Source organism: Protobothrops mucrosquamatus, unplaced genomic scaffold, assembly GCF_001527695.2.
Source record: "Protobothrops mucrosquamatus isolate PMUCROS unplaced genomic scaffold, P.Mucros_1.0 scaffold_18, whole genome shotgun sequence".
In the NCBI taxonomy this organism is placed as follows: domain Eukaryota; kingdom Metazoa; phylum Chordata; class Lepidosauria; order Squamata; family Viperidae; genus Protobothrops; species Protobothrops mucrosquamatus.
The window spans coordinates 554,488-686,403 of record NW_015386094.1 but is presented as its reverse complement, the minus strand read 5'-3'; the positions used below and the strand labels follow the sequence as shown (position 1 = coordinate 686,403).

General features: G+C 36.2%; 3 protein-coding genes across 3 annotated transcripts in view; 1 reads left to right on the top strand and 2 right to left on the bottom strand.

The window, feature by feature from the left end:
* The window catches only part of WDR78 (WD repeat domain 78), a 37,665-nt gene extending 9,184 nt beyond the window's left edge, over positions 1 to 28,481 (bottom strand). Inside the window, exons 1-15 of the mRNA XM_029287050.1 lie at positions 28,347 to 28,481; positions 25,022 to 25,212; positions 23,666 to 23,772; positions 22,805 to 22,961; positions 21,569 to 21,708; positions 18,594 to 18,749; positions 17,700 to 17,897; positions 15,021 to 15,265; positions 11,312 to 11,463; positions 10,325 to 10,391; positions 10,179 to 10,206; positions 9,231 to 9,346; positions 7,683 to 7,781; positions 6,619 to 6,845; positions 5,875 to 6,028 (exon numbers count right to left, since the gene is read on the bottom strand). Of these exons, the coding sequence (XP_029142883.1) occupies positions 5,875 to 6,028; positions 6,619 to 6,845; positions 7,683 to 7,781; positions 9,231 to 9,346; positions 10,179 to 10,206; positions 10,325 to 10,391; positions 11,312 to 11,463; positions 15,021 to 15,265; positions 17,700 to 17,897; positions 18,594 to 18,749; positions 21,569 to 21,708; positions 22,805 to 22,961; positions 23,666 to 23,772; positions 25,022 to 25,212; positions 28,347 to 28,448 (2,139 nt within the window). The 5' untranslated portion in view covers positions 28,449 to 28,481. The remainder of the gene's footprint in view (positions 1 to 5,874; positions 6,029 to 6,618; positions 6,846 to 7,682; positions 7,782 to 9,230; positions 9,347 to 10,178; positions 10,207 to 10,324; positions 10,392 to 11,311; positions 11,464 to 15,020; positions 15,266 to 17,699; positions 17,898 to 18,593; positions 18,750 to 21,568; positions 21,709 to 22,804; positions 22,962 to 23,665; positions 23,773 to 25,021; positions 25,213 to 28,346) is intronic.
* A 15,274-nt stretch (positions 28,482 to 43,755) lies between these two features.
* On the top strand, positions 43,756 to 95,660 carry MIER1 (MIER1 transcriptional regulator). Its single transcript, XM_029286976.1, has 14 exons — positions 43,756 to 43,773; positions 56,085 to 56,109; positions 64,498 to 64,643; positions 67,461 to 67,610; positions 77,790 to 77,910; positions 78,337 to 78,465; positions 79,660 to 79,724; positions 80,766 to 80,838; positions 81,842 to 81,993; positions 82,419 to 82,500; positions 83,307 to 83,401; positions 85,684 to 85,811; positions 87,389 to 87,528; positions 88,249 to 95,660. The coding sequence occupies exons 1-14, from the start codon at positions 43,765 to 43,767 to the stop codon at positions 88,563 to 88,565; spliced, it is 1,632 nt and encodes a 543-aa protein (XP_029142809.1). The 5' UTR covers positions 43,756 to 43,764; the 3' UTR covers positions 88,566 to 95,660.
* A 1,094-nt stretch (positions 95,661 to 96,754) lies between these two features.
* On the bottom strand, positions 96,755 to 118,349 carry SLC35D1 (solute carrier family 35 member D1). Its single transcript, XM_015829169.1, has 12 exons — positions 118,237 to 118,349; positions 116,872 to 116,905; positions 116,694 to 116,780; positions 115,509 to 115,576; positions 111,353 to 111,424; positions 110,748 to 110,816; positions 109,776 to 109,878; positions 108,325 to 108,417; positions 100,671 to 100,738; positions 99,759 to 99,837; positions 99,330 to 99,412; positions 96,755 to 97,401 (listed from the first exon to the last, which is right to left on the bottom strand). The coding sequence occupies exons 1-12, from the start codon at positions 118,347 to 118,349 to the stop codon at positions 97,293 to 97,295; spliced, it is 978 nt and encodes a 325-aa protein (XP_015684655.1). The 3' UTR covers positions 96,755 to 97,292.
* Positions 118,350 to 131,916: the final 13,567 nt, after the last annotated feature.

Below are 131,916 nucleotides of genomic sequence, written 5' to 3'. Positions count from 1 at the left end.
TCCTCCCCATCCAGACCCTCACGGCCTCCAGACACCGGGTCATCACGTCAAGGGCATCGTTGGGGTGGCCCGGGGTGGATATGTACAGCTGAGTGTCATCAGCGTACTGATGGAAATCCACCCCAAAGCCACGAATGATCTCCCCCAGCGGCTTCACATAAATATTGAACAGAAGCGGAGAGAGGACCGACCCCTGTGGAACCCCACAGGTTAGGGGCCTTGGGGTCGACCTCTGTCCCCCTGCCAATACAGACTGCGTACGGTCGGTGAGGAAGGAGGAGAACCACCGCATCACAGTGCCTCCCACTAGATTTAATCTAGCAAGGATGACATAGGATGTTGTAGAGTTGAAACTCAGAGAAAAAGCCTTTAGATCATAAAAGTGCCTTGCTTCAGCTTGAGTGTGTAGATAAAACTAAAATAACCATGAGCATAGTTATTTACAATTGCTGGAATTGTATTAAACTTTGAATTAACTTTTGACAGCACTCATAGATGTCCACAGCTAACCCTAGTGATATTAAAAATGACAGGCACAGATGACATTATAACTCAGACCCACCATATATAATTGCATCCTGATATTCATACAAAATATGTTATACACAGACCTTGCATTGGGTCTTTATGATCAATATTTTGCCACCTGTCTATACATGTCTGTATCAGTACTAAAACGATCATTTTTGATTGCCTGATCCTTGAAAAGTAAGTTCAGCTTTCTAACTTTTGTCTTTTCCAGGGAATCTATTTTCATCACTAGAAACAAGAGAGACAGCCAAATTGGTCTAGCATTGGCTTAGAAATCAGGAGACAGTGAGTTCTAGTCCCACCTTAGGCATGAAAGCTGGGTGGGTAGCTTTGGATCAGTCACTCTCTCTCAGCTCAAACCACTTCACAAAGTTGTTGTTGTAGGGAAAATAGGAGGTGGAAGGACTATTAGATATATTTGCTGCTTTGAGTTATGTATAAAAATAATAAAGGCAGGACATGAAACAAAAGAAATGGACACAAGGCTAACACGGTTGTCAGGCTAGTAGCTCTTAGAACAGCAGGATACCATCCTAGGAGAACTTTTACAGCCCATTTCCAGTCTATGTGGAGTAAATTATGCAAGATGCAATATTGGAGCAGGAACAGCAAAACAATTCCCAAGTACAATGACAGAAATTCCTGGTAAGGATAACATGAGGAAACACATGTAATCTTCAGTTATGCTATTCTGTATATATTTTAAAGGATATATGCAGAAGCTCACAAAATTGCAGTTCAGAGTGCAATGCAAGGTACTTTTTGCCCATCTGGGAAAAAAAGCACCTGTATCTTCTGTAAGGAAGCAAGATAGCTCAGAGAACCTTGTATCGTTAAGAAAAGCAGATGAGCAATTATGGTAATTATTGAATTAGTTATATAATGTATGTTTATAATTGTATTGGTATTGTTTAAAATTAATAAAACTTTTAAAATAAAAAAAAGAAAAAGGTACAGATTTGCTTCAAGTGGGAAGTAAAACTATTGCATATCGTTGTTAGAGAAACATTTTATTTTGTTGTTCCAGCTTTCCAAAACAATATATAACTTGCTGTAGTATATGTACATTGGCCCAAATAAAGGAATTTTTTTCTTTTGAAAAAAAGAAAAGAAAAGCAGCCTATTAGTATGCCAATGTATATTGTCTTCATTTTTCCTTTGACAAATTCTGATCTGGATTGTTTGATCCATTGTAATTGTATTTCCTTTCACACTTGGTAGTTTGGGTATGGAGATTTTTTTAGAATTTGTTATATAGTGCTTTTTTAAAGAGTGTTTTTGGAGATTACAAGTTGGCACATAGTATTCATTTCATGGGCTTCTGCCATTCCAAATCCTTTGGAATATCTACTACAAGTTAATTTAAGATTACCTTTGGACTAAGAAGAAAGTAACTTGCTCAAAATCCCTTGAATAGTGGCCTGCTGTAAGTATAAATAGGTTTCTTTCTAATTTTTTTATTGGAAAAAATAGCTGAGAGTAGTTGCTCTTCTAATTATGCTTTAAAATACAATATAGCTATAATATAAAGAAAGGTATTGATCCCTTACATCACATATATTCTCCAACTTCAAGACTGTCGATGACTGTTAACTTTGACATAGAATGCCATTAACCTTGATGATATTTTCAGCTTACAAAAGCATTAAAATATTCAGTTCTTTAGTAGAACCAACAAATAAAAAACGATCTCTATCTGCTCTTAAAAGAAAGGACACTCCTTTTGTCACTTTTAAGAGGATAATGATTAACACACTGTTCACTCTAATCATGTATGCCATCTTTAGAAACACCAGTTTGTCACATAATTTCTTCATCAAAATGTGTAAACTGCACTTAAGAGATAGGTGTTAATGCTTTCTAACCAGTTTATAATTTGATCTGTTTAAACATTCAGTTCTTGTTGCCATGCCTGGGAAGCCAATTTGACGATACAACTAAAAACTATAATATTCATTTGTGACAGCTCCCCAGCTTACAAGGCTTAGAATTATTTCAATAATTTAGAACTTTTAAAACTGTTAATAATGGGAAAGTGGTATGTCTTACATATGGAGGGGTTGTTCTAGCCTGGACTGCTTATTGCACAGCAGGTTTCCTTTTAATTGCAGATTACTGCAGACAAGACCAGTTCAGGTTTCTGTGTTGGGAGAAGGGGAAGGAGAAATTGTTCAGCTACAGCTCCTTCCCTTTCCAGTGCCCAGTGCTGCTTCTCATGAAACTCTGGAGAATCAGCAATATTATTCTAGAACAAATCCTGATAAAGAACATGTCACCAGGTTAAAACAAGTTCCATTCCTAAATTTGCCCTTAAGTTGAATTTGTATGCAAAATGGAACAGGTTATTTAGTTATGTGTTTGTCTATGACTATGAACTGCTGAAAACAGGTTTAGTGTTGCCAGATGCCCCAAATTTGTATAGCCCAGCATGCCCTTAAAGGTACCCCCCCAAAACTCCCAAAAGTCAAAAAAATTCCCCACAGCTGATCTCCAAATGTCCTAATTTCCAATCTCCAGCACTCACTTGGCTTATCAGAGCACACACACACACAGAGATGCAAGCAGAAACACATGCAGGGTGTGAGCTGAAGAAGAGGGCTTGGAAATGCAGCAGTGGAACAGTAGATGGGGCTGTATTGCACAGACATACACCAGACAGAAACACCACTAGGACACACACACACACACACCTGCCTGCAACACAAGGATACTCTTTGCTGGCCTACACCTGCCTTTCTTTTTTTGAGATGGATCTCTTTGCCAGTTGGCCCTCCACCAGTCTGAATACTGCAGGCAACCTATTCATAACTAGGGGTTGTTTTTAAGACGGAGGTTCATAATCTGGAGACTTCCTATATTTATATGAGCAAATTGTAAATTGGCCTCCCTTACTTTGATGCTAACCGATCAATACCAACGTGAATCTTAGTTGTCTATGGAAGAAAATTTGGGTTTTGTCGTTCTCCTAACATCCCATTTTTTTTCAATAATATAAAAAAATACTAGAACAGCATCAACAAAAACAACCCCGAATCCAGACCTGCTTTTTCCTGGATGTCATTCATAGCAAAAAAAAGAGAGCATCTTTCATTATTTGTGTCTGAATGCTTGTTTGTTTTTGCAGGCACTCTTGGATAACAACTATTCATTCAGAGGCCGTTTAAAGTTACGATGGTGCTGAACGTGGAGGCTTATCTACAGCCCTTGAAGTTGTGGCCATCGCAACATCATGTAATCTTGATTTGGATGATTGGCACAACAGGCTTGCAATTACAATGGTTGCAGTGTCCTGCAGTCACATGATCACCATTTGCGGCTTTCACTGCCACCTTCTGACAAGCAAAGCAGAAGCTGGCAGGAGATTGCACATGGTGGAGATATGACATCCTACCTAACTACCGCAACCAGAACCATTAGAACTGTCATCATAAGTTGGTGTGGACACATAATGTCATACTTTACGACCATGTCTCTTAGAAACAGAATTCCTAGTCCCAATTATGATAGCTAATACCTGAGGACTACCTGAAATCAATTATTAGTACTTTCCATAAAACCATTTAGGGGCTTTTTAAAACATTCAGAACAGATTGTCTTTGTAGGTGTCTTATATAGGGAAAACAATCAGAGACATATATATATAAATTCATACAGAACCACATAAATATTTAATAATTAATGGTGAACTATTAAATGCCATGTTTTACATCACCTTCACTTTTCTTAAATATTTCTGTAAAAAAACTACTCTGGACTGGCTAGATTAGAGCCGATCATATCATGCAAAATATCCATCTGAAAAACAAATAAATATATACGTAAGTATAAAACAAAAATATTGAAAGGCATTTTAAATAAATTAGGAAGAGTCTATGTCTGAGAAATCTTAAAGAAAATTAGTATTTAATACTATAAATGAGAATATCCAATATTTATGGTATATATTAATATTTCTCTATTTCTGTTCTATCCAAAACCACCTTTTGATTGCCAACAATAAGCCCAAATATAAACATTACTGTCTTATCACAAAACAATTTAGTTAAAATTTATCATAAACCACATACTTATAAGGCCACTTCAAATGTTACACAGGTATTTCAATTATACCAACATTCAGAGCCAGCGCTAATACTTTTAGGCCAGACATGTCAAACACAAGGCCCGGGGACCAGTTGCGGCCCGCAAAGTGGTTTCATGTGGCCCGCGAAGCCATCCTGGAAACAGTGAGGAAACGGCCCCCATTGCCTTGGCCCTGGCCCAGGCCAGCCAGCTGGGAGCCAATGTACAATTTTGTGGTGACCATCTATGCTGAAACGCATTCAATCTCCCTTTGACTTTGCCCTGGTACCCATCATGAACAACCTGGCTAAAGAGAGCAAGCACAGCAGCAGCAGCAGTCGTGAAGAGGAGGTAAGTGCAGCTGAGCGCCCCCTTGGCGCCCCCTTGGTACTACAGGTGCTCGAGGGCCAGGGTGGGCATTTGACCTCCGCTGCCCAGGGCTCCGGGCAGCCCGCACCACCATCCAGCCCCCCCATGGCCTGAGAGGAACAGTGAGGCTCCTCCAGTGGACCATGCCTTGGCACTTGCCCTGGTCCCACCCCCTTCTGCCAGAGACCCTCAGATCTGTCCCACTCCTGCCCAGGCCCCCATAGGCACCCTTGACGCGAATGATGTAGAGCTGGCCACGCCCACCCAGTAGGCCACACCTACTCCCTCCACGCCCACCCAGTAGGCCACACCCAGCCTGGCCACACCCACCCGGCCCCCCAAGGGCAACTGCAATGCTGATGCGGCCCTCAATGAAATTGAGTTTGATACCCCTGTTTTAGGCTATAATTCCATACATAGTGCGTAAACCTTTTTTTTTCATATTCCCCATTTTGTAAACACGGTGAAAATGATGAACTTGGATCTTCTGTTTACAATGCATCACAGCTGTCAATCCCAGGCTAAAACAGCTGAATCTCATTATCTTGCGAATCACTTTCTGCCAATTGATTAACTGACTGATTTTCTTTCGAGACAATATTACTGAGCTCAAGCAACCACACTCATCATTAGATGATCCTAGTATTGGTGCTTTAATAACTGTATATTAATAATTGTCTTCAATTTCTAGGCAGAAACAAGGCCTTAAGAAAACACCTGTTCTGCAGTTTCATTCCACTGCCTTAGCATCCACAGCAAATATAGTCCTGTCTGAATGATGATGCAGTTATAGGCCAATATTACAACCACAAGCTCAGCAGATTCAAAATAATAAATTGCTACCAAGGAACAGGAGGTTCAGTTGCTTGCATCAGGTGCAGGCATGCTAGCTTTTCATGCAGCAAAACATACCTTCTTTCTGTCCGAGACGGTCATATTTCTCAGTGCATAAACAGTGACTAGTCCATCACTGTCCCCAATCAGAAGGCAATCTGCATTTTTAGCAAAAAGTACAGTTGTGAATTTCAAATTGCCAGTAGCAGGATTCACAATCAGGGGATCCAGCCTATAAACAGCAAAAGATGTGCAGTTGAAACTGGAGAGTTGTTTGGAATATTCTACTGCAAGGCATTATTTACCCATCTATTGTTTAATATAAGCTATTTATTTTTTTCTAAAAATATTTCCCATGCGTTATTTTAATTATGTTACGTTTTATCTACTTTTCAGACAACTGTCTTACAAAATAGCTTACTCTCCAGGAAGAGAGGCATACAAGGGAAGGGGGGATGCAGAAAAAAAGATCAGTACTTCAAGGTCAGGAATATGAATAATGTGCTGGATAAATGTATTAATATGCTGGCGACGCAGTTGGTGTAGTCCAAGGGTAGGCAACGTTGGCTCTTTTATGACTCGTGGACTTCAACTCCCAGAATTCCTGAGCCAGCGTGGCTCAGCTTGGAAACCTCTCCCTTTCCCCTCAGCATGGCTGGCTCAGGAATTCTGGGAGTTGAAGTCCACGAGCCATAAAAGAGCCAAGGTTGCCTACCCCTGGTGTAGTCCAATTGTAGCCATGGGACAATAGAAATACAGTGTATGATCTTTATTCTGTTTAGTGTTGGTCAGAAAACATTTTTAAGAAATGCTGCTACTTACGTGCTCACACTTAGATCCCAGATTTCTACCCTGGTTTCATTCACTGCTGCGAACACGTAGGCAGAACTCGGAGACCACATGATATCATAAATAACATTGGTAGTGGAAGTAAAGATTAAAACTGGGCGAACTGAATCCTGGCGCCACAGCATGATAGTCCAGTCTGCAGAACAACTTAGAAACACTTCTGTGCTGAAAGGATTCCATGTGATCTTATACACAGGGCCCTTAAGAAGAAGCGAGAAAAATACAGCAATTTAAATGCAAAGTTAGTAAGATTTTGAAATAATTTTATCTGGATATATTCATGAATATGGGCAGCAAAGATCAAGAAGGGTATAGCAATATTTAGGCAAAAGTATACTGCTCCTCTTGAAGCTTAAAAAGATCTTAGAAGATAATTGAATTCTGAACAATAATATGCTGAATGACACACTTTTAACCAGCTTAACTATACTGATTACAATCCAGAGGAAATGCTGAATAAAGACATAATTGAATTCTTTTATATTCTGAGTCCTCATGATACTCTACAACTTCCAGAAGGCTTTGCAAAGGAAGCAGATTAACTTTTGGTTCAGTTGCTGCAGAGTGAGTTTTCTAGTGCTCCCTTGGAAGTGGTGGACTGACCAATTTTTCCTTAATGGGAACATCCATTCTGTCCCTCCTTGTAGTTCTAAGATTTACATAAACATCCTTGAACCCAATGCAGCCTAAACATGCCTACAGACGGGTACCAAGAAAAAAAAGGGGAGACAATAGTTCCTTCCCACCAGTGGAGGAGGGCAGGGGGGCAACAGTCCCTAACCTCTTCAAAACTGGAGCACTGTAAACAGAAAACAACAGCTTTGCTCTGGCTTCAGGTAAACCGATGCAGAGTCAGAAAAAAAGTAGAGCCAAACTTGCCAAACTAGCCCACAGCACGAGTCTGGAAGTCTGGATTGGCTTGTGAACTGCTGTAAAGACCTCAAATTGAGATATTTTAACAGAGAAAGAGAGAGGGAGTTAAAAAAAAAAAAAGAGCAGTGTGGTTTATTTGATCAGGTTTGTTTAATTTTTCTTACCTTGTGTCCTCTGTAGGTCTCCAGGTACTGCTCATTATAAGAACAAGAACATTTATGAATATAACCTTCTTCAGTTCCTGCCATGTAGATGTTAGTATCCTGAAACAAAACCAAATTACTATGGGCCCTTTTCTTTTATTCAACTTGGATGCCTTTGCGGGAAGGTTGTTTTTCTCCTTTCTAGATAACATTTGAAATTATTAAATTCTAATATAGAGGAATTTTCTAATGTATAAATCAATGAGCTGACCAACCGCATAATCAGATGTTTTACTAGAACAATATAGAACAACCAACCATATTTACAAAGGCAAAAAGGGTGGATGTCAGAAGATAGCAGAGGGTGGGGAGGGACACATCAACATTTCCAGCATTCTTCTGGACATCAGGGCAGCGTAACAAAATTGCACAATGAGTAGCTTTCCACTTTGAATGCCAACAGCTTAATCTCCTCTGATTTTGGGTACCACATTTTAAAACTGCTAACGAATACTAATGAAATATTCCCTTTTAGCCTCAGACTTAGTCATCCATGCCTTACTTTATTTCTCTCCCCAGAAAGAGATCCTCTTCTTTCATGAAATACTATTTTTTCACATACTGTATGTGTTATATTCCATGATGTATAAAGAGATTCGTATGTCTCGCAGTTTTCACTTCTTGAGAAGTTACCATATGTAAAGGGGGGGGGGGAAATCCTGCATGAAAATATACCTAGTTTAGGTATATGGATAAGTTTAAATTCCTGCTTTTCTTCTTTTACTTCTTCTCCTGAAATACGTTGAGCAGAATGTGGTGGTGATTAAAGGAGACACTGCACTCAATTTTCCCAAATGGATGACTACCCAAGATTTCTGGACTTTCCATCTGATATTAGGTAATAAATAGCCAAAGGTATTACCGCATTGGATAGAGCAGTGGTGGCTCTATCTATAACAGTGGTGGCGAACCTATGGCACGGGTGCCAGAGGCGGCACTCAGAGCCCTCTCTGTGGGCACTCAGAGCGCCATCGCCCCAGTCGTAGGCCTTCAGCTGGGTTTTATAAAACCTTTTCGCTTTAGGCCTCCGCCGCCATGTGCAAAAAAAAAAAAAGGTTCAATCAGTCAATTTCAACTTCTTGCGAGGAAAAAAAATCTTGCAAAGTTGGAATTGATTGATTGAATTTTTTAGTCCCACCCAGTCTGCCGTTACCACCGCAGCCATGCCCAGCCAATGGGCCACGCCCAGCCAATGGGCCACGCCCAGCCAATGGGCCACACACACCCGGCACCCGACAATGCATAAGTGGGTTTTGGGTTGCAGTTTGGGCACTCGGTCTCTAAAAGGTTTGCCATCACAAAGCTCTGCCGTCTTTGAAAAGATGCCCATTTCTCTGCTTAGTTTGGAGATCTAAAAAGCTGTGCCACACTGCTCATTCCAAACAGTTGATAGGAACAAGCCATTCCTATCAGATGGTTCACTATTTGGGGCAATGTTTTTGCTATGACTTACATGAATACTGATGAAATATTTCAGGCCAGGGAGTATGAATTAAGTCAATTAAATACCTTTGGATGAAAATCAAAACATAGTCCTGGAGCCTGTCGAGATATAAGCGCTTCACTTTTTCTTTCTGTTCCTGCTTTTTTCTTTTCAGCTGTTGTTCGCTTTAGCTTCATTAGGTCTGTAATTTCAATAATTGCAAATATCAGCCTGATTATGAGGGCTGTTCAGACTCTTTGTCATATACAAAAGATGCAGGATTATTTGTCTGGAATAAAGGGGGAATGTCTTTTTAAAACGTACAAAAAATGATTGTGCCTCAGATGAACACAAAGGAGAGTTTAAGCTCCCCACCTACTATGCCACCCCAGTACAAAATCTCAAATCATGAGCACAATCTCATGCTTATACAATCATTGGGGGGGAGGAAGCAGTCATGTAATGCAACTGCTCTCTATGTATTTTAAGTTATACACAGTTCTAATACTACAGCATCCCTCCAGCATCCAGTCCCAACCTAACAAAATTATCCAACAATTTTCCCAACTTGATGTGATCTGAATGGGTTGGATTATGACTCTTCAAATTTTGAAGGGTCTTGGTCTAACATTTCTGGAAGGCACAGGTTGGGAAGACTGATCAGTACATATGTGGAAGCAGATTTCTGAATAGATACATTTAGCAGTTTTGTGATTAAAAAACATGCAAGAAGCAAGAATGATAATATTAGCATATTAATTCTTTTTAGATACCCGGATCTTGTCACTCAGTTATCAAGAAGAGAAGTGATAATGTAGATTCAGTGACATTAATGTCAGCTATTCTCCATGTGTTCAGCCTGATCAAATCTTTTATGTGAATAAAAACACTTTATTTTTAATTTCAGTTTTTATTTCACCAGCCTGCCTATAGCAAAAAGCTAAAGGTAAATGAAAGAATAATGCAGTACTTTATTTCATTTTTGCTAATGATATTCCTGAGGATATTTTTGCGTAAATGTGAAAAAAGTTTACATAGACATAAAGATCTGTAATTACAGACCTATTTTTTAAAAAACCCATTAAGATAATAAATCAAAAATAAAAATCAACACAAACCACAGTCTTAAAATGCAGCCCTCGAATTATTTCAGATATTTGTGTAATGTGAAAATATTTACCTGTGCAGCAATCAGGAAAGGCTTGTTTGGTAAATCAATAGGACGGTAGACGACTTTACCTCTGCTCCTAGAGGGGAAACAGAAGAGGTGAACAAGGGGACAGAACGAGGTGGGTAGAGTCGACGGTTTGTCCGGGATTTACAAATAGCACCCTAAGCGACTTTGTATAAAAGTATTTTTGTGTTGAGAACCCAAATATTTCGTGTTAGGTACAAAAGAAAAAAAAAACTACAGGGGGATAAGCTTACATAAGCAGACATATATGCAGCTTATGAAAATGCGTATCAACTTGTGACAGTTACCTGACACATAAGCCTAAAGTTGGCGTTCTATACACACCATCAATATATCTCTTACTGCAAAGAAATTAAAAGAAGATAACCTCTGATGGCGAACGTTTTTGGGGTTTAGACTAGATCCCAACATGTTTCCTTCCAAATACATTAGATCTATAACTTCAAAAATTTCCTGACATTGAAGAAAGCTTATTTAAACAGAAGGATGAGAAACTTAAAACAGTTTAGAAATTTCCTTAAAGATTTAGCCTTAAGACACTTGAAGAGAAGCATGTTTCCTACCCACCAGCAGCACATTTTAATTAAGTAAAATATACATATTTGAAAGAAAATAAGTCATTCTAACTATTTGTCTGGAAGTTGAAGGAGAACATCTCTCTTTGTAAACAGCATCAGGTGAAATGGTAGTATCTCTCTGGAAAGTTGTTTCTTTCAAAGAAAACTGGCACAATAATACTGGATTCTTAAAACTGCTTACCATTCAGAGAAACAGGAAGGATAAAATAATATCTGTCATTCCTCCAAATTTTCAAAGGAGCCACAACCGTACAGACAAGGGATTAAGTATTAAAATAAATATTACAAAATAAGGCCTTGGCACTGCTTATAAACCTGTAATTCCCCCCCCCCAAACAATTCATTATAACAATAAGAAGTTTGAGAAAGAGCTTAGAAGGCTTATGATATATACCTGTTGTCTAGAACTGAAGTTTGATTTCGGGACTGGACATTATAAACTTCTATTGTCCCATTGAACAGTCCAACTGCTAGGAGGTTTGGATTGGCTGTAGAGAAATCTAATGCAGTTACCCCATGAATACAGTTGTAGATACGTTCTGGCCACTGAACAGATTGTAAAAATAAAAAAGTTAAATAAAAGAACATCATTTTTTTAAAATTACTTTCACATTTTTAATTAAGTATATTCCTATTTGAAATATGTGTGTGTGTTAAATTATTGATAGCCACTGTCCCCAAAAATCCCTTCAGGACAGGATACAATGACAACTGTTTATTTTTTAGGCTAATTAGTATATAGCTATTAGATACAAAGCCATCACATCAATGCATAATGATACACACATTAGTAAAAACAATATAAGCCCTAGTAATTAATTTAAATAACATTTGTTTTGCATCTTAGAAGTTTACGTCCTAAAACGTAGATATTTTAATAATGTTAATAAACCATAATGCTTTTAAATAATTAATAAAATTAGGAAACAATTTCTAAACGATAATGGTAAGATCATACTTCTGAGATAATATGAATTGAATAAGATAGCTTATAAAACTGCCTGTCTTTCAAAAGACAGGCAGGCTGTCAATGAATCATCTGGATTTTACTAAAAGTTTTGTTATGGCTTCAGATATGCATTGGTCTGAGATTATAAATACACTACCTGATTTGATATTAAGCAAGCATAAAAATATATATTGCTACTAACTCATCGTTAGCGTTTACAATAAACATGCAACCAATTCAATTAAAATAAATTATAAAATTTACACACGTAATGGTATCCCAAAAAGTCACTGGTCGTCGTACGGTTCGGAAAGAAGACGAGAACTTTTGCTTTGACGGGTATTGGTTGTCGATTTTCTAGGATTCTCGGTTCTTTCACTTAATGATGGTCGGTTATGTCGTAATTTTAACGGTACTGAAAGTAAAACTCAAGTCATTTCGTTCGGTACAAATAATAGTGCTGTTCCCACAATGAGATGTCTTCCACATCCATAGAGACTACTCTACTCATTGCATTCTTCAACCTAAAAGGTATCAGGTTAAGTTGTCTTATTGGCACCAAGCAGCCTTGATATTGTCAGATTTCCCACTAATGCAATCACAATTCTTCAGACCCTTCATTCCTTTTTGAACAGTTGTCTGGATTTGACAGATTTCCAGACCCAACTCTGCATGCTTAGCATCTTCATTGCAGATAAGAATGAACATAACAGCTCTTCGCAGGAGGCAAAGAGATCAAAGAGAAAAATTCATTCTTCAGGGTTTAAACTTTAGGCATTTCTCCCTGCCCTTTCCATTTGAGGGCCACCTGATAACCTAGTTGGTTGAGATATGGTTACATGCTGCCCTTCTCTAGCGTAAGAACTGCTGCTTCCTGTTTTACCAGCCCTTATAAGTAAGGCCAGCGAAACAACTCAGTAATAACTCTGCTGCCTAGCGTAGGACAAAAATAATGTTACCAACACTGGCAAAATATATAAAAAAATATTTATATTTAGATATAAATATATAGATTTATCCAAGTTATTCTGACAATGAGTGGGGAAAAAATCTCAAATCTTTTTCTTGCTAATAATATAAGTACTAATAATCACACAATAATCACACAACCCATTACCCAGGTCGTTATAACACAAAAGATTAATGGGCACACAGCCAGCACATCAACTACTCAGGATCTTACGAAACAGCCGAACAATCCGCAAACATTAACTCCCACACAGCCAATCAACCCACCTACAGCAACTAAGCCAGCACTCCACACACCCCCACCAATATTTATAGAGAGACGGCAGCTCCGATCACACTTTGCTTGCACAAGCACGAAGCCAAAGACCTCAGCCTAAAGAGGACAAGTGGGACCTCGTCAAAACGTCGCCAAGATACCCTCAATCTTACACGGGAAAAAACCCGAATACGCCATACCTGTACCCGTGAAAATCTACGAAAACATATATATATATGCATACTGTATAAGTATAACTAGACAAGAATAAAAATACTAATACCCCAATGGCTGCTTGACCTCCTGATACACTAAGGGCAAGATTCAGGTTCTTATTTCCAAGACTGCTGGTTTTGAAAATTGCTATTATAGTCTGTATTTTGTTTCAGTGAGAGATGCTGTAGTTAGTTTTGATGATGGTGGAGAAACCTCTCCCAGTGAATAGTAGATATATTCTAATTACTGTCATAATTAAGGTCTGAATGCTGGTTTGTAATTAGGCCAGCTCTTCACAGGAAAAGGTTTATTGCCCGCCACCACCCAGACAAGCCATAATTCAGGGAAAATTTGATAAGTAAAAAATGATGCAGAGGGGGATTAAATTTAGGAAATATGAGGAAAAAAAGAGGAAAATAGGCTAATCAGCAAGCCTGAGAAACATATAGCTAGGAAGACCATAGAAGAAGTGAAGGTACGGGAAAAGAAGAGAAGGGTGTTAGATATTAGATAATGGAAAAAATATCGATAAATAGGGCTATGGAGAAACTCTGGAATTCAAGAGAACAAAGAAGGCAAAGCTTTATGGAAAGGTGGCAGAGAGACAGAAATAAAGAGTCAGGGCAGTTGATGTCAGAAAGCAATGTAAAGTAAGCAATAAATGGCAATACATTTTAAATCTCATTCAGAGCCAAAAATCCAGCCTGAATACCAGCTGTTCCATAAGCTGAGTCAAATAGGCTTAAGGACTCGAGATTCAAAGGCCAACAATGATTCAAAGTATGTGGGCACCTTCTATAATAACTAAAGCAGCATTTTTTTCCCTGGGATTTTGCAGCTGTGGCCAGAAAATTCCAGGAAGATGTCTTTGATTTAAAGAGTTGCAAACAAATACTGTCTATGTGTACTTGTGTGCCCTGAAGCACTTTTTTTCCAAAACACTACAAAGCCCTTGTTAATCCATGAAGTCATTTTTTTTCAGCCTCAACAACTTTAGGATATGTGGACCTCAACTGGCTGTGGAATTCTGGGAGTTCAGGTCTGGACAATTTGACGTTTTTGAGGTTGAGAAAGATTCTTGGCAACTATTCACTCATTCCCTTTCTTTGGCACAAGAGTTTCCAGGCTGTTCCAAACTAGTTTAGACAAACAATTGCTGCTATTATCAAAATATCTTCAAACCACACGTCATGCTGCAATTCTCCAGTTCTGGACTAGTAGAACGGGTAATGTGCAGAATCCTTTCCTCTCTATGGTAAATTATTTCCCTAAAGTTTAAAAAAAAATGGATAAACAAACATTGCATGGCATGGAAATAGAGGTTCCTAAAGCTCTTTTTATTCTGATACACTTAATGTTCCAGATTTAGATATACGCAACTAGAAAAATAGAATCATATTTAGACGTTATGTACCTAGAAAAGTAGAATATTTCTCTGTGCTGTATTCTTCTCAACACGGCCTTTTCGTGTCCTTGAAAATGTCAAGAATGTCTACTGAATGTGATAAGGTACAACAGGAAAGCAGATTCCTGAAAATCGTGTAGAAACCTTACACAAATGGAGCTCCTTTGCTCTGATCCTCTGTACCATTTACTGAGTACCATTTACTGTACCATTTAAAGCTGGAAAGAACTGGGGAAGTTTACTTCTGCCAGCCTAGTTGCATATCCCTAAACGTAATATACATCATCGGAAATTTAGTGGTCTCTTACAGGGTTTAACTTGTTCCAAGCCATGCAGCTCACATTGTTGCCTTTCGTCAAATTGCACCCATAGGACCACAAGGCTTCCATAAATGGTGGTGGTAGTTCTTCTGGTCGTTCACCAAACTCTAACAGCAAGGATGATTTCACTGATGGCTGCTGTCCCTCATCCTCTTCTTCCTCCTCCTTTTCCTCCTCCTTTACTGATACAGTATCAAATTCCGATTCACTGTATTCAGATTTGACATCTGGTTCTAAGAAAACAAGAAAATGCCAATATCATTACATTCCCCAACAGGCATTGCTTATACTCACGCAGGTCAGTGATAATCTGACTGGTATCTAGATACTGATGACTGCCATGATGAAAGGTATGGGGGCACCAAGAGCTCTACTTTTCACTCTCCCGTTGAAATAAAAACAGCCAGGATTATTTTCTACCCAAATGGGCAATGGGATCTGAAGTTATCTCCGTTGAAATTACAAACTAAAAGTGTAGAAACATTCACACGTATCATGACGATCTATTAAGGAAGGTACAGTATGCATCGCCAATACTTGAAAAGTGTTCAGCCCTGCTTAATCTTCCCAGTGTGGGAAAAGCTTTAACAGCAAAGCCAGTTGGATCCAAAGAGTCTTCAGCATTTTTGGACTTGGGAACTCCTTCCTCCAATCTATCACAGGGCCTTATTTCAATGCTGCACTATATTATTGCCTTTTCCTAGATTATAAGGCTTCAGTTTCAAAAGTGAAAGGAACATTGGGCATTTGTTAGCTAATCATAAATCTAAAATGAAATCAGGTCCTGGTAAAAATTAAAATTCTAAATCAATGAAGAATATTTTCTCCTTTAGAGCTCATTATTCATTACCCTCTTCCTCCTCTTTCTCCTCCTCCCTCCCTCCGCTTCCCCCTTCAAAATGACACTGAACTTTCCATAAGTTGGTTATTTCTGAAACAGCCACCTGCCTGCCTTTTGAGATGCCTTAGATTGCAATTCCCAACACTCACAAGACAACTACAGACCCACACATCTAAAGAGAAACCATTAGGGTTTATTCATTTATATACAGTATTTTCTCAACTGTTTGAGCAAAGGCATGATATTTAGGATTTAGGATTTATTTCATTTATACCCCGCCCTTCTCCCGGAGGACTCAGGGCGGCTTACAGCCAGTTAAAACAATTACACAAAATATAAATGCAATAAAGTGTGCCACAGACACTTAAGGGGCAGGGCTTGTTGCCAAGATCCTACTCTTCTATGCAATGTCTGAAATGTTCTCATTTTCTCCTTTAAAAAAAAAAAGAGGTTCCCAACACCCAAAGATTACCTGTCACTGTATCTACCATGTTCATATCTCTTCTGAATTAACAAGATAAACATTTTCATGTTTTGAAAAACAAGGACCTAGCACAGGGGTAGGCAACCTTGGCTCTTTTATGACTTGTGGACTTCAACTCCCAGAATTCCTGAGCCAGCTGGCTGAGGAATTCTGGGAGTTGAAGTCCACAAGTCATAAAAGAGCCAAGGTTGCCTAGCCCTGACCTAGCATTAAGAAAAGCTTTTAATTATTTGTTTATTTCCAGCAGTGCCTCCAAACTGTATATAGGTCCCAGAACCGTTCTTCAAAAAATAAGAATGGTGGTTATCTACAGATCAATAATTTGTTATAAAAGATGCTCAAATAGGAGGAAAAAAATAAATATAATGGAATAAATGGAATGGTAGAAAATCATTCGTTCATTCATTCATTCATTCATATTTTCCTCTTTCTCTCTGAATCTACCAAACCTCAAGGCAGTTTATAATTAGCAACCACATAATTTTAATAGGAACAGAACTATAAAGTAGGGAGGAGGGAGAAAGAATTTTTTCTTTACATGTCCATGAGGAAATATGTTTCTTTGGTTTTGTGTATGCAATTTTGTCTGGATTTTAGCTGTTCTTTTCTTTTTTCTTTTTTTGAAAAAGTTATCAGTATAGTACTATATGTCATTAAGACATGTTTTGGGAAATGTTGCCTCGATATGCTTCTGGGAGGGTTACCAGTTTGCCTTCTGTAAAATGTTTTTCTGGCCTCAGGGGATCATCCTATATCTTCGTTTATACTTATGGTTTTATGGTGAAAGTTACTTTAGTTCCTGTTCTGTGAAATGGATTTGGACCCAAAGTATGAAAATTCACAAATCCTATGTGCACTGACTTTTCCTCTGCCTTTTACTTACATTTCTAAAAAAAATATTTAAGTCTCTTGAGTTTGCCTTCTAGGGAAAATGTTCTTTGTAACCGACCACATTTATCTTGACAGCTATTTGGAGAAAGGTCAAGCATTGAGGAGCCTTGATTTAATTCTTCAACAACAACAAAAAGGAAATAATCAGAATGACACTGATGTCTTTTTCAGGTGTAACCCACTAACTGAAGACCCTTGTCCTAGATTGTAGGTATCATCAAAACATTCTAACAGCTCATTTGTAAAGCCTGCTAACATTTTTTTTTCAGGAAGCAAATTAGGACTTGTATAAATAAAGTTGATTCATAAGCAGTGGGTTTGAGAATTCCTTCCCTACTCTTTCCTCTAAGAATAAGATTACAGTAACATAAACTAACTTAGATATTTTTTATAATAAGATAAACTATTCCTGAACTCAGGCTGATGAGTAAATACCTGATCACTTATATACCTATGAGGATAGGAAGTTGCCGATAAGCTGCAAGTTTAGGCTGGAAAATATTCTCCATTAGGACTCTTTCCATATAAAATAGATCTTGATTAAATTTATCAGATTTAAGTATAATTTCTGAGTGGTCTTCTGTTTCTTCCTGAATTCTGGAGAGAATTACACTTTCAAGATCAATAATGGAACTTGAAGTAAAGCTTTCTGAAAGGAAAAAGGAAAAAAAAACCACAGCAAACGTTATCTGAAGTATTAGAAGAAAGAAATGTTCAGTTTTTCATTTTGTGAACTGACTTAAAATTTTAAGGGCAGAATAAACATCTATTAATAAATAATATATTAAATGTTACAATGTGCTATTTTATTATATATTCTACTTTCTAGAGAAAATTGCTCTTTGACATTTCAGTCTACGTTTCCATCTACAATTTAGATGCATGTATATGTGCGTGTTTCTGTGTGTCTATGAGTGTTTTACATGCACATCTTGAAACCATTTCAATATAGCTAGAATGCTAGGCTACAAACTCTATTCCTTTACTGTTTATATATTGTTAATGTAAAAATCAGTATTAATTTAAAGTGTATTTTTCATAAATGCTGAAACACTATGCACTGGAGAGTAAAATCCATTTTAAAAATGGATTTTCATCTAGATTAACAATTAGGATTTATTTGATCCCATATCAGAAAATTGTAAGAAAAATAAAAAGAGAATTCATTACACTGTGATAACCTAATAGCAATAATACCTCATCATTTTTAAAGATATGATCTAGTTAAAAGGGTAAAACCATCCCTGGTATACTTTTCTACATATAATCATGACATACAGGTATTATGTAAATCTTGATTTGGCTGGGAGAAGATATGGAAATCTAATATAGTGTGTAAAAGTACCTGTTTCCACAGAACCAAGGGACATAGCTTTGTCATGCTCTTTGACTGCAGCTGATTTACCAGCCACTGTAGTTAGTGCTCCACTAATTGTTTCTGCTGTTGCTGCTTCCAAAGCATTAAAAGAATCAAATAAATCCCAAGTAGTGGCCATTATCTCTATGGGGGGAAAAAAGACACAATGAGTTCTGCTTTTGTTCTATATGTAAATACCACGTATTTATGTTACAAGGAAATACCGCTGATATATTTTAGAAAAACAAACTGATTGAACCTCTTTAACTTGTTTAAGAAGCTAAGATAAATATAACTGGATGTCACAAAATTCTCATGTTTTCTTTGTATAGCTGCACATTCCTCCAGAGCAGTGGTTCTCAACCTTTTTAATGCCGCGACCCCAACCCGTCGTAAGTCGAGGACTAAACCGGTCGTAAGTTGAGGACTAAACCGGTCGTAAGTCGAGGACTAAACCGGTCGTAAGTCAAGGACTTTCCCTGCCCGGGAGCGCCACGCATGCGTGGTTCCGCCCCCTGCGCCGGCTGAGGCGTAGCTGGCAAGCGGCAGAGACGGAGCAGGCCGACCACCAGCTGGCCCAGCCCAAGGGAGGTAAGGCACCCGCTGGAAAAGGGGAAAAAATGGCGGACAAAAAAAATGGCGGACAGCCTTGCTTGGCGACCCCCATGAAATGGTCGATCGACCCCAAATGGGGTCCCGACCCACAGGTTGAGAACCACTGCTCCAGAGGATCATAAAGAATATGTTTAGATAAAGTATTTCATGTCAGTTTTCTAAACAACTTCTCCACTTTAATTTTTGTATAATTGCTTCCACTCACCTCACAGGGGCAGCATTCTTGCACAAAGATACTCCATACATTTAAAGTATTTTTTAATAAAGTGAAAGCATCCTTGACTACTGGTGGTTTGGTTCATGGAATTTTACTGGCAACATTTAAAAAATGGTTTGCCATTGCCTTCTACTGGGATTTTTTTCTGCCCTAATTTCCATGGCTACCCAACAACCGTGGCAATTCCTTTAGTTTACCCAGATACGAACTAGTGCTGACTGCTTATTTCTGAGCCAAGGTCCATTTGGTTCTGCTGCCACCTACTGAGGTTTTGCAATACATACACCTATATAAAAAGAAGAAGTCACTTATCTTCTTAGTTGAACCGACTAGAAATTATACGCTCACTTTGATTTGAAACTGAGCTATAGAGAAAGCAAAGGAGAATGTTGCTTAGGAACTGGAAAATTGCGAGCTCCAGTCCTCCCATAGACATGGAAGTCCGCTGTGTGTCTTTGGGTCAGTCACTTTCTCCCAGCACAATCCAGTTCACAGAGTTGTTTTTGTGGAGAAATTTAGAAGACTATTTTGAGTTAATCAAAGTAAAAAATAGAATATAAGTCTTAATAAAAACAACATCAACAATAATGTCCCACACTAAGCAGAAACTGAAGCTAAAAAGATTATTTCAGCAGGACAATAATCAGAAGCATACACCAAGTCAATTATGAACGACAAAGATTTGGGAATAAACTGCACAGTCCTTAGGCTTGAATATTATTGAAAAATATTTCTCGACTAGAAAAAAAGAGAACAAAAGCAAGGAAAGCTGTGTGTGTATGTGTGGGTGGGGGGAATCTCAAAACAGATTCTTAGCTGATTACAGGAAATATTTTCAGGGAAAAGGTTATTTTGTCTTGATATAAAAGAGTGTCCACATTTTTGCACCTACAATATTCACTGTTTTTCTATACTACTTATTTATTATACAGTCTATCTAACATTCAGTTCAAATCATTCTTAGCCATCTACACAGCATTGGATGTATATAAAAATACACATACAAGTAGTCCTCAGGTTACAACTACTTGTTCAGTGACCATTCAAAGTTACAACAGGGGGACTTATGACCTGTCCTCAGAGTTCCAGCTGCCGCACATCCCCACAATCATGTGATCACCATTTGTGACCTTTCTTGTCAGTTTTCCACAAGCAAGGTCAATAGGGAAGTCGGTAGGGAAGGCCGCAAGTCATTCCTGTAAGTCACTCCAATCACTTTTTCTCCCAAGGATCCCCACATGGAGTATGAAATTCCAGGGTCATGTACTCCATAAATCCCCTGCCTGCACTTTGTAGCACCTGCCCACAGCCCCCATTAGTTGACCCACAGCCCCTGCTGGCCTGCTTTGGCTCAGAAGTGCCTGCCTGTGGCATCCCTACCTCTCCCTCACTGACCTGCTTGTTTAGGATTCCAGTCATGTGAGGTCCTCTCCTAAGCATCAGATCTTTGGGATATCACAGCAACCGGGACTACTGGGACTGCTATTGCTAAGTAATGCAGTTACGTAATGATGTTGTTTTATGACGCACATTGCTTAACAACAAAAATTCTGGTACCAATTATCGTTAGCCTGTATTTTCACCCTAATCAACTTGATTCTAATGTCACCATATGATTTTATAGATAGATACATTAAATAACTAAAGGGGCATCAACTCTTACTCCCTGCTCAGTGTGAAATCATTGTGTAAACATTTGATTTATTCTTTCTTTTTACCTCCATATCCCTTAAATTCTATTGAGTAACCAATCTTTAATTCAATATTCAAGTGTTCTATAATTCAAGTCTATCCTCTTTATTATATACTTTAAAAAAATCAATATAAAGAGGAAAATTTTCTCATACATATCTGTAGAATGCTGAACCGTTCAAACACAACTTTAAAAAATGTATACGTGTAGGTGTAAATTTTTATATTGATACTATCGCATAAGAAATCTTTAGAGGTGATATCCATTATTTCTGCCAAAAGAAAAAAAACAAATCACATAAAACCCAAACAATTTTCTTCTTTACATATTTGCATAGGAAGCTCAAAAAAAATATTCTGGTGTTGCTTCCAAAGTTGAAACTGTAGATTGTTCCATACAATGTCAATGATCTATAAAAAAAAATCCCCACTAATTTACCTTTGTCAGCCATTACAATTTTGTCACATTGTACTTCCTTTGCCTTTGGTGCGCCATTCAGTGTTTGCATCATTCTATTGGCATATTGATCATTGCCAATTCTGTTTTTACAGAGTTCCATATAAGCAATATTCCTTTTCCTTTGGAAAACAAAAAGATATGCATTCAAAGTACTTTATGCAAATATTTCAACTTTGATCAGATATCATTTTCCTTTGCAGATATCTTCTTAGAAATAATATGTCCATAAATATTGTACATGGAAATTAGTTCTTAAATGATACTACATCAGATGTGGAATTCTGAAGTTGAAAACCCTTAGCTAGGAGTAAGTACTCTGTTGGATTTGCTTTTAAGCAAATATGGGTAGAATTGCACTGTGAAATGTTTTGGAATTCTTTTGAAGGCGTTCTGAAGGAATTATGATTGGGTATCCTAACATTTAATGACTTTTTCCTTTTGAAGTAGCTGTTGAAATTGTAGAAAGGAGTTGAGAATCGTAATTCAAAACATCTGAAGGGCAATAATTGGGAAATACTGTCCTAAAACAAATTATGAAATAACTTGTAAGCTACCCTAGAATACATATAATAGTAAACTATAGTTTGGTGCTACGCACATTCTTTTTTTCCTGTGAAGTCATGACATGATGGAAACTTTCACTTAATTAACTGTGGCTTACAAAAATAATCCAGCTTCATATAAGACAGTCTTCAAAACTTAAACTCTACATGAACTCTTCTAGTTCTATGACTCTATGTCCATGTAGTCAGCAGGAGTTGAGCTAAACTCAAGGGATATTTGACTTGACTTTTGCAATTTCACCAGGTTCAGATATAAAGCTAAAGTGTAATCAGTTAAACAGGAGATTATCTTTTTCAAGTACCTGTACAAGAGGAAACAAGAAATAGGAATGCACAAGACAAAAGCTGCTTTAGATAATGCTAAACTATAACTCAGTGTAACAGTAAAATAGTTTGTTGCTAGGAAACACAGTTGAAGACAACATGTGGCTCTCAAATCTTGTTCCACAATTCCCACAATACCTCAATACTGATTGTGCTGTCTAGAGCTGTTGAGAATTGTTCTTCCTTGATACCGCAGAAACAAAATATGTTTTGTTATATTTGTAACACAAGCCATCATAGGAACAAATTCTGAAGTTATAAGTCATATTTCATTGCAAAGTTGCTAATGAGAGGCAAGGTTGTGTAATAACCATTACACTGTGCTTACCTGACATCTTCGGCTTCTTCAGATTCTGCAGATATCATAGCAGTTGGCATGTTAAATAACCAAATTGTTTCTGTCTCAGTCAGGAATATATCCACAGTCTTTTCTAACTCGTGCTTTGTCGGCTGTTCTAACATCTCTTCTCTTCTAACCTGGACATCTATCACGAGAGAGAATGAATTCATACTTTGCATTTAGAAAAGAATATATATAGGTCATAGGCGGGTTATTGGGACAATGAACATAAAACATTTTTTTCTTTTATATGAATAGGCTTTTCTTCTAAGGTGTAGAGGTTTCACAGGCATATAGACATGCTAGAGAGGGTGAATACCTAAAAGCAATATACAGTATGCTCCTCTGCTCTTCATGTTGCTTCAGGAACATTTGATAAAAGAAGGCTGTGAAGTAGTAAGTATAATTCTATTAATCAATAAACTGTGGTAAGGGCAAGTAATATTAAAACTAGCCAAGGCATGATATCTAGCACTTTTTAAAGAACAAGTTACCAGGGAGACATACAAATGAAATGCAGTTCAGTAGCACCCATAGCATAGAGCTAGGATCAGAGAATGTGCAGTATTGGCCAGTTTAGGTTAATCACCAAGAGTTACTTGTTATTTACTGCTATTGATACCTTTGATTTTATTAAACATCAAAACATTTTGTACTATATTTTACTATACTATTATTATTACAATCATTGTTAGATATGTCTCCCATCCTTTTTTATATATTGTATAAGTCATATTGTACTGCAAACTGACATGAGTCTGGTACAGATCAGCAACTTATATTTATGGTGCAGAAGAAGAAGAAGGAAAAAATGATTATTCAAATATTTGTTTTTATGTAGATTTTTACCTGCAAAACTAGAAATGGTGTCTCGTCTAAATCCAGGCTCTACAATCTCTTCTGCCATTGATTCAGTAGAAGCAGTTGATTTTGTAACACTGCCACTCCCATAAGTTCTGTAGTTTCAATAGAACATTTTATAAGTAATGGAAATGAAATAGCAAATAGACAGAGAAGGAATATTACATACCAACTAAAACATAGCCACAGAACTATTGATAGCTTAGTAGTTTTCAGCTGCTCTTAACATTATCTACTGGAGGATGAAACATTTACCTCTAATATATTTACACTGATTCTGTTATAGAAAAGGCAAATACATAGGAACTGAGGAGACATCGATTTGAAAATAGCACTATTCTTCACGAAATAGTTCACAAAATATTTCTAGTTAGTTCACATACTTATGATTTCTGATTAAGTTATATTTTCAAAATAGCTAAATGCCTGTCCCAAGGGCAAGAAGAATGATACATAAAAAAGAATACATTAAACTGCATTATAATAGAATCAATTGTTCATATATATATAAACAATTGATTCTTCACTTGATGAAGTCTATGGGTTAAAGTTCAATAAGAATTAACTTAGATAAGCTCCAATTCATGTCTTCTTCCCACCATAATATACATAAGAGAAATTCCATCAGTTTATGTTTATGTTTTCAATCAACTATGCCTTGACACGTACAAACCAGAACTTATAAACTATTTCTCATTTTAATGATTGTATTTTTTTTTTAAAAAAAAGAATGGTCTTATTTCAATTATACCAGAGAAAGCTGGCTTACTTTAAGTAACGTAGTTTAAGAGTTAGCCACTATTTGAGTTTCAGGAATAATTAAATGTGAATCTACAGCAGATGGAGAAACTTTCAGTATCTTGTCAGAGGAGGAAATGATGATACCTTTAGTTTTCTGCATCTGCTTCTCATCATCTTTACTGATAGGCTCAAGCTTTCCAATATTTTAATAAAATTATATTTTTCTGGGGTTTTTTTGCTGATTCAGTTAACATCTCTTATTTGTGAAACTTATAACAAGTAGCAAATCCTTTGTTACAGTATTCAGCAGGGTTGTCCACTTTTACCCTTGCTTTTTGACTTATTTCTTGAACCTTTAGGAAGTCTATAATAACAACAAAGAAACCGTGTAATATTTTTAAATTTAATAACATTTAAACTATAAAATAGAGAGACGGATTAAAATATGTCTATTATGCACAAAACCTTTCATAAGACCAATATTCTAGTTAACCCTATTTAGTACACTATTTGTTATCATAAGTTCTTGAAATACATGTACAATGTAATCTCTTTTAGAGTATGGGTTTTGCCAAAGTGGTTTTATAGGTTGTCATATCATACCTGGAAAATGGACCTGCTAAACTAATACTAGCTACAGAAGTTTGTTGCATTGATAAAGAGGACAAGAAATCAGGTTGAGTCATCCCAGCAAAATCATGTACTGATAAAATTTTGCTTTGTCTGTGTGCGACATTCAATTCTGGACGATAAAGTGGACGAGGTGTCACATCTTTTCCCTGATCATCAAAAACCTGTAGATGTAATAAAATAACAAAAGTACAGTAAAAGAGCTCTATTCTTCCCTCAGCCCGTGTAGAAACCAATAGACTTGCAAGTGTTACCACTAAGGAGATAATATGATGTGGCTTACTTCAAGACTGCAGCTTTGAACTGATATTCTATGCATTTAGATTAGAAGAAAGGAAAACAATGTATATATTAATTGTATACATGCTTCCAGATTTCAAATTATAGCATTCTTTTCACAGGATCACTTTATTATGGATGAACATAAAACTTCTTTTTTTCTGATTTTTAAGAAATAACCAGAGTTTTTGCTCAGGTTTTAAGCAAATATTTTAAGAGGAGAGCTTTTTAAAAACTGGCTTTGATTGATTGGATAGTCTTATTTATTCTAGAATTGTCTCCTTGTAATCCAAATTGTTCTGATGGCATTTTGTAAAACAATTTTCTAAGTCGTCATAAATAAGCAAAGAAATAGTCAGATACATAATTGTATAAGAGCATAACCGTGACTGAAAGAAAATGCCTGAATAATATTTTATTTTAACAATATTTAAAATAATGGTTTTGCCCATTAATTTGATTAAAAAGATTCAGATCTTTTCTTTAAAGAGTGGATGTTTCCTATTAGCTCAGATATGCTGCTTTTCTTTATTAAATCTTTCTGGGTACTTTTAAGAGTATGTTAAAATATTAAGGGACAGATTGCATTAAAGTAGCATGGACAATTCATGGAAACTATATAACATTATGGCTGAAAAATTCATAAAGTACATTAACATTCTTATTCTGTTTTAAGACTTTTAGGTAATTGTTTGATTTATAAAATGAATAATTTTTTCAGCCAATGTGTGAAAAAAGGGAGCCACTGAAAAGCCCCGGATTCTGCATTCCACTTTCTTATTGAAATGAACATTTGCAAACATATGAAGTACATCAAGTTGAAAGATTCTTCCATCTAACTTACTGATAGCTACAGGCCACATATTTTGTTTTTAACCCAGCTATTTCCTATCAATTGTATTAAATCTTTTTAAATGGATATTCCCTGAACCTAGAAACATTTGTATGCAAATCATCTTAATACCAGACTATATATTTGTTTATATAGCATTATCAATGTGCAAGAAACTTTATAAAATACAAGATCAGGAGGACTTACATGTTAACAATATGGAATAGCTGGAGAATAACAGAGGAAGAAAAGGAAAATGGACTTCAGAAGAATAGGGAAGAAAGTTTAACTATTTTACTTCCAAATATCTAGACTGTTTAAAAGGCTTAATGAAAATATGGGTTTTAAAAGGAGTAAGCATGATATAGGTGTTTGAGCAACAGAACAAGCACCAGGAATAATAAACAAACCAAAAAACAGCTGGAATGGGAAGATTAATCATTTGTAATTTCTTTTGGAGTCATGAAACCACTAATGGAAAAACAACCTGTGTCACAAAGAATGGAGATTCATATGTTTGAGATGGGTGACCATATAAATTGAATAAATAAATAAAAGTTAGTACAGGATACTAAGAATGGCATAAATTTTCATATATACTCAAAATAAACAATCAATTGCTCAGTAAAGATGGCAAGACTAACAAACTCACAAAGAAAAGGCAGAAATATCAAGCTTTTTCTTTTGACCGAGTCTTTTCCAACAAGAGACTTGTGTTCTACTAGCCAGTTAGTTACTGTATGAAGAGTAGTTTGAAGGTATAAGCCCTGCATCTTCAGCTTGATATGTGGTCAGGGAACACTTATTCATTCTGAGTATATTCAAAATTTCAGAGCCAAATCCATTAAAAGTATTTTTAAAAAATTGCTGATAGCCTGGCTGGACATCTAGCTATTCTCTATATTACATAAAGAATACACTTATGCAAATTTGTTTTATGTAATACAATGCTAATTATTACATAAATGGAAGAGGACAAATGTCTCTTATGTTTAAACAGGGTGCGAGGAGGATATAGAAAATTGCATAGCAATCAGTTTCTAACTGGGAAGATTCTAAAACAGATTGTAAAGTAATTGTAAGCAGATAATTAAAAGCTGGATGATATTTTTTAGATGACAGACAAAATACAGACCTGGTGGAAGAAGATACAAAATACTTACAGTAGTTCTCAATAGGTCTACAGTGGGTGTTGTGCCACATATAAACTCTCATAACTAAATGGCAGACTTATGTTTATACAGGAATGAACTTTTGATTAAAACTAAAAGTATGTATTAAATCTGTAGCTTAGAAGACAACTAAGCAACAACTATTCGGTTTGATCCGGTATTTTATAGAAGATGTCCCATTGTTTCCAGCTTTAATATTAAAACATATCCAGTTGTATAATCCAAGGCTCCCCTCCCGCGGGGCTTGACAATGAGCAGGAAATAATCTTTTAATTTTTTAGAAATAAATGTAATTCATACATTACATTTATTTCTACAATAGATTTATTTTTTTCCCCAATCATAATTCCATTTTAAAATTGTTGCCCATTGCTTGAATGCTTACTGTTTTTTCAAATGACCTCTGGTTAATGGTTAGAAAATATAGGTCATTTCATGAGACATAAATATACAGACACATTTACTTTTATGCAGCAAAATGTTATTATTATTAGCATTATTGTTTAAAATAAATTATCATTTAATTTGATGGAGTGATACCAAAGGAAAACAACACTCATGTTTCTCACTTATACTGTAGAACTTATTCAAGAAGAATGATCTTAATTTATATGTTATCTGAAATAATAATAACAATAAGTTTCTTTGGAAAAAGAAAGCAAAGGTTATACCAATAATAATAGGCACCTTGGATGCAATCCTAAAACAACTAGTTATCATTTGAACTCCATCAGCATTGATAAATTCATCATTAGCTAATTGCAAAAGGCAGCTTTGCTCAGAACAGCTAACATCCTGCAATGATACCTCTAACACCATTAAACATCAACATCTGCATATCCCAGGTCCTTGGAAGGATTCGGTAGGTGGATAAAAATGCCAAATCCAAATTGAACATCTGGCTGATTTGTGTGATGAATCAATACATTTCTAACATCTTTGCATCTTTAATAGGCTATCTTGGATTTAGTTGTTAGTTAGATCTACATTGATGATTCATGTAGTGCCTGATTACCTGGACAAGAGGTTTGCTTGGTAAAGAACCCTTTTCCATTTTTGGTTCTGAAGTGATCACAACACTCCTGCGAGCCATTGAACCAACTTTGCTGGTTTGCATAGCACTAACGAAGCTCAATTGTCTCCCAGATGCGGAAGATGATGGTAACTTCTTATATATATTTTGTTCTTTTGCGATGTTCCTGGTAATAAATAGAGGAGTATACAAAAGATTAGAAGTTATAAGGTTGATTCAAATTAATTTGCCACTTAAAATTTGACACATTTACTGTAACTTATTTCTCAAAACAATATTATAATTTAAACTTTCTTAACCAAGCCAGGGGTTATTGGACTATAACTGTGAATACTTGGTGACAAATATGAAAATATAGTTCAATACATTTTAAGGACACCAGACTAGTAAAGTATGCTATAGGTCTTTATAGTAAATGGTATTTTATAGTAAAAGATGTATTTCACTAAGTTAAGATATGAGATGCTTTGGTTGACAACTGGATGAATACAAATAGTGTAAGATTATATATGAATGTAGCAACTGGGATTGCTGAACAATCTACAGTTGAACAAAACATGACTTAGAACTATGTGTTAACCCAGATGGTGGAAAGGTTCACACACTCAGGTTTTTCTTCAGTTTATGATCTTCAGTGGACATCCTTGTAGATGAACTGTCTCACCTGTGAAAATTGGATTCTATATGGTGACAGCTATTTTAAACTTTCAAGTTTTTATATTTTAACCTGCATTATTTAAAGTATCATGTTATATGAACTCCATGTTTTGAATGTTTCAAGACTGAGGTGGTTATGGGTGTTTCGATGTGCCCTAATCATTTTATAATATTGACAAATATGGGCAAATGGAAGTTTAGATACTATACCTGTTAATAACATCTCTTATTACTATAGTATAGTGTTTATACAATTGTATAGCATAAGAAAAAAGAAAGTAAGATTATGGTGGACAGTTTGTGTTCCACAGCTTTTCAACATTGTGCATCTGTGCTTTAGTGGATACACATGCTCTTGAATTCAGTTGATGGCTAATTGCTATAATTTAGTAATAACATTATGAAATGAGAAAATAATCTATTTTACAGCTGTTGTGTAAATTAAATAAAAAATTATCCTTTCCTACTTGAGCATATCACAGGGTAAATTACTGAATTCACATAGAGGACTAAGGTACGAAAGGGTGTAATGAATGATTTAGATACTTCTACCTCTATCTCTAAATTAGTGTTTATGTGTACATCCGTCCACACATCCAAATGTTCATTTTACATGAAATCAATGGGGTGATGTCTCCCATTTAGAATGTGTATTTTCCCATTATATTTTCTATCTTTTTTAGTCACCAAAATCAATTAAGGTAGGACGGAATAGATGCTCAATATATGATGGTAGGACCAAGAACCATTCTTCAGCAAGAACTTTTATTGTTTTTGAAAGACTAGATAATTGATAAAAATCACAATATGGAGACAGAGGTCTTATACATTATGGTTTAGTATAAGTATAAGTATAAAGTAAAAAAACCATTAGTCATAAATTCATAAGTACAATGAATATGTTATTAAGAATAAAACTTAAATATTCTTAATTTAGCAATGATACTAAATTATTTCATTTGAGAATATTTCAATTTATATACAGTCGTATCTTAGTACTCAACTGCTTTGAAATAAGGTGACCAACTTTTTTACAATGAAAAGGAGGACACAAATAAATTGAAGAAAAAATATCGTAAATAAAAGAAACATTTTATTCATTGCAACAATAATACAGACAACTTGCATGTGCAAAGTTTCCCAGCCGGGTGTTTTGGCGCGCTCAGCAGCAATTCCTATTGGCTTTCGAAAGCCAATAGTGGGAGTAGCACAGCTCATGCAAAAGTTGAAAAAAAAACCCATCAAAAAAAGGTGTCGGAATGCCATTCTGAGCGATCCATGAGGGGGAAAAAAGCCCTGCAGATTAGTCTTCAAATGTTGAAAAGGAGGACATGAAGGAGGACACTTTATGAGGGAGGACAACTTACAAAAGGAGGACTGTCCTCCCTAAAGGAGGATGGTTGATCACCTTATTTGAAACTCATTGAATTTGGTACTCAATGTGCATTTTGGCCTGAAACTTCTAGTTCTGGTACTCATTATTTGCTTGGTATTCAACACACAAGATAGAACTTGTGGGTGTCAGCTGCCTTGTAACTCACTATATTATTATTCCTGTTTGGTACTCATTGTTTTTGGTACTCATCACACCTCCCAGAACCAATTAACAATGAGTACCATGGTACCACTATATTTATCATTTAGCCAGCTACATTTTTATTTACTTTAGAATGAAAACTTTTAGAACCACATGAGAAATGGAATCAATTCAAACAAACAAATTAGAATCAGAGCAATCTCCTACATTCCAGTTTTTAATTGAGGGGATTTTTACCAAATGCTTGAAGAAGACAAACTTCAGAAGGAGAAGTCTGTTTCTATAGAGTCCATGCCTTCTCCCCACCCTCATGTCCCACAGCTGAAGTCTCTTGCCTTAATACAGGCAACTTTAGTATAAGGAATATTGCATCTTCAGATTTCAGGAAGAAATACATTTATCTTATAGTCCCACACACCTTTCCTCATTGACTGCTATAGATTGCAATGCTTATAAGCCATGACTGCTTGTCCAAACTGATTTGATGTATCTAAAACAGTAGCACAGCACATTAGGAAAAACTGTATTAGCTTGTCACAAAATGACCGGATATAGCTTCCTCTCCATTGAGCCTAGTACAAAACCACCCCTTTGCTACACTAACATTATGCTACTTACGTATGAATAGTGATGCTGTGCTTCTTGCTCTTGCCACCCTGGTTATTACTAGTTTCTGACATGATCAAGGTGTTTAAAGTAAAGAAAAATGTATTCTGAATATACTATCTGTCTCCCGACACAATGGTGGAGAGAACACTGAAGCTGTCAAATAAGCAGCAGCTCTTATTGCCAGTATGCCAGCACTCTGAGAAATAAGATCCAGCAAATGTCTAGGTTACTAGATTGCTGCTTTAAAATCCAAATTAGGTACAAAGCCTGACTCCCTCAAACCTACTGTTGAAATAGGAAACTGTTTATGTGGTAACCATGACAGCCACCTTTTCCGCATGTAGCTATATGATTGGCTGACAATAAGAGAAAGCCTGGATGAAAACAGAGATTGGATAGCCTTTATTTGCATTTCTTACCCTCTTGGTTATTGCAGGAACTTAGAATCTACTCTGGAAATGTTATGACTATTGTTAGTTTCAGATTTGAAAGTTCTGTCTGCCTTTCATTCCATCTAAATAAAAGGGAAAATTATGCAGCTAAACCTCTTTGTAAATTTGATTTACTCTCATCCACCAATGCTGCATTTTGAACTTAACCTGCACTATATTACTAACACATAAAATAGATAATTTTCCTCAGGAACTCATTAAGAAGTGTAGCTCACAGCAACTTTGGGCTTAATCTGAAATCTCATGTAATATATTAAGAAGCGATAAATTTGATATAAATGTTGCATGGGGCTCTTTTTGCAAGTAATTTTTTCTGTCATTATTCTATCTATAAGTTTTGATTGATCTATATACTGTTTTATATATTTCGCTTTTATCAATTGTTAAACAATGGTCAAAAATTGGGGCTACCTTAAAGAATATGCAGAAGCTTCAGCTGGTGCAAAATGCAACAGCTCAGGCAATTCTGGGTACTGGTTTTTCAGGACGTACGATGCCTCTGTTCCATGGCTGTATTAGCTGTCTTTGCGAAGCTGGGGTGGGCGTGGCCTGCGAGTAACGCATCCTGCCCGCGGGCCACCACTTTGACACCCCTGATCTAGAGTCATGTATACAAGATGGGAGGGCCATATAAATTTATTAGTAAATTAATTCTAATTGCACTATGACTTTGTTCTATATGGGAAAGGTAGGATATGCTTTACACATGTTCACTCTCAATCTGAGCCCATGTTATGCTGTATATATTGATCCATGACAAAAAAGAGCTGTTCTTTATTTTTTTTTCTTGCTGCTTGGCTTTTTGTAACAACGTAAAAATAGTAAAGTTTATGCCATCAAGAAAGTATCCAAAATGATTAAAGAGAAAATTAAATTTAGAACTTCTATATTTAAAAATGTTTCTTGGAGAATAATACTTTTTCATTTACATCAGTAAGATTCATTTTTATATTACATTGCATTGTTCTACACCTAGAGGACTATATATAATAATATCAAATTTATATTCTAATGGTTACTTTCTAGTTACATAAACATGATATATTTCTTAAATGCATTTGAGGCAAATTGTTTATAAGCGCATAAATAAAAAATCCAAAGAAACAAGTTTTATATAACAAACAGAAATCATATCCCAAAATAAGCTTATTTTGATTATTTCTTGTCATATCTGTATCTCTCTCTCTCTCTGTGTGTGTATATATATATAATATATGTAATAGATTTTGCACTACTGGTTTTATTTATTTGATTTTTTAAAAATACCATCTTTATTACTTTATAAGCAACTCAAGGTCACAAACATACCTAATACTCCTATCTCCTCTTCCAATTTTTCCCACAACAACCCCATGCGGCTTAGAGTAATTGGCTCAAAGTTATCCAGCTGGTTTTTCATGCCTAAGGCAGGACTACAACTCAAACTCTCCTAGTTTCTCGGTCAACATCTTAAACACTACTCCAAGTTGGTTGGTAAATGAGTCTAGTTTCTGAAAATTGTTGTTTCTTTTTGTTTGTTACGTTTTCTGAAGATGCAACCATTTTTGCCTTTCGAAACTAATATTGGATGTTATATCCATAATATTCCCATGTCTTTTATGTTTATTAGTTTTTAACAGAGGCTATGATACCTAAAGCAATTTCAATGGCAGTTAAGCTATAGATTTTCATTTATATTACTGTATCAAAAATTCAGAATAGCTAAGCAAATGCAATTCTTTACTTTCTGCAAATAATTTGCAGTCCGGTTCAATGTATCTTCCAATGGGGATGGAAGCCATATTATGCTACTATCGTAAAAGAGCAATTTATGAATGCACCTATGATACTTAAATTATTTATACAAGTTTTGCCTTCTGCTGAGAATTCTTTTTTTATTAATATTCTTGTTAAAGACTGCTTCATTTCCTTTCACATTTTCATTGTGTGTTTGCTAGTTAGCAGTGACATTCAAATAGTCTTTTTATGCAATTCAAGTCTTGTGTGTTTATTCAAGAGTCATGATTTTCAAATTAAATAGGGCTAGATCTATTCATTTCTGATGGCATTTTGGGGAGAATTTTCAATTCAGTGAAACTTACAAAGAAGCATGAATTTAATAGTTTGTAACTCTAGACCAGGGTAGGCAACCTTGGCTCTTTTAGGAGTCAATTCTGGGAGTTGAAGTCCACGAGTCCTAAAAGAGCTAAGGTTGCCTACCCCTGCTCTAGACTGTACTCCTACAATGACATTCTTACTAAACGTTTTACTACCAAGAAGGTATGAATTGGATTGGTTGAGATACTGTTCTCTTGCTCCATATTTGGTTATGGAGACATACAGTATGTCAATTATTGAAGCAATGGAACCTATAATTATAATAAACCAGTTTTAAAATGAAACCTCATTAGTCAAAATTACCAATCTGACCTGTATTAAATCCAGAAAAGCACTGAATATCAGCAGAAAATATTAAAAAGTCTTTTTATGCTATTGGTATCTCAAGATGTTTTCAGGCAAAATCTGATAGACTTATCAGTAGTTTTAAGTAGGTGCAATGAAAACTATTAATGCACATGGCAGAGGCTAATTTGTGAGCTAGCTTGCTCATAGTGGGCTCAGATTTGGAGTCAGAGAAGAGACTGACAACAAAGAGCCAGACCCAAAGACAGCTTCAGAAGTGCTAACAGACAATGAGTAAACACAAGAGGTAAGGCAAAACAGCAGATACAACTGCCTACTCTCTCTGAAAATGACAGGGCAGAATTATCACACCCTCCCAATGCAAAAGCTCAGTAGGGTGGAAAGAGAATGGAGCAAAGGCTATGTTCTCTCAGATTCTGAGTTCCTCTTCCTCTTTTCTCTTTTGTGAAAAACTTATCAAATCAGATTAGGTTATTGTAATTCAAACACATTGAACAAATACACAGCTGAAATAGACACACCTTTACTACTATTCCTGACCCAATAGTTATCAACTACTGTAGTTTTATGCCTCAAGTTAATTGTTTTGCATCCTTACTGCATAGAACAATACTAGCAGGGGGGAAAAGCGATGAAAAGAAGAGAATCCATGATGATGATTTTTTTTTTACAAAAATGGGCAATATTTATCTTTTCTTAGATATTCAACTGGGCAACTTGTAAAAGTTTTTCCCATCTGATTGCTTTCTGAATTTACAATTTGTGAAAGTCTTTTGATAATGCGACCTTCACTAGGCAAAAATCTGGTGCTGGAATTAAGACTATCCTCCTCATTATAATTTAATAGAAGACTTTAGGGACTTTGTGCTGCAGGCCTTTTAATGTTTACATATATTATTTTTTTAGGTTTTTTTAGTCTCTCTCTCTCTCCTTGCTTCTAGGTTGGATCTCTTTTTAACAAGCTTCCACTCATTACTTCTTGTGCTGACTTTCAGTGCTTTGGAGAATCAAGTCAGTCCCCTCTTCTCTGTGATATCCCTTCAAGTACCGGAAGACAGTTACCATGTCCCCCCAAACTTTCTCTTTGATAGGCTAGACCAGGGGTAGGCAACCTTGGATCTTTTATGACTCGTGAGGAGTCCACGAATCATAAAAGAGCCGAGGTTGCCTACCCCTGGGCTAGACATACCTAGCTCCCTCAACTGTTTATCATATGATTTAGATAATCACCCCCCAAAAAGCAGAACCCACACATGTGGGAAAATGCTAGGAAGGAAAAAACTTTCCTATACAGCCATATGTCTTTTAGTTACGATTTCAAACTATTTCATTCCATTTAAATATTGAATTCTAATTTATTTAAAAGCAAAAAAGGCATTATCACATGAAGTGGTAAATCAAAAATCATACATTTTTATTGTACATCCCAATTCCATGACATGTTTACTTACTTGTGAATTCCTTTTTTGGTTAAAAGTCTACTACCTACAAAAAAGCTCCACTAAATTTCAAAGTAGATGTGCACTGGATTGTAGTTATTCGGTTGATACACAGACTTGCAATATGTTAAAATATATGGCTTTATTGTGGCAAAAGCCTTAAAGCACTAAATCAGATACATCAAGCACTATGCTCAGGTGTCAAATTTTACATGTGTGTGTACTGTATGAATACAAATAAAAAATAAATAAAATGGATTCAGAATATTATTAACTTAATATCTGTACAATTACTATACAAATCTGAAACACAAACAAAATCAATCAGCAACTATTCATAGTAACATTGCTCTGCTAGTTCAACAGAAGGAAAATCTATTAATTGAGTTTAAATGAACAGAATGCTGATGGAATTTTTGTCATTCTCATCACAGTTATTCTTTAGTAAGTTAGCAGCAGAATAAAACATTTCCCTTTAGTTTTTGAATGCTGCTTTTCTACATCATATTTGCATTTATGTATTATTCTCATAAAAAGCCAGTATTGTCCTGCCGACCACATAATTATTGGCCTACTATCATTTACTGCATAGTAAGGATGCCTAAATTAACATAGCTTCCTTTCTAGAATACATTCAGTGGGATTCTTTCTTCCAAATAACAGAAGATTTGAATCTTAATTGTTCTATTGTCAGCTGTAATACAAAGGAAATATTAAATAAATGAAAGTAATTTAGGTACATCTTTTATTTTAAACATCTAAATTATTACCATACTAGGAACTTATTCAAATGAATATGATTGTACTCTTAGCTGAAATTTCATACACTAGAAAGCCCTTTAACATGAGATGCTGTTACAAAACCAGCATATTCATAAAATAGTAAGTACCAATAACTGACTACTCTCATAAAAATGACTCAAAAGTAAAAAATAATAACCAATGGTATGCCTAATAAACACTGTTGTAATATAAATGGGAAAAACAACAAAACCTTTTATGAACATTTTAATTTACTTTATGCACAGGTAATCCTTGAGTTTACAACTATAATTCAGCCTGGAATTATGATCGCAAGTTGAAGCATCACATGACTGGTGATGCTTCAAACTTATAACCATTTTTTACAATGGTCATTAAGCAAATGCCATAGTCATTAAGTGAATACCATGGTTGTTAAGCAAATCCATTTTCCACACAAGCATTTTTTTGCCAGAAACAGGAAGTAAATGCTGGAAACCAAGAAAAAAAGATTGCAAATCCTGGTTATGTGACTGCAGCACCAGTTGCCAAGTGGCCAAATTGAGATGACACGACTGCAGGGAGGGATGCTGCAATCGTAACTCTGAAAACGGGTCATAAGTAATTCTGGGGAAGTCCATCATAATTTCAAATGGTTGTTAAATGACTGGTTATAAGTCAAAGACTACCTGTACATTTGCCATACTAAACATAAAATTTATTATTATTTATTAAACAAATTCATATAGCCACCCAACTCACACATCAGTGATTCTGGGCAGCTTCAACATTTAAAAATCCTCCCCTACCCACATTTGATAAGAGTGATAAAGTAAGAATGGTGCAGACAAAAATACCCTGTATAATTTGTATTTTAATGTTATAAAATCATATAATTTCAATTAAGAACTATACATACCGTGATCAGTTACCTTTTCAGAAATACTTTCTTACTTAACCAGATAAACAAAATTACCATGGGTGGGATTGCTATTGCTTGGATTTTAAAGTTACAGAAGAAAACATCATTTTATTAAAAAAAGATGCGTAGCAAGACAAATATAAACGCTTTTTATTTAACAAAGGATGCTTTTGATGACATTTGTGGTTGATTTACCACGGTTCATAAATATTCTAACTTTTCACATTTTTCTCCTTGACTTAAAGTGAAATGCTGCTAACCACGTTGGAATACCAGTTTGTCCAGCTAAATTAGCACATTCAGCATGGTTTGCTTTTATGTACAGTTAGAGCCAAGTACAATTATATTGGGAACATCTTCACCTTCTGATAAATTGAGTGTAATTCTTGGAACAATATCATTTTTGAATGCACTGATGTAATGTTGGATTTGCCCCTGAATAATCACAGGATTCAATCCGTTCCTTGTTGGAGGGACTTTTTTGGCATCAAAGGATGACATTTCGGAAGAGGCAGTTATACTGTCTGATGTTCTTCCCGAACTCATTTGCAATATTATTGTTATATAAATTGAGCAGTTCATTAGGTAGAGGTTGCAAATTGCCTATTCTGACCTTCTTCTTCATATAGCAGAAATTGGCATTTTTTCCCCAGGGAACAAGAACACAAAAGGAGGGCAGATTTCGGCCATAGCACCAATATCAGCAGAAATATTACATTGTGCACATTATGCATTTTGCTTTGTTTTTTCTCTGTTGAGGTCTTGTTGAAAGTGGTATGGTCGTGCCGAGGAACTCTCACAGTAATTAATGTTTGTCAGATATTTTTAAGTTGATCTTTCCTCTTCTATCTTTTCTTGTCTATTCTGTATCTTGCTTTAGGATTCTGGAGACATGCAGCCCTTTCATCTTCTATTTCTTCATCTCTCCTCCTCCTGCTGCATCCCAACATTTGGTGTCATCTCTTGGTTATGACACCAACCATCTCTTTCTTTGTGGCATAATTATGCTGACAATATTTTACTTTATTTTTATTTAATTTGTTTTTAACCATAACGTTGTATGTTGCTATTGTCAACTCAGAATAGTTTAGAATCTCTGCCAGCTTCTCCATTGAGTTATATGAAGCTGTCAAGATAGCTTAAAAATGGAAACATGAGACCTCCTGAGGGCTAGGCAGGACAGGTCTATCTTTTCTCTGGTAGCTGGAAGAGGGGCCAATCTACATCATTTCAGAGGAGGAAACAGTTGAAAAATGAACCAAGGTGAACAATAAGATATAGAGGCTCATGTATTTGATTGACATCAGAGAGATCCAGTTTCTACTCTTTCTGTAGCCACAGCTGCTCACTTGATGAATTTCAGCCCAACTTACTTCACAGGGTTGTTGTGAAGAAAAGTAGGAATATGGAACTCTATGTATTGCCTTGAGTTTTTGAACAAAGATGGGATATAGATACATGTGCATGTTTGTGTGCAGAGAACAAGCACAAAATCAATAAAAATATCTAGGCCTTTCTTCGTGCACCTTAAAGCTATTGCTTCTTTAAGAGCCACATGATGAGTTAATTCATCATTACAGAGTAAATGAGGAAGCAAGGGATTGTGGGATTCACTGGGAAACTGCACAGAATATTTAAAATGAAGATCATGTGACTGCAGCAGCAACCCAACAGCAGTCAGTAGCACTGAAGCAGTCACAACTTCCCCAAATTTTATTCATTCAAGAGTTATGGATCCTAGATTTTGAATACATTCTGTATATTAGCCTATGTCAGGTATCTGGTTCAAAAATTGTTGCCCTGTGACAGTGATGGCGAACCTTTTAGAGACCGAATGCCCCAAAACTGGCCCCGCCCCTGCTCCATTCCCCCTGCCCCGCCCCCGCTCTGCCCCCCATCCGCCGCCCCACCTGCCCACAGGACCACTCACCACCTCCAGGGCCCGCCGCAGATCGCCCAGGCAGCCCGGCAGCGCTATGGCGGCCACACCCTCTGCCCGTGCCCTGCAGCATCAACTGTGCATGATGGGGTGTGAGGGCAGAGTCTTGTCTACGCTGCCTGGCTGCCATGTCCTTGACTGCGCTACTCCATGTGGGCCATGCTTGAGGACGACTCTCCAGGGGGGCTGCTGGACAGGAGGGGGTCGTGGGGGGAGATGAGGCTGGGGCAACGGCACGTGTGCCCACAGAGAGGGCTCCAAGTGCTGCCTCTGGCACCTGTGCCATAGGTTCGCCACCACTGCCCTATGATGAACCATTTCACCCAGATAAAAGTTATGACAATGAGAGGTTTTAGTGGTATATAGATTAAGAATCTCTAGATAAGATGCAATCATTTTTTCCCCAAAGAGAACTGAAATTGTGATAGTACCCCAATATTTCAGAAAACTGACTCCTCATTTTTTGCCTGTTACAAAACAAAAAGATACTAATAAACAGAATATATCAGTGGTGGCGAACCTATGGCACGGGTGCCAGAGGCAGCACTCAGAGCCCTCTCTGGCCGCCACCAGTCCTTGGCCTTTAGCTGGGTTTTATAAAACCTTTTCGCTTTAGACCACCGGTGCCATGTGCAAAAAAAAAAAGGTTCAATCAATCAGTCAATTTCAACTATTCGCGGGGAAAAAAAAGGTCTTGCAAAGTTGGAATTGATTGATTGAACTTTTTAGTCCCACCCAGTCTGCCATTACCACCGCAGCCACGCTCACCCAATGGGCCATACCCTTCCAATTGGCCACACCCAGCCAATGGGCCACACCCACCCGGCACCCGACGATGCATAAGTGGGTTTTGGGTTGCAGTTTGGGCACTCGGTCTCTAAAAGGCTTGCCATCACTGGAATATATCAATGACCCATTATGATAAACTAGGTGTCAGTTCAATGCCATTTACTTGATAGAGCTAAGAAGTATAGTCAAGTGTCCTTGACAAGCAGCAATTACTACTAAAACAAAATCCTAAAAATGTCTAACCAGTAGTAAAACAAATCCAAACTCAAGACCATGCTAAACACAGGAGGAATTAAGGGCCACAAAGTAGGCAAGGCTGTGTTGTCATTTTAAAGAGTTTTAAGTGTCTGTTTTAGGGATAACAATTTAATTTTAATTTATTCCCTCCCCAAAATTGAAAAAAATTGTATTGTAATCAGTTTTCAGCAATCATGTTTCACTGCTCCAGGGATCACAAGACTCTACCTCTGCTAAAGATGTCCAATATACGGTATATAAAAAGTCATATTGTATAAACTCACTTGACAGTAGGATGGGTGACATATAGCATAGATTAAATAAATAAAATAAAACGTTTCATGATTGCTTTAAGGTAACCTGCTACCCAAATTAGGCTTCAATTGCTACCAAGCTAATCAGCACAAATAACTCTTAAATTGAACTGAAAGAACAAATTAGTTGTGAAAGTCTATATTCCAACTAACAAGCAAAACTAAAATAAATATGCAGTGCAAATTTGAAAATTGTTAATAGCAAACAGTGGGTTCAAATCAACTCAATGTATAATATAATCAGACAAGACACTAAATTCTCATATTAAAGATGTATTTATTTAAGCATTTATATAGTCATCCAACTCAAATTATGTGATTCTGGGAGGTATACAAATAAATATGGATATTTATTTGGGAGTAGTTGCAAATTATTTATTATTTCTATGTTTTGTATTTTATCCCTGTGTTCCTTTTTATTGAAATATATAAACGTGCCATACAACCAATTAGTCAGTCAGCAGTTTGGTGGTTGAGAGATCAGGCTAGAAACTGGGAGATGATGACAGCTAGTCCCACCTTTAGTACACTAAATCAGCGAGGCAACCTTTGGCCCATCTCTCTCTCTCAGCCCTAGAAAGCAGGTAATGCAAACCACTTCCAATATCTTGCCAAGAAAACTGCGTGGACTTTCAGGCAGTCATCAGGAGTCAACACTGACTCAAAGGAACACTACCATCCCAATTGCAAATTAGGGGTAATTGTTTATGGCATATCTATGTATCATGACTTGCATACAACAGGATCTAAAGATTTATCTTTTTTAATTTCATACCCAATATCGGCACTGTCTATATTAACATCCTTCAAATGTCCCTTCTACATAGTTGGTAATTCGTAGAATAAGTCTTCAAGAAGACACATTAAGACACAATAAAACCACATCCTGGATTTCAACAGAACAGATTGTACTGCAATGCACTTTTATGATTATATTGAAATTCCACTGCTTTCATCTTCACATTTACAGTGCAACATTTTATGTCCTGTTGGAAAGCCTGCTGAGTTCAGCAGTATTCAGTAGAATCTTATGCATATTTATTGGAGAGTGCAATAGTTGCATGTAACTAGAGACTGTTCCCACTGAAATCAGTAGATACAAAACAGGCAGCTCTGGGGGTTTTTTTCCCGGCCCGTCTTTACATCCTTAACTATGTTAAACAGCTCTGGAATATTTTCAGCCATTAAATGTCAGAAGACCCAGGTTGCTTGGTCGGCACTGTGTCATCAAACTTTGATGGCCCAACGGATACAGTTCTAAGAACCTCAAAAAGGAAATCCTTTTGCTTTGGGGTGAGTGGTTGCAAATTGCTGAATTGTAACCTGAGCCTTCTCCCCACACATACACAGAATGGCAAACCATAAATCAGTCGCTTTAATCCTTGTCTCCTATGACACTTGCACTCTTGGCTCTTTTTATGAACGTGGTGGCACAGTGGTTAGAATGCAATACTGCAGTTTTGCTGACTGCCAGATGCTTTTGCTGACTGCCAGATGCCTGCAGTTTGGCAGTTCGATTCTCACTGGCTCAAAGTTGACTCAGCCTTCCATCTTTCTAAGGTCGGTAAATGAGGACCCAGACTGTTGGGGGCAATATGTTGACTCTGTAAACCGCTTAGAGAGGGCTGTAAAGCACTGTGAAGCAGTATATAAGTCTAAGTGCTTTTGCTATTTTCTCTACATTGTCTTTTAAATATACAAGTAGTCCTCAATTTATGACAACAATTGAGCCCAACATTTCCTTCACTAAGCAAGACAGTTGCTGAGTTTTGCCTCTTTTACAAGCTTTCTTGCCACAGTTTTTTAAGTGAATCATTGTAGTTCTTAAATTAGTAACATGGTAGTTAAGTGAATCTGGCTTCAGATTCTGGCCTGACTTTGCTTGTCAGAAGGTCAGATGACTACGATGGGACACTGCAACCTCATAAATATGTGCCAGTTGCCAAGCCTCCAAGTTTTGATCACATGACCATGGGGATGCTGCAACCTTCTAAGTGTGAAAGAAAAGGTCAAGTCGCTATTTTCAGTGCCCTTGTAACTTCGGTCGCTAAACAAATGGTTGTAAGTCGAGGACTACCCAAACGAGACAGTATAACGTAATACATAAATACTACGAAACTAAAATAATTACCAGCGTATCCTTTCCCAACTGGAAACGTGAGGCTAGTATTACAACCCCGGCTGACATAATCTTCCCTTTAGGGATAACTTTTTTTCCAGAAAACAAACGGCAAAGGAGCCATTCGGTTTTGGCAGCAGCGCCATGCTTCAAGCAAGAAGCTGGTCCTTTTTTTTTTTTTCCCGGTGCCGCGTTTCCCACCTGTTAGCCCCCGCTCCCGTCTTCGTGACGCGGAAGCTGCCCTTCTTAAGACCATGGGCAAACAGGTACGTGAAGAGACTAGCCGGGGTGGGGGTGGGGGGAAGAAACCGGGCAAGCCCTGGTCGCCTCTTCCCGCGTTTCGGGAAAGATAAAAGGCAGCGCTAGCCTGCTCTGGAGTGGAGGGAGTGCATTTAGGTCTTTCCCCGTCATTGAGTCCCCCGCTTCTTGCTCTTATCCCCGCTCATTTGCGACACGGGAAGCGGCTATCGCTACTTCTTTGACTCAAGTACGGAAAGAATTTGGGCTCCGTACTTCTACCGTGGGGGGAAATGAGCGAAAGGAAACGGGCGGAGAGAGCGCTGAGGGGGGTAACTTCGGCAAAGCGGAAGCTTTGGACTCACCCCGGCCCGTCTGGGCGGGTGTGTTGAGTCGCGGGCTTGTACGAGCTGCTCATTTTTTTTTGGGCGGCCCCGCGTTACGTGTGGGAACCGTCGTCCGCCCAGAGAAGTCGGGACCTCGCTCTGGGTGGGGACTGCGCGTGCGTAGCCCGTTTAAAACAATTTATTTATTTATTTATTTATTTTACAAACGGCCCCCGGAGACGCGGCGAAGATCCCGAAGAGATCGTTTCTCTTCCCGTAATCGGGGCGGGGGGGCGGGGGCGAGGGGGGGAGAAAGAGCCTTCCGCGAGCGCGACGCCGGCAAGCGGACGCCGCCGTCTCGTGACTTGAAGCGCTCGCGCTGGCAGGGAAAGAGAAGGCAGGCAAAAGCGAGCGGGCGGGCGGACAGGCGGGCGGGGGAGCGGAGAGGCGGTGTCGCGGGCGCGCCCACCTCCTTTGCGCCGTGACGTTGGGCCTCTTCCTCCCCCTGGTGGCTTCCCGCTCCCTCCTCCCTGCATCCACTGCTGCCGCTGCTTCCCAGAGCCTGTGAGCCGTCGCCGCCGCCGCTCCCGCAGCCTTCCCGTGCCATTTCCTCCTCTCCGCCGCGGCGGCGATGTGATTCCCTTCTCCAGGCTCGGCCCGCCCCAGCTGAGCGGCGAACATGGCGGAGGTAAGTGAGGGAGAGTCGCGGGTGGCGGCGAGGGGATGGAAGGAAAGGATGGGAAGGAGGGAGGGAGGGAGACCGAGGAGAAGGGGAGGAAGAGGAAGAGGAAGGAAGCGGCGGCTGGAGAGGGGAAAAAAGACATGAGTCGAGTCCGGGGCTGACCGGGAACTTGTTGCGCGGCCGCTGCCCTCCTTTTCCTTTCGCTTCCCCGCAAGTTAGTTACGGAGATGGGAGGAAGGTCCCGAGATGGGCCTGGGTGGCGTCTTGCGCCTAGAACTCGCGCTGCCCCCCCCCCCCGGGGTCGGTGAGGACGCCCCGGCCCTGCGGGACCCGGCGTGGCGGGATGGGTTGGGCGGGGGGGGGACGAGAAACGTTGACATAACCGTTTCGCTTCCTTCTGGGATGAGAGGTGCCTTCCTGCGAAGGAGAAGAGGAAAAAAAAAAGGCTGTTGCTTTCTTCCTGTTTGGGACAGTCGGGATTCACCCAAGTTGCCCCCTTGTTTTCCTCCCCCCCCCCCACCAGAAGAGTGGGAGGCGGAAAGGGAGATCTGGGGAGACCCGAAAGCTTCCTGGGGCGACTTGGGGAGTCAGAGAGGCTTATTTTAAATTAATTAAATTAATAATAAATAAATTAAATTAAATTAATAAAATTAATAAATAAATTAATAAATTTTGCTGAAGCGCCCCCTCCCCTCCCGAGGGTTGGGTGTTTTAGTCTTTAAAAGTCTTGGAAGGGGGGGGGGAGAGCTCTGTGTTGCTCCAGCATTTAGAGTGGCCAGGATACTTTCTAACAGGTTAAATTCTTGGCTTGGGAACACTGGGAAAAAGGCCATTCTCAGCTTGGACTGGGATGGGAAGGGGGGTTATCATTTGCCAGAACTGTAATGTTTGTCGCTCCCTCCCCCCCCCCCTTGAAATTCAGAAACTCAAAATGGTGTTTTTAGACTCATGGTATGATTGAGCAACTTATCAGACTTGCTCAAGGTGGCTGGGCAGGAGGTGGCGGCACCTGTCCAGCTTTTTGTTGGGTGTGTAAGCTAGGCAGGGACTGGCCTGGTGAAGAGTTGGATGGAAGACCACCAAGGGATACCGAATCTATAGGCTAGAGAGGAAACTAGGAAAAAACACCCAGAAAAGGAACAATAGCAAACCATTTCTGTTTTGCTGCCATGCGAAAAGCATATGGATGTAGATGAGCTTGACTAGGAGAGCTTACTTTAATTCTTTATGCTACCATACAGCCTTTGATTGATTCCTACAAGTAATGGGGTATTGTTTCAAAGTTGATAATAGTATAGTTTACTGCCATTTGAATATTCTTTAAAACATTGATGTGCTTTTTGGTGTAAGGAAAACCTCTTAAAATCTCTTATCGCAGCTTGAAGGAATTAGTTATCTCAAAAATTGATAACGTGTTTTAGCACATCTTTGAAAAGGAGCGTCTTTCCCCACTCTGCTTAAAAAGTGTTATAATTATTCCATGTGGAGCCAAACAAATAAAGTGCTTTGATGCCTTCATCTTTGCTCACTTTATAAATAAGATTGTGTCCCTGTGACATTTTTGTTTAAAATGATACCAAAAATGAAAAGATGTAAAAGAAATTGGTTTGTATTTGCAGTTATATTAATATGTGAAAAAATAGGTAAGCTCATCTCAGGACAGGCAAGAGAACAGTTTTCAGGAATCCATTAAAAAAGGAAAAGATCAGAGAATATTAATCATTACAGTTGAGATTTAGAAAATGAAACTGATTAGTTTCATGAACATGTGGCTCATGTTCAAACTTGCCTGTTTTCGCAGTTTCCTTTCTGAAAACTTAATGGTTTTTACATCTGTTTGATACAATGAGTTAAAATGAGTATACTTAACTTTTCTTTGTTTTATTGCAATGTTGAAAGTGTCTTCTGTTTTTGTAGTAGCTTTTTGCCTGCTTTTCTTTTCTAAATAGATAAAGTAGTATTACCTTAAAGTTTATCATGACATAATTCAATTTTTAATAGTGGGGCTGAAGACTTAATATGAATATGTCCTATTGTTTTCTGGAGTTTTGTATATTTGTATTAATTTTATACTTATTTAGTCAGTTTTATACTCACGAACCATATTCTACATTGCTTCTGAAACAAGACTGTTTTGAAGTAATGATTACTGCTAGATGATCAGGCTATCTAATGATTTTTTTTTCTTTTTCTCTGTTTACTTTTTACCATTCTGTTTTGTTATCAGAGGGATTTCTAAAGTAATTTACAAAGGAGTATATTTTTAAACAAAATCTTTATAATCAAAACCAAAAAAATAGAATAATAAAAAAAAAAAATTGTAACCATTTCATTAAAACAAGATGAACTCTTGAAGAGTTTTTCCCCTTAGGAGACACATGTTTATTGAACTCATCAAAAATTCTCCAAATCATTACCTGATCCAACTAAAGAGGCACTAAATAAGGCAAGCATTCCTGGGGAAAATATTTTTGAGCAGTATTATCGTAACAAAAAAAATCCTCAAATATGCATGAATGAGAGTATTAATAATATTGCTAGCTACTAATTTTGTTTCAATAGTTTTAAAATAATTCAAGTTTCCTTTAATTATCAAAATACTTTAAAGACCAAATCATCTGATCTGATCACCTAGTGGTTTTTATATGTAGAATTAAACTAGTAATTTTTAACTGGGAAAAGGTATTGCATTGTAGATTATGGAAGGATATAAATTTTTTGGACCTCCTCATCACACAAATTTTATATATTGTAATGGCTTTGCAAAGCAAGCTGTTTCTGTTGTACGAAAAAAGCAGGTTTTCTGGTTTCTGTAGTTCCATTTTCCCAGACCAATTTTTAAACAATAAACTAAATTAATTTTTCCCACTTGAATAAAGTACCAGGAAAACTACATTTGTAAAAGTTTACAAATTTCTAAAAGCTAGTAAAAGTTTTTACATGTTGTAGTAAGTTACATTAACTGCAGAATTTTGATATGCATTCATTATATAGTTGAATCAATAGTATATGGGAAGTTAAAGCTGTAGAAAAAAGTTTATGGTAAATTATTGTCAGACTCATTGACAACTGCTTAAATGGAAATTTAAATTTACTCTTAGAGGTATGATTGTTACAAGATCTTTTTAGCAAAATTAATAGAGATAGACGGGATGGGCTTACTAGAATTTCAGCAATTAGTTATTTTCAATTTAGAATCAGTATATAAATTAAAATTCTCAACTTTCAGACAAATTGATAAGGAAGTGGATTTCTGTCCTGATAACAAGGAAGCTTACATAGGTTGTTTATATGTTTTTATCAGTTGGGGAACTAATTCTTACTCTATTTTTCTTTGCTTATCATTATGTCAATGGTTGTTTATTTGCTTATCATTATATCATTAATTTAAAGTTATGGCGGCCTCTGAAAAAATGACTTATGACCATAATGGTTCTCAAAATTACAACCAATGCACCACCCAAGGTCACATGATCATAATTTGAGTGCTTGGCAACTGGCTCACATTTATGATGGTTGCAGCATCTTGCAGTCATGGTCATTATTTGTTACCTTCCCATCCATCTTCCAACAAGCAAAGTCAATGGAGGAAGTTAGATTCGTTTAACAAACGCTGTTATTCACTTAACAACCACAGTAAAAATGGTAGTACACTCCAGTCCAGTCACCTAATGACTCGTTTAATGGCCGTATTACTTAATGACCAAAATTGCCATCCCATTTATGGTCATAAGTTGACAACTACTTATTGCAATAAAAACATCAACACTTACCATGCAATAAAGCAATACAATGCCAACTTTGAGAGAGGTGTTTAATTTAAAAAGCAACATAGCATTGCAGAGTTAAAGGCAGGGGCATACAAACAGCAAAGGCAAGGCCTTTCCCAGTTAAAAATGAATGATTCTACCCACACGAGCTCAGAAATACAAAATATTCACAGTTTCTCCCTTGCTCCATACCTCCAATCTTTCAAAGAAACAAGCCTGATCTCACAGTGCTCCAGCAAGAGAAGAATGGCTTGTGAGGATAGAGCTGCTGCTACTACATCATTCTCCACTTGTTCCCAAGTAAGCTGTTGCCTCAACAACAGTAGTGACGCCATTATTGACAGTCACCTCCTATTCTTCAGCCAGGAATGGGATGCTTTGCAATGACTAAGAAAGTAAGAGGAGATCCTTGTGAGGCTTAAGCATGTTGTGACAGCAGCAGAGAAGCAGCAGCTCATGATGCCTCTCTTCCCTTTCTCCCAATCAGTCTCAATTGCGAGAGAGTCAACAACTTAACTCTCAAATCGCACAGCTCCTTGTGAGAGTTTTGCTTTGGGGCCCAGAGAGCTCTACATACACTACATGTTCTGACAATGAGAATATTTATTTGTTGAAAGCAGAATGAGAAGGGAGCCAATTTTTTTCTTCTTTGGTAGTAAATTCGGTAATTATGCTATAGAATCTGGTTTCCAGTGATGATAATAAATTATCAGTATTTATTTCTTGCATTCATATCCTACCACAATTCAGATAGACTCTTGGTGTTCACACTGAACAACCTGCCTCCAGAAGCGGTAAATGCTCCAACACTGGAAGTTTTTAAGAAGAGACTGGACAGCCATTTGTCCGAAATGGTATAGAGTTTCCTGCCTGAGCAGGGGGTTGGACTAGATAACCTTCAAGGTCCCTTCCAACTTTTTATTATTATTATTATTATTATTATTATTATTATTATTATTATTATTATTATTATTAATATGGAAATAAATGTTACTTTAAATTTCCTGATCTCACATAGTTTAGAACTTTGTAGATCAACACGAGTACATTGAATTGCACTTGGAAGCACAATAAAAAGCAATGAAATGTTTGAAGAGCAAAGTAATGTGATGTGTGGAACATATGCTTTGCAAAAGTCTCCCTGCTGTCTTTTGCACTAGCTCCAGTTCCTGATCTATAGCTTGTTATATAAAACAGGTTCGTCTAGGATGGTAAAGTTAAAGAGATCTTGAAAATCACCTGGCCCAGCTCATTGTTCATTTTAAGATTTTTTAGTGAAAGGATCCCCTTTTTTAGTATGCTTGACAGAAGGCTGCCTAGCTTCTGCTTCAATACCTCCAAAGAAGAAGAAACATACAACTACTTGAAGCAGTCTGTTTGATTGCCAAACAGCCCTCAAATTTTGAAAGATTTCCTCATTTTATTTATAAATTTGTAAACTATTTCAGTCAAAGTGACTCTAAATCAGAGGTCCCCAACTTTTCGGGCACCAGGGACCAGTTCCGTGGAGAGAGGTATTTCCACGGACCGGAGGGAGTGTGATTTTGTTTGCTGCCTGCATCCCGCAGATGGGGCTTTGCTTGTTTGTGCAGACTGGTTGCTGGCATGCAACGGCCTGGTACCGGTCCACGGACGGGGGGTTGGGGACCCCTGCTCTAAATGCATGGGCAATAAATTGTAACAATAATGAAAGAAAAGCAGAATCTTATTACGTTTTAAAATTATAATATAGCATTCCTACACCAGGTACTCTATAGCAGTCAGAAACCAAAGATATTCCAGAAAGCCAAGCTTTATGAACTTCTAGACCATCATGACAGTGGGAGCTACTCTTGCCTTGGAGGGGGGAGACACAACCTTGTCCAGAGGAGAGAAGCCCACTTCAGGACATTCTGTCATTGTACCTCTTGATTGGCTGAGCTTACAGCTTTTTTTTTATCTCTTGGGGTAGGAAACTGATTACCTTTGGAGGCAACATGCTTCAAACTGCTATTTGCAGGGTGACTGATAAGAAGAGATGAAACTCCACCTTCTACTTGCCAATACCTGGATTATCTGGTTGACTAGTGTGAGGCAGAATGCTAGAGTAACATAGATTTTGCCCTAATCGAACTGGGTGTTCTTTTTTGAAACTATATTTTTTATATTTTTGTAAAATTTAGATTATCCTAAGAATGGTGAAATGTCCCTCTCACATCTTAGTGGTTCCATTTAGGCTTCAAGCCTTTCTCAGTTCATCTTCTGAGTTTGTTCTCTGACATCATGTTGGTTGGAAATTCTGAGATTTCCATCTTAAAATGTGCAGAGGGCACTAGGATCATGAAGAGTATTAAAGAGATGAGGTCACCCAGTGGGGTTTGTTGTGGGGAAAATAGGAGCTTATCTTGATTGTACAAAATAAAGGTAGAATATGCATCTGGTAATAAATAAGTAAATACTGTTGTCTTTGAAAAAGCTTTTTCTGATACAAACAAAGCAGTAGAAATTCCTAATTATAGTGCATGAACTCTATAGTTTGCATAATTACAGGTGAGTATCAACTTGTTACTTAGATTTTTCCATACAGTTAGTGCTATTCATCTTTGGCCAGTGGTAGTCTAGCAGTTAAAGTGTCTGGCTGGGGCTGATCTTGAGCCCCAGAAAAAAAAAATGGACTATCAATATAATAATCGTAAAGGTATGCCACTATAAATCATTGGAGACCTAGGTAATAGCTTCCTTCATGACTGTGAACTCAATATTCTTTGTTTATCAGTTAAAAATAATAGTTTGATTTCCAGTGTTATATCATTACATTTAAAAGGTAATTGCCAAAAGCTATATCCAATACTTTTTTGTTGTGGTTATTAGACATATATTTGAGAGATAAGAAATAATAGGAAATTATGGCATTTCAAAAACCTATAGTTGTTTTTGTATGTTAGGCTTTCAAAATGTGTACTTGTTTTCTTCTGGCTAACAGGAACAGCATGATATTGACTTTAAATAGTTTATTGAAAGGTGTGCAAGTGTGTTCTTTTTATCTGTAATTTCTAGGGCTTCTGGCTTTGTGGCACACTGGAGTTATGGAACTGACAAGAAGACCATACTCGACTATTTCTCACTGTTACATAAAAGGGACTCTGTTCATCAGCATTTAATACTGAACAGGCTAAAACAAAAATTTGCTGTTAGGATAGGAGCTGTCAGAAAAAGAGATCAAGTTTGAAAATAGGCTGAATAGGGCCAGGGGCTGCAGAGAAAAATTTTCCAAGAAAATTTTACCACTATTCCCCTCTGGAGGTCACAGTGCCATGTAATGTGAGCTTTTTTTTTTCTTTTTTTTTACTTTGAACGCCATTCTTCCTCTCTGCCAGTCACATGACTTAAAGAGGAGCTATTATTAGGGGGTTGGAATGAATTCTGAGTGTCATGCTCTGCAACCCTAGCTTTTGAAAATATGTTTTTGGTAAATTTGTATCCTGCTCTATTGTCTGTAACCACAATCAGAACTGCTTCTTAATTTGATCTGAATCTGATCTGGAACTTTTGGGATATGAGCAAGATGAAATGGAGAATATTTATGTAGTTTTAGAGGTACTTTGTATATTTAACAAGGTCTTCATCTATTTTGCTTGATTTTTTTCTTCTTCATTAAGGACCAAATATTTATTATTCAAGTAAAAATTAAGCCTGGGAGTTCCAAAGGAGCTTTTTTTCAAGAGGCAACTGGACTTCCTTGTTTTTCCTTGAAGATGCTTCTCATCCAAGAAGCAAATGACCAGCTGTCTGCAAGGAGTATAAATCCTTCCATACCCCCCACCATCCAGTCAGAGTTGAAAAAGCTACTTGGATGAGAAGCGAAATGTCTTCGAAGAAAAACAAGGAAGTCCAGTTGCCTCTCAAAAAAGTACCTTTGGGACAACCATGACCTGGATGACTGAGAATCTCCGTAGACATAAACCTGAGAGTAAAAACCCGAGTAAGAACTAAGCCTCCAAAGGATATGGTTCCCACTTTTGCAAAACTATGGAGAACATGCTTTTCCTTCGTTGTGAAACTTTGTGCTTCCTGAAAGGTAAAGGAGGTGGAAACAGATACATTTTGAAGTGACTGACTGTTGAAGCAGCTCTCTATTATCGTACATGGCAGCCTCAATGGCTAGAACATCAACTGCATTTATGTGTAGTTGATGAGCAGTGTCTAAGCACCGATATTAAGATAATATCTTAATGTCTTTAGTATAGCTTCCTAGGCACTTTAGTCTTTGAGGAGGATGCTGCTGCCAATAATAAAACATTTAAGTTCTGTTTTAATATTACATGTACCATATAGTATTTAAATTACTATATCTATTGTTGCTGAATGCCAGATCCATCTGTAATAATATTACTTTTTTTCATAAGTTGGTGGTAGATGAACAAATAGATCTAAGGCAGGGGTGTCAAACTCAATTTCATTGAGGGCCGCATCAGCATTGCAGTTGCCCTCGGGGCCGGGTGGGTGTGGCCAGGGTGGGTGCAGCCTACTGGGTGGGCGTGGATGGAGTGGGTGTGGCCTGGGTGGGTGTGGCCAGCTCTACATCGTTCGTGTCAAGGGGGCCTGTGGGGGCCTGGGCAGGAGTGGGACAGATCTGAGGGTCTCTGGCAGAAGGGGGTGGGACCAGGGCAAGTGCCAAGGCATGGTCCACTGGAGGAGCCTCACCGTTCGTTTCAGGCCATGCAGGGGGGGGGCGCTAATGGAGCTAAGACTGAATGCGTTTCAGCATAGATGGCCACCACAAAATTGTACATTGGCTCCCGGCTGGCTTGGGCCAGGGCCAAGGAGAGGGGGCCATTCCCTCACTGTTTCCAAGATGGCTTCGCGGGCCACATGAAATCACTTCGCAGGCCACATCCGGGCCTTGTGTTTGACATGTCTGATCTAAGGTATATATTGTTGGAGAGAAAAGGGCTATGGTCCTCTTGAAGATTTCTCCTCCCTGAGTTTTGTGTCTGATAGCAGCAGCAATGCCAGGGTTTGAGGGTGGTTGTGCTCTTAAGAAATAATTTATCTTGTGACCAGGGGTCTTACTTTTGAGATGGTGTGGTGTAAATGTCTGTGCATTCAGCTGAACTATATGGACAAGTTAAGGATCCCACTTGGCTGACCCAAGAAGATATAATCCTCTTGGATTTCCTCACTGGACATGTTGGTGTTTTCATTACTATTTGTCTTACAAGCTTTCAGTCTCTGTGCCTTGGAGAAGAGTCTAGGAAGGCTCAGTAACTCACGAATATGGGATAAAATACATTAAGTCCACAACATCCAGATAACATTTGCAAGTGGGTCAGACAAACACCTCCCTAATTCATTGAAAAGTAAGGAGAAGGTACAACATAATCAGATGTGCCAGATTTTGTTATAGTTAATTTCAATAAAAGTAGTTTTAGCCTTCTGGTGGAGTTGATTTCTTGGCTTTTTTTAGAAAATCCTTGGCAGTTTCAACAAGTCCCTTTTATAAATCCAATGTAGAGGAATAATCCACAGCATTCTTCCATGTGTATGTCTTTTTCATATATTAAATCATAATTTAGTTTCTTATAGGCTAACATTTTTGAATCCACCAATTCAATTTCAGTTTTATTCAATGGGCTTGTTCCTCTTCAGTATCATCTTCTAATTCTTCAGTAAAATAAATAGCTTCCTGAAACCCATTCATTGTAGATCTCGCTTAAAGTGTCCAGTAGTGTCCAACCTTCAAAGTTATCAGTTGTTTACAAATATATAGATATTTTCCTATAGGAAAGGGTTCTTTTAATTAACTTCAAAGTCTTAAATAAGTTCATTTATATTCTTAATCTGTTAAAAACTTTCTGAAGTCAATACTAAACATCCTTTTGCTATAGGTTCCCTCCAATTTTTAAAAAATCTTTGAACTTGTAGTTAAAACTTATTTTTTGAAGGATTAAACAGAATTCAGTGATTTCAATAAGACCTGCTGATGTGAAGGTTCTCAATCTTTAAGCAATAAAATTAAATAAATAAATTCAAAATTATTAAGAGGTGAACCTCAATTGAACCTAAAGTCCATATAGCAACCTAAAGTCCATTAGCAACTATAAGTTCAATGAATTCCTAGTCAGTCATAAGTTGATCACAAAAACACAGTTCCTGCCATCTTCTCACAAAAAACGAACTATACAGAGTAAATGTGGGTAATCTTGAGCTATCTGCTTTCTCCAAAGAGATTTTGGCAACCTACATCCGGCATCAGTTCATCATGGTGCTCACCAAAAGTGTCTCCTTGTTTTCTGACAGTAGGTCTAATTAAAGAAACTCTGTGATTCATGTTTCCCTGGTTGTGCTCTGTTATTAAGGATTTGATATTAATTATTGATCCTGGAAACTATAAACTTCTTAATGTATACTTACTCAGGGAGAGGTTGCTTAGGGTCGTCCACATATAAGAAAGGGAAATGGGGTGAGGGTGCAGAAATTTTGGGGTTTTTTTGGCAGCCTCCTCTTATGGAATATTCCTGTATCAGTGTTCTAGTCAGCACACAATCCAATCTTTCAGAGACCTATGAAGACAGCTTTTCTGGAGGGCCTCTGAAGTCTATTTTTTTTGCAGTTATTAAGTGACGTTGGCATCAAGTGTATCTTTGTGTCATTTTATGGCTATATTACAGTGATTTATTTGTTACAATTTTATTTCTTGATTTTATTATATGTTTAGTTTTAATGGTTTGTAAACCACTGAGAATCACTTCAAATTATATGGTTTTAAAATACAGTAAATAAATATCGTTATCACTGAAGCAACCTAGAACTAAGGAGAAACTTCCTGACACTTAGAACAATTAATCAGCGGAACAACCTGCCTCCAGAAGCAGTGAATGCTCCAACACTGGAAGTTTTTAAGAAGAGACTGGATAGCCATTTGTCTGAAATGGTATAGGGTTTCCTGCCTGAGCAGGGGGTTGGACTAGATGACCTCTAAGGTCCCTTCCAACATCATCATCATCATTATTATTATTAAACAGAATACAATTGTCCATGGTTTAAATTAAATTAAATTGTAGGAGATGACCAGGCTGAGCCCAAGGTAGGGGTCAAATGCATCATCCGGTTCAAGTCCCTTCACGCCCACAACTGATCTTAAATTCCATTGATGCTTATCTACCGCCTGTTGGCTTTGACCATTAGTAAGTTCTCCTGCTCAAGCAGGGGGTTGGACTAGAAGACCTCCAAGGTCCCTTCCAACCCTTCTATGTTCTATGAATGTTCTGTTCTAATTCAGATTCTTGTAGAGAGCATAAGTTTGCAAGAAACCTTTATATTCATTTGAACTGCCTGGACTCCTGATTTCCCATGCTTGACGTAAACAATATTATTCAAAAACTTTGAAATATTATATACATATATCCATTCTCTCTATATATTGTACTTCTAAGAATAATATATGTTCATTTCATTGCTTTTTCTTAACTTTTTTCATAAATTCTTTAGTTTTTATTGCTAGATGATGAATTTATGTGTTTGTGACAGGTATAGGTTTGTTAGATTTTTCATCATGAAAGGTGGATAAGGTAAAGGATATCTGCGCGAGTAATACCGAAATAAAATTTGGCAGACCAGACATAAACACAATATTAAATATGAACATGCCAAAGGGTTGTGTTTCACTTAGACAAGTTTCAGTTTACCAAAGAGCAGGGCTTTTTTTCTCATAGAACGCCCAGAATGGAGTTCCGGCACCTTTTTTGGATGGAACCTTGTAGGGTAGGCAAGGCGGGTTGTATGATGTGTGGGAGTTCTGGCCCCTTTTTTTTTTTTCCCCCAAAAAAGCACTGCCAAAGAGTAATCTTGAGTATTAGAAATCTGAAATATCTGTTAGTTTTCTTAACAATTGTGTGTTTGAGCATTTAGGCTAATAATATTTTAAGAGCTTAGCTCGAGCCATTTTGCTGCTAGTTTGCTTGTGATGCAACTGTAAGATTCCCCCCCCCTTTAATTACACGTAGTCCTTGATTTATGACCATAATGGAGCCTGCCCATTACAGTCATAAGTTGAGACAGTTGTAAAGCAGTTCATCACATGCCCAACCCAAATTTATGACATTTTGTAGCAGTTATTAAGCAAATCAGCATGGTCATTAAATGAATTTACAGTCATTAAGTAAATGTCTTATTCACTATAGGGCATTTTGCCAAAACCGAAAGTAACATAGGTTTTCAGCAAAACCATCATAAATTGTGGTCACATAATGGCTATAAATGTGAGCCAGTTACTGGGTGCCCAGAATGCAACCATGTGACCGGGGGGTGAGGGGGGAACCTGGCCATTGGAATTTTGTAACTGGGTAATAAGTATGTTTTGGGGGAGTTGTATGACAAGAACTACCTGTATTTTACCCATGGCTAAAAATAATCATTGCAAATATTTACATAATGTGTATATTTTTCTTTTTGTAACAAATCAGACATCAGACATTTTCTAGACAATTACATGCTTGATTTAAATAAAAGTTTAAAGTTATAATTTGTGTTATTACTGATAACATTTTCTTTTTCTCTTTTGGGCAGCCATCAGTTGAATCAGCAAGCCCAGGTAATGTTTTATTTTAATATTCACTAAACTGGAGAAGATCTTTATTCAAGTTCATTTTGATTATGTACATATTATAGAATGCACAGTTGTTGCTATAATTAACTACACTGAATTTTATTTAAAAGAATCTGTGTTCCATGCTAAAAGGCAGTTTGATCTCAAGGGATCACTTCTAACGATCATTACATGCTCGACAAATATTAGGGCTGTACAAAGCTTTTGAATGAAGTGCTTCACAATGTGCTTTCTCCTCAGTAAAGCAGCTGTGCATGCAGATAGCTAGGAACAGCTTTGGAATCAACTATACTACACTTGCAGAAGATTGTTGCTTTAATAATTTTAGGAGAGATGTTTCATTTGAATGTTTTGCATAGCCCTAACAAATATGCCTGTGTTATGTTGCTCTTACATATTTCTATAAATGTGCCTTTGAACTAGAATTTGGAAAATATGATGCATGTATGGCATTATCTAACAAATTTGAGATTAATGAAAGAATGCAGTTTTTTAAAAATGAAGACTTATTATGCCATAATTAAGGTCAAGTGCCAGCATGAATAATGTTATCCACTTGTAACAGAATTGTATTGCAGGTTTATTGATTCTTTATTGATTCTTGGGTAATACACACATTTTTGATAAAAGATTAACCTTTTCAAGACCTGCTTAATTAACAAAAGAGATCTCACTTGTATTTTGTATCTTTGTATATAATTTAGAAGTCTTAAACAGAGGCAGCAACTAGCCTACTCTGACTGATCTCAAAAAGCTAAACAGGTTCAGATCTGGTTAATATTTGGATGGGAGACCATTAGGAAATCCTAAGTCAGGAAGTTTTAAAAAAGTCAGGAAATATTTTCTCATAACTCTCTGTATTCAAAAAAACGCAAATCACAAATTATGTGTTATATTCAGAAATATAACTTTCATAAATAAGTATCCAATAGAGGAGAATATATGTAGCTCAGGGCTGAACTATGTAATCCTTAATAATGCCTACAATGAAATAAAATGTCTGCAAGCAAACAACTGAGCTCAGAGAGCACTAAGGACTCTATAAAGGATATATTTAAATTCTGTCCATAGCAATAATGTATTTGAAATCTTATGTGTTAAGGAATCATAAAGAAATTGACAATTTGGTAAAATCATAATAAAATATTTTGTTGTAATATAACTTTATAAGACCTTGATTAGGTTTTTTTCCCCTTATATTTGGGGATTAGCTGAGCTGATACTAAAAACAAAGCCATTCACTTGAAATGACTTTAAGTCCTATAAAGAATGGTTTTAAGTCATTTGGATTGATTAGCCTTGATAAAACTGGGTGTGGCAGGAATGGCTGGGGTAACATTCTTCAAATATGTAACAAGAAGTGACACAGATAACCAAAATACATTCTGTATTATTCCCAGGTTCAGAACAAAAAAATAAAATAAATTCAAAATAAAATAAGACAAATTCTGATTCACTATTAGAAAAATTCTAATTATCCAAAGGATATGTGGGATCACCTTTGCTGGTTGTGTTCAAAGATACCTTAACAATCATGACTGGACCACTATAATTTGATATTTGGTACAGAACCTAAATGCTCCTTTCAACTCATATTCAACACCTCTTACATTTCTTCTACATAATCTGAGAAACCTTGAAATAAAGCTGTTACATAAAGTCAGTTCTTATGTTAATATCATAGATTATGATATGGAGCATGAGTTTAATTAGAATAAGTACTTGCATGTAATTGTCATTATTGTCTATGTAAATGTCACAAGAGTTTAGGGAGCTGCTATGCTAGCCAAAATAATAATACATTTACTCTGCATATGCATAATGAAGGCTTTGGGCTTTCCACTGAGCTTTTTTAGATGATCAAAATGAGAATATTAGGAAATAGTTTTGATAAAAGAGCACAATACAAATGTACTAATCTAGTTGGAAAAATGTTAAAACATGGATATGGAGTAAACTATATAGTTATTGTGTGCAAAGATTTCATTGATTCTTAATAATTGATATATTGTTATTACTCTTACCCTATTCAACAGAAACATTAATTTGTATATGTGTCTGGAAAGGGACTTGCAGAACTCTGGTAAAAGGGTTTAAGAGGTGACAGCAACATTTTGGAAATGCAATTTTAGCTTTATGCCAGGTACGGGTTGTGCAGCCCAGATTTTTGCACTTCAGATAATACAGAAATCTAAGTGAGCAGATTTGTTAATGCAGAGAAAATGTAGAATAAAGTGGATAGGCTTTAAATTTCAAAATGTTTTGAGGAAATGAGGAATTAAAGGTAGTTTCTGAATGTGTAGTATAGAACGGAAGCAAAGCAAGCATGGGAATAAAGAGAATGCTTCAGGAATAGTTAGCATTGAGCAGAGGGTAATAGAATAACAGAGTTGGAAGGGACCTTGCAGATCTTCTAGTCCAACTTGCTGCTCAAGCAGGAGACCCTAAACCAGGGGTCTGCAACCTTGACAACTTTAAGACTTGTGGACTTCAGCTCCCAGAATTCCTTAGCCAGCATAGCTGGCTGAGGAATTCTGGGAGCTGAAGTCCACAAGTCTTAAAGTTGTCAAGGTTGTAGACCCCTGCCCTAAACCGTTTCAGACAAGTGGCTGCCCACTCTCCATTTAAAAGTCTCCAGTGATTGAGCACCTACAACTTCTGAAAGAAAATCGTTCCACTGGATAATTGTCCTCACTGTCGGGATTTTGCAAAGATAAGACTAGAATGTAAATGTAAATGTAAAATTAGAATTTTAAGGTAAGGTTAGAATGTGTGAAATCCTATTGGTTATTTAATGTATTGATGGAGATACAAGAAATGCTTGTGATAATAGAGGTGTTTTGGCAGCAGTAGTAAATGTTAAGTGCTTCTTGTATGTGGATGATACCATATTTTTGGCTGAGAACAGAAATTACTTTCAGTGAATGCTAAATAGACTGTTTAATGCAGATTTGAAAATTGTATGATACCAAAATAATTGTGTCTAAGGGGTAAAATGGTGTGCATGATTGAAAATTATAAATGACAAAAATTAGAGCAAATACAGTTTGTGACCTATTTAGAACTCTTTGTAATCCTGCGGTACTGTGAGAGGTACAGTGTGCTCAGAGCATCATCTAAATTCTGTTAATATACTCTGGTTAAACAAACAAAACAGTACATTGTGTCATGTCTCTATCAAACACATTGAGTCAATAATGACTATCTGTAAAAAAAAACAAACTACTGACTTCCTGGGTCTGTGACCATACATTGTTAAGTTTAACCCTAGGATAACCAGCTGTCAAATGTTCCAAGTCTTGAGAGTTCAGTTATCTATGAGTTTGAGGGGACCTTTCATGTTAAAAAAGCACATTGGTTAAACACTGGAGTTTACTTACCATGAAATAGATCTGTGGAAATGAATCCCACTTTGATAAAAAAAAGCTCTCTGTGGCCTCAAAAAAGAGTTAATGCCAATAAGGCAAGGAGGGATGACAAAACCATTGTCAAAGACTTTGATTACCATCAATCCAAGAGCAGGCAGATAATGTACAAATAGAGAAAAAATGTGCTTCAAGAAAAAGATGTATAATATCCCAAGGGTGATTCTAAATGATCTGCAGGCCATTGTAGCATTGTTTGATGTCATAATGTTTATTAGTTCACCATAAGGAAAACAACAAACAACTATTCTCCAGAAAGTATATTATTACCCACTCAGGTTTGCCAAAGATGATTTGAATGATCCAGCAGACTACTAGAACAGTGTTCTGTGGATAGCTATAACTAAAAAAGAACTTTGAATAATTTCTCTATTAGTGAGAAAATGAAACATTTCATTTCAGCAGAAGAACTGAATCATGATTTTGAAGCATGACACATACTTCAGAGTTGGTTTGCAGTTTCACAACTCAGACAGTTGCAATTACTGAAAGAACAATGGATTCTGGGTTGTACTAGAAAATTCTACTGCAGCTTGTCAGGGTTTCCATCCATGAACTAAAGCTTAAACAAATGTGGGTCATACAGTACAACAATAACCCTAAACACACCAGTAAAGCTACAACATAATGGCTGAAGCAGAAGAAATTTTGCTATTTGAAATTGCTAAGTCAAAGCTCTGATCTTAACTCAACAGAAATTTTGCCGCATGACAACCTGTTTCTTGCATGAGCAGTTCATGCAAGAAACCCATAAATGTCTGTTAAAGCAGGAATGGTCTATAACAGTGGTGGTGAACCTATGGCACGGGTGCCAGAGACAGCACTCAGAGCCCTCTCTGTGGGCACGCGTGCCGACACCCCAGTCCTAGGCCTTCAGCTGGGTTTTATAAAACCTTTTTGCTTTAGGCCTCTGCCGCCGTGTGCAAAAAAAAAAAAAGGTTCAATCAATCAGTCAATTTCAACTTCTCGTGGGAAATTTTTTTTTGCAAAGTTGAAATTGATTGATTGAACTTTTTAGTCCCACCCAGTCTGTCGTTACCACCGCAGCCACGCCCACCCAATGGGCCATGCCCAGCCAATGTGCAGGAAATTACATGTGCAGGAAATGTTTAGTTGAGGTCATTGCTAACGAGGTACTACCAGCTATTACATTTAAAGCCAAAAAGGAGTATACATTCTAAAGAGAAATTACTTATATTTCTACCCAAAGTTACTAAATGTTAAAATTCACATTTTCCAATAAAGACCATGAAGATTGGCTTATTGTGTTCAGCAAAAACATGACACGGTACTTTATTTTGGGGCATTGTTCTATCAAAATCACTTTATTATTAGGACTTAGATGAAGTTTTGATCACCATTTAGGTCACAGAACCACAGGATTACAAATAATTTTAGAGGATTCACAATATTTTTATCACCATTGCAATTAAATTTATATAAATAAAATGTTTACTTACAATGAGAAAATAGGTAGAGAAATATTAGTATGTGCAAATGCTGGTGAAAACATAATGGGTAGTACAATGTTTGTTGTGAGGAATGAGTTTTGAAAGAAGAAACAACTGCTTGTCTATAAGAACATATTTTTGCCCACTTGGCAATATGGAAATTAGAACTGGGGAAAAATCTAAAAGCAAGTTAGTACAGTAAAAATGGTTACGTAAATATTATGCAGAATAAACAAGAAGGGATGGGGGTCAGGAATGAAATGATGTGGAGATGACTAATCAGTAGAACAGCAATATTTTAAGCTGGTTTAATCAGATGTACAGAGTGAATGCAGAGTGAAGCGTATTCTACTTAGTCAATTCTTTAAGATGACACTTAGAATGTTGCATCCAGTTTTGGTCACTATAATATAAAAAAGTTGTTGAGACTCTGGAAAGAAAGCAGAGAAGAGCAACAAAGATGATTAGGGGGTTGGAGGCTAAAACATATGAAGAATGGTTGCAGGAATTGGGTGTGTCTTGTCCAGTGAAAAGAAGAACTAGGGGTGAAATGTTAGTAGTCTTCCAACATTTGAGAGGCTGTCACAAAGAAGAGGGGGTCAACCTGTTTTCAAAAGCACCAGAAGGCAGGACAAGAAGCAATGGATGGAAACTAATCAAGGAGAGAACCAACTTAGAACTAAGGAGAAATGTCTTGATATTGAGAACAATTAACCAGTGGAAGAGCTTGTCTTCAATATTCCATCACTGGAGGTTTTAAAGAATAGATTGGACAACCATTTGTCCAGAAAGGTATAGGGTCTCCTGCTTGTGCAAGGGGTTTGACTAGAAGACCTCCAAGGTACCTTCCAACTCTTATTCTGTTAATTCTATTACTCCATTGCAGGTCGGTTAATGTTTAAATGAAGTTTTTTATAATTCTTTTCCAGCTTAGTGCCAAAGGTGCTTTAAAAAAAAAAAAGACAACTGGACTTTTTTGATTTTGTTTGTTTGTTTGTTTTTTCTAGTTCCTGAAGAAGTGAAGAAGCTTCTTGGATAAGAAGCGAAAGGTTTTCAAAGGGAAAAAAATCTAAGAAAGTCCAATAGCCTTTTGAAAAAAGCACCTTTGGGACAATCATGACCTGGATGATTGAGAATCTCCATAGACTTTCCCAGTTTAGATTCTGTTAATACAGAATTCAGAGTAAATTTAGAATTTCCAGACTGAACAGCAGGATTTTGAGATTGAACCATATGTGGGAACCACTGAATGGCAGGAAACAGACATAGGAAATCTGACTCTGTTGCCATTTTGTAGTTGCTGGGAGAGATGAGTCGGGTTGTTAATGTTCACCCAAGTACTCAAAAAAAGTTATTCCTCCCCCAATAAACAAGCTGGCCATATTTTGGGAGAGGCATTTGGAGGGGTGGATAAATACTTTAGGCTAAAAAGGAAGCTATTTTAAAAAATAAGGCAATGGATACGAGAATCTCTTAGCTAACTAAAAGCATCACTCATCACACTACACTGAATTAAATTGAAACTTTAAAAAAAATTAAAATAGGATTAGGGCTGAGGAGGCAGACAACCAGGTACTTTATCTTATTATCACTAGCCACCAGCAGAAGCACTGATCCACTGAATGAGTGCAGATTGTAATGATCCCTCAATATATCTTGCTGTCTCGTTTGTCTAGGTTGTCTTCGATAGCAGATAGATCCAGAATATGCTATATGTTCTTTATAGGCCTATATATTCCTCCTCCTGTACTCATCTTGACCTGAGAATTCAAAAGATCAAGATGATAAACATTCCAATAGTAAAAGAAAATGGGATGTTCAAGGAGAGAAACATATAAGGAATGGCAGACCCAGACATATATGTATACATATTTCCATCTAAAGCATTTGAAGCAGATTGTCCCAGATTCCAGATAGAGCAAACCCTAAGATGCTCAAAGATTTATCTCCACATACTGTCCAAATTCTTCATTCTTTGCATGAAATAGTTTGTACATCCCTAACATGGAATATCTAGTATGAACAGCATTTTTTTAGCAAGCCTGATGCAATTCAAATAATTAAAAGCAATTAATGATTAAGCAGGACTTCCTGTGCAAAAACTTTGACCTTAAAACTCGTATGTTTTAATTTATATTTTAATTAATTATAATTTATTAAATTATATTTTATTTACATTTAAAATGAGAGAAGAATGACAATTCATACAGTTTCTGAAGATTTACTTAATAAGATTAAAGGGACATATCTGGAAGCTATAGTTTTCAAAATATGTCAATTTATATCACATGATGACTGTAGCAGCATATTTTCCCTAATGGCAAATTAGTGCATTGGGCAAAGAGGGCTAACACGTTATTTGATACAGAAGTTCAGTTCAATGTCGAAGAAAGTGCAGACTGCCATAATTTATATTTGTAAGCATATATATGAGAATCACCAGTAGCTGGAAGATATTACCATGTGGTTAGTTTTATATATAGTTTTTAGTGGAATAGTGAAAATTGGAATCGTTCTTCACTTATGCTGCAAATAAAAATGAAAGTACTTACATAAAGGACTTTTCAACTGAGGCTACAACTTTGGTTAGTACAAAGCATAGCTATATAAATATTATAAATAACTTTCCAAGATTATAAAGATTTGAAATATGTTTGTGCAGAATATCTTCATTATCCTCCCAATCTGGAAATCTGAATTTATATTAAGAGAAAGTAACATTTTGTGAGCATAGGTACTAGAATGCTTATAAAGTTTTGTCTGTCCTATACATTATTTTTCTATAGAAAATAAAAATCTTTAGAATTTACAACAGAATTTTATATCCATGTATATGTGGGTAAAATTAAAATATTATCCTCATCTAAATCATACTTCTGAGACTGTCCACTTGTATCTAATTTTGCCACAAAACTATACTTGTATCATTTCTTCTGCGATATCCCCATGATATTTCCTTCATCCCAACCTCCGCCCAAGTCAGACATACTTAAAGTGATTCTTAGCGATGTTATTCTGGCACTGTCCAGGAACAGCTTCACAATGTGTAAAATCCATTAGTTTCACAAGCTGTTATCTTGAAGGGAAGTTAAATGCCTTGTAGTGAATCAACTTGCAGTGATCAGAGGCAATAAAGGCAGGATAGTGATTGACAGGGGAGAAAGCAGAGAAAAGCCTGAGTAGAATTACTATATGAATGAAGGCGAATACTGTATACATGTCCTGGGATAATGTTGCAGGATCCAATCTGGGTCGGTCACCGAGATCAGAGTTTTTGTCTTCTGAGCTTTCAGATTCATGCTGGAGCCCATCTTCAGGTAACTTTGGATTGGATTGGATCCTGCAGAATTAATATAATATCATTGTTCTATGATTTCTTCAAGTACTGTATTATCTTGCCTTAATTGTTAAATTATTCTTGATTTTTGCAGTCATGTAGTAATACTATACTTAAATCTGTGAGATGATCAGTGTTGTGATTGTTAATCAAATTCTAGGAGGGTCTGCAACATCAGATGACCATGAATTTGACCCAACAGCAGACATGCTGGTACATGATTTTGATGATGAACGAACACTAGAAGAGGAAGAAATGATGGAAGGTGAAACAAACTTCAGTTCTGAAATAGAAGATCTTACAAGGGTAAATATTTTTTTTAAAAAAACTGCAAATATTATACATGCATATTCTTCTCACAAATGCCTGAAAGTAAATAGACATTTTTCAAAATTTCAGTGAAATAGTGACTTCAGTATTACATTTTTTGCACATTGCCTGACATATGGTATAATCTGTTTTTATTTAGTAATAGGTTGTATCATGACTGTGCTTGTGCATTATTATGTTAATGTTCCTGAAATGAATATCATCCAAATAAAAACAGAATTATGTAAGTACTTATATATCTGAAACATCCCTGCAGTTATTTTAAATGGCACACTTAAAGTGTTGTTTGAAAAATAATGGAAACAAACAAAAATTTAATCTGTATCTTAGTGGAAGGACATATAAAATATTATATAGCCACTGTAACATGTTCTCCATACTCCTAATTCTTACAGTTTTTCATAGATATTAAACATTATGGAAACTTTAGTCATCACTTTCTAATAAGGTATAAAGTTTATACAGGCTTTGTTTAGTATAAAGTATTTCCATCTAAGCTATTGATAAAGGTGTTTTAGGTGTATTTATTTTCTAGAAGCCCACTTGGATATAAAAATTCCAATTTTAGGAAGATAAATTTTTAGACCAAAATGCAAAATCTTCAGATTACTTCAGGAAGAAAGAAAGAACTGCCCCCCGGCCCCCCGATGATCATAAAAAAGTAAAAGCTGGCATGCTTATGCGTAAATTGTATCCTGAGCAGTTCCTGAGACTGTCTGGATGAAAAAGCAAGTAAACAATTATTTACCCATTGTGGATTATAAAAATCCAACTGCACTTAAAATTTTCTCTGTTTAAGCAATCACAAATGTTCTTTAGTAAGTGGAATATGATATCAAAAAGAAATTGACAGTGCTTATATTAACATGTTGAAGATACTAGCATTCTGGCAATGTTTTTTTTAAAAGTCAACCTACATGGAAAAAAGTTCCCTCTGAAAACAATACAGCTTACTTTAGACTTGTTTTTTATGTAAGGATGAAAGTAGTTTGATTATTGGCTAATTGTATCAGCAGATACAGGATTAGAATTAGGTTGATGGTTATGAATTCTTGGTATATGCACATTTTGGAAAATATACAATATTTTAGTTATAGTAGACCGAAGTGAAAAATATTTAGGTTGTTTTCCTGTCAATGATTTCTGAGATAATTACTTTGTATTCTTGAAATCAAAGAAATAGTGAAGTGAACATTCCTGGAGAATAGCAGTGATTAGGGGATTATGAGAACATTGCAAGTTCCATGTCAGTGTTCCTCATCATTTTATGTAGCAAGTGTCACCATGAAAATGTGTGTCCCATCAAATTGGTGCAGCTTCTTAATGGAACAAAGAGCCTGCATGCCAGTCACATGTCAGTTGCTTATAAAATAGATAGCGAAGGTCAGAAGTACTGACTTTAAGTGAAAGCCTAGTACAGATAAAATGCTAGTACATATTAAAGATATTGCATATATTCAGTTCTATGGATAGTTTGATAAATATTGAAAATTGCTCATGGGGATATATTATGGCCAGTTACATCAAATTTTTGTATGATTGAATGACACATTATTTTATTGATAACAGATTAGTAGTAGTAATCATCATCTAAAAGGTGTTTTTAAAAATCCTTGAACCTTATCTGTTAGAATTTCGGAGGCTTGGAATTCATGAGACTTGGAAAATGCAGTTATGTTTTGAATTATCTTTATTTTTATTTATTAGAGTTTTATTACTTTATAGCTAACTCAAGACTGTGAATATACATATTATTCCTTCCTCCTTCTGTTTTCCCCACAACAGCAACCCTGTGAAGTGGGTTGCGTTGCGTTGAGAGACAATGACTGGCCCAAAGTCACCCAGCCGGTTTTCATGCCTAAGGCAGGACTAGAACTCACAATCTCCTGGTTTCTTGCCCGATGCATTAATCCCTACACCAAACTGACTTCTCTTTTTGTTTTATTTGCTTTATTATTGTTGCCCTTTCTTTACTATTTTATTTTTTATATCTTTACTGTTGTGTATGTGCATATGTATGTTGTGTATAATACTGTTGTGTATGTGCATATGTGTGTTGTGTATAATAATATTTGCACATAATCTATATACATAGTGTATGTATGTACATGTGTGTTATGTGTACAACATGTTAATTGCTGGCCTGTATAAATATTTTTCAGGATGAAAAATTACCTATTAGAACGAATGCGTTCTTATAGTACATTTCGGGCACTATAGAACAATTTTGGCACTAATTATATGGCACTAATCAGCCATGTAATTAGTGTGTAAAAAAAGATAAACCTAGCTTTCTGCAAAATACTTATAACTCTAGATGTAAATTTATATGTATACACTTGTTACTCCATTCAAAAGACATTTTCATTTGTGATAATCTGACATCTGTTGTCCTGCCTAGCATTAATTTGTTCAAAATCAATCATATAACATAAACCAATCACTTGTAGCTTTTCTTCCTTGTTACTATTATCAAATTGAGTAGTGTATGTGTGTGCGTGCGTGTGCATGTGCCTGTATGTGTCTTAGTGTTTCCTGTTCACAAAGAGTAGAAATTGCTCCATCCTGCTTTTCGTGTACCTGATTGTTACGTGGTAATCCTATCAGACAGCAATCACTATCCTACCCTGCCTTCTGCTATTAACAAACACGTATACACTTGAAGTCTGTCTCTATAGACATATAAAGTTCAACATTTGCTCACCAAGGAGCAATTGTTGCCACTGTTGATTAGTCATCCCATAATGGTTTATAATTGGTTAAATTCTTATGTCCTGTTTTAATTCTTTTTAGGAAGGTGATATGCCAATTCATGAGCTTCTTAGCCTTTATGGTTATGATGGTTCTGTACCACTACCAGAAGAGGAAGAAGAGGAGGAGGAGGAGGAGGAGGGTGAGGGTGAAGATAATGATAACAACAGTGGGTGCAGTGGAGAAAATAAAGTGAGTTAGACTTATTAATTTAAAACCTTGGTTTGCGCTTATTATGTACATATGCCTTTGGTCAGCAAGAATTTAATTACTTGAAATCTGCACTACATAGAGAAGCTCTTGTAGATAAAAGAATGTAAACCTGGTGTGTAGTTTTGATTTTCAGATTTAATCTTGTAGATATATGTGCAGGGTCTTAAAGATTGGAAGGCAAGCTGAGATTGACTGCTTCTATAGGACTGCTTTGAAGAAAAACAGGGTTACAATCGCTGTGTTCATGTTAGTGTCTTCTCTGTTTTTTGTTTAAGTAATTCCTGAGAGTTGAGACAAGGTGAATTTCGGGGGGGGGGGTGTTTATGAGACTTAATCTGGACTGTAAAGAAAGCTGGGGTTTGTTGTTCCATTCATTTAGTTAACAGTTGAATAGGAAAGAACTTAACCGTGAGGGAAAAAAGTATTTGATCCCCTGCTGATTTTGTACGTTTGCCCACTGACAAAAAAAATGATCAGTCTATAATTTTATTGGTAGGTTTATTTTAACAGTGAGAGACAGAATAACAACAAAAAAATCCAGAAAAACGCATTTCGAAAAAGTTATAAATTGATTTGCATTTTAATGAGTGAAATAAGTATTTGACCCCTTCGCAAAACATGACTTAGTACTTGGTGGGAAAACCCTTGTTGGCAATCACAGAGGTCAGATGTTTCTTGTAGTTGGCCACCAGGTTTGCACAGATCTCAAGAGGGATTTTGTCCCACTCCTCTTTGCAGATCCTCTCCAAGTCATTAAGGTTTTGAGGCTGACGTTTGGCAGCTCGAACCTTCAGCTCCCTCCACAGATTTTGTATGGGTTTAAGGTCTGGAGACTGGCTAGGCCATTCCAAGACCTTAATATGCTTCTTCTTGAGCCACTCCTTTGTTGCCTTGGCCGGGTCATTGCCATGCTGGAATACCATCCACGACCCATTTTCAATGCCCTGGTTGAGAGAAGGAGGTTCTCACCCAAGATTTGATGGTACATGGCCCCGTCCATCGTCCCTTTAATGCAGTGAGGTTGTCCTGTCACCTTAGCAGAAAAATATCCCCAAAGCATAATGTTTGCATCTCTATGTTTGACGGTGGGGATGGTGTTCTTGGGTTCATAGGCAGCATTCCTCCTCCTCCAAACATGGCAAGTTGAGTTGATGCCAAAGAGCTCGATTTTGGTCTCAGCTGACCACAAAACTTTCACCCAGTTCTCCTCTGAATCATTCAGATGTTCATTGGCAAACTTCAGACCGACCTGTACATGTGCTTTCTGGAGCAGAGGGACCTTGAGGGTGCTGCAGCATTTCAGTCCTTCACGGCATAGTGTGTTACCAATTGTTTTCTTGGTGACTATGGTCCCAGCTGCCTTGAGATCATTGACAAGATCTTCCCGTGTAGAACTGGGCTGATTCCTCACCATTCTCATGATCGTTGAAACTCCAAGAGGTGAGATCTTGCATGGAGCCCCAGACTGAGGGAGATTGAAGTTGTTTTGTGTTTCTTCCATTTGCAAATAATTGCACCAACTGTTGTCACCTTCTCACCAAGCTGCTTGGCGTTAGTCTTGTAGCCCATTCCAGCCTTGTGTAAGTCTACAATCTTTTCCCTGACATCCTTGGACAGCTCTTTGGTTTTGGCCATGGTGGAGAGTTTGGTATCTGATTGATTGATTGCTTTTGTGGACAGGTGTCTTTTATACAGGTAACAAACTGAGATTAAGAGCACCCCCTTTAAACAAGTGCTCCTAATCTCAGCTCGTTACCTGTATAAAAGATACCTGGGAGCCAGAAAACTTGCTGATTGATAAGGGAACAAATACTTATTTCACTCATTAAAATGCAAATCAATTTATAACTTTTTTGAAATGCGTTTTTCTGGATTTTTGTTGTTGTTATTCTGTCTCTCACTGTTAACATAAACCTACTATTAAAATTATACACTGATCACTCCTTTGTCAGTGGGCAAACATACAAAATCAGCAGGGGATCAAATACTTTTTTCCCTTCATTGTATATTTGTTTAATTAAAGGGGGTTGTTCACAGTTATAATTATTAGTGACTTTCCCAGTTCAGCCTCTGCCATTATCATTAGTTGGGAGTAAAATAAATGGGCAGGCATGCAGACTTGCAAGGCCCCTCCCCGCTTTAACTTTAAATACAGTCTCAGATCCAAGAAATAAGTAACTGACTTCATAGAAAATTGGAGTAGTGCTATTGAGATTGCTAATCATAATTTTAATCTTGGAGTAGAGGTATTGGATTATCATATTAGAAGGGTTCATCTTTTCATCCCCTTATCTAGGAGTATTTATTGTTCACTTCTGACCTGCCCAATATATGGCATATTTTATAATTATTGTAGTGTATTACAATAAAGGAAATGTTAATTAATTTTAGAGTACTACCAGAAATGTTGCCATGTTGCATGATTAATCAAGAGAATAATATGGAACAGTGCAGAGCACGACAAACAATGCAAGAAATCTAAGACGCACCAATAAATAATGGAAAACGTACATCCAATGAAGTACTATTTGTTGCTGAAAATCTTATTAATCTTTGGTCAATACATTTAATCTACTAAAAATATTTCCTTGTTTACATTGCTCCATTTCCCATAATAAAAATGCTATTTTGCTGTATGTTATTAGAATAAAAACTGGGTAAAAAATCCTATTAGGTTTCTCAAAGGGCTATAATAGAGCATCTGGTAAATATAGCGCCGTGCTAAGATTATACAACATCTGCTATTGTTCCAGGCTTATTCTTTTGTTCTTGTTTTCTTTTTTCAAGTGAAACAAAATTTCCCCAATGCAAACAATGTAAAGGATTACCATAAAACATTTAGAAATCAGTTTTAGAATTGCAACCAGTTTGAAAGCATTGCAGAAATTTGGAATACTTCAGATCCATAACTTTTCTCCCTAACGTTTTCCTTTTTTTCCTACTTGGGACTTTGTCCTTGTTAGAAACACCAAACTATGGAAGCTGATGGGGAATACAAAAAGGGAAAAGGTGTTGAATTTTTCTCTTTAAGGCCAAGTCCTTTCTCCAGATTTCAACCTAAGATATTAAAATGTCAAGCCAATTTATTAAAAATCATTTCTGTAATATTTAACTAGGACATTTCATCTCAGGGTTTTTTCCTAAATTGCATTGAATTGGCTTTATTTGTCCTGATTAATAAGTTAATTTAAGAGAGTCACAGTGAAACTTTGATACTTATTGGTTTCTTGGTACCTTAAAGCTACTTGATAAAACGGGGCCTGAAAACATGTGCATGCATGCACACACACATATACATACACAGAGAGAAAAACTTTTTTTGCTTTCCATTCGCAATGAAATATAGTAAAACAGAACAATATAGGTGCGTGACCAGAATGTAATGATAATAATTGTCTGGAATATTTACACATATGCACGCACACTCACTCTAAGGAAAGGTAGCTTGCCCACAGTAATCATACTCTGACAACTTCTCAGATAGACCCAGGTTGGGTTCACCTTGAAAATGGTTTAGAGATAGTTGCTTATGCAAAATGCAGTCAGGATTTGGTGACATAGATCAATGTTTCTCAATCTTAGCAATTGTTAAGATGTATAGGCTTTAACTTCCAGAATTCCTCAGACAGCATGCTTAAAGTTATGAAGGGTTCAGAAATACTGACATAGATAAAATCTTTAAGTGAACTCATCTTTTGATAATTTTCTGGTCATATTATGGCTGCCTTTCATAACTATGAAAGTGCTTTTTCCTCTTCCTTTTTCTCAGATGTTCTTGTTTTTACTTCCCTATCTAGCATTCCCTATCTTTTTTTTGGCAGTCTCTACCTAATCTGGACATCTCTTGTCTAATCTGGACATTTTGAAATCAGTCAAGGTTGGTTAGCTGCTGCCAATATTTGGGCTACATTACGTAATAGAAATAGCACTTAGACTTCTATACCACTTCACAATGCTTTAAAGCCCTCTCTAAGCAGTTTACAGAGTCAGCATATTGCCCCCAACAATCTGGGTCCTCATTTTACCGACCTCGGAAGGATGGAAGGCTGAGTCAACCTTGAGCTGGTGAGAATCGAATTGCTGGCAGTCTGCAGAATTAGCCTACAATACTGCATTCTAATCACTGGCTGTAATTCTGTTTGATCACTTGATAATGAATAAATACCTAAATTCCCTAGACTGGAATTACCTGAAGAAGTAACTTTCCTTGCTTTATTCTGCCATAGTTAAATATTTGCCACGAAAACGTTTTAGAGCACATCCTGAATAAAATAGGGAGTTTCAGTACTGATTTTAGTGGAATTGTCTGTAGATGTTGAATATGTTCTCCCGAGAGAAAATTGATATTTGTTAATCTCTTCTGCCAATGGAAGCAATTTTTTTTCATCAGGTTTTGATTGGTTGTTAGACCAATGATTTCAAAACAGATAATTGAAAGCAACTTTCTAATATATGAACACTTTGTATATTGAAGTGTTTGAGTATGCAGTGGCTACTTTGGCATTATTATATTTTGAACAGTATGTATGTATGTATGCGTGTGTGTATACATATGCACACACACACACAAATGATACTTATTTCTTTATATCCTATATAAACTGAATTTTCTAGAAAATTTATTTTTGTGGTGGTGTTGCATATGTCATTTTCTTTTGTTCAAGAGGGTCTTCAGATTAAAATGCTCTTTATGCCAATTTTCTTTTGCACTTATTAGGAGTTGCAGATTTTTTGACAAATTGATATATCAGTACTTCTAATCAGAAAGGTGTATAAAATCTTTGTTTCTGGCTGTGCTGCTAAGAACTTTATTTTTTTCTTATTTTGAGAGACCTTATTTTAGGTTAAACCTCCTCAATTATTTTTAAAGCTAGATAAGAAATAGCCCACTGATTGGCTCCACTGAAAGATATCACACAGCAAATTTATAATTAACTTTATTTATTTAATCAATCACAAAGGCACCTGAACAAGCTGGATCCAAACTAAAGTTTTTTAGTATGACAAAGTCTTACTGTAATGAATGTGAAATAATGAGACTTCTAAATTCCTCTGTATTTTTTAAAAAGATTAAATTATGACACAGATTATGGGAGTAGAGGACTTTATAACCTGGAGGCATATTTTGAATGTGGTATATGCATTTGCAAAGTAGCTATCATAATTGGTATTCCCAGCACATAACACAAGTTTTTTTCACAGTGCTCTCTACCAAACTTTTTGTGGAGACCAAAGGCATTCCTGCAATAAAATATATTTATTATAATTTATTACCTCTATTTGTGCACTGCCTGTTTCTTCTTAGTTGATGCTAAAGACTGCCCTTTTATTTTATAGCATAGTAACAATATATTTTATTATCAGATCTGTTTCATAATCTCAGGTGAGGCAGGATTTAAACTTTAAATTTAACACTTAAAATGCCTGTTCATAAGAGGGTTTACAAGCAGAATGTTGTTTATCTCTAGTTCATAAATTTGTTAGGAAATAAGAACATCAAAATAGATGGACCATTAGTCTTTCTTTTCACCCCACAGATTGTGGAAGATTTGAGGTATATCCATTATACACAAACTAGAATCAAAGTTAGAAAGAAATGATCGTGGTGAAGTAATCTTTTTTCTTTGCGTCTGCAAAGAAGTTGATGTAAGCAGACCATCTGAGCACTGAAGAATTAAATAGGAATATCTGGCCTGTGATTCAGAAATTTCTTAAATGTATACATTTAAGGTTGTTCTTGCCTGATGTTATAGACAGGCTACAAACCAGTTTGTGGGCTATCAATTGCATGTTTTATATTTTCTCATAGAATCTTGTTAGGCAATTCTTTTTTAAACTGCAGAGTTAAGAGTACATTTTGTGATAATGAGAGTGTCTTGAATAAATGAAACCAGTACCTAGAAAATATTGAAAATCACTCTTAGCAAATCTGGGCAAAGTAAATCCAGCCATATAGAAACAGTCTACATCAGTGATGGTGAACCTTTTAGAGACTGAGTGCCCAAAAACCGCCCTGCCCCCCAGCCCACCCGCCCACTCCGCCGCCTGCCCCGCTCTACCCCCTGCTCCACCCTCTTGCCCACCGCCTTCATGGCCCGCTGCAGATTGCCCAGGTGGCCCTGCTATGCCATGGCGGCCACGCCCTCCACCCACATCCAACAGCATCATCTGCATACATCAGGGTGCGAAGGTGGAGTCTTGTACCTGCTGCCTGGCTGCCATGTCCTTGGCTGCGCTGTTCCGTGCGGGCCACACCCAGGGGCGACTCTCCAGGGGGGCTGCTGGGGAGGAGGGGGCCGTGGGGGAGGCGGAGCTGGGGCAACGGCGCGTGTGCCCACAGAGATGGCTCTGAGTGCCGCCTCTGGCACGCGTGCCATAGGTTCGCCACCACTGGTCTACATGATCCTTCCTTCCTTCCTTCCTTCCTTCCTTCCTTCCTTCCTTCCTTCCTTCCTTCCTTCCTTCCTTCCTTCCTTCCTTCCTTTTTATTTAATGAAGTTCCTTTATTGAAACTGGGATACATTACTAAAGGTATTGTCCAAAATAGATAAAGGTTTGGAAAATTCTGTTTCTAAAATCAGATCCCAAGGAGGCAGATGAAATCATGTTTATATCTAAATATTTTTAAAAATAGTATTAGTATATTAAATTGCTGAAGGGAGGCATGAATGAATGAAACTTTATCCCATATATAAACTGGAAGTATTAAAAAAACATGATACAGATAATAAACTCCTGTAAGGAGTGTTTACTGCTTTTCTTCATTTCATGCCATTTTTAGATACTCTGGTAGTGGCTATGGCTAAGAGTGCTTCTAACAAGCGTTAGCGCTTTCATCCTCTCCAGTCTTTTAATGAAGAAGGCGTATCAGGGCTGGGTTATCCATATAGTCATTTCTAGGTTGTAATATATTGTAATATTTGGGTATTTTCGGCTTTCTTTGAATATCCTATAAAGAACTACTCACAGTTGGTCTATAAGAAGATGATTTCCCTCCCCCCACACACACTAAATAATTATTTGTGGATGGGGATCTTACGCTCCCTGTAATTCTTAAAAGATTAGAAAATGTTGCTGAAAGTAAAAATGGGCAGGAAATATAACAAATTGCAGACTTTACTGCTGAAAAGTATTGGTGCCTTTGAAGATTAGCCATTTGGAAGAGCCTGTTTTCATGCTGAAATTTTAATATTCCTGACGAAAGCTATATTTTATTTCCTTTCCTTTGATCTCTTTCCCTGCCTACATTTATATCTAGTTTTGTTTCCCTCTTTCTCTCTACTTCCCAGAGCTGCTATTGCTGACCCTATCTCCATCCTGTGATTATTTTATCTTCTTTTTCCTCTTTCTTCTGGCATTACTTATAAAAGCTAATGCAGAATAATAAGCTCCTGTGCTGACCTTCTCTTCACATACATTGATTGCTCTGTCCAATTGCTCAGAGATTGCTATTATTCTATTACAGTGCCAATCTTTAAGAAAAGTAAAAAAAAAAAGCCTATTAATTTTTGTCCAGTCTTCTTGTTGTTAATAAATTATATAGCAAACATGTGTAGGGACCACATTGCTTGGCTAGAAGAAAAACAGGTCTTGGCTGGTAAAAGTTCAGGACAGAACATTCCAAATAGTCAATTGTAGACTAATCAATTATCCTAAACCATGTGGCAGAAATTTTAGATCTCTAAAAATTATAATGGAAATCATCAAACAATCTATGGATTGCAATCTTACTAGATTATTGCATTCTATAAAAATATGTACATACAAGTCAAATGTACAGTGAATAGAAGCGTTTCAGCCCAAATTCCCATTGTAAGAAGTTTTAAACAAGCCTCTTTTTAATTTAATATGTATATCAAGTTCCTAACAAGTATCTAACTTCTCACAAAATGTTCATCATCAAAAATGCCATCCCCCTATGCTAGCAAACAACCCATTATCTGTTTTTCTTTATGCAGATAATGTGATCATCCTCTTCCTGATACATGCTGACTTCAAAGTTAATGTTTGTTTACAGGTAGTCCTCATCTTACAACCATTTGTTAGTGACAGCTCAAACTTACAGTGGCGCTGACAAAGCGATTTGTGACAGTTTTTCACGCTTAACTGTCTCAATAATGGAAATTTTGGGCTTGATTATGGTTGTATATTGAGAAGTGCCTATATTGTAAGGAAGAAAAAAATAGAAAATAATTGTAGTAAAACAAAAGTAATTACATTAACAAAACAATGCATAAAATGTGTCATAAATAGAAAATCAAATGCAGTCAGTTTAAACAGATATTTACAGGTATTAAGAGAACTGAACTACAATTCCTCAGTATTGAAAAATGTAAAATAATTAGGAATTACATTTCATTCCTCTGCTAGAAAGAGCAAAAGGAAACTATTTCATCTTTGCACAAAAACCTAATCATTAAATTTGTCAAGCACTATGAAAATAATCACATTCCTTGTGGAATCACTCTTTTCAGGGCCAGAGAGCTGAGTTCAATGCACTTTGGCACACAAATTTATGTCTATAAAGATGAAAAAAAATGAAGGTAATTCAGTACAAGTTCTTAAGAGCAATTCTTCACTCACTGCGTTTCAGTGCAAGCTGAAGGCGGAGCTTGGTTGCATTATAGTGAAAACCCACGTGAGGATTTACTGATTGAAATACTAGTTAAAATTAATTTTGAGGGAGAAAAGTATCTATCCCAATTATTATACATTGAATCTAAGCTTGACTAATTAAAAAAAAACACACATAAGTTCAGCCTGATGTGGAATCTCAATTCACTGGGGTCTGGGTGGCCGTTATAAGAAATCACACTATGTATTCTGGATCTAGGTTTTACAGTAGGAGCAGAATTTCATATAACACTGGCCTGTGGAACAGGATTTACCTACTCTTTTAAATATTTATATATTTTCTCTGTCCCTCACAGAAGAACATATACTCTTGCCAGCTTTTGGCCTTTCCATCAAGGTTGTAGAAGGGAGGTAGACATGGCACTTTGTATTAATATCACTCCTGTTTATTAATTGCTTCAACTGTGCCAGGGAAGAAACACTTTTTTCTGTTAGCTGACAAATCCTTAAAAATCTCTTAAAAGCTAAAAAAAAAAAAAACACTCTTCCATCACAATCACTGTAATGAAGCTATCTAGAATTACATTCCAATAGATTCTTCCATGTCAAAAGATAATTAGCTGTGTTTTTCTCTTATTATTTTAATTTATGACGTTGGGTGTGCTGTACATAGACTGTTGGTCTATGGTCATGAATAAACTTTGATATTTAATGCGATACTTAATGCTATTCCTATTTCCTCTGGAAGTTGGAGAGAAGTCTTATCGTCACCATACTTTTCTCATGAGAGACGAGATTATGTATGAGATTGCTTGATTATGCAGATAGGAATCAGTTGCTTTCACTGGAAATTTTACCCAGTAGTATTTTATGCTTTGTTTTGCTTTGTTTTTGTCTTGACCCTCTTTTTGGGAGTGTAACTTTTAGCAGGAATATATGCACACATATGCCTGCGCAAATCTGTCACATTTTGGGAAATACGTTACATATATGCAGGTATGTTTTTCAGCTAGACTTAGCAACTCTAAATTAATGAGGGAAGCGTTCAACAATATATGAGTGTGCATGAATGTGCGTATAAATACGTGCATGTACATTCAATATGTCGGGGGACATATTCATTTGGGGGAATCATAATTTTTTAGGGAAATTATTTCTGTCCTTTAATTATTGGTTAAAGTTTTTTTAATATCTTGGGAGCAGGTAATCTCAAGAACTGTTCAAGTTCATAAATAATAGTAGAGCTAGCCAATTAAGATGAGCATAAAATCAGTGATCCTTTTCTTGGTCTCATCCTTTAGGATGAGTAGGTGAAACAAAAAATTTCCAGTGATACTATTGAAACTGAAATATTTCCTGTGAATATTTACTAGGCTGCTTCTATTTTTAGTTTTAAGATGCTTCTTAAGATATATTGCTTTTTTGTATTTTAATGTGTAGCTTTGATCTGTTTTATTTGCTGTATTCATCATTTAATTGGACTTTGCTTTAAGATCTCTGTTATATTTGCTGCATTATGTTTGTTAGAAGTCAAGTAGAGTTAATAAAAATAATTACTTTTATCTTTGTTACATTGTTTCTAAGGAGGAGACTATAAAGGATTCATCAGGTCAAGAGGATGAGACACAATCCTCAAATGGTGATCCAGTTTCATCTGTTGTACCAGAAATAATTCGTCCACGTCGTTGTAAATACTTTGATACAAGTATGTATTTTTTAAATCAGTTTTCAAACATTTTAAAAATGCATGGAAGTTGTACAAATATTTGGGCATTCCCATATGCAGTAAATGAACATCAGGAAAGCTAGAACCATCACAATGATGAAATCTGGAATTTTGAAACAGGTTGACCAACGCCTACTTTATGTAAGAAATTTGCACAAAAAGGCAATGATTTTTTTCTATATAGTTGAAATCTTCTGGAATATAGAAAGAGTCTCTCTTCTCAGTTCTCTAATATTTTAAAAGTATCTGCAAGGAGAAAATGTTTTCTTGTGGAAAGAGAATGTTTATGAACTTCAGAGCTCTTATCAACTGCTAGTTGGAGACAGTAAGAACTTTCTGTACAAATAAAAGATTGCCTTTTCCTTTCTTATAGAGAAAGACAATAGTTGCTGTTTGTCTTTACAGTGAAGGTACTTATCAAGGATAAATTGTCTGGGAGTGGGAGAATGATCTTTTCTAAAGTCTTATCTCTTGATATCATTGGATCTACTGAGGAACATACTAGAAGGCATTTTCTCTGTAAAGATAATGCTGGTTGGTATTCAAAACTTCTGAATTCTGTATTTGAATCTCAAGATCTACTGCCCTCCTTTCTAATACATTTCTGAGAAGAGTATAACCTGCACAATTATGTGTAAAAACATAATCCAGGTATATAGCACACATGATGCTATTACTGCATTCAAGTGAGAAAATCCTCTGTGCTCCGAGAGAGAGCATTTCTAAGTGCTGGATAACTTTTTTCTTGTTTGCTAGTGAGATAAGCTCTGAGCACTGTCACACTAAATATTGAAGAGAGGTAAAAGTGGCTGGCAGATTTGTTAAACCAGAGATTCTCCATTTTTTATATTCACAGCTAATATTTGGAAATAGAGGCTTAGCTGATATTGCTCTAATATTTATATTTGTCTAATGCTAAGAATTTTAACTAGCTTTTCTTCCATTACTGCCTGTTTTTTTGCCTAGCTTATATTTGTACTTACATATACGTATGTATGAGCAAAAATGCTGTTAACATACAGTTAATGAGTCCAAAAAATGCAGCAAAATAATTTGGTATGGTACCAAAACTAATATATGACATGGTAATTTTTAATCTACAAATCTCTGCTTCAAAATGCCATTTGTACTTTGTGTATGGAATTTGTGGGATGATGAAATGATTACATAAAATTATTTTACAATAAATTGCTTAGCTAATATATTCTGAAACATTTGTATACATCCTTCTAAAGTATATCCCTGAAAAAATATAGTTAACTTTTAGCTGTGTGGACAAATTCTCCCCGTTCTTTATATGAAGAAGCATTTCTATTTTTTAAAGTATTTTTTAAAGTATTTGCCTCTGACAAAAGCTTGTTTTATATTTTAATGCTGCTTTTTGTGACTTTCAAGATATAGATGTTCTTAAGCAACGTCTTGTTGAATGTACCAGCTCTTTAGCAATGCTATTTACCTAAATAAATATATTAGAATGTACATTTTTAAATATTTTTCAAAATTGGAAACCTCCTAGCTAACCCTAGTTCAGAGTATTATGAGTCAGGACATACCAACCACAATTAGTCACACAGAGTTGGTTGTGACATCACAGTTCAATATTTAATTAACCAACCAGATATGGGACTTGAAAAATCTTGTCTGTAGAAAAATAGTTTGTTTGAAGAAATGTAAATTCAGGATAGCTATCCCTATGTAAGTGAAAGTTGTTAATTTTTTTTAATATAGATAGTGAAATAGAAGAAGAATCTGAAGAAGACGAAGACTATATTCCTTCAGAAGACTGGAAAAAAGTAAATATGAGCTTTATGATAAACTGTCAACATAATATGACTATTATACAAATTAATTTGTGGGAAAAATCATTCCTAACATTATGAGTATTCAAAGCTCCTTATGAAGCTAGTCTCAGCTAGTTGGGGCTCAAGGAACCTTTACAGTTAAGCTATTCGAAGATTATATTTGAATGATCTCACAGACTAGGTGCTTTGCCCGAAGATCTGAAGCATGCAGCTATAGTTTATTTAAAAAATTCTAAATCTTGTTATTTAAAATGTATTGAACATTTAAGAGGATTCAGTTAATACAGCAAGATTTTGGGAGGGGGGGGGTTTGGAAAAATGTTATTAGTTACATATGCAATTTTATTATGTTTCATTGGAATTTCCTCTCTCCCCCCCCCTTTTCTTTATCCGAATGATTGTAGCTGGAAAAAAAAATTCATTGTTGTGTCTGCCTGATAACTAGTGGCCAGGTTGAAAAGCTTGTTCTGACTCAGTGCAGTTTTTTGTTTTTAATCTGACATTCAAGGGGTAACAGTTTGGTTTTGCGGATAAACTGGATCATTTATTACTTAAGTGTACTTGCCTCATACAACAAGTCAGAATTCCAGAGTCTTTTCTTATTCATGAGCAAGGAAAGCAAAGGAAACCTTAATTTTATATGCAAGTAATCTGCTTTGCCACTTTCTAACTAGACACAATCTGAAGTTGTGGTTTATAGTTGTTGCAAACTCTTTGCATTTGGCAGCAGCAAGTTCAGAATTTGGATCGAAACTTAGCTTGTCCTTTTTTTCTGAGTTCCTGATTTGGGAGCTACTTGGCAGTTTTTGAAAAAATGCTATAGAATCTGGAATTTTTATTGGCACATTTGGTTATTATTAAGCCCATGTAATAGTTTACATTGCATAAAGAAGTCAATATATGAACAAATATACTTATTTCATACTTTTAAAATGTTTTTTATTCCAATTGGTATTTGACTGTCTTTCTAGTTATTGAACAGTATGGTGTTTGATCTATGATTACAGATGATTTATATTTTTTTCCAAACAGGAAATCATGGTGGGCTCCATGTATCAAGCTGAAATTCCGGTTGGTATAGCTAAATATAAAGAGAATGAGAAAGGTAAAGTAATTGGCAATTCGTTTTAATTAAGGTTGCAATTAAGATTTTAGGCGAGTTCTTGAGGCGTTCACTTCAGTAAGGTTGATGTATAAAATTCTTGCAATTCATAAAGAATTCATAAGAATAAGGTATAAGATATAAAAAACATACAGGGAAGCTTAATATTTATTCATACAGTGGAAATTATATGTAGAAAATAGAAGCTAGCTTTGAACATCATTTTAAACAAATTAGTTTGTTTGCCTTGTGTTTCTAATACTTTTAAATTAAATTAAATTATGTAAACTGAAACCACTTTGATTTATTTAAAAATATGGTTAAACAAACTGGCTCAGATATACAGACACACATATACAGACACAGAAGAGCAAGGAATGATTCAAACACTTGTGCATGGTTTCCTTACCAGTTACAAAACCGGATTTCCCATTACCAGGTGCAGGCCTTTCTGTTGCATCTCCCATGTATGTAACTTCAAAATTCCTAATATCCCACGAGTTACTGATTAATAATATCTCAAGCCATCAGTTCAACAGCACAATCCTATGTATTATAATTGAATGGAGTGGAGCTTACATAGAAACCAGCCTAAATTATAGCAGCCATAATAGTGAAACATTTTTTTAAGAAATTGTAGCTGTGGTGCTTTGGTGGTTGCAGAAACTCTAAGAACAAATTGGTTGAGCAACTCCAACACTTCCTGGCAGTTGGAAAGTTGGTATAATCTGCAAATGTAATGTCATTAGAAATCAAGTTTGCACTTACCTGGAACTGGATGAAATAAGTAAAAAAAACAAAACAAAAAAAAACCAGGATGAGGCATTTTTCTGAATCTCTTTGCTAGAGAAAATGCTTTTCTCTTTAATTCAGGTCTCCTATTTTTCAGTAATATTTTAAAAAATCAGAAATTTATGAACTGTCTTAGAGGCAAGATAAAATGCAAAGAATTATCTGATCTCTAAGTAATGTTAGGAAATATGTAATTATCTGTCTCTAATTTTAGTGTATGAAAATGATGATCAATTGCTATGGAATCCAGATTACTTGACTGAAGATAAAGTGATTGAATTCCTTAATGAAGCCTCCAGGCGAATAGGCGATGAGAGAGGAATTGATGCAATTCCTGAAGGATCCCATATTAAAGATAATGAACAGGTATATCAAATATATGGAAAGCTTCATTTGCCAACAGAGCTTTCCCACTGGCTACAAATCCCCCAATCCTCCTGCTTATTTTGCTACCTACATTTTTGTTAAAATTTGCCCTGGAGGGTTGTGAGCTGTCCAGAACAATGTGGTTGATGAAAAGAGACAGAAAATCGGGAAAAATTGGTTCATTTTTTCCATCAGAAGAGGCATTTTAAGCAGGCTACTCCTTCAGGATGTTCCTGTCAGAGGAATAATATTCTATATCCAATCCCTAACATTTTAGAACATCTTGAAGAGATGATTTGGAATTTTTATATTAGCTATAGAAAAACCTGGAGGTCGAAGTTCATATTGCCTGAGCTCTGTCATTTTTAACATTAGAATTTTAAAACACAAGTCTAAGATGACAATTTGGACTTCTTCTTTTGCAGGCTTTGTATGAATTAGTGAAATGTAGTTTTGATACAGATGAAGCATTAAGAAGATTGAGATTTAATGTAAAAGCAGCCCGAGGTATGTATGATTTATTTTTGTTTAATGTGTTTCACTATTGTGAATTTCTACATCTTTTTTTAAATTTGTTACATTTATACAAACACACACACACATATATAGACACAGTGACTTTCATACTTAGTTTAGTTGAATATTTTATTCTCTTAAACTTCAGCTCTGGTGTACACATATATTGCAGTAACCATATTTTCCTTCTGGTAGATATGGAGAAAGAGTTCATCTGAAGATTCCATGTAATTGGGGTGGTGGAGGAGGTGGGACGGGAAGAGGACAGGGAAGACCTAATTCATAGCACATCTTTTGCTGTGGAGGTATTTCCATACTACCTTGGTTATCTTGAAAACTAGTATAGCGTAAAAAAGATAATGATGGCAAATCATGGCATTGTATTTTCACAGTGCAATGATTTCTGTAAGTCTGTATGAATGTGAAGAGCTTCTGTGCAGAAAAGATTTTGTCTGCTCTGAAAATGAAAAAGGACAGAAAGGAAGGAGTGGTCCTTTTCTAGATTCTGCTTTCTAAACCAATTAACCCCCAACCCTACCCTAGGAAATAAATTAGGCAGGAAGACGCTTACAATACGAAGCATTGCTCACTTTCCCCATGTACTCTAACTTCACTATAAGGAGCTTCCCCGTTTCCAAAATACCTTTATCTAAATAAAATGTCACATCTGTACCAAACATATGAGACATGTTATCATTTTTAATACTTAAGAATTCATACATAGACTAAGCATTCATACATAGACTTCCTTCTTTGACTTGAAGTTCTTATTTATGTATTGTATTATTTTAATTCAGAGGAGCTGTCTGTCTGGACAGAAGAAGAATGTAGAAATTTTGAACAAGGTTTGAAAGCTTATGGAAAGGATTTTCACTTAATCCAAGCAAACAAGGTTAGTAACTTGTATAATGATGAAAGCCTTATAAGGTGGCGGATTTCAATTTGCTTTCTCTCAACACACAGAGTTAGAAGAGGCTCAGTAGTTCATGGCCATCATGGTAATGACAGAAATGATCCATGTTACTGAAGGCCTAAGTAGCCTGAATATAAAATACTTATTTTGTCTCTGACCTGCAAACCTAAAATTGCCTTTCCAGCTGTTCCAGTTTGGAAAGTTAATTTGAATGAAGTCACATTTTTATTGTAATGAAGGCAATACCTCGACTTACAACCATTTATTTAGTAAGTTTGAATGTCTGTAGAAGTTCTCAGTCATCCAGGTCATGGTTGTCCCAAAGGTGCTTTTTTCAGGAGGCAACTGAACTTTCTTGTGTTTCTTTTGAAGACGTTTCGCTCCTCATCCAAGAAACTTCTTCAGCTCTGACTAAATGGTGGGAAGGATTTATGTTGCTTGCAGAGAGATGGTAATTTGTATTCCTTTAGAGAGTCATTGAAACCATCTGGAGGTTTACCTGTGTCCTCAGGGTCACCTGAGTAGTGCAGATGTGTGTGGAGCCTAATAAGTTTGAAGTTGCAACAGCACTGAAAAAAGTGACTTCCAACCGTTTTTCGCAACGACCGTTGCAGCATTCCGGTGGTTATATGATCAAAATTTAGACAGTTGGCAACTGGTATATATTTATGATGGTTGCAATGTCCCAGGGTCATGTGATCATCTTTTGCAAATTTCTGGCAAGCAAAGTCAATGGAGAAGCCAGATTCACTTAACAATCATGTTATTAACTTAACAAGTGCAGTGATTCACATAACAACTGTGGCAAGAAAAGTCGTAAAATGGGGCAAAACTCACTTAACAATTGTCTTGCTTAGCAATGGAAATTTTGGGCTCAATTGTGGTGGTAAGTCAAGGACTACTTGTGTTATTGCTTAGTTTTACTCTAATATGGCACTTAAAGAGTGCTTTTAGCTTTGACCTCATGAGGCCTCAGTATGACAAATGCAGTTATTCTCAGTTATAGAATGTTATGATCCTTTAACAGATTGAATTTTCCTTGCCCATATTAACAGTGATTATCACTGATCACCAGTGGCTATCACTTAACCGTCATTAAGATTGAGGTTGACCATGTTGCCACATAATCACTTTCCATCCATCTTAAACAGAGAATCTTGTTAACTTTAACCATGCTTAAATTTAGGGTTAAGTTAGAGCCCTGGCATTACCATGTGCCAATCTTAGAAAAGCTGTTAAATCCCATTTCGCCCATAGCATCCTACAATGCTGATGCATGTCCTACTCCCCTTATGTTACCCAGTTGGATCTTCAAGCAGTCATTATTTAATGTTTAGCAGTACCTTTAAATTGAATTATTTAAAGCAGACAGGGGCATTATGGAGAAATTACTACGGCTCCTTATCTTTGAAGTGCTGCTGTCAAATCATTGGCTCTAATATGGTCAGTGTATCAGGACATTTAATATTGATTGCATCTCTCAAACCCTTTTGTTTATACTATTACACTATTTGATTGCAGTTCTAGTGGCTTATGCAATTGTGGCACTAATTCTATTGGGCTATACAGTAGTTTTATTGAGATTCAGTTTCTTTGATTGTACAGAATTCTGTTTGTCTCTTTAAAAGCCTTTGCACCCCAGAAAGACAATTCAGTGTTTTCTAAGGCTGTTAAGACTTTTGATTTGCCTCCTGCTTACAATCCATTGTTGTTGTCAATTAGCTAAAATATTGAGTTCTTCTTTTTTCCCCTCCCTTTCTTAGCAAGAATTCAGTTATTAAAAAAATCATGATTTTCTGTGTGTGTTATTTCAAATAATTCTTCATCACATCTACTCCATGACAGTGGAATTCTTCTCCAGCAAACTCAACAGGATTTTATTCTTTAACAGAAGCAGTGTTTTTTTGTTCCCTGATTAAAAAACTGATTTGCCTGAGATTTGACTTACAAAGGTCTATTTTTGATTATTGTTTGCATTATAGTTCTACTATCTTATTCTAGCATTATTTAAGCAAATGAATATGTAGGCAAGATTAGAGTACCAGCACAATCATGATGATGATGTTAGTGGTGATATGCAGTTGTCAAGTATTACAAAGTCAAAAAGGGGGGTTGCATGATGTTTGAGAGGAAAAAAAAATAAAGAGCAATTTATTATCTGCTGGCTTATCTGTATTGAATATTCCCTTTCCTATAGATATGTCCTTTAATGTGAATTTTATATTAAAGTAGATTTTATTCTTGGTGTGTAATAAACACAGGTACGAACAAGATCTGTCGGAGAGTGTGTAGCATTTTACTACATGTGGAAAAAATCAGAACGATATGACTTTTTTGCTCAGCAGACAAGATTTGGTAAAAAGAAGTACAATCTCCATCCTGGTGTAACGTAAGTCTTGTTGATTATTCGTTTGTTTCCTCATTGTACTAAAATAATTTGTTTTTTAAAAATGACAGTTTTTTTAATTAATTAGAAATGAAAGTGTTTCTAGTCATCAATCTGAATGCCACTTTTGTATTACATTAGAATATTATGTTGTCTTCTCAAAAGTACAGATGCTATTATTGAAACTGCAACTTTATCCTTTATATCGAAGATCCAGATTATATGTCTCATTTTCCCACAAATGTGACCTATATTATAACTGATAAGGAATATCAGTTTGGAAAAGTATAAGAAAAGTAATTGAATGAAAATTTCAACTGAGATTCCTCTGATCTGAATCTAGGATTACACTCATCTTCTCTCTTTTGTAAAAACATTATAAAAAGGGAGGAGCTTGCTAAGTGTGCCAGTTACCTCAAAAAATTCTGTGCACATTTATGCACAGAAATAACCCCAAGTCACCTAGGAATAAAACAAAAAAAATATAGACAATAGAGACAATAAATAAAAGGATCATAGAAATAGTTTAAAAACTTCAGTAGCTTGGCATAGAAATGTTACTTTAGGCAAGCCTTTGTAGTATTGTTTATAATAAATCTCCATTCAAAATTTAAAATGGATTATTCTTTGAATGTCTTAAATGGACACTTTCTACTAAGGTGTATCATATTAGAATGATGCCTTAGGGCAGGGGTGTCAAACTGCCGGCCCACGGTCCGGATGCATCATGCCGAAACCGTGCCCACCCCATTGCCGGCAATGGAAAAAAGTCGTGATATATCGTGACACGTCACATGACGTTGCGAGTTTGACACCCCTGCCTTAAGATTACTGGTCATTTAACAACCACAGTTGGAACTGGCAACTCCATCACTAAGTGACATGGTTGTTAAGAAAGATATCACATGATCATAATAGGTTTATAATATCACTTTCTCTATGGTTATTAAGTGAATCACGTTATTAGGCAAGACTTCATATGACCACAACTTGCAATTTTATAGCTGGCGTCTCCATTGACTTTATTTGTCAGAAGTCAACTGTGAGACATGCAGATGGAGATCATGTGACTGCAAGACACTGCAACAGTCATAAATGTGAAGACCGATTATAAAGTTATTTTTTTAGCCCCACCATAATTTTGAACAATGACTAAATAGGGCAGCCATTAAGTGAGGGCTGGCTGTATTCTCTAGTACTTTCAGCAAGAAATAGAAATCATAAGCAAATCATATGCCAAGTTGTAAACAAATTAATTGTTGAATTTCAAAACAATTATTGAATTTCTAGGGTTTTACTCTATTATTTTTTATCTTAATACATATTCATTGAATTTGAGCTTTTTATCTTAAGTACGATAATAGAACTTGCTTAGATCATATATATCACCATGCCATTTATCTGGTTTTGCTTTAGCATAATATGATTTAATATATGTGCAAACCAGGCAAATTTGTCTTCTTCAAAAAGAACTATGGTTTTAAAATCTTGGCTTAGCATTAGGTGAATGCAGATTGTTCAGTGTAGGACTTCAAGTGAAGCATATTTGAAGAGCAAATTTCTTGATCATTTTTTTAAAGGGACTACATGGATCGTCTTTTAGACGAAAGTGAAAGTGCGGCATCCAGCAGAGCTCCTAGCCCTCCTCCTACAACTTCCAATAGTAGCACCAGCCATTCAGAAAGAGAGGACAGCACAACCAGCAATAGTAATCAAAATGGTAGGTAAAATACCTTCTTCCATCTAAATTCCCTAAGGTGCATTCTTTAAGCCAACGAAGTACATTTTTGCAAGTAATTTTCATCTAATTTTAATTTTTTCTTCTTTACCTTTTTCTGTTTGTGTCATTTGTTAAGATGGAAGCTACAATATTCAATTCTGCAAAAATGTATTTGGGGTCAGAAAAATACATGGCTCATGTACAGACTGCAGCCTCTTAATGACAGGATTATCTTAAATATTTTATTTATTTGTCTGTTAGATTCATATCTTACCTTTCTCAAAGAACTGAAGTGTTGGTGCTCCTTCTATCTCTTGTTTTCCCCTAACTCGTCTACTGTGGAGTAGCTTGGACTAAGAGAGAAAGATTAGCCAAACCTTCCCTTGAAATTTCCATCACTAAGGGTAAATTTAAAACTGCATTTTCCCAGCCCCTAATGTAACATCTCAATGCAGTTCCAGAAATAATAATATTAAGTAAGTAGAAGCAGGGGAAAATACATACCAGATGGCATACCTTATTTAAATGCAAAGAAATTTAAATCAAATTTAGTATGGGTTATGATGTCATCAACCACTTTTGTAGTGTGTCACTCAAACTATTTAAAAGCTAAATAGTTACAAATTGGGCGAATATGCATTCTGTATATAAGTTTTATGGTTTGTTTTTTTTAAGATGGTAGTTCTTTCTTTTCTGTTTTATATTCTCTTTTCTTTCTAGGTGTATCTACTAATGGGCCAAGTGAGTTATCAAATAAAGATGACATGAAAATTGAAGGACTGCACATAAATGGACCAACTGGCAAAAAAACGCAACTTGTAGATTTTGATACAAATGGTTACGAACCCGAAAATCTTTCCAATCATTCTAAACTTCCTCATTCAAATACAAGGCATGATCTTGAAGATACAAATGAAAGGCCTGTGAAAAGGAGAAGAATCAACAGCAGTGACAAAGAGTGCCCAGCTTCCTCTGAAAATTTCCAAGAAACAGTGGCCCATGGGAATTGTGAAGACCAGGACACTGTGGGTGACTGAACACATTTCATTCAAATAATTGTATGGGATGTCTGCATTTTCAGGGTTAATAGGTTCTCTTTACAGATTCAAATCCCATAAAATAATTTATGGAGATTTTGAAATACATTTTAATTGCTTCCTAATCCTAGCCAAGGTTACAGTATACCTTTTAAAATCCTGAAATGCAGATATAGCAGGAGGGAGAACTTTCTGTCAGAGAGCCCGTTGCTATAGAATTGATTTGAGAGTTGTGGGTTTTTTAGGCAAATTTCTTTAGGTTCCTTCAGGGCACTAACCTGTTATATGTAAATTATACTTTGAAAAATAGCTTAAAATTCCCAAGCAGAATTGATAAAATGGAAGTGAAAAAAGAAGCAATACTGAACAGTTAAGGAATGCCGGTAAATCCTGAAAGTTGCATGAGAATTCATTGGTGTGTGTGTATGTATATGTGTGTCAACGTGTGGGCATATGTATATATGTATACATATGTGTGTGTGTTTATCTGTGTATATACATATACATATATATATATATATATATACACATATATATGAATGAATTATATTTTAAAAATAAACCAAGAGGTTTGTATGTAAAATTACTGACATCAGTGATGTCTTTCCATATTCTTATCTGGAAATAAGAAATACTTTCTGTATTTTTCCAGATTTTGTAGCCTTTGAAAGATTTTTGCAATACTAAAAAGTGTGTAATTTTCATAACTTGTACAGTATGGTAAATTTTTGATCTTCTGAGAGTTGATCTGAGGATTTGTCAGCTTCACTTTATTTTGCTAAAGCCTTTTTTTATTAATAAAAGTCATGTTTCAGAAAGCAGTAGAAATTTTAAATATTTAAATTGCTTACCCAAATTAAGAATATCAGAATTTTCAAACTTTTATCTTGGGACAAATGGTGACTTAAAAGTTTTTAGATTAGCATGATGCTATGATTGCACAAGTGTTCTTGCTTATAATTGTTTTTCAGATTTCTTTTTATGAGATAAGAGTCTAAAAATATCAGCTAAAGGCTTTAATGTTGCTAACTCTTGTTAGTCAAGGTCATCCATTACCTTATTTATCAGTTTATATGTACATTTTGGTGAGCACAGTAGAATTAGGAATTGAATTAATTAAATCTGGCTACCTTGATGAGGAACAAACGCTTAGCCTGCATGCTGTGGGTCCTTATGCTGCATCCAACAAATCCATGGATTAACTGCTTCTGAGGAAGTAGTAAAGTGTGGGTAGTAGTTATTATGGCGTGTATGTGTACTAATATGCATGGATTTGAGGTACTGTAAGGGTTGTTAACCTTCTTTACATTTGAAACAAATCCTTGTCAGTCTGGGAATAGTTTCAGTAGTGTCAGTTCCCATCTATAAAAGGATTTGGATTATGGCCATAATGAAGGTTTACAGAATCAATCACTCAATGACATATAAAGTCTTTCATTTTTTTGTTGCCACTTTGGCTATATAAAACAAAGTTAACCATGTGCTCGTCTTGGGGCTTACTTGAAATGTTATAATTATATCTTCAAGTTGATTTGCTCATTTAATGATTTGGCAAAATAAGAGTTGATTTTAATTATTTAGTCCACTAGTCTTTTAGATTGTCCCAACACAATTTTGTTGCTAGTTCCTGGAAATATCTTTTTTTTTTTAGCCTTCTGCTTTCTCATGAAACATTTTTGATGAATTCCATGCTTTAACATTATAGGACTAGTATTTATTGTCTGTTGCTTACAAGCAGTATAACATGTATAGATGAAATATTTAATCTTTTAAATTTTACTGCTTTGGGGAAAGTGCCATGGCTGACCAAACCCAGTTTTGTTAATATGAAAATCCAAAGTTTTTGTAGCCTCGTATCAAAGATTATGTTTTAAAAAGTATATCAAAGCAAGGCAGTGCAATGCTTTTAGAAACCTTATTGCAACTTTTGAAGGCCTATTTTCTGTTCCTTGTCTGTATTTTTGCAGGGTGGAAATGCTTGCAAGACTGTTCATAGGAAAGTTTATAAATATATTGTTCTCAGGCTTGTAAGTAAAATATAGCACTGTGTACATTTTTTTAGAAACTTTACTTTGGTCTTTAATCTTACCTTTAATGGTATGCCTAAGAAAATCCTGACATTCCATACTCAATATGTAATGCTCAGCTGTTTTTAAGTATTTAATTGTAATGTACATCTCATTTATGCAGGTGTTTATACAATATTTTATTCATGTTCTTTAAAATGCAGCCACTATAACTTGATAAAGACATTGCACTAGTAGTACTATTTAAAAAATCTTGTAATTTAGCAACCAGTTCAAACAGCTTTTAGTGCAGTTTGGAAAAGATGAAACCACATTGCTTCCAAATTGGTCTGAAAAGTCAGTACAGCTTTGTATAGTGATTGTAATGTATATTTTAAGCACTATTGTGTCCTGATCCATAAAGTGCATTGTATGCAGTCTGAATCAAACCTTCAACTCAACAGGCCTGACTGTTGGCTTTATAAAGGGTTTAAAATGATATTTTGAAAGAAATCAAAAAAAATTGCAAAGTAGTTTTTATAAATTTTTCACATAGTAATTTTGCACTGTTGGTAATTCCTGTGTCTCTTACCTAGCTCCCTGTCTGCAATTCTGGAAAAGCTTATTAAAGTATTTTTTTAAACATATTGCTTATATAAATACAAATATTGAGTACTTAAGAGTGGAATTTGTTTCTTTTAAGAGAATGTGAAAATGCTGCTTAATAATATGGGAGAGAATACTTGAATTGTTCAATAATAGTTTTAGCAAACCTTTGCACTTCGAAATAAAATTCTGTACTTCACACTAGTTTCAAACTAAACTCCAGATATTTAATGACAATAGGGTTTTTTAAAAAAAACAAAAAACAATTAGGGATAAACTGAGATGTATACATTCTTGCTGTGAAATTAGAACTGTAATATCTAAGTCTGAATATTTTTGTTGAGGGTATTTACCAATAAAATATAATCATTTCTTGACATACCACAGAATATAGAGCTGAATTAATTGTTGTAATAAAAAAGATCGCTATTAGAAGTATTGAGAAATTACTAGCCCAGATAGAATTTGTTTCTTAGATTATAGATTATTTTTAAATACATTCATATCTTCAGTAAAGAAAAATGAAAAGTTGTAACAATGATTTAATAAATAAGGAAGAGTTTGGTAAAGCCAGGATCTTATAAGGCTATATTCATATAAGTACAAATTTAAAAATTATAGTGCTTGGAGTTAATATGATGTTAGGAAATTATAAAAGAAAATCAAACAATTTTTATTTTATGATCATTTGCATGGAAAATCAGTAAAATGCTAAACTATGTCTTGGTTCTATTTTATATAAATTATGTTTAGATAAAATAGAAACAGGAAATAAACAACTTTAAAGAATGACCTGTAATCTTCCCATTTTGATGTCCTCCAACTATTTTGAATGACACCACCAAATTGGCTAGACATGATGCAATTATAGTATAGTACAATAGGGTTTCATGCAAGGTTGGATATATTGGCAGAAAACAAATTATTTTAGGTAGAATCTAGTACTTTCCACCCCCAAAAGTACTCTTTAGTTTATTCTCAAGGGTTGTCACAGGTACCTACAAATCTAAGCATTCAATAAAGATGGAATAATGGAATATGATTATTGTGATTAAGATACGATGGTTAATAATTAAAAACATTAATACCATACATGTGAATGGGAGAACCAGTATAGTAATTTTGACCAAAGAAACTTCATCTTGGTTAAGAGAAGAAATAATACTCAGATATAAGGAGAGGCGGGAATAATCTTTATTCCTTTTTTCATTTTTTATTATAATTAGATGATGCAATCAAGACTTCTCCATTATTCAAGCTTGTTGTCTTGAGATAAAATATAAGTTAGCTAAATATTTTTGCTGGTGTGTAAAGAAACAATAATATAGACCTGGAAAAGTTTTAAATCATTCTAAAGTATTAAAATTTCCACATACATACAGAAATAGGGACATTATTTTTAAAATAACTATTATATATCACCCTTGAGTCAATCCTGAGTTCATGGAGACATCTATAGTTTTCTTGGCCAACAGTAGAGAAAGAGTTTGGCCTTTTTAAATGCATTTATTCATCTGTTAAATGTATAGCCTCAGTTTTTCCCCAGAAGTTTAAGGTAGTAAATTTACACTGAGTGATGTTTTATTGAAACAACAGTCTTATGAGGTAGGTTGGACTGAATGGTTGTTTAATAACACGCTGAAGGTCAGCCTGAACAGATTTCTTTGGGCCAGCTCAACCACTGCATCGTAATTGCTAATATGTGATGAAGAGATGCTTTTATTCACATATCCTAGCAATATTTTCTCAATATTAAAAAACATATCTATTTTTGAGGAGTAGAGAGATAACAAAGTCCTTGAAGTGGCAAATACCAACTTAGTATGGGGGAAGACAACTCAAAGCTTTCTCATATATTTGTCACATTTCAGTGCATCCAACTTGCCTCTCTCAGCCCAACTCACCTCACAAGGTTGTTGTGGAGAAAATAGGAGGAAGATGTGCTGAATGTTTACCACCTTGAGTTATTTGTAAAAAAAAATACTAAATACAGATAATGACTAGTTTCACAAAGGAGGCAACTACTATTGAATCTGTTACACCGTTAGAGTTCACTAAAAAGTGGTGCCAAAGCCTAAGATAATTAACAGTATATTTAAAGTATAGTATAACTACATCTATTGTCACTAAAATATTGAAGTCTTATAAAAGCCAGAACAAAAAAATGTAAATGGAGACATTCTTGATTTATTTAAGCCAGTACAAAAATACATAGCACATAAAAGTTATACAATAAAAATGTTTATTCCTAATGCTGGATTGCTCTATATAGGAAAAATAGTAACAGGAAGTTTTAACAGTGTAGAAAATAAAACTATTAAGACTTGCTTACCTAGGCAGTATATATATTTTCTAAAACTTGGCACTAAAAATGTGTATATTACAAAAAAGCAAATCAACTGAGAACTATTTTATATGGCAGTAAATCTATCCAGTAGATTAACATTTTCTCTAACAAGTACCTGAGCGCAACTGCCTCAGTAGAGCAAGTTAACAAAAATACAATAATTTGACTGAATTATGAGAATTTCAGTCTAACAGCATCCCTTATTCTACATGTTTATTTGCATAAATTGTCCATAAGCATTTTATGAGAATTTTGGTGCACAGTATAATTAAGGTAACAGTAGACCAAGGCAGCTGTGTGCTAAGTAATCCATTTTTTAGCCTGCATTACCTAAATGCTACCATTATCTACTTAACAAGCCAGCATAAGTAGACAAGAAAATATATTCTACTGTAATAGATCCCTTTAATCTACTTTCAAAGTCAAGACAATTCATTCTTCTAAATAGCTGGCAGGTGCAAAATCTAGAGTTAATATTTTGATTAAAATATTGGTTCTGATAATTGATTTACAGCAGTTGGAGAAACTACACTTCTCTTTATGTAGAACTGACTCTTCTGTGAACTCCGGAACCACCAACAATCATAGTGTTTAAATTCAGTGGCAAAGCAATAATAAATGAAGGAATGATCTTCCATGATTTAGAATTGATAACAAAAAAATGTAAAGGCAAAAGATGATTTAACACATCTTAGGCAAAGGGGAAAAAAATCTGCACACCCAAATTCCACTATTTCCTCCTCTCCCCCCCCCCCCAATTGTTGCTGGCTAAGACATCATTTACCCAAAAGAAAAACATGGAGCCTGTGACATTTAAAAAGTTGCTGCTTCTTGCTTGAATCAATTTACTCTCCTCCTAAATGGACAATAGTCTAGTGACCAAAGGTTTCAAAGCTATTAGCTATTGCTAATGACTGGAAGGGGTTTCTCATTATGTGGAGAACAGGGCTTTCAAATCACAGTAAACCTACTGTAAGACCATTGTAAGATTTGCACATGTAGTTCATCCCTCAAAACAGCAATAAATCTGCAACATTATGAAAGAGTATTTCTGAGGCTGCAAAAGGCTCAAGATCATCATGTGGCTATGAAGCTCCAGGATTCTCTTTTCTTGCTTTATGTTAGATTAGACTATTCCAGAAAAACTATTAGAGTTACCCACTCTGCGTACTGCAAGTACGCACTCTGAAATTCTGTGTTTACTTTCAACAGTTTAAGGCTAAAAGAATGTATTTTAAAGTGCGCCAAACAATCTGTGCGATCTCAGAGAGCAACTTACTACTGCAATAGGATTTCTTGTTAGAGTTGTTGCAATGTCCAGCATATAGTTCTTTGTCCCTCCACTAACAAAGTCATAAATATGCAAAACAGTAATAATTACATGCTAAATAATGTCTCCAGTACACATAATTCGGATTTTTGGTGCCAGATCGGAAATGACTGCATATTTATATTTAACACAGAATATGTAAAATTTACCTGTTTCACAGACTTCATTTTAGAGTTAAATTTAACTCACAAAGCAATTAAGGGCATAACTGTATCTTACATGCAAGATCATGGAGATAGGAAAAAACAGGCAGGACAACCCGAGGCCAACTGAGTGGGGCAGGATAAAATTACTTCATTTTTGTTAGTGTCATATGATAATTTTGGTACCCACACTTCCTCAGGCTTGACAATCATGAACCAGGTAGAAAGGAAGAAATTCACTTACAATCTCAGCTTCTTGGATGAGAAATCTTTTACATTCTGATAATTTTAGGATTTAACTTTATTTCTTTTTAAAATACAGAAAAATTGTAATGCTTTAAAAAAATTAATAATTGAAAGGCGTGTAAGTTTTATTAAAAGGCATAAGCTTTTATGAATTGTAGCTCACTTCACTGGATGCATGAAGTGAATAAACAGATGAAGCATTTGAAAAGAAAATGCAGCAAGTGGAGGAGAAAAGAGTAGTTATGCACATACAGGTTACATGTGGGACATTATCAATTAGTAATAGCAATGTATTAAAATCACTTGTGTTTGTTAAACCTTAGATAGCTGAAGATTTTTTATGTGAGATGATCCTGCAGTTTTGTTTTAAAATTGCAAATATGAGCTACAATTCATGAAAGCTTGTGCCTTTTAATAAAGTCTTGTTAGTAAAAAAAAAAAAAAAAAAAAGTCCTACCAACTATTATAAATTTTTGGCTGCCAAACTCACAGAGTTCTCCTTTACAATGTCTTTAATGTTTAAAAGAGCTTATTATATTTTGCAGTCTCACTATGTACCAGGCCAGGAATTTGTGTGGTTCACTGAGTCAAATAAACTGAAGCTAGGTTTTCTTTAGAGAAAAGCAAACTGGATTTCATTCAGCAGAATATTTTGCTTTGAGCCATTTTTCAACATGGTCTGAATTTGACAGATAGTGCTTTAAAATTCAGAATTTTCTGGATAAACACACTCTAGATATCTACACTCACTCTCAGGGTGAGTGGCATACAATAGGGCAACTGATAATAGAATATACTATCATTTCTTTTAAAGACTTGTGTTGGAGACATTGTAAATCTGATTTGCTTTGCAACAATACGAAGACCTCAAACAGATAGAAAAGCTTCATTTGTAAGTCTGGTGAGGCTCCTTTGAAAACAGCTTCTACCACATCAATGTAAACACCCAGGACTGCACTTACCTCAAAACGGAAGGGGCCTGTTGAATGATTTAGCAAAATATGTGAACCCATTTCAAAAAGCAAGCTAGAGATGATAGACTGGGGGTATAAGAAAGAATAACTTCCAATAGCATGCTTTTCTATGTCCAAAAAGCTTCAATAAAAGTTTGAAAAAAATATTTTTTTCCCCAGAAATAAATGTGCATTTCAAAACACTTAAATCACAGAAGGGCAAACTCTCATTTATAACAATCTTTTAAAAAGCTATAACCTTTAAAAAAAGCAAGTGATGAGATTTTTCTTTAAAAAAGCACACAGATTGCATAGAAAAAAGCTAAGTAAATAAAAGAAAACCTTTTACTGGGGAAAAAAATTCCACATTTTAGCACTGTAGTTTGCTTTTCTCATTTCTTCAGGAGAAACCGCATTTAAAATCTTACTCTTTAGAACATTTATCTATTTCTTACCTGTAACAGGTACTTATAAAGTCTATAAAAGTTTAAAAACAATTCTGGCCAAGATACCCAAACAATGTGTAACACACACTTAAAAGTGCTTCACTAGGTTCAGGGGAAAAAATAGATGGGACATTGAGAAGTCCCAAATTTGTATGGGTAACATTTCTGTTGATTGTGAATATAAATCTACCTTCCCCACAAACTGCAGCTCAGAATATCTTATCATCATCATTTATACACAGCTTCATGCAGCGAGATGTAGGAAATACATTTCATTCATACAGATTGCATGACTTCAAGGAAAATGCAGTTAAGAGTTGGAGAGTTCAAGCCAAAGCCATGAGAGTTTGAACAATAGGCTTGTTTGGTTTCAATGATGCATTTTCTTGCTGCGCCCAATCCTGACCAGCAACACTTGTGCTGCATTTGACATTATTACTCCTGTTTCACTACATACATAATTCCTTGCAGACTAAATGCAATCTATACATCGTATGTGCAGTCCAGTATAAATAAATGATTCCAAAGGTAGCAATCTTCAGATTGTGCAAATACAAAGTAGCCATTTCTATTCAGAGACTGCACACTACACTGATTTGTCAACACCTCTTGTTAAAAAGTGAGAGTTACTCTGGTAAGTATGCCTTTTGTCATACAGAGCTTTTTCCTTTAATGTCCATCTTGATGCTAGCTTCAGACTGTTTACTTATTTGCTCTTCTGTAAAAGTGATGTAGGAATATACGAGGCTTCCAGCAATACTGCAAAACATTAGCATTTAGAATTAATAAACAAAAAACTTCTTCATGAAATATTAAATTGGTGGTCAGTACCGTCGCAGCCATGGACACCCACAAGGCCCTCACTAAATTATTTGTGTCCCCCCAGCCAGGTATCTTGTCTCTTCACCCACATACCATCCACAGTCCAGTTTGCATTTCTTCCTACAGAGAAACTGCACATATGTACCATGTTTTATTTCAGCCCTAGTAACAAAGGTGGAATTATTTTAATTCCTCCTATATTGTGTATATGGTGAAGGATAGAAAGTTTTGAATGTGAGGACATGTTGTAAGTATGTGTGAGAGGTACGTTGGGAGGTTACCTGTTTGCTCAAGGATCTGCTGCTGGATACTTGATAGCTGAAAATAGCTGGGTTTTAAACCCAAAGGTCTCTTCCTACATTAAATACTCTTGCCTCAAATCATTGGCATCTTCAGGGGCTCACATGACAACATGTACATCACGACATGACAGGTCGTCCTTACAACCACAATTGAGCCAAGAAATTTTGTTCCTATGTGAGACAGTTGCTAAGTGAGTTTTGCCCCATTTTACGACCTTTCTTGCCACATTTGTTAAGTGAACCCCTGTGATTGTTAAGTTAGTAACACAGTTGTAAATCTGGCTTCGCTATTGATGGCTTGCCAGAAGGTGGCAAAATGTGTTCACATTACCCCAAGACACTTAAATCGTCATAAATATGGGTCAGTTGCAAACATCTGAATTTTGATCCTATGACCATGGGGATACTGCATCAGTCCTAAATGCGACAAAACGGTCATAAGTCACTTTTTTCCGTGCCATTATAACTTCCAACGGTCACTAAATGAACTATTGTAAGTCGAGGACTACCTGTATATATTTTGGGCAGAAGCTGTGATGCAAGTACATAATTGCGTCATTTGCCTAACAATGTCCTGACACATGTAATATTTTTTTACCCTTTCATAGCTTGTTATGTATACTTATGCCTTAACTTTGCTTTATTCCTACCAGCACTCTTATAGAAGGGGCTCCCATTTAAGGCCCTAGTGAATACTAGAAGGAAATGGTAACAGCCATCTATAAATAGCCAATGAAAAAAAATAAAAACTCCATTATTTTAATACTTGCACTTGTGATTACATAAAAAATACAATTTTATCAGAATTGTTGATTTAAAGTTAACCTTCCTAAATCCAGTCTTCCAATTTTTATTGTAATATATTTTAATTTCTTGATACAGAAATAATTTAGTGAATAGGCTCATTATAAGGCTTTCGTTCTAACCAACATAAGGCAAGAAAGACAGTAATTTAAACAATGTCAATGATAGTACTCAAATGAGGTATGTAATTGTTTTTATTATTTATGTATTAAATTTATTTGCCACCTATTGCACCACAAGGAGTCTACATCCTTGAATTATATCATTTATAAACAGATACCCTTCTTCAGGTAAGAAAAATCCATAGCAGAAAAAACAGACTCCCATGTGAACAAACTTAAATCTCATATATCAATAAAAAAACAGTTAACTAGCAATCCATATGATTAAATAATCCCAGAAGCCAAGCAAAGCCTACAACTGTCATTCAGACACAGTTCTCCAACATATTCTGTAGTTCTATGCAGCACAGTAATATATTAGAATGCATTTCATTTTTTTGTTATGTAAATGTTATTTCTTTAATTTTCCCTACCTTTTCATCTGCAGCTCCCAAAATGTGTACCAATTTATGAAAAGTACCATAATATTAATCTTAACAGTTCCTTAAATGTAATATATTTCCACGTTCTATAGAACTTACGGTATTTCCAGGCTAGCTGCTACAGCAAAGCTACTATAAGCACCTTTTCATAAACTCCGTAATTAACTTGCATAATTTGCCCATTTATTTCTTTAAAAGGTAGATACTCTACTTACCTAATATTTAATCCTACAAAATTTGTCCATGTGAAAATATAATCTCCTCCAAAGACCATTCCTATGTAAGTTATTAGTATATTCTGGAAGTAAAGAAATAAACAGAATTTAAGCTTTTAAACAGAATGCTTAAGTAGACTTCTTAGAAAGAAGGATATTATGTTCATAAATTGCCATAATACTTTAGAATTTCTGTAAGAAATTGCATGAAATCCCACAGCTTTACCCACATCACCTCCATCTGTCAGGCTTAGCTTTTCCTATACATACTGCATTTGTTAAACAAAAATTACCATTTCTCTCTCACATAAATAAAAGCCAATTCAGATCACAATCTTTTCTATATCAGGCTAATACAATATTCTCCATTATTTTCTTTTCAATTCAAGAAGTAGAATATGTTCAAATATACAAATTTAAAGAGCTTACCTTAATACAACCAACGATTGTAGTTGTAAGGGCAGAGTTATACTGAGTGCAAAGTACTGTTGAATACATCAGAATAAACCTATATAAGATAGACAACATTTTGACAATCAATTTAATATAATTCAGACATGGACCAAAGACAGATGAGTAGTCAGTTTCTGGGAAACCAGAAACTGACTACCTAATTCCTGAAATTTTGGCAACAATGTTTAACAATACTGGGTTAGAGTCCCTTTTGAAGTGCCTTAGACACCCCAAAATCATTAGATGTGATTTGATGCGGGAGCAAAACTCCCAATGGTGATTATCCATACTTTTATTATGAAATAAGATCCAAACAGAGTCTTTGAGTCCTAACATATCCATTTTGCTTTTGAGTCTGTTCCTAAACTTTTAACCACTGCCCCACTCTGCAACATATATTATTTCTCTCTCTCAGTGATGTCCCTGGAGAAACAGTTGTGTTCCTGAAGGCACTATTCAAAAAGAGGGGGGGGGGGGAATTAACCACTTTTGAATTTGAGAAAGCAAGTCATTTAGATTTGTAAAATAGCAGGCATACTTAGTTCATGGAACACAAATTCATGGAGGAGGAGGAGGAGGAGGAGAAAGGAATTTTCAGCTTTAAATTCTCACTCTATATTTAGTCCAGAAGAATTATAATAAAAACAATCCAGAATATATTCCAAAGGATATACTGGAATCAGGCATTGCCCCTTTTTGCTACTATCAAAGCATTTTGGAGATTAAAACTACTGAAATATGCATAAGATACTGTATATCAACAACAACTGTTTTCTGATGCTGTACTAATCTGCCATATTTGATTATATCAGAAAATCCTATATATTAAAATAAAGTTGCCAGAAAGGCTTTAATTCATTGGGGAAGCCAAAAATAAAATATTCTTACCCCATCACACAGGAGAGTGTAAATTGTGCAAGGAAAAGGGTATCTGCCCAACCTTTATATTCCATTGCCTGAAAACAAATTGTACATATATTAATAGAAAGACAAATAATCAGGAATATTTTTCATACTAGTTCATCCAAGTAAGATTAAAAAAAATGATAGTGTCAGAATTCATAGACCAAAACCTAAATGCCTTTTGTACGGAATCTTATACAGTGAAAAATTGTTCATCTCAACGGGAACTAATATTTAAAAATAAAATCCAATCCTGTATTACTCTGTTAAGTAGAAGTACCTGATAAGAGAGACAATAGCAATTATAAATTATAGCAGATTTGTTTAATAGTGTGTATCATAATACCATAACGCCTGGCAAACATTTTGCCTAACATATAGTACAGCCGATCAATCTTTTTTTAATATTGTACCATTATTAACCTCAAGGAAAAATATAAATAGATAAAATTTTATTTACTTATTAAATTTTTATGTCATCCATCTCCCTATAAGGTGATTATTGGTGGTTAAAATGAAAAAAAATCAAAATATATTTTATCATACTCCTTTTTAGAGATTATCTAGCCATCTCTATTACACAATATTCAAGTTTCCTTTTTTTTCAGCTGCCTCTGCAGCAAAGATCAAAAAAAATTATCCAAAGATCTGTGAATTTCAATCGTCTATAATGAAACTATGACAGGAGGTCCTTCCCATAAATTAAAATGTCTTATGTCTTGTTTGCAAAAGATTTCCTTAAATGTTAGAAGTAATTTCTGGATAAGCTTTTGAGGAGTAGCTGGACTTTGAATAGTCTCTTTTATTAAAGTCATAGAGCTACAAGCAGCGATGACTGAAAAGTGATGATGGACTGATACAATCTGCAGCAGGAGCCAGTTCAGAGCACCTGGGATTTTGCACAAAAGTGCAAAGGGAATGCACACCTTAGGATACACCAGTGGTTCTCAACCTTTTTAATGCCGCGACCCCCAACCGGTTGTAAGTCGAGGACTAAACCGGTCGTAAGTTGAGGACTACCCAACCGGTCGTAAGTCGAGGACTTTCCCTGCCCGGGAGCGCCGCGCATGCGTGGTTCCTCCCCCTGCGCCAGCCGAGGCGTAGCTGGCAAGCGGCAGAGACGGAGCAGGCCGACCACCAGCTGGCCCAGCCCAAGGGAGGTAAGGCACCCGCCGGAAAAGGGGAAAAAAAAGGCGGACAGCTTTGCTTGGCGACCCCCGTGAAATGGTCGATCGACCCCAAATGGGGTCGCGACCCATAGGTTGAGAACCGCTGGGATACACAAAGAAAGCTTTAATACAGAAAGCGGATTGGGTCTAAGGAATGCATGTCAATAAAGTCCCACAGCTCTACTCAATACACCTTGGCAAATTTTACTCACAAAACAAGATTATCTCCTCCTCCTCATGAATGCAATGTTCTGATTAGGGAAGTAAATACCTTTTTATTGATGTCTATCTCCGCAATAGGGAAGAAACTTTACGCTTCTTCTAACAAGGGTCTTATTTCAAGTGAACAATTACTTTGAGTTTCTGTTATGTCTTTTAAAATCTTCCCTTTCACATTCCATTGCAATACAGCCTAATACCTTCCTATTGAAAGATAATGGAACAGAGCCTGGCTGGCAGAGACTTGTTTACGTCAACGATGTAGTATAATGCAGTGTTGATTTATTTACTTAAATTTATTTATGTATTAAATTTGTTTGTTGCCCTTCTCGCCGCAAGGCAAGGCAACCCTGCACATATCTTGAGCCAGTCAGGAGGAAGAAGGTATGTTGGATATGTTTGCCGGCTTGAGTTATTTGTAAAAACAAAATAATAATAGAAAAATAAAAAAGGTGGGATATAAATAAAATGACAGCAGTTTGGATTTCCTCCCTAAAATCCCACTCCAAAAGACACTTTTCAGGTCACACTATGTAAACTGCTTCTCACAAGCTTTTTCAAATCTAGCCTGAATGCATAACCTAAATGCCTTGCACATAAAAGCTTTATGTCTACTGATCTGCCGATAGTTTTACTTACAAATAAAACGGTTCAAAAATGGAGTACAGATTCCTGCCTTTGCTCCCTTCGTATCTGGGGGGAGAGGGATGTTTTCTCCGCTTGCTTTCTATGTGCAGCATTCATTCACAGAGAGCAGAATGGAGAACTGGATCCCACCCTAATCCATGTTTAGGAAACTTCATGAAATAACATGAAAAGCTCATTATAGGAGCAATTCTAACCCAAACATTTGCTTGCGGTGTAGGTTTCTTCTTGCAGATATTATCGCAGAAAAGATGAACTTACAGTCTGAAAAGGCTCAATTTAATTAGCATTTTGCTTTGCCACGTCTACCATCGTAAGAGGCAGGCAAAGAAGAAAGATTCAAAGAGTGCTTTAGAATGGAAAATTTATTCCACAAGTTCCAAGTTTATTACAGTCATTGATCCAATATTTTACACAAAGCCAGAATTATAAAGTATCAAGAAAATTAGGACACACAGGAAAAGATAAAATAGATATGTAAAGTGTGTAAAGAGTTGAAGTGTAATTCCTAAGGTAGTAGAATGAGAATAAAATAACATTAAAAAGAAATAATAAAAACCTATCAATAAAATATATGTACTTGGGTATTAAGCACTACATTTATAAAAAAGGCAAACCTTAGACTGTTAAGGAAAACTTTATTAAGCATAATTTCCCAGTGAGCTTCGGTAAAATCAAAAGAAACACTTAATTGGGGGGGGGGAATAAATGCTATAATGCTTTTACAATCTAAACATTCACACAGAAGAACACTGGAGAGAAAAGTAAATATAAATAATATACCATAATTTATTTGCAACATGCTTAGAAATAGCCAGTGAAACATAGTTCTGGCAGACTTTATTTTATTAATAAAATTTGTTTTATTAGCATTTTTTAAAAAGCATGAAAGCTACTAAAAATCAAGAGTTTCAAGAGTATCGAGATCTATTTATTAATTTAAAAAAACGTGTTTTCAGAAAATCATAAAAGCTTTTGATAGATTCTTTGACCCACCAGAGTTTCTACTTTTAGAAAATCTTTTGAACATTTCAGAAATTGTAACCTGGTATATGTTGCAAAGACAAGCTTTGGTACTGTCTTTATTTCCAATAAGGAAGGAATTTCCAGTTTGGGATGCCAGTACATCCCAAATACTCTAGATCTCAGAAGCTTTCTTAGAAAATGAAAATAAAGGTGACTTCTGTCCAGTGCTAAATATGCCTAAAAAAAGTACAGATAAAAGGGGCTAATAGGAGGCCCCCTGCAGGAGAGAGCATCAGGTAATATTCTGATATTTCAAAAGTTTGTATCTAGTTATAGCTCAGGAGTGGGCAATTAATTTTCCCAATGGGTCACATGAGAAACTGTGGCTCTGTTGTGGAGGGATGAATTAATAGAGTTGTAAATGTGCATAGGCACGCATGCATATATGTAAATTGAAAAAAAAATAGCCTCCTTCAAAATAAAATCAATGTGGTTATATTGCATGCATGACTTACACTTATTTGCATTTGATTTCTAATTTCCAATTGATCTTACGCAGGCCAGACAGGAACAGCCAAAGGGCTGGATATGGCCCAAGGGCTGTAAAATGCCCAGGTCTGTGATAACCCAAGCTGATCATATTTGTGAACAAAATCTTCTAATAACCATTTGGGGAGAATGATGATCCTAAGATTTCACCAGCCAAAAAAAAAAAAGGTTCCCACAAGAGAATATTGTGCGCCTTCTCTCTTCATCTTAGTCGACAATCACTTAAATATGAGCCAGCAGTGTGCTGCAGCTGCCAAAAAAGCCAACACAGTGCTAGGCTGCATTAACAGAGGAATGAAATCAAGATCACGTGAAGTGTTAATACCACTTTACAATGCCTTGATAAAGCCATACTTGGAATACTGCATCCAGTTTTGGTAACCAAGATGTAAAAAAGATGTTGAAACTCTAGAAAGAGTACAGAGAAAAGCAACAAAGATGCCTAGGGAACTGGAGGCTAAAACATATAAAGAACAGTTGCTGGAATTGGGTATGTCTAGTTTAATGAAGAGAAGGACGAGGGGGGACATGATAGCAGTGTTTCAATATCTCAGGGGTTGCCAGAAAGAAGAGAAAGTCAAGCTATTCTCCAAAGCACCTGAGGGCAGGACAAGAAGCAATGGATGGAAACTAACCAAAGAGAGAAGCAACCTAGAACTAAGGAGAAATTTCCTGACAGTTAAAAACAATTAACAATTAATCAGTGGAACAACCTGCCTCCAGAAGTTGTGAGCTAATATTGGATGTTCTTGCTTTGACAGCTACAACACTGGAAGTTTTTAAGAAGAAACTGGACAGCCATTTGTCTGAAATGGTATAAGGTTTCCTGCCTGAGCAGGGGATTGGACTAGATGACCTCCAAGGTCCTTTCCAACTTTTTTTTATTATTACTATTATTACTATTACTATTATTATTATTATTATTATTATTATTATTATTATTATTATTATTATTATTATTATTATTTGCTTAGTATCAAAAGAAAAAGAAAAACTTTTGACCCATAACCACAGATGAGCTGGAAAATAGGATTTTAAAAAAGTATAACAGAAACATACCTATCATGAATTTTATAATCACAGCAATAATTAGATTTTATGCCACAAAATATTTTCAGTTCACTGGAACCACTGATATAACTAATGTATCCCACAATTGTTCATGGCTGACACATAGCCTGCTAATTTCACTGACAAATATTTTCCTCTTGTTAAAACTTCACCAACAAAAAAATACAACAATCCACTCTTTTCACAGGTTACAATTTGCACTTACATACTGTATCAGTGCATAATAAGCTAACACATAAAGGGAGAGAGGCTCAGCCCTAAATATAATTTTATTATGAACAACCCTGTGATTTCCCAGGCCTCTGAATATGTACTTGACTAAAACAAATTCTAGAATACAGCACAATACTCACATTCTTCTCTTTTAATATACAAATCTCCCAACACAAACAGCAAGAATGTAAAAAAGTGGATCCTATGTGCAACATTTAAGTCACTGAAAACAAATTCACTATTTTTTTCTTGAAAAACACATTCCAATGTTTTATAATAACCTTTTTACCAGATAGTACCATCAACATCTTAATTTCTATTTTCAAACAAATGATTAATAATCAATGCTCATTTAAATCCTAAAAAGTCTAGTCATGGAGTTGTTATTAGGACTTGTATGTCTATTCTGCACACACACCCTTCCTCACTCTATGGCTTTTCCTCTACCCTAGCACTAGCCAAAGCCAATGACAGTAGCAGTAGTGTGTTTGTGTGGAACACAGGACTGAATTATCCCTCCATTTATGGTGAGAGAGGAACCTTGAGTTTAATTTGGATTGTCCTTTTAACCATAATACTTAGCCTTTGAAATCCCATTTCTATGTAGCAAAGGATATGATCCTGGGATTCTTTATTGACAGTTGCCTGACTACTGTTTTGTCCACCAGATTTTTTCTAGCAGCCTCAGGAGTCATAGATAGAAGCCCCATCCAAAAAAATTCTAGGATTGGAAACTGGCCTGTTGAAAAAAAATATATCCCACAAATGCCGTAGGAAACCATTTTCACAATGCTGCCAACAAAACGGCAGGAAGGCAATCCCAGAGATCAAGTTCAATGATGTTTTACCTTTAGTTGTTGAATATTGATTTATCCTAAACCTCTTTTGAAGGGTGACTTCTGTCAGCCCTATAGATAGACCAGACCATGAAATCAACTTTACAGAAAGACTACAATTACTTTTATTGAGATTGTATCTCCATCTCTTTCAATGAATTAGGGAAGAATTTGTCTGAGCCATTTCCAAACGTTATCTGGCCATTCTAGACTAAAATCGCTTGAACTCTTTTTCCCTCAGAAACGATTTGTGCATATCTCAATCAAAGCCATCTTCCTTATTCTCTATTACTTCTGGCTGAGCTTTCACATACACAAATTCGTGAGGCAGACACATTTATTCATTTGGGGAGGAGGAATCTCAAGGACTGAATTCTTCTAGAACTGAGAAGGGTTGCCAAGATTGGGAAGCTGCCAATCTGTGAGAATCATATGTGTATTTTTTTTTCTATCTACTGTTCCTTTGTGGTCAAAATTCAGGATTATCTTCATTTTGGGTAAATACACTACCTGAAACACTTCCCTTAGAAAAACAACTATAAACAATTAGGCATTGTCTGTATTCTGGCTGGCTGCCATTCAGAACTTGCTAGGCCTTGCTAGCGCTAAGTGTCTTGCTGCTTCTTTTGGAGCAGAAAAGATTCTTTAACTAGGATGAGGAAAGCCAAATTATACATATTCATTTACAAAAGGCCGTTTTGTTTAAACTTCTACGTAACACCACACTCTTTATTTTGTTGTTTGAAAAGAGTGAGTGCAAATCCAGTGGGAAAAACATGCCAGATTTAATATTTCATGTAATGTTTTATTTTTAAAAAATAAACCTAACTCAAAGCTACTAAAGCGAAGAATAATATATTTGAATTATATTCTAGGGCACACCTTGTTAACAGCAGCATAGAGATACAAAGTAAGCCCTGCAGTTGGAGTAGTTACATACATACAGTCACATCCTTGCCTTTTCTCCTAAAACGATGAAGACAAAGAAGTATTTGGGGAGGAATATAAATGCAGGGAACTGGAGAGACGAACTGAAATTCTAACAACAAAGGAAATATATTCCTGCAATCCTAAGAAATGCAGGCAGTTAATAAAATATTTGCTGTAAGATGTGTATTGATAAAATTAGAGACACTACTTCACAATAACCTAAAAATAATTTACTTGTTATACAGAAATTCACGTTTTGTATCTTTGTAGGAAGTGTGAGATACCAAAAATAAATATGCGCATTAGCATAAGGACACACTTATTTATTATACTGACATAGGCAAGCCACCATTGAAGTATCATTGCACCAATATGCTTTGTGTTAATTCCCCTAACATGGTGTCCACCAAAGCTGTACAACAATCAATCCCATAATTCTCAACCAGCATGATCTCCAACCACTAAGCTGGAGAAGCTGCACTGCAAGACCCAGTAGATGCAAGCATTGCTCTTTTCGGGTGCAAGTACAATATCACAAAAACAGCAGTTATTTTACTTCTCTCATTTGTATGTTAGTTGCATCTGATACCTAATGGATCAACTGGAGTTACTCTATTCATTCTTAATGTTATTAGTGTTTGTTATTTATTCTTAATGTCATTAGTGTTCAGCTACTTTCCAAGTTCAGGATTTTATATAATTTCTTTCTTATGTGCCAAATCTGTATTGTGCTTCTTTAACTGCAACCATGATAAATAGTTGGTAAATGCTTTCTTTCCTTCTATTTTGATATATTCATTTTTTAAATGTAAGCCACTTCGGAAAGAGGCACATAAGTAAAAAAAAAAAAACCTAGGACCCCAAAGGAAGAGAATCAAAGTCTGCCACATTTAGACATATTGGCAAGCAATCTTGACAAGCTGTATTCTATGTCCTAAATTTCCAAATGATATGTAGAAGAATATTTCATAAAATGGAATTATTTATATAGTTTTGGTGTAAAACTTGCATTCTGGATTTTATTTTTTTTAAAAAAGTTACCTTTTGTGCATCTCCTGTAAAGTAGGCAATGCCCAAAGTAGGAAGAATCATGAATAGTGCATTGTAATAAAGGAGACCATATTTTCCCAGCTCCTGGGAATGGAAAAAAAACAAAACCAGAAATGTATCTTAAATGAAAAATACATTACATAGAAAGCTACACAAATAAGAGTGTAGGTATCCCATCCAAATAATGTGATTGTTTTTATCATATCCTTAAACACATACCAGGTTCATACTCATGGCACAAAGAATATAACAGAAAATATTGTGCAGCAATATAATTGATATCTTCTGCAGTTTGGTGCCTATTTAAAAAATACATTAAATGGACATATAAGTGAAATACACATCACATTTTATTCTTCATTCTGCCAATCTCTAACAGGGATAAATATTCAGAGAAAACAGTACTTTTTACCCACAGATTCAGGGTGTAAACTGGATGAGTTTTTAATCTAGTAGTTTTCTGATAAATATGGAGAATAAACTTAAATCTGCCCTTCTTAGACTACATATTTGCCTGAAATAACTTGTATCCTCTCTGCAAGAAATCTATCTCAATTAACCATAGCAAGCTGTTAACTCAGTTAATCCACAATTTGAAAGCATATGATCTAATCGACACTTATCCACTTTCACAGCTAGCAAGCCAGCTCTCAATTCACTCTGCTTAGAAAGCAACCCGTTACACTGGTTACTTAAACTGGTGATAAGTCACTAAACCATCTTATAATTATATAACAGTTCCTTAAATATGTGTGAATAACCAAGTAATCTTATAATAGCTAGGTAACACTAGTATACCACTGCATTTTAGTAACATCATCTTAGTTGCTTATCCTGTTTCACCTAACCTTAAAAACCACAGGTTTTCAAGATTTTCTGCAGCTAAATATGCAGTCTACTGTGCATAAAGTCACAGTAAAAATAGTTGGGTACTATTGTGCCGCAGAATGTGTTAATGCTTCTGGTGTTATTGAACCCAAGGACACCAACAGTATTGTAGTTGTCCTTTGGTAGAAACAGAAGTGCTGATTGAGAGCAGCAGTGAGGAAGATATTACTCTCCAAATATAGCTAAATTACATCTCCCTCAACAAGGAATTGAAGAATACTTTGACAAATTATACACGGAAGCCTTTAAAATGTTTCAAGCATCAAATTTCACAAGATGCCCCATCTCATGCCTGAAGTGCAAAAAAATCTGTTTCAAGGTTGATAAAAAAATGTTTCAAGCTTGAGATCCTTCCAAAATATTAGAATTTTGAGGCAGGGTGTTTCATGAAATTTTGTGCTTGCAATATTTCAAAAGGAAACATTTTGCACATCACTAGACACAGAACAGATCAACCTATGGAATAGCTTACCCCACAGCAACAAAAAAAATTACATTTTTATTTATCTTTTACTGATCAGCATAGCAACATGAAGCAGTGAGGGGAACCCTACCTTTGAATCTAGCTTCTGTTTCACATAGGCACCATTTGCAGCTGTCAAGACATCATTGATCAAGATAAAAATGTAACCTTCTAGATCAAATGCCAAATCAGAACTATGGAGAAGAGATATTTAAATTGCAGAAAATTCGTAACATTTACAAATACAGAACTAACATAATTTACAACAATCCTGCAAGTTTGTAAACAGTATTCCAGAAAAGGGTAGGCATCTGATGAACCCTGATATATATGCTCTAACTTGATATAAATATGATCAATGCTGCACTTGAATAGATAACTGATTTCCTGTAAGAGATTGGAGGAAGGAAGGGTATAGCCACACTTTTTTCTGTGTACAGTCTGTTCTTCCTTAATGGGTGAGTCACACCACTCAACAAAATGTAAATATATCTAACTGGGCAGTGCTCTAAGTTCAAAATAATTCAAAGTGGATTTAAAGATTTAAAGATATAACCTGCAACTTAAAATAAATAGAATGAGACAATCACAGATTTGTTATGGAACATGAAAACTATAACAGTGGCTGAAAGCAGCAGAAGAAAATGGCTAACTTCCTTAGCCAACGTAAGTGGCTATTAATCCTTGAGATGTTAAGAACTACAACTTTCTGCTTGTCTTGCTAACTCATCCTGATGAAATATTCAACAAAATACAAAAAGCCCTACCGCTAGACTACAGAGAATTTTTTTAAAAAATATTTCAGACAATACACTCTTTCAATAGTTTCTAACTCTATTGTTTATTCTTTGCATGGGAATTTATATATTAGAGAAACAAACTTTCCATTTTTATTTTAATTCAGAAGTACACCTGCTTTATTATTTTAGTTCTACAGTAACAGGAAATAACTTACATTTGCACTCTCTTTTCACCATTCAACAGAATCTAAATGATAGGAAACTACTTAACATTTTGGTATGAAAATAGGAAAAAAGCATTAGCAAAAAAAATCAAACCATACCTTGCAGCTACAAATGCACCAATTATCATTGCAAATACTGTCATCCGAATTCCCCAAGAAAATTTTTTCCTAAAAAGAAAGCTTAATCATTACTGCAGCAAATTTTCAGAAATTCTCAGTGCTTTTCTGATTGAAAACAGTTAACTTTCAAGAAATCAAGATACAGCAATGCTGTTGATGTGCTTTCCACCAGGTCCTGTGTATGTTACTATAGCAACAGGGAAGATTACTATCTGCTTCCCTAGGTTCTTTGCACTTAGCCCAAAGATGATCCAGACTTTGCAAGCAACCTGACCATGTTTACAAACAGCACATTCAAGTTTTTAACCTATGAACTACACACAAAAAAGGATGGTTATCTACAAAAAACAAACAAAATTATGCACTAAAGTTCAACAGAATTAAAGAATTTGCTGGACTTTCAAATGTGAAAAATACACAACACATCCATGCTGCTCATTGAAAAGACAGAAATAATAGATGGTTCCACGTGGCTTTACAGTTCTCTTGCTTCCTACAGTACGACCATGAAGCATAATAAATTTGGCAGAACTGTGCCCAACACAGACACATGAAACAATATATATAGTGTTTTTTTAACTCACTTGAGTAAGATTCCTTCTGCAAACATTGTAAACAGAATGGAAAACCGTCTCAGGACTGTAAACATTGGCAGACTAAGAAAGAAAATAAAAAAAAATGTTTTGAATAAGCTAATCCTCTTGAGATGCCCTAAATCAGTATTCTCATACCAAGCTAATCTAGATAAACCATTATAAGCACTAAATAAGAAAAGTATAAGCAGGAAAGATTGCCTCCAACACTGCCAGAAAGAGTAAGAAGAAAAAAGACGATCTGCCAAGTCTGCGCTAGCATAACCCCAAAAGTAAAAAAAGTTTTATAAATAAATATGAAGCTCAAAAACATAGACAAAGTAGCACATTTCTACTAAACTGTTTATGGACAGATTATTAAGGAATACATGTATTTGCTCCAAATCTTATTCCCTTGAAATGAGATAAACTCCAAAGTTCTGAGTTTACACTTATATTTAACAATATTCCATAACCACTTGATAAAGGTCACATGTCCCAGTATCTTTCTGTACATAGCAGTGTATTGTATTTCTGAGATAAGATAGTAGAACAGCAGCTTGTCAAAGTAACTTCTCAGAACCGAATACTTTTAAATGCTTCTTTTAAAGGCTTCATTAATATATATATAATTAAATACAGGAATATGGTATGAGACTTTAAGATATCTTTGTTTTAACAAAGTAGTCCAATTAAATACTACGTAATATTTCAAGAACTTTACAAAAGTCTCCTAATAATATTATTATTTTCTGCTTTAGGCCTTTTGTCAGCACCATCCTAAATTTTGTTTTCAACCTAGTAAATGTCTCTAACAAGGCATTCAGATGGAGTATAGGCAGGAATGTCTGTGTCATGGAAACAACAGCCACAGTTATGCCCATGTGCTGGGGAAGCTACAGTAGTGGCCAAAATTGGTTAAGTTTCCACCAATTTTTCTTCTAATTTCTTTATAACTGTAGCCTTGTTCACTTAATAATACTATTTTACATCGCTTTCTGGGCAACCAGTCAACTCTTTGCACCATTACTTTTAATTTTATTACGTTTTACAAGCTTACCAAATGAAAGAACACAAAAAAAACTCAACCAACTTGATAGCGGTCACATAACACACTGACAAATGTCCTCCTCAGCTTCAATACATGACATCAATAACTGAATCCTACTGTGATCTGATTGGCTCATTGCCAATACAAGATGACACCTGAGTGGCTCTCTAAACACTCATGCTCATTGGCTACAATCAGATGAAGGAAAGCTACCTGATATCAACCTAAGCGAGTTGTGCTTCCTTTTTCTGGTTATTTAGCTATAACCTTTCATAGAATACAGTACAGATAATTGAACAAACTTTGTTGCATTACATTCTTGATTAAATTATATTTCCATTGATATATATAGTTTTATGGTACTACTCCAAAAAAAAGTGCTGTTATTAGCCATCAAACCTCAAAATACATTTTTCCAAAAGGTTTCCACAATTTTGGCCACTACTATACAGTCAAACTTACTTTTGTTGCACATAGAACTGGACTGCTCTAACACTCATTGTGTGCTTTTGAAGTATGTCAAGTACTTCAATTACACCCTAAAAAACAGACGCAGAAAAGTAGGAAGAAACTGCAGATCAGTACTCCACTATGAAGCCTACCCAGAAAATAAAAAGGTAAACTGGAGGATGAAATATCTAAGTTAAGGTAGTAGTAAAAAGTGACACTTTGCTATTTATTTTATTTATCTTTTTTTAAAATCCTGGCTTACAACGTTGGGAGATGTACAACGAAAATAATTTAAAAAAACACAAATATTAAAAAATAAACAATGTAAAGCAGTGATATGAGTGCAAAGAGTGCCCATAACAACCAACTGGAGCCAGAGTCTTGTTGGAATAGGAAGGTTTTAATGATCTTATTAAATAGAAGGGAAAGAACCATTTCATTTCCCATAGATATTTATGTTTTTATTTTATTATAAGTGGCACTTTGTCATTTCAATCAGAAAATAAATTGATGTTGCTTAAGAAAACCACATTCTTTAATACTGGAGAGAACACAAAAGACAAAATGCCATGGACCACAGAAACAACAGGGACAGAACTAATTGGTAACATGGTACTTAATGCAACCTGGTCTGTGCTATTCAGGGCTTCATAAATGATAACATCATTCTGAATTGGGCCCATAGGCTAACAAAAAGCCGCTGTAGGGATTTTAGAATTGGTATTATTTTCTAATGGTGGGATTGGCTCATTGGCAATTGATCTGCTGCTTTCTAGGTTATCTCCAAAGGCAGCACCACATGGAATGTCTGCACTATGTTCAACCACATGTTGTTTTTTAGGCCATGTGTTTCTATTGTTAGGACATCCTGGTCAAGATAGTCATAACTGGCTACAAGCCAGAACTGGGCAAAAGCTTCCATCGGTTATTTGAATAGGAGTTATAAATCCAGGGGGACCCAATCCACAGACTAACTTCTTCAGGTGGAGCACAGCCCCATCCAGGATGATTACCAGGTCCATTGTTAATGGATCAACTTGATGTTTACAAATGCAACTTTGTCTTTCTACTTATATAACTGAATTTTAGTTTGTTTCTGCTTCATCCAGATTATAATGAGCTTCAGATATCAATTCAGGCAGTTTACACTCAGCAACACTAGTTCAATACAGGGTAATAATGTGAAAGTGAGTGTTATCAGCGTACTGATGATATTCAATCCTGAAATGACACAATCTTGACCTGACTTTATAGAGATGTTGAATAACACAAAGGAGAGCACTAAGCCTTGTAACACTCCACAATGGAATAGATGCAAGCTTGAGTGCTGCTCTCCTATTATTACTGACTTGGACCAGCCATTGGGTAAAATTAAACTCACCATAAAACAGTACTCCCAATTTGAAACCCTTATAAGTGGTCTAGCAAGATGCCATGGTCAATGGAGTCAATCCCCACCAAAAGATTTAAAAGCACTGAAGGAATCTTCCCCTTATCAAAGTCACAGCTGATCATCAATCATCATGATCAATGTCTATGACTGGGCATGAAACCTAACTGATATTTATCCAGATAAAATATTCTTCTAGGATCCTCTATAACTGAACATCTACCACCTTCTTTTTGCCAAAGATCTATGGCTGGCCTCATCAAGAAAGGGCACGTTATACCTCCCTCAACGTAGGCATTCTTCTTTACTTCAGAAAGGCATTGACAGTGTCCCAGTTCCAGTCACTCACAACTGACCAGAGAAGTTCAAGTGAACTGGGAAAGAGACAGAACAAACATACAGATGGTAGGGCTCAAATAGCACGTTACCTTTTATTTGTAATAATGCCTCAGCAGGCAGCAATGCCTAAGCAGGATGACTTAGTCCCCTACGTCAAGACTTAGGTAGGGGATTTCAGTGGCAAAGTAAGGCCAACTGATACCCTAAAAACAGCTCAACAATGGTGGTCTTCATGCCCTCCATTGCTCAACTGACAAGCTATGAAGATTCAGTAAGGATTGATAACTAAAGTCAAGGGTGGCAGTGAAAAAAATAAAGGCACAATAGGATAAGGGGAAAACTCTGTGTTGCCCCCCTTAATCCAGGGCTGGATTAAACCAGGATATTCCAGGATGGCTAGCTAGGCACAGATGTAAAAAATATATAACTTGGAAGAAGCACTGGCAAACCACTTTCAGTAACATTGCTAAGCTAACGGCATGGATGCAGTCACAGATGGCTAATTTGAGAAAATATTTATTACTTAAGAATATGCATTTTCTATTGTAATTTTTCCACTTTTATGTTCCTGACTACAAATACAAGATTGCAGAGTAATATGTGTGTCTTGCCAGACAAATACTCCTACACATTCTTACTTGAAAATCCCAGTAAACATTAACAGGATTTATTCTGAGTTCAATAACTACATGACTGAGATGCAAGAGAATAATCTATATAGAAATCTAGCTGATATCACCCCTTTCATTATTCTTCGGGCTTATCAAGCACTCTTCCATTCGTTAAAAACACACTCCACCATAATATTCCAAGAGCAACTAGTATTTTGAAGTAATCAGAAGAAATATCTTTAGAGCTGAGCTCCTGCTAATACAGATAGTTTTTAATAAAAGCATAATAAAATTATAACCTCACAAATGTATAAAAGTTATCCATACTTCAATTTCTTTGTGCTGAACAGTCCTGTGATTTGGTTCCCAAAATAGAGAAGAGGTAGTGGAAAAGTCTAGAAAATTATAAAAAGGGATAAAATAGCACCCAATGAACAGATAACGTCGTCTTAAGACCTAGCATTTAAACAATGACAGTTTTGTAATGAACAGCTTTCATCAGGCACACCACAAGGGAAGCCTTAGAGGGGAAAAAAAGCCCAATGCTGTTTAAATATGGCTTAACGGCTTTAGCACATCAGATAAATATAATTTTGAAATCCAATTTACAACACAAGCACATACATCCTTCTTTTCTTCAAGACTTTGTTCATTTATGAAGCCATTAACAGAACATCTATTATTTCAACTTATGTTGGGCATGTAAAGGCAAAGTATTCATAAACTGAGGTCACGTTTAAATCAAGTCACTTGTTCATATGTGTACGTTAATAGCACACTAAGAATCTATGGCATGACATCAGTATAAATAAAGAAAACAGCTACTCTTAATACTGTTCCATGGTCTGCTAAACAAGTTCTTTTAATACGTAAATGGCCTCAAGATTCATAACTGGGGAGTTCTGACACAAATAAATTTCAGTTATGTGAAACAAAATCTTATCAAAGTTTACTCAGAAATAGGATCATTCATTTATTTATTCCAGCATACAGAGGATTGTATTTTAAGAGAATATTAATTGGAAATAAGTCCTTTTACATTTAAGTGATAATATTTCTAAAGGGAAAATTTTACATCACTTCAGGAAGAGGCAATAGGAGCCTGTGTGGAAACTTCCCTGAGCCTCTTTTAAAAGGGAAAAAAGAATTTAAACACACACACAGGGAAGCAGCATATACTGCAAAGTATTTCTTTTCAGAGAATATTTCTACTCCTCCACAAGCTCCATAAGCTTTTTTTAGAAGTATAGAAAATGGGTCGCCGAGGCTTACTCCTCTCTTAGGAAGGGTGCCAAAATATACATTTGGCATTTATCCATCTATTAGGAGAATAATCCTATACAAAATAAAGGCTAGAATTATGCATATTTAACAGCACTTTTTATGCATTTTAAAGTGTGTTCTGTCAAATACAACAATATTTGCCTTAGTGAAAGGATTATTCATTACTTCCATCCCAATAATTATTAGTTTTAGGAGAGAGGAAGGAGAGAGACAAGAAACACGCCGTACCTTTCGAGGTATATGTCTATCAAAATCTGGAAACTTGACTACCCTGAGTGCCTTTCCCACCCAAAGGACAACTACGGTGGCCAGCATCTGTAAGAGAAGGAAGAAAAATCACTAGACTGTCTCCAATTCCCCCTGCCCGCCCTATTAGAGAATTTCTGAAATGTAGACTTCAACGAACCTGGCCTAGTCCCACACAGAGCGAGGAAGGAAATCTGCAACAAACCACAAACATGTTAAACCGTACTAGACAGTTGAAACTTTGACAAATCATGCACAACAGAGAATGCTAGCCAGTGACAGGAGAAATGGCCTGCCTCTACCTTTACCCTCATTTAAAACAATTCTATAAGGGATGCACTTCGTGTTCTTTGCCCTTGCAACCAACGCCCTTGCAAACATAGCCCTAACATGTTCAGCACAAATGCACTTCCTATAGTACACCTATTCCACAAGCACGTCAAGATGCAAGGACACAGAACAATTAACAAGGTAAACTACAGGGCGTCTTTGGAGGCAAATTAAAACCGTGTAACGTCGAAGGAAGATTTCCAAAGAATCTTTAAAGCAAGGAGGGGAATGGAAGGGCAAGTGCAACCCCAAACTACTCCAGTCAGTCAGTTGGTCAGTCAGTTCTCTGGAAAAGTATGGCGCTGCGGACCGCAACCAATCCCTCCAAATTCAACCCGCAGAAATCAGCAAAACTCATTTCAGCCCCAGAGATCCTAATACAGGTAATCCTCGACTTACAATCACAACTGAGCCCAACATTTCAGTTAAGCGAGACATCTGTTAAGTGAGTTTTGCCCCATTTTACAACCTTTCTCGCCCCAATTGTTAAGCGAATCGTTGCCGTTGTTAGCACAGTAACACTGTTGTTCAGCGAGTCTGGCTTCCCCATTGACTTTGCTTGTCAGAAGGATGCAAAAGGTGATCACACACGACCTTGGGACATTGCACCAATCGTTAAGTAGGACCCAGCTGCCAAGCATCTGAATTTTGATCACATGATCCTGGGGGGGGGGGAAATGCCACAAAGGTCACAACTGTGAAAAAACGGTCGTAAGTCGCTTTTCCCAGTGCTGTTGTAACTTTGAACGGTCACTAACTGAACTGTTGTAAGTCGAGGATTACCTGTACGACAGGAGATCCCTGTCCTAGAGAAGAAAAGGCAACGGGCAACTTCTCAGCGGAGAGACCTACAAGTGGTTTTATTTGAGGAGAGGCTAAAAGGCGACTGCAAAACCTCCTGCCGGGCATCCACACTAGAGACGAGCGGGCGTCGCTGCCCTTCCCCGTTAACTGGGAGGCGGCTTTCTCCCAGAGCAACGGTCTGGGGCTTTGCAGAAGCCTCCGAGGCGGGTGAAAGCAGCTTCCCCGCTCAGCGGTTCAAGCAAGCAGGAGCCGCCGCCGGCTTCACCGGTCTCCCTCCCGGTTGCTGCATGCGTCGTTCTGCAACCCACCCGCCGCCACCCCGCCACCCCAGCCCCTAAAACTTCCACCGGGGCTAAGCGCCGAAGAACTTCGCCCGGGCTCGCCTCCTTACCCATAGCTGGTGAGGACGCTCTTGTTGACGATCACGATGAGGAATGAGCTGAAGCCGTAGAAGGCAGCGGCCAGCAGCTTGAGGCAGCCGGAGAGGCTCGAGGCCGCCGCCATGCGGTCGAGGAGTAGAGGCGCTCGACCCCGTCGATGATGCCGCTGGCTCCCTCGACGAAGAGGAAAGTGCGGTCGACGAACTGCAGACGCGTGCGGGCGGCTGTACCAACGTTCGCCCTGCAGTCTTCCCCCGCCTCGGTGCCTCCTCTTTCGGGCCCTCTCGCGCTCGAGCCTCGCTGAAACGTCGGCCTCGCCCTTCCCCGGGGGGGGGAAGGGGGAGGCCTGGCTTGGGTTTTCGGGGGAGAAACTGCTGACGGAGAGATCCTGTTACTTTTAGGAACGGCTTTCCTCGGTGTCCTCCAGAAAGGCTGGACAAATCACGTCATCTTCATTTGTAAAGCAGAACATACTTAAGCTAGCAGGCGAACCAAATCAATGTGCAGGCAGCCCTCGACTTGCAACAGTTCATTTATAATGAGTGTTCAAAGTTACAGCGGTACTAAAAAAAAGTGACTTTTGATCGGTTTTCACACTTATGACTTTTGTAGCATCCCCAGGACCATCTGATAAAAATTCAAATGCTTGGCAGCTGATTCATACTTATAACCATTGCTGTGTCTTGGGGTCATGTGATCACCTATTGCAACCTTCTGACAAGCAAAATCAATGGGGAAACCAGATTCACTTAACAACGGTGTTACTAACTTATCAGCTGCAGTGATTCACTTAACTGTGGCAATAAGGTGGTAAAACGGGGCAAAATTCACTTAACAAATGTCTCACTTAGCAACATAAATTCTGGGCTCAATTGTAAGTCGAGGACTACCTGTACCATTTCCCCATCATCCTCTTGAGGTTTCCTAAGAATATTTAAGCAATACACAATGGTGACCCAATCTTTAATTAAATTGAGAACCATGGTAGCGTCTGTGTAAGGAAGATTTAGATTCACAGCAGCAGAAAAAGTTGGTTTGGAAGATGATGTATAAAAACAATCCTTTGACCCAGATTTTTTGTTTTAATCCAGTCAATTGAAGAACACAAATCACTTTACAAGGAAAAGTGAATTCAGGCAGGCAGCTAGAAGATCAAAAGTGCAAAGAAAAAGAAAACCTGCAGACTTAAACTTTCTTTGAGTTGAAATTTCACTGATCGGGCTCAGAGCAGACCCAACTCCCATTGCACAACAGAAGTGAGAACGATGATGTATGCAAAGCACTATACATGAAAAGCCCAGATATATTTTTAATTGAATGAGCCATTCTAAAACCCAGATGTGGAGGAAAAACAGTGAGTCAAATATTCATAAGGCCTGGAGTGCAATGTTCTGTGCTGGCGAAACAGAAACATTTACACCTCTCAGCAAACAATCCACTGAATGTCTGGAGATTCTCCGTCATCCAGGTCATAGTTGTCACAAAGGTGCTTTTTTCTTCAAAAGGCAGCTGGACTGTTTTTTTCTTGAAGAAGAAAATGTTTCGCTTCTCATCCAAGAAGCTTCTTAGATGAGATGCAAAACATTTTCTTCTTCCTCAAGGAAAAAAACAGTCCAGCTGCCTTTTGAAGAAAAAAGCACCTTTGAAAGAATCCACTAAATGGAAATTTTCTCTATCCCATCATCTAGCTGCCAGAAAAATAAAAAAAGATAAAGGGAAGGAAATGCAATGCAGAAGATTAATCCTTTGGAGCCACATTCTTCTGCAAATAGGAAAGTAACACCAGAAAAAAAAAATAGGGGAAATGTTATGTGCAAAAAAAGAACAAACAATAAGAGTTGTATAGAACTAAAAGAGAGACTTTCCATGATGTAAGGTTACGGGATGGACATAAAGTTAATAACGTCGTTTACCGTCCTATATTGTACCATTATTTAGATTAGTTGGTACACCACACATGTATAAATAACAGTCAGGCCTTTTGAAAAGTGTGTTGTAGAGGTCACTTTCAGAGGTTGGGGCTATGTTGTTTTGCCACTGTAGCTGTTACCTGTGTCAGGCCTTGAAAGGCATGGAGATTGTGACGTATCAGATGGTGCTGTGGGTATACTTATCACAGTAGAAGAGTCTTCAGTGCTCTCATCTTTTGAATATACGGCTGCATTTTCTGATTTCTCAGACTCCGGCCTTTCGTTTATTAAGTCTAGCAGGAAGTATGAACTGGTCATCCTGCCTGATGTCTCTCCACTTTTTCTCATTGAAGACTCCAGATGCTGGGCTCTGAGTTCCATGTCAGTTGTTGTAGTTTCATTTAAGAAAGGATCCTGGTCAGAGCTGTTTCTATCAGCTGATAGCTTGTCACTGGGCTTTCTCGAGGAACAATCCACTAAAAGGGGCAGTTTATGGCCAACCAAGCCATCTGGAGCCTCACAAACTGGAATTGGTTTTGGGAAGGGTATATAATCCACAAAGGCATTACTTTTTTTGAGTCTTTCTTTACTTTTAGTCAGTGGTTTTTTCAAAAACCCTGCAAGTGAGGATTTTATTCTTGAGACAGTTGAGAGAGAGGGTTCCATGTTACTTATAGGTTTTTTTTCGTCTGCCATAAGAATGTCTTTGTTACGCTGGGACATATTTTGAAGAATATTTTTCTCGGTTACAACATGCCTGGTAATTGTTTTGGTGAAATGACCATGGGTTTTCTGAACCGAAGATGTCCCTTTTTGAGAATTTACGGAAAGATCGCTTAGCTGCCTTTCCAAGGATAAAATCTGAATGGTGATGCGCTTTGGTTTCCTAGTAAAAGTGGGTTTTTTCTTCCTCTTTGCTCTTAGATTAGAATGAGGAGATTTTCTACTTTGGATTATTGCAGTGGAATCATCATAATTATTTTGTAGAACTGGATTTAGGTCCATACATGCTTCATTATCCTGATTCAAATAATCAAGTGTCTTCTTCCCATATAACAAAAGCCATTGATTCCAAGCAAACTTCCACCTGCTTCTTTCATGACAAAAGATGGGAAATGATTCACTCATTTTCTACAAAAGAAAGAGATAGTGAAAATTTTATACCAACTGGCGGGACACAACTGTAACACGTGGTTAGGGAGAGCTCATACTGATACCTGGATCTCTTGAAATTATTTGAAACTATCTGTTGACTATTTCTTAAAGTTCAAATTTATATCCAGACTCAACAGCGCATACTTGAATTTTTCACATGTAAATCCAGAAAAGCCCTAGTACTGTATTAGTTGGATGTTTTGAATATTTTCTTTTCAAAAGCAAAGTAAGTTAGTCATTTGTGGTAAAAAAAAAAACAACCAGTATGTAGCTGATTTATAATCTTACTTAATTATAGTATCTGGAGAGCAGGAAAAAAAGCAAAATCTGATTTAAAGACAAATATCCATTACCAGGATGTGCAAATTTTCAGTGGAGCTTAGCAAGAAGAAGACTTGAGAAAGATCCCCCCCCCTTGAAGTTGTTTTGCAAAGGCCTGCTATCTCTCACTGTGTATGAGGACAAAATGATAATGCTTCACTGTGCCTCTTATGTAAAACCACTTTGGTACAAAGCCTTTTCCAGCTATAGAAACTGCCACTTGATGCTCAGAAACAATGTGAATTTCAAGAATTCTATTGTCTCCATCGTGGGCAGTGCCAGGCTGATGCAAAGCCACCACAAGCCTATTTACCACCTTTTTTCAACTATAAATATCTTCTAATACTCTCAGGTAAATTTGTTCCCAACTTGATTTCTTGCGCTAATATAAGTAACATGCATCTTTCAGTAGTAGCATAATACAAATAAAACCGATCATGCTTTAGATTTGAGACACATCTTCTGTATTAGATTCCTGAAAGTTATTCCCCCCTCCCCAAAGAAAGATCCATCATAAATTCAAGGAAATTTGGATTTTTGTGATATTATCAGCTTGCAAAATCTTAACAAGAACAATAATGGTTAAAGAGCAAAAGATAATAAAATAACACATACCATTTGATTTTGTGATTCTTCCTTTACACGACCAGCACTGATAATTTTGGCATTTGGATTTTTTAGTTCATCCATAATGTCCAGAGGTATAGGTATTGCCTTCTTTTTAAAACCACTTTTGTTGTCATAGATAAAGCCAGCCTGAATGCTTTGTCCATCGTTAATTAAATAATCTTTGGGAAGATTAGCTTTCCTTTAAAACAAGAAGATTAATCATCACTAGACAATCAACATTTAAATGAATAATACTGTATTACTAGTCGTTAATTCTTAGTTCCTGCTTAGATAGCAGGTGAAAACTGCAGCCAGGAGAGCCTTTACTCATCTCCAGCTAGGGTTTCAGTTGCAACCCTATTTGGGCTAATATGCTATGGTCACCACTCAGTTGGGTTATTGGAATATACTATACATGGGTTGGAGACAAACCAAATTCTATAGCTAGCAGAAAACATGGTGAAAGACTCTGTTAACTCATCAAGGTAGAATAAGAACCTATTTTAAGTAACTAATTGTTACCTGTTGGCTTTTGAGCCCAATACAGAAAAATAAAGCTTTAAATCCCTAGCGTGAAAAAACATCTGGATATATTACACAACACCTTGCACGATCCTAATCTGTTGGCCTCGCCCAGTTACCAAGGGAGGACCTGTTTCAACTTCCTTGACCAGAGGACAGTTTCTGAACTATACTGTATCCTCAGTCAGCAAGGAGTAGGTCAGGATGCTGAAGATACATCCATTTTCTTCTCAGTTTTTCTTTTCTCTCCAAAAGAAGTTTGCCACATTGAATTCATTATGGCATATGTAGGAGCATGACATCTATAAAAAAAATTAATCAAAAGGAACTTTTGTGTGCATGTTTAATAGACCGATTCCACTGTACAAATAATATGAGAAACAGGAATACAAATCAGGAGAAAAGCGTGCAATTAAATAAGGTCTTGGGGTTTCAAGTTGACAGCTCATTAGAGAGACAATGGAGTTGTTTCAGTGAGACACTGTTTCAGATTTCTCCTTTCCAGACTTTAGAAAAAAAAATGTTTTTAATCACCAATAATTTTCAAGAATCTGGCAAAACAGCAATTTTCCTTCCATAAAGGTGAATCCAGAAAACTATACAATCTTCAAGTATTCTCTGAAAGCCCTCTACAGTTTTGTGGTGGATGGTGAGCAATGACAGTCAACTAAGGTGCATTTCAGGTTTTAATTAAAGTGTCCGTTTATTTTTTTCTTTCATTATACCTCATTTGAACTTCTCTCTTTGATTTTGAGATTTATGAGTGTATGTTTTCTGTGATCTCAAAACTGTAAGCTGACTCTTTAGGTTTATTTTTTCCTTCTGACTGTTCAATTGTTTAAACAGATTTGTGTAATAGCTTTAGAAGTACATTTCCTTATAAGAGGGATTAGGACTGTTGTGAGTTACATGAGGGTTTTTAATGAGAGGAAGGTAGTATTCTTTGGTTTTGTTTTACTAGTTTTCCTGTGAGAAAGCCAGAGAGACATGGATTGATTAAAAAAAATACCCTACATCTATACACTATTAAAACTGTCATGGGGGTTTATCTGTGTCTTTTTGTACCTTCAAATTAGCCCAAATGGTACATTACAGTGCAATAATGTTTGAATCAAGGTACCTAAAGCCTACTAACTTAAAGAATGTATAAAAAATTGAGGACCTTTAACTTCTGTGGAATTGAAATTTCCATGATATTCAGACCAATTTTATACATGAAGTTGATGGCTGTTGCTCTTCCAATATTCCCTGTCAATTTCCCACAAGCAAAGTCAATGGGAAAACCAACAGGGAATAGGAAATCATTCCCACATACACTGGTAGTTCTGTTTAAGTAAGCAAATATTGACATTATTAACATTACATTATTTTTATTTATGATATATGCTCTTCTTAAATGATCTTAGATCTTTTTAGATGATTATGGGACCACCCAGCATTGGGATAAATATATATATATAATCAGCCTAAATGTTAATGTATATTCCAATCACATCCTATTGCTTTTCTCTCAGCGGGTCACGTGACTATCTAGGGTTCCCTATCATTATAACAATGAGAATTTTACCAATCTATATGTTGGTTATGGTTTTCTTTGCCTTATTTATATTTACTTTCCTCCAACCATCAGCTCTGCTGCTGTCTGTCTGCTGACAGCCTCTTTGTCTTTCTTTTTTTAACTGCAAGAGGGAGCTCCAACATAAAGAATGTCTACTTCTGATTTTCAACATTGAACCAAAGGACTTTTGTGCTAGAAATGGTATAAAGAATGCCAGCTTTTGATGCAAAGAATGACAGTATTTTAAAAGTTTCTTTTAAGAGGTTAATGGATATAGCTAGGATATAGCCTTAAGACCTGAAATTCCTTCAAGGGTTTTCTTTTTGCTTCCAAGGTCCCTTCCAAACCTATTATTCTCTGTTGTATTATAGTATCTAGATGTTATATAGAACCTATATCTCAGTCCTAACTGGATAATTTGTTCCGGTCTTTCATAATGAAAAGATTTGGGTAGAAAATGACACACTAAGAAGAAAACAACATAATGAGAAGCGTCCAAACACAATCATTAATTGATTTCTCTGCTGGTTTACCACAAATTAAAGATCTTCTTAAAGGTAGATTATGTATAGTAGAAGGTAATGTAATTAAATTAATTCAATAAAAAATGAAATCTGAAAAATTAACAAACAATTTCAAATTAGAACATCAAGATAAAGAAATTAAACATTTGCAAAGAGTACCCAAGGAGCTGTTTTCAGTTCAGCTTCTGGTTCAGAAGCTGAATCAGAAAGCAGTTAAACAGAATTACAAAAATAATTTGAAGTTTAATGGAATATCTGAAGATTTAGGAAAGATGTTAATAGGGAAATGAAAAAATTACTTAAAACTAGTCTTGATCTGGATATGAATGAAATTTTGGAAATTCAAGAAATTTAAAGAATAAATTCATAGCATATAGGAGAAAATTGCTACATGATATATATTGTGGGAGGGGATGTTGTTGGAAGGGTTGCGCAGAGAACACCAGCAGTGTATACCAAGTATATATTCCCAGCAGGGTCGCCCAAGGATTGAAGGTCATTCCAGCTTCCCAACTAAAGCAAATGGGTACCCATATTGGACAATAGTGATATAGGAAGATACTGAAGGCAGATACTTGTTTAGTGACAGTGGCAAAAGCATCTCTGTACTCCACAGAAGAAGGCAATGTTAAACCACTCTTGTATTTTTACCAAGAAACCACGTGGATATATTATTGACAATTATAATGCCAGATGATGGGCCTCTCAGATTGAATGGTACTCAACATGTGATACACTATCAAAGCTGACACCAACCAGTGCATAGAAAAACTCAAGTAGTGGAAGATTGGAAAATGTGGAGTGACCTGGTCCATAGAATCGCCAAGAGTCGGACACAACTAAACGGATAACATCATCATCATCAACATGCTTTGGAGGATTTGTCGGAGTGTAAATAGTGTTTATAAGGTGACTACATTAAAGCCTTCAAGATGTTTTGTTGCTGATGTTCCCATATAGAAAAACAAAATGGGAACATGGAACAAAAGTAGCAAAAATGTGGGGAAACTTAACGCAGTGAAGATTAATTGAATCAACTACACATTGACATTTTAGGAATCCGTGAATTGAGATGAAGTGTCCACTTGGACACTTTCAGTCAGAAGATCACACCACTTACTACTTAGGACATGAAAAATCGGTGTTGAGACAGTGTTGTTTTCAAAGGTATAGTGACAACAGTATCTGGCTACAATGCAATCAGTGACCAAATAGTATAAATTAGATTTTGTGGACAATCCTTTAATACGACAATTATCCAGGTTTTTGCTACAATCACTGATGCAGGAGGTTAGTGAGTTTTATGATCAGTTAATAATTAGAAATCAACAGAACCTGCAAGCAAGATGTGTTGCTTCTGGTTGGAAACTGAAATGCCAACGTTGGAAATATTAAGGACGAAAATGTAGTTCAATTCTATGATCTAGGAAACTGAAAGGAAGCATGAGAAAGACTTAGCAGTTTAACCCAACTTGGAAACAATTTTTTGGGATATAATTCTATTATGGGCTTGTATCACATCTAAAATTTATATTTCTCTTCTGGAAGGATAACGAAATCCCCACGGTGGACGAATAAATTTTGAAAACGTCAGAATTCACAAAAATGGCAAAACTGACCTGTTTGATCAGAGAGAGAAAACAACAACAGAAACTTTTTTGGAAGATTTAAAATCTCCTTGCTGAAAGAAGAAAGAAATGACATGATGATCTATTTCTCCAAATCATCTGAGAGCAAGACAAGAAATAATGGAGTAATGGAGTAGAAGCTTAACAAAGAGAGAAGCAACCCAAAATTAAAGGGAAATTTCCTACCAGTGAAAACAATTAATCACTGGAACGGCTTGCCTCCAGAAGTTGTGGGTGCGCTGGAGGTTTTTAAGAAGAGATTGGATAGCCATTTGTCCAGAATGATAGAGTCTCCTGCTTGAACAGAGGTTGAACTAGAAGACCTCCAAAGTCTTTTTCAACTGTGTTATTCTGTTTTCTGGAACTGAAGATTAAGATGTAGATTAAATGAGGGACTAACGGGATTTGTTTAATATCTAACAAAGGAAGGACAATAAGTTTGTAATTATCTGTTGAAAAAGTCAGAAATCACTTATATATTTCTTAACTTTAGTCTCCTTTTCAAGTCCTGCACTTTTTTGTTCATTTTCTTTTTTGATTCGTCTTTTATTCTATGGAAAAAATATAAACAAAATGTGGTTTTCTCTTAACACTAAGTCTTAATGTTCTAGCTTTCAATGCTATGTTAAAAAAGAACAGATATTCAATAGGTAGAAGGAAATTGTTATAATTTTTCATTTTATTTTATGATTGAGACTGCTGATTGGAGGGAAGGGCTTTCTTCACATAACTGATGGAGAGAAGATGATGCCATAGGCTTTCCTTCTTTTTACTCTATCTTTAAATAGGCTAATATGTTTTATATTTTTATTGAGAATTGTCTCTAAATTTTATTTGCTACAATAAGCCTTAATTTTGTCTTGAAAGAAGTACATCATAAACTACACCTGAATTCAGGGTGGCAGCTAATTAGTCCAGAGCTATTGCTTGCTCAGATTATGAAGCTAAATCTGGCATTGCAGCTTTCTGCTGTAAGAAAGCTGATGTTTAAAGTATGAGAGTTTTAGGATTTATTTATTTACTAGCTGTACCTGGCCATGCATTGCTGTGGCTCAGTCTGGTAAAAACGTGTGTTGCTTTTACGTCCAACAGATGGCGCTGTTTTTCAAAAAAAGCATGTTTTTACCTGTCACAGGTGTGACATCTATATAATAGTAGGCATATAAAAACACGCGCGTATTCGAATGCAACGTTGTGTCAAAATTTCAAAGCAATCGGTGAAGAACTTTTGGAGATTTAAGATTTTGAACAAACAAACATTTACATTTTTATTTATATATAAGATAAGATAAGATAAGATAAGATTATGAGATGCCATGCCTAAAGGTGATTCTAGGCGGCTTACAATCTTAAACTTACATTTACATATGTAAGTAAATTGGAGGCTTGGAAGGTTGTGGTTTTTTTTCTGGAAAGGGGAAATTTAAAGGAACTCTCATTTTAGGGAATGTGTCTCACTGACTTTATATCATATCCTTGCCAATTCCATCCCTCTGATGTGGGATAAGGAGCAACAATCAAATATTTCCACCAGTAAATATATAAAAATGAAAAAAAATGATCTACAGCTGTCATTTTAAAGAAAGAAAATAACTTTTCTAATTATGGTTAATTACCTTTCATCCTGGCCAGTTGATGGCAAATGATCACTTGTACCAACTATGAATTTATTTTCCATTATTGGATCTTGAGTAGGTTTCCTTCTGGCCTCAGCACAGGTAGCAGATTGATTTATTATGTCATCTGAAATAGCAGAGGGTTTTATTTAAAAAATGCAATGCTATCAACAAATAGAAGCCATTTGTCTCTCTTGCATAAAAAAAATGCCTATTGTAATCATTTCAGTTAGACATTCTCATCCTGGTGCCTTTTAGATATTTTGGACCAGGGGTGTCAAACTGCCGGCCCGCGGGCCAGTTTCATCATACTGGAGCCGCGCCCATCCCATTGCCGGCAATGGCAAAAAAGCTCCGATACGCTGTGCGACGTCATGTGATGTCGCGAGTTTGACATGCCTGTTTTGGACTAAATTTGCAGCCAGCACAACTCTTGGTTGAGAATTAAAGGGCCTGAATTCTAGTCTACCCAAATGGAAACTAGGTTAGGGAAAATTGGCTTATAGTTGGATGGACTTGGAAAAAAGAAAAGATATAACTAAAGAGAAGCATAACTATGATTAAGAGATTGACCTGGGAGTTGATTCACATGCTAGAGCAATGTCCAAACTACAAGTTGCTTACCCTGTGGAGCTGATGAGTCACAAAGACAGTTTCAAGCCTTTGGTGCATTTGTTTGCAAGATTAGGCTAATTCACACCTGTGAATGTTCACACATGTTATCATCCAAAATTAAACCTGTCACTTTGGGGGAATGTGTTTGGATTGGCATCTTGTTTATTCTAATGTTTGAATTAGTCACTAGGAAATATAAAACATTATCAGTAACATTTGAGCTGAAGAAAATCTCCAGCGTTAGCCTTAGTCTATCTCTATTTGTTCGTTCGTTCGTTCGTTCGTTCGTTCGTTCGTTCGTTCGTTCGTTCGTTCATTCATTTATTCATTCATTCATTCATTCATTCATTCTCTTCTCTGATCCAGTTCTTGTGACTGACTCCTTCACTTCCAAACTTTGCAGCCTATTATTGCTTATTCTTGTAACAAAGTTACAAGCAACAAACTTATTTTTATCCATCGTGCATATTGAAATAGATGATTGTAACAAAATAGTATGTCTTTACATTTATTTTAAATGCCTCAGTCATAGAAAATAAAGTGTGTTTAAATAAACCGATCTTAATCCAAATGCTATTTGTTCAGGAATCCAAGCTAATTTTTTGAGCCTTTGAAGTTCAGTCTTAAGATATACAATGCTAAAACAATGTTTTCAACTGTATTTAATATCTGAACCAGTTCTCCTATTCCTGAAATCTATGTGTTATTTAAATGCATTTGTTGTGGTTCATAATGAGTATTTATTTTCTCCAACCTTTTCTCTCTCTGATAGATGTCTCTCCATCCCAATTAATACACGTTCTTGCAGGCAACAAATTCAGCTGGAAAAGATGTGCAACATAAGTTCAAAACATCACTAGAGGTAGAAATGGTGCCTGACGTAAAGTTATTTAGGCAAAGGTGCTTTCACATATCATGAATGACCATTGTTGTTCATTTATGATCATCTTCCTTGGTGTTACGGACAGGAAAGCCATATGTGTGTGATCCATTGCGATGAACCATTTATATGATCCAACTCGTGACCCACTGTTGGGCTATCTGTAATTCCCTTCCTTCAACTTCCTTTCATGACTGATAGTGGATTTCACTGAAATCTAGAGGCATAGATTTTCATTACAACTACTATCAAAATAAAAGTATTATGCAAAACAAGGCATCGCTTTTTAATATTCCACTTTTCTTAACATGGCAAAAACTCTCCGAAAATCTTTTCTAAATAGTTCTGATACCATTGTCGTCATCAGCCATTCAGTCGTGTCTGACCTTCAGCCGCTCTATGGCTCTGATATAGCAGATTCTTATTTGCAGGAGCATTTTAAAATGGCATTTTTCCAGATACAAACTTGAATGTACCCTCTTACATAATTGCATAAACCCGCACTGAAATGACAGTATTAGAACAGAGGCCCTATACACTGTTGTTTTCTGTTTGCCTACAGGGACTTGCTGAAAGAGTTCATTATCTGTTATTATTCACTTTCTCTGGTTAGTCAACAGATTTTTATCTTTCTCTCTGTCTCCTTGCTGTCTCCAACTAATCTGACCCTAGCAAAATTAATGAAAGTTTAACTGCTGGAATTTAAATCAGATTGTGATCATGTCTTTCTTTTAGTGTTAATTACTACAGAGTTAAATGGGTAATTTCATCTTAGTTGCTTTCTTATGATAATATACAGTCTATGTATTAATTACAATTCACAGATACATTTGTTTGCATGAGCTATCTATGTAGGGGCGTCCATTGGGCATGCTCAAAAAAGTTAAGATGGCAACCATAACTGAGAGCTTTGATCGTATCATTACAGCCACCAGCTTGACTTTTTTGACCATACTTTTCCCGAAACTGCATTATCCAATCTTCTATACCCAAGATTTGAATCAAGATTTCCATTTGGTGTTATGCTTTTTTTCTTGGAAGGGATAGACAGATGCTGAGTAGGATCTCTGAGGAGTTACTAGCAAAAACATCAACCATTCCCTTGTATTTAAGAAAGATGATGAAAAGGGAGAAATATTACAGTTATTGCTAATCTGTCATAAGGAAAAAAAATCTCTTTGCCCTTTCGAACATAAATACTTTCTACCATTATCTTTTCTCTTGGGAAAGACATCCAAAATGTGTCCTTTTTACCTCATAGTGTAATACAGGAAAGCCAATTTTGTGTAGTATCATAGTTTTAAAGATTAGAAACCAGGAAATGGTGAGTTTTAGTCCCATCTTAGGCACAAAGCCAGCTGGGTAACTTTGGGCCAGCCACTCTCTCTCAGCCCTACAAAGCAGGCAATGGCATGCCACTTCCAAAATTGTTGCCAAGAAAATTGTATGACCAGGAATTAAGACCGATGTAAAGGTACTAAAAAGAAGAATGGGGTAATAGAGGCAAAATTATAGCATTTCAGCAAACAACTAAGGGTAAAACAAAACATTCAAAGGAGAGTAAAGGAATAATTCATATTACCTTTGTGTATACATTCTTTATAACTAATTCTAGAGTGCATTGATTAGAAATATGCTACTGTCGATAATACAACAGTTGAATACTGCAACTACAGTATATGAAGATTTGATAGGGAGTTTCAGTTCAAAGGCAGTTTGATCTTTGAATCAAATTAATTTTTTGAATTGGATCATTGATCCAGATCAAATTATTGAATTAAACTTCTTGTCCCTGCATTGATTTGAAGGGTGATAGCCTTCACACATGTGTTGAAAGGCTTTTTTCCCTTAAAATAGATTGTCTGAATCAACAATCTAATTCAGAGATTTGAATCAAATCAACCTAGAGATCCAAATCAAATCAATAGTTTACATTGGATTGCTTTGATAATTCAAGTATAAACAATGAGTTTAAGGGGTTTTTTCTGCCTCATAATTTTCTTTTGGGGGGGGCGTTCTGCTGATCTGCATTTAAGGCTCCCTCAGCTATTATCCCTGTTAATGCAATACTCCCTTTGAACCACTTTCAGCTGCTTGGGGCCACAATTTTGGGATTCAGTGTATTGTATTCACCTTTTGGTTGTTAGCATGTGAATAAAAATAAATTTGGAGACTTCCGGTGGCAGGCGACTTCGCTGGATGCAGCTGTTTGCTGCTCCCGCCTGTTTCTGCGTAAAAGCCGTTTTGACAGCCTGCATCAGCTGTCAAACGGCTTGATACCTTTCCCCTGGGCATAGGGGGATAGGTGAGCTGCCCGAGGTAGGAGTTGAGTTCCCGAGTCGTCCCTTGTGGA

What these genes read in the sequence shown, in the direction of transcription:
- MIER1 (XM_029286976.1), top strand. An exon ending in TCTCTGTAAAGATAATGCTG is followed by an intron (nt 78,466 to 79,659) that starts GTTGGTATTCAA and finishes TTTTTAATATAG; the next exon opens with ATAGTGAAATAGAAGAAGAA. An exon ending in ATATTAAAGATAATGAACAG is followed by an intron (nt 81,994 to 82,418) that starts GTATATCAAATA and finishes CTTCTTTTGCAG; the next exon opens with GCTTTGTATGAATTAGTGAA.
- SLC35D1 (XM_015829169.1), bottom strand. Translation starts at nt 118,349, where the DNA reads ATGGCGGCGGCCTCGAGCCTCTCCGGCTGCCTCAAGCTGCTGGCCGCT. An exon ending in TTCAGCACAAAGAAATTGAA is followed by an intron (nt 111,425 to 115,508) that starts GTATGGATAACT and finishes TTTCTTTCTTAG; the next exon opens with TCTGCCAATGTTTACAGTCC. An exon ending in TTACAGGAGATGCACAAAAG is followed by an intron (nt 100,739 to 108,324) that starts GTAACTTTTTTA and finishes ATTTGTTTTCAG; the next exon opens with GCAATGGAATATAAAGGTTG.